The sequence below is a fragment of the Chiloscyllium plagiosum genome, unplaced genomic scaffold, assembly GCF_037043375.1.
Source record: "Chiloscyllium plagiosum isolate Xiang-an unplaced genomic scaffold, Cpla_swu_hap1 HiC_scaffold_32, whole genome shotgun sequence".
In the NCBI taxonomy this organism is placed as follows: Eukaryota; Metazoa; Chordata; class Chondrichthyes; order Orectolobiformes; family Hemiscylliidae; genus Chiloscyllium; species Chiloscyllium plagiosum.
This window is the reverse complement of record NW_028270170.1, coordinates 20,283,020-20,427,198: the sequence shown is the minus strand read 5'-3', so window position 1 is coordinate 20,427,198 and position 144,179 is coordinate 20,283,020. Positions and strand designations below refer to the sequence as shown.

General features: G+C 40.5%; 1 protein-coding gene across 1 annotated transcript; it reads right to left on the bottom strand.

Annotated features, from left to right (window-relative positions):
* Window positions 1-71,516: 71,516 nt before the first annotated feature.
* LOC122539896 (G protein-activated inward rectifier potassium channel 1-like) lies at window positions 71,517-136,589 on the bottom strand. The gene is made up of 3 exons (XM_043675050.2): window positions 135,470-136,589; window positions 113,788-114,004; window positions 71,517-74,728 (listed from the first exon to the last, which is right to left on the bottom strand). The coding sequence occupies exons 1-3, from the start codon at window positions 136,133-136,135 to the stop codon at window positions 74,124-74,126; spliced, it is 1,488 nt and encodes a 495-aa protein (XP_043530985.1). The 5' UTR covers window positions 136,136-136,589; the 3' UTR covers window positions 71,517-74,123.
* Between the last annotated feature and the right edge of the window lie 7,590 nt (window positions 136,590-144,179).

Genomic DNA, 144,179 nt, shown 5'->3' with positions numbered 1-144,179 from the left:
TAAAGATACATTTATGACCAGCATCAGCCAAACGGTGGAGTTTTAGGTAATACCAAGCAGATGAAGCACGTCAGATTGCATTTTCTTAAACTAGCTGAACGAGATTTATTTATAATCATTGAGATGCTCATTTGTGAGTGAACAAACACAGGAGAGGAAAGCAGGAGAGCAAAGATCAATATATTCCTCCCCCCATCATCAGGCTGAGTCAGTGGAACTATTTTGCTCAGCCAGCAGGGAGCCAAAGGAAATGATTATGGCACAGCATGTCTTTAGATTCCAATATCACTCTGCATGCAAGATGTTTTGCAAGGGTCTTTCTAAGCTACTCTAATGCCAAGTCCATGTAACTTAGAGTAATGCATATTTACTATTAAGAAGAACCTGATTTCTCACAGGGGGCTATCGTGTCTCTCAGATGTAATGTAATTATGGGTAGTTCTTCTATAATATGATAGCTGCATTCTTGTGCAACCCCGCATTATATTAAAAAAATCACACTTTAGAAACAGCGTTGACAGTGTTGGTGATCTAATCATGTTCAGCCAATGCATGTTTTGAAAGTTTGCGCTTTAGAAACAGTGTCCCGATTTGTTAATCACATTACTGCGAATTTGCATGAACGAAACACACCTTTATAGCAGAATAACCTGCAGTTAGTTATTCAGTACCATGTAATAAACCTTATCAAGGCTAGGTCAATTCACTCAGGACCCTCCAGGTGTGGCCAGAGCCTCCAGCTCCACACAGACTGAACTCCCTCCAACTCTTGGAAGTTCAAATTGATGAAGGTCCATTTGCCTCTGGCGGAAAGATTTCAGCATGTCTGTGCTATCAAGACATAAACACCAAGGTTTCCTCACCAAAGCTCCAGGGTCAAAAAACTCCACTTTAAAGCAGACTCCCTCCACTCCAATTGCAGAATCAGGGATTACACTAAGACACAGTGGGAAGGAGAGAAACTGAAAAGTATTCAGGATGCTTTGATGGCATGTGTATGAATAGGTTTGAATAATTTTATTGCTTTGGCACTACATCTGTTTGAATAACTGTATAGCACCAAATGTAACCGTAACAGTGTGATGCCTAACTTGATGTCCACACAAGATGGATTCATGTCTGTGCTGGGAACCTTCTGCAGCATGTGAAAGCAAAATGGAAAAAAGCAAATACAGGCCAATGGGTTCTGCTGACTGGAATGCCCCTTGTTCTAAACCATTCCTGGCCTTCTTTCCCTGGCTAATGTGTCCAAAGATGCTGATGTGATTGAAACAGTCGGCAATGCCCTGGCTAGGGAGATCTGCAAAAGACGGGGAAATCAGCGCATTTGAATCACCATTGGGTTGGGTTTCCATAAGTCTCTGTCCTGTATGCTTCATGGTTCTCTGTGTAACATTGTTTTCCTTTAAAGGACCTCGTATATGACTGTCATACAGTCCCCTCTCTTTCAGATCAAGACCCTTATCCTACCCACTCTGGGTGTGATCGTGGCCATTGGCTTCCAGACTTCACCAAGCACACTTGGGAAGTCCACACAATTGATCACTTTTGACCATGCTGGAAATCCTCGGACATGTTTCACCAACAAATTTTTTTTTATCTCCGTGTGCTCTGGTTTGCTCCCACTTTCCAAAACTGTGCAGGTTAGGTGAATTGGCCATGCTTAATTGCCCATCGTGTTAACGGATATGTAGATTAGGTGCATTAGTCAGAGGTAAATGTAGGAAAATAGGGGAGGGGAATGGATCTGGGTGGGTTACTCTACGTAAGATCAATGTGGACTTGTTGGGCTGAAGGGCCTCTTTCCACACTATATGATTCTGTAAGCTCGCGTCACATCAAAACAGCCAGACTATGGAGCTGAATTTTGCAACTCAGATGACCAGCCTTACTCTCACAAAGACATGAGGCAAGGGAAAGGAATAACAGAAGAACCAGGCAGATCTAAGTACATCTTGTACTTTGCTGATTCTGTGCATCCAGCTGTTGATTTTATTGATTGACAACAGTTTTTCAGTCAATAAACTGCTTTGATTTAATTTAGCAGTCTAGCTGATCGTGGTACCAAAAGGAAATAATATTCTGTTATGGAACATTTGGTTAAAGATGTTGTTAAGATGCTTGCTACAGATGATAGAACTGGAGGTAACGGATGGGTAAACAATTTCATCTCTTAAAATTCATATATTAAAAGTCATCCGTCTCAGGAACAAGATGATCAGGCAGATTCAATTACATGGGAGAATATTCTCACAGGGATTATAAAGGCATAATGGAAGTAACCTCAGAGCCGTAATTTTAAGCTTTCATGGTATAATAGGTGAGAGAGTTCATCTATGCTGCCTTCAACAGGAATTAAATGCATTTAAAAGATTAGCAGTATGAATGCTAATGCTAAACAGGGAGCTTCAGCCTCAAGTTATCAGCCTTCACTAGACATCACATAGCAATGACATTTTTTTAAAAGGGACCATGTTGTTGCACAAAAAGATGTTGCCAGATAAGAAATTTTGAGAGGTATTGACAGACCACATGCAAAAAGAATGTTTGCTTTTGTGGGGTACAGCATATATGGAAGCCATCAATATAAGGTAATTGTTGAGAAACCCAACTGGGGAATTCAGAAGAAATGTTTTTCCACAGTGGGAAGAATGTGGAAATCTCTGCTACGGGGCATGGTAGAGATGCATTTAAAGGGAAGGATGACAAAGGTTTAATGAAGAAGGGAATACATAGTTAAGATGATAGATGCAGATGAGAAATGAGGGTGAAGTGGGATCACCTACAGTTTTTGCTGCAGTTATAATTTAGAATTGTTTGATATTTTAGACAAAAGTAATGCATGCAGAGTTGAGTGGATTGTACACATATGGTGACAGCCAAGTGCTTTTTGCTAAATGCAGCAATCATGTTGCATGTATTTCTCAGTCCTTCATTGAAGTCAAACTGCTTCAAACATAGACCTTTGATTGCACGTAATTCTTAGAAAATACTAATAGATACATTAATGGATCCACAACATAAAATCACTTGCTATTTTAGCAGTATTAGCAATATTACTCTAAAGCTGCAGGTTAGATTAATGATTGAAATAAAGAGCTTTTACATTTCTGACATCACTGTAGCCATGTTATTTACTTAAGCACATCAAGGAGTCCATTAGGGTTGATGTAGGGGATCCAAGTCTTGGACACAGAAATGTAAAATTTTCATTAACGAATCCAATAAGGATTTCTGAAGAAATATTTCCAATCAGACAAGTGAGAATGTGACACTTGATATTGTTTCATCTTGTGTTTTAAACCATTAGTGCGACCTGCACATTGAGAAACCAGTCTTAAGTATCTTGCAATATAGGTGTCTGTACTTAGTCTGTCCCTGATGCTCCTTGGTCCTTAACTCTAAGTAAGGCTTCTCAATTCCTTATGAGCCATAAAAGTTTACACTTGTAGAGAGTAGGTTCTCAAATATAGCTCTCAACTATAGTTGATAGGACCTCTCTCCTCACACATGACTTCTATCTCCTATTGACATCAAAGTTATTTGTTCAGCTACATCATGATTTACCTGAATATCATTACACCACATCTCCTTACCCCCAAGTTTTTCTAACCTTAAACTGATCTAGGTCTACATATTCCTGTTGGTTTGCTTTTCTTTAATATTTGCAATCATTAGCATCATTATGCGTGTAATTATTACCATGAACAGTGCTATCTTCACTGCCATCATCTCCTCTCCCACTCCATAATTTTGAATGTCACAGGTTAAGATGATCTGAAATTCTGACTGGATGTCCCAATCTAGTTCACTTCAGTTCAGCGCTATGGTGAAGGTGTGACCCATATATAGCTTCTGATACAGTAGAGGTACAACTGTCCAATATTCTATCATAATCCATATGCAGTCTCTTCCTTGGCTTGAGTAAAATCAGTGCCTTCATGTTCCTCTTGAATGTGTCTTCAGGTAATCTGGCATTAGACTTCCTATCCCTTAACCAGACTTCGTGACACAGCTTTACATCTGACTGAGTTTTCACCCTGTGTCTAAAGCTGTGCCTCTCTGCTGCTGTTAGATTTGGCTTGAGATTGTGTTTAATTATGTTATTCTCGACCAGAGTTAATATCTAATCTGGATTCTTCATGTCATTGATTTCATATTCTTACCTGCTGTTTCCATCTTTCCATTCAACTGAGGATGGAGTGGACAGCCTGTCAGCCATTGTTGCCTACCTTCAAAGTGACCTTCCTCAAATTCTCCCTCACAAATTGAACTCTGTGATCCAATTCTAATTCTTTCTGAAAACCATGCACCCTTTTCAGTGTTTTGTTCACTGACTCTGCTGTGGTTGAATGAAGTCTTCCACTTCAATCCATCTCAAATAGTAGTAGAGCAGGACAGGATTTAAAATTTGAACATCATTAGACTGAAAGAAAAATGGGGAGAAGCATGTATTCCAAACCTGGGCTGGGTCTTTCCCTTACCCTGCTGCTGTAGGGCTCATTAGGAAACAATCAACACATAACATGTGGGGCGGTACGGTGGCTCTGTGGTTAGCACTGCTGCCCCACAGTGCCTGGGACCTGGGTTCAATTCCTGCCTTGTGTGTCTGTGTGGAACTTGCACATTCTCCTTGTGTTTGTGTGGTTTCCTCCAGGTACTCTGGTTTCCCCCACAATCCAAAGATATGCAGGTTAGGTGAATTGGCCTAGCTAAATTGCCCATAGTGTTGAGTGACATTAGTCAATGATAAGTATAGGGTACGATCTAGGTGGGTTACTCTCCCGAGGGTTGGTGTGGAATTGTGGGCTGAAGGACCTATTTCCATACTGTAGGGAATCTAATCCAAAACAAAACATGGGGGAGAAACAAACATTGAATAGAGGATCAGAGTAAATAAGAGCTACTAGTGTGTGAACCAGGAATGGGAGGCTGGGAGCCAAGAGTGAGAGGCTAAGGAAGGGGAAAAAGATCCAGAAGCGGGCATTTAAGGCCAGGAGTTGACTGTCAGTTTACTGAGAACGGAGGAGCAATCTCTTTGCTGGTGCTGTGGCAGGGACAAGTGATGAGCCACGTTTTTGCCAGAAAGTTTCTGGCCTTATCCAGATAGGAAAACAATAAGAAAAATGAGGGAAGAATGGGGGAGGATGGGATGTTGAAGTAGGCTAGGGGAGAGAAGGAGATTGCAAAGGGCTTGGGAGAAAGAGTGAGGCAGCAAGTACAGAGACAGAGACAGAGAGTAAAAGGCTGCAAAGAAGAGAAAACAATTTCAATCCTGTCAAGACAATATCCAAGCTTGGGCTGACAAGTGGCAAGTAACATTCAGGCCATACAAATGCCAGACTATGACCAACACCAATAAGAGACAATCTAACCACCGCCCCTAGACATTCAATGTTGTAACCATCACTCAATCGCCCATTATCAACATTGTAGGTGTTATCATTGACCAGAAACTCAAGTGGACTCAACACATAAATACAGTGCCTGCAAGAGTAGGTCAGAGGCTAGGAATACTGAAGCAAGTAATTTCACCTTCTGACTTCTCAAATGACAAGTCAGGAACGTGATGGAATGCTCCCAACTTGTCTAAATGAGTGAAGCTCCAATAACACTTGAAAAGTGTGACACCCTCCAGGACAAAGCAGCCCTCTTTGTTAGCATTACATCCACCCCCTCCTCCACCAATGCTCAGTGTTTTACAATCTACAAGATGCACTGCAAAAATTCAACAAAGATCCTCAGATAGTACCTTCCCATGATCACTTCCATCTAGAAGGACAAGGGCAGCAGATACTTGGAAACACCACCACCTTCAAGTTCCTCTCCAAGCTACTCACCATCCTGACTTGGAAATATTCTACCGTTCCTTTATTGTCATTGAGTCAAACTCCTGGAATCCCAACCCTGATGGTACTATGTGTCAATCCACAGCAGGTGGACTGCAGCTCACCATCATCTTCTCGGGGGCAACTAGGGACAGGCAATAAATACTAACCAGCCAGTGATGATCACATCCTACAAATGAATTTAAAGCAAGCAAATCCACCTAGGTTAGAGCCAAGAAAAATCAAAACCATAGAGATAATGAATTACTTGCTGAAGGCAAGAGTACTGTAGAGTACTGTTCCATCAAAGGGCAGCGAATGTTATTGTAATGAACACTGTCTGAATTGTTAATGTGAGCATGTGACTAAAAGCTGTGAACTCACCAGTTGGTAGAATGTTTGTAGTTTGAGTGATTTTTTTATATATGTAGAAATATGTTTCAGTTATTTTGACAATTAAAATTGGTAGCTTCTGTCTGTTGTTTTGTGCCAATTTAAACACTATGACATCTGGGAAATTAAAGCTTTCCTTTTGGTGTTGTGGCTGTGAGTTAATAGAGTTGATAATTTATTGAGGCTACTGATGAATTAATCTAATTCCACTGATTCCCTTGAGTTATGAGTCAGTCGTGGACTGAAGTCAGTCTTTCTATTATTAAAGTTAAATAAGTACGCATCAAATACTTATTGCATCGTAGGCATTCATGCTCTGTTCCATTCTTTGTCTTATCAAAGACACATCAGCTATTGGGCTTTCAGCACATAAAAATAAGTGGCCATGTTGGTATGTGTAAGCCTGTAGCTATTTTATAGCATTGCATCTTCTGCCTCTAAAGGTTCTACTTCTGGCCTCATTGTGGATCTTCCATATTATCATTGAGGTAATGGCAAGGTCTCTCCCAAAGCTTCCATCCCTACAGGCATTGTGCCTAACTGGGGTTTAGATCAGATTAGTGCTGGAAAAGCACAGCAGGTCAGGCAGCATCCAAGGAGCAGGAAAATCGACGTTTCGAGTAAAAGTTCTTCATCAGGAAGAGAGGCAAGAAGCCTCCAGGGTGGAGAGATAAATGGAGGTGGGGCTGGGGAGAAGGTAGAAAATAGTACAATAGGTGAATGGGGGAGGGGATGGAGGTGATAGGTCAGAGGGGAAGGTGGAGCGGATGGGTGGGAAGGGAGATTGGCAGGTAGGACAGGTCATGAGGACAGTGCTGAGCTGGAAGCCTGACTGACTGAGTTAAGTACTTGGAATTTTCCTTCTCGCTATTCTTTGTATTCCATCTTCAGGGTACTGTCAGCTCATGGGCAATCTTCAAAGGTTCTTTTTCCTGCTCTTTGGATGAATCCCTCTCTGAAGCTCATTTCAAACAATCAAATTGACCAACATCTAGATGGAGAACAGTAAAATGAAGATTTACTCATCATAATATCAAATGAGGAATAGAATGGGATCATTATGGCATAGGATGGCCATCCTGTTTTATTTCAAATCATCACATTTTACCTTGAGGCTTACATGCAAATCCAAATCTTGTATGAATAATATTAGTCCTGCAAGTTTGATTATTTCATGTGTCAATCTAATTTCCTTTGTGAAGTCATCAATCATTTCAGCTTGCACCAACCTCATAGGGAGTATAGGTAATTAACACCGATTCTTCTTCATAGTATCTGAGTGAATCTTGCTCAAAACCTTAAATCTATATTCCCTTATATTTGTACTATCAGCTAATGGGAACAGCATTGCTTGTTTTTCCTTACCTTAACTTGTCTCTATCAATTTTCATCTCAAATAATCTTTCTTCTAAATATTAGAATATTGATGATGAAAATATCTTGCATTTGATATGCTTTCAACAAACTAAACCACTTGACAGCAGAGACATGAAAGATGGAACATTGATATGAAAAAGATGCAAGCAAAGATTCGATCAAAGAGGAAGGTTCTGAGCAAGTTTGACATAGTTGAAAGCTATATCCCAGAAGGTGGAACAGACATAGGTGAAGCATGCAAAGAACAGGTAATGGAGCAACTGCCTGAGACAGATCACAGAACAGCTGGGGAAAACTGACAGGGAAGTTTGTGAATAACAATGAAAATTTGAAACCTTGGAATTCAAAGAAAAATTACAGGAAAGGGTTTGGGCAAGTTGCAACTTGTGAAGGCAGTAGCTCTGTCTGTCAGCATGAATTGTGCCGGCCTGAAATTGAATGGAGGTGACAAGTGCATGGGTAAGGATTTCAACAGCACTCAGATTTGAGCTAGAGATGGATACAAACAAAATGGCATATTAAGTAGCTTCAACCCATTCTCCAAATCCTCAGCAAAATTCTATCAATGCAAAATGGCTACCTTTACTCCAACTAAACATAAAGCCTGGAACACGGCTGTGTGAAGCTTCAGTTGAAGTGGACTTTTAAGATCTCTGGGAGGGTATCATCCCTATATCCAAAATGGTGTTGTACATGGATTGGGAGTGATTAATCAAAATACTACTTCATCATGCACTGTCACTCAATTAAATTGTTTGTAATTTGTAGCTCAACTCTATTTGCTCCCCTTTGCTCCATATCTGTTGGTACCCTTAATTAGGGTGATACCGTGGATCAGTGGTTAGCACTGCTTCCTCACAGCACCAGAGTCCCAAGTTCAATTCCAGCTGTGTGAAATGTTGCACTTTCTTCCTGTATCTGCATGGGTTTTCTCCAGGTGCTTTGGTTTCCTCCCAAAATCCAAAGTTGTGCAGGTTAAGTGAAATGGCCATTCTAAATTGCCCAGAGTGTCAGCCGCATCATTTAAGGATAACTATAGGGGACTGGGCCTGGGTGGGTTACTCTTCAGCGGGTCGGTGTGGACTTGTTGGGCCAAATGGTCTGTTTCCACACTGTAGGGAATCTAATCTAACGAGGGTATAATATCTGTGGGAAAATACTTGAAGAAATGTGTTTTAAACTTGCATTTTGTTGTGAAAATACTAACACAATTAGGTGAATTATAAAGATAATGAAAATACCTTCATTCCTGTATTGCATTTCTCTTTCCTGTTAGACTGCTTTTCCAGCAAGCTATTAATTAGATTGAGTTATGCAGGTCATCATGAATCAACTGCTAGCCATTATAAGGTAACTTATTTTCGTTGCTTCAAACGTCATGACCTGCTGGAGCCATATGCCATAAATCAAGCCCTGCTTTCCTGGAGTTGTACCAAATATTAAATTTATTTGATTAATATATGTACAGAACATCAACTTTCCTGGCTTTCAGACCAAGTTTGATGAAATGCATAGACCAGATTTCAATACAAAACAAAAATTATTATTTATTATAGGTAATTAGGTTATAGTTACAAGTAAACTGTTATAAACTATTGGCACATAATATAACTAAATCTCTAACCCTTTATAAATGCCACTTATATATACACACACACAAACAAAGAGAATAAATAGATTATCACCAACTTTAGAAAAAAATCTGGAAGGTTAGGTCATTGGGCTTTGCTTCCTGATTCCAATGTTAGAATAACCCTTCTTTGGTTAAAAAGGTTCTAAGAATTCAGATGTCGTTCTCTTGAAGCTTCCACTGGTTTGTAAAAAGTACAGAGCAACTGATTCACTTAGAAAATGTCTGATTTATCAAATCAAAAGTCACAGCTCAAAGCAATTATTGAACAAAATGCAATTGTTTTCCTTTATTGTACAGAACAGGCAGCTTCTGCTGGTGAGAACACCAGCATATATTTCTGTGTCTTCTTCACTCTCTGTGCTTGTGTCTGTGTCCCTGGATCCTGTTTCCAACTCTAATCTGCTCAATTAGCTGAAGGCCAAACATCGTGACTTCACAAACAATTTTCAGCTCCTGATCATTCATACTTTGTAGGAATGCATAGCTATATATATAAAAAAGTTTGTAATTGTATTGAATTCCCTCCTATGAAATTATGGATCCATCCGAGTAAAGGTCATCTCAAAAACACAGCTTTTTCTACTTGCAGTCCACTGTTTTTAAAGATACAAAAATAAAAATACAGAGTTCTTACTCAAACTGTAGATAATATTTCATATACCAGCAACAACTGTATTACAAAACCCATGATTGTTGGCCTGCTGAAGATAAAATTGCCATTTCTAGCTGTAATTCAAAGTGTTTGAAGTCAGACAGCAATTATGTAGTCAAACAAGAACAATTTCAAATTCCCAAATTTAATATGAGAGCTGATTACAATAGCAGTCACATTCATGTATATAATTTCATAGTTTATCTAAAAGTCAGAATCCTAAAGCAAAAAAAATCTTTTTATCAATTTCTCTGCAATAGTCTTATTATGAATTAACATAACCTGAGTAATTATTTGGGCTTTTAATTTTTAATGTTTTTCATGTTACATAAGCACAAATTCACGATTATGTTCACAGCTATAACCTTTATATCTGTTAACAGTTACAAAGTTGCTTTAGGATTAAATACATATTGCTTCCACTGACTTTAATGGAAATGGCAATCAGGAGAAGTGACATGACAACCATTTTATGCAATTGTGCAATGTCAAAATTGCCTCTCATGAAGATCCAGAGAATATCAAACAGTAATGAGGAAGAGGGAACTCCCGGTCTTACAGCCATAATGAAAGAGTCATAGAGATGTGCAGCACAGAAACAGACCTTTTGGTCCAACCTGTCCATACTCACCAAATATCCTAAATTAATCTAGTCCCATTTTCCAGCACTTGGCCCAAATCCCTCTAAACTCTTTCTATTCATATACACATTCAGACGTCCTTTAAATGCTGCAATTGTACCAGCCTCCACCACTTCCTCTGGCAGCTCATTCTGTACATCCACCACCCTCTGCTTGAAAAGGTTTCCTCTGAGGTCCCTTTTAAATCTTTCTCCTCTTATCCTAAACCTATGTTCTTTAGTTCTCGACTCCCCAACCCCAGGGAAATGATATTGTTTATTTACCCTATCCATGCCCCTCATGATTTTATAAACCTCTATAAAGTTACCCCTTGGCCTCTGACATTTCAGGGAAAATAGCTCCAACCTTTTCAGCCTCTTCCTATAGCTCAAACTCTCCAATCCTGGCAAAATCCTTGTAAATCTTTTCTGAACCCTTTCAAGTTGTACAACATCAACAAAAAAATGAAATTGAGAAGAGTCACATTATATTCAAAAGTCATATTTGCTGTAATTCTCAAGTTTGGAAGCTGACTGTGAGGACAGCTATATCGAAACTGATTCACTGCTCCAACTTTGAAGAAAGATCACTGGTTAATAAGAAAATCAGCTTGTTAACAACTATCTAGAGAGCTCTTGGTCTATCATAGGCCTCAACAGTGAGTTTGAGTTCATCAGAAGCTATTGACCAATCAGAAGCTAGCAGATTCTGGCTCCAAAGGAGACCTATTCTTTACAGGATCCAAAGGTGAGAGGTAAGTGTTCTCTTCTCTTGCTTCTCACACGGTGAGGATTACTGAAAGCGAAGAATAGAGGATTCAGAGGTAAGGGCAACGAAGTGGCTTTCAGAAGCAACATCCTTGCTCCCCCATCCATATCTCTAATTGGCCCCATATTGAGATAAATGGAATTATCTCAATGAACCTGGTATGCAGGACATCTAGATTTCCCAGTCAAGAAAGCAGTCACCTTTCTGACCTTATTGGAAGAACAGATAATCAGGAAGTAGTGAGTGAGACCCTTAAGTGACCATTAAATGAATACTTCAGGGCCACAATTCCTGATAAGTCGAAGAAGTCTCCCAATGGATCTTCTCAGTCAGCATGTAATTGGTGATAGGGGGTGAGGAGGAGACAAGTACCTCTTCAGGGCTAACTCGCCCAATTATTTCCTCTTTTCACCACATCTCTCAACACCTCCAGGGAGGCGAAATTTCAGCCACTTGTAGGAGGTTTAATTTATAATATTTATTTTTGAGATTGTTGCTCTTAACTTGAACAACCTGACTGTTACAATATTGGGTTGTGTGTTTTGGTTACTAAAACACATGAAACTTGAAAGCTAATTAGAGAATTTGAAATTTGTTGAAATTAATAAGAAAACATTCACATCCTCCAAAGTCAGTGAAAAATAAATCTCAAATTACAGGGTTAATGAATCAAGCAAGATGAACTTATATAGAAGTCAACAGAGGTATGCTGCAGAGATTTCTTATAAATTATTACAGTACAGCATTTTTCAGCTGCCTAAATCCTATTAAAATACTTTTGTGACTGAATGGCAATTCCTATTGAACATACAATTGATAGAAGATGAAGAGCTTTCACATCTCATCAGCATGTGAATGGATATTTTCCAAGTTTTAAATAATGTTAAGAATACATTGCTGTATAAATAATACCATTTGGTCATTTCCATTAATTTTTAAATCCTTTCCTTTGAATGCATCTCAGTTTCGAGAGAGCTCACCGCACTTAATCACCTTCCATTTATTTCAGTTACAGGAAAGCACAGTGGTGTAGAATGACCAAGGAATCCTGCCACACTGCAGCAACACACAACAGAGCGTGGTTTTGATCCATCAACCACCGGGTTACAGGCCCAGCAAGCCCCCGCTGTACCAGTCTACTCACTCTTTGAATCATCTTCCATTTAGCCTATTTCCTTTTGCCACTTAATTTGTTTTTAAAATTAATTATGTTAATTAAGGTGATAGGTAGCTTTTATGGTTAACAGGAGATTGTAAATTAGAGATTTGAATTCTGTGTATTAAAGAGACTGGAAGAATTTTTCTTGTCATGAATTAGCATTCAATAAAGGGAGATGTAAGCACTGTCTCATGTGAATATATGATGGTGACAAGTTAAGGTATGCTCATAGAATGGAATCTCATTCTTCCCAGTAAAGAATGACTTATAAATTGTATTTCTTCCACCTTCAGATGTTTTATTTTGTCAGATTGGAAATGTATTTAGTTTCCTGATGGAAAAAATAGTCACATATTTGATTGTGAAGTGAAGTGATCTGTCATATCTCCACAGCCAAAAAAGTCATCTTGGAGAAATAGTAGACTTCATTTATCATGATTAACGCTACTCCATTAAAAATGTGGGGCATGCCATTAAATAGTGCCTCATTACATCCTCGAAACATCCCAAATACTTCAACCAATTAATAATTGCTGAATTGCAGTCTCTGTTCGGGAATTCATAAAAATACAACAACTTCAGCGAAACAACACCAAATTTTACCACAGCTTTCAATTATTAATAGCTTGTCTCTGGAGTTTTGGGATTTCTCCTAAACTTCATTGTTTTTATAACTGCTAAAGGTTTAGCTGCATTGGTTTTATTGGCTTTATTTCTGTTAAATCCTCAAGCAGGACAACTTTCCAAGATATCTGCACTCAACAATCCTGGCCTCTTGAACACAAATTGTTTCACTTTAACCATGATTGATATGAAGTCCATGGATAAACAATATAAAACAGAGGGTAGAATTCATGACTGGGTGCAAAGGAAGGTGGCAGGGCAGATGAAAAGGGTTGTTGATGATGCATACATATTCTGGGCTTTATTAATTGGGGCATAGAGTACACGTCCAAGGAGTTTATGTTGAACTTATACAAGCCACTTACTGGACCTCATCTGGAGTACTGTGCACAGTTTTGAATAGGGCATTGTAGGAAGGGTGTGAATAAAAACAATGTATAATACTATTGGGAAAATATCACTAAGTCATAACGCTAATTGGATAGTTGATTCAGACCCAATGAATCATCTACATTGAATACTTCTCCGATTTGATGAACAGATAGCTTTGGGAAACAAGTAGAGAGGTTATTTTAATGTTTGTGTCAAGATCTTTCCAATTGTAATGTATTGATAACTTAGTTTTTATTGTCTTTTGCTTGTGCTGTATACTTACATTCTGTTGTTAAAGAACATTTTGAGTGGCACAGTGGCTCAGTGGTTAGCACTGCTGCCTCACAGTAGCAGGAACCTGGGTTTGATTTCAGTCTTGGGCGACTGTCCGTGTGGAGTTTGCACATTCTCCCCATGTCTGCGTGGGTTTCCTCCCACAGTCCAAAGATGTGCAGGTCAGGTGAATTAGTCATGCTAAATTGCCCATAGTGTTAGGTGCATTAGTCAGGGGTAAATATAGGCTAGGGGAATGGGTTTGGGTGGGTTACTCTTCGGAGGGTCATTGTTGGGCTGATTCCATTCTGTAGGGAATCCATTCTGTAGGCTTGTGTGAATATGTTTCAGTAACTCACCACCACATTAAAAAGCAAACCAGAAGAAAGATAAAACATATGATTTATCAAGCCACATTTAATTCTGGTAGCATCATTAGTTAGGATCACAACAGTTAGCAGCTCGCTATGCCTTCAAATGTGTCATGCCCTATACAGGCATGAAAATTCCATAAATTTTAAAATTAGGTTTTTAAAATGGGCACAAATATTTTTTGAGATGCAAAGTATCGTGCGATTTTTGCAAATTCAGTTCCAGACAATTCTGAAATTCAAACCTAGACACCTAGCTAAATGTAGACAATCACTACCACTTTTGAAAATCGCAAATCTCTTATTAAGGATGGATGATCAACAAATAGGACTCTGATATACCAGCTGATGCATCTGTGTCAGCCTCCTGGCTGCTAAAACACAGATTACTAATTTGCCCAAATAGCAAGGGAGGCTGGGCGCATTGGCCAAATAAAACTCTGAAATCATAAAAACCCACATACCAGACAGAGTGCAAATACAGCAGCCAGGTGCTAATGACGTTAACATAATGTAAGATGCAGCAGTTATCCTGGACAGATGTGCCCCCAACAACTAATCCACCAAACAAAGGAGGATCCATACAGAAAAACAACAGGTCCTGCTGCACAAAGAAACAAACAGTAACATGCCATCTAAATGACAATATGTTTCAAACTATCAAGTGTGTCTCCCTTATTGGCCAGAACTATAGAAAGTTCCAGAAAACCATCTAAAAGGTAGAGCGAATCTACAAGAGACGCATGAAGTACTGTAACCTTAAGGGGCCAAATAGGATTAGAGATTGTATGTTTAATATTAAAGATTATGGTAATTTTGTTCTTAATAAAGTGGGACTGTTTTGCATTTGTATTGTCTTGTGTTCATATTGATTTGATCACTTTGGTATTGTGGGACACTTGGGCAAATTCATTCATAACATTCTGGTTGGAAGTGGGTCTGGGTGGGTTGCTCTTCAGAGGGTCAGTGTAGACTTGTTGCGTCAATGGGCCTGTTTCCACACTGTAGGGGATCTAGTGGATCTAATGGAGTTGTTGAAATTGTTTTAAGGAGAGACAAGTCAACACATCTTTCTACTTCACCATGACAATAGAGACATTGGAACTTAGAAGTGCTGGATGAATAGGTAATTTATCTTCTTGATGTTTTATTGGATTAAAATGGCTCCTTATTCCAAACCTAATGACCTTGACTGTCTCAACCACTCAGGGTGTGAAAAGCCACAGCACGTAATGTTTAATGGCTGAACACACCACCTTAGTTGGAAAAGGCCTTTGGATTTGCAGCAGGTAATATGTAGCATTGTCAAAGGTAAAGGAATCTATCTTTGTTACCTTATTGTTCTGAAGAAAAAAGTTCATGACAAACACTGTCTGGAACACATCTAAAAGGCATTACCTCCTTAGCAAAGCAACTATACATCAAAATGAAACAGCTATAACTCAACAGTGAGTGTAAGACTTTCATCCCCAACATGTTCAGCTTCACATTCACCTGATTCCCAAAATCCTGGCATTTCAAATACAATTTGCCTCTCAGCTGACTGAGAACACTCCGTTTTTACAAGACCTTCCTCCAGTAATCTATTAATTCCTCTAGGAAATGCCAAGCATGTTATAAAACAGAACAACATAATCCTATATTTTAACCATTATTGCTTTCTTTTTTACCTGAGCCTAATTTTTGTGTGTGCTAGTTTGCATGAGGCATCACAATTTAAATCTCTAGAGCAAGTTCAAGATAATAAATAGTCTTTTTTCTTATTTTGAGATTGCAAAAACCTTTCTTCTAGAATCATTTAATTCAGGCCAACTACTCTGTGTTAATACGTACATGCATCTCAAATATAAAACTGATCTGATCAAAGACAATAATAAAAATGCAAGTGCCATACATAGCAAATGCCATGGTCATATGCCCTGGAGTTTCTTCCCTGAACTCCTTCACCTCTTTCCCTCTCTTTCGTCCTTCAAGACATTCATTAAAACGACATTTTGGACAATTCTTTTTTCAAAACCTCTTATGTAACTCAAATTTGGCTTGATAATACTTCTATGACTTATGCTGTATATTTTACACTGTCAAATTTATTATATTATGTTCATAGATGCAATTTGCTGCAATTATAGATAGATGGATAGATAGGATGACATCTTTTTTATACTTAGCTGAACATGTTCTGCAGTTTCTATTTAAAATGTTCCAATATTTGGACAAAAAAGATATGTTTTAACAAACAGTTCCTAGATACAAGAAAATGCTATTAAGTTTTACCTCTGTTTATCTTCAATCAACGTCAAAGTTTTCCACATAAGTCATGTCCTCCACTCTATCAATATCAATTTTTTGATCTAGTTTCAGTAAAACTAAATGTTTACTTTTAAATCAGATTATAAAATAACATGGATATTATACCACTTCTGGTCATTAAGCTAAATTTATGTTTTGTAACATTCGCTCGCACATTTAAAGATAACATCACGCTGATAACATTGTTGTGGCGTCAGCCAAAATAATTGAAAGAATAATCACAGCTTCACAGACAATCACCCATACTGTTTTAATCTATCTTGTAGTCTCTTTGATGCTGGCTCACCACTTGGGCCCATCTGTCAACTGGCACAAATATTGACATTGGCCTTTTACAACACGTGTAAACAACAGCTGGACAATGTTACTTGCTGTGTAAAGGAGATTATGTGCTCTCAAAGTTGAAGTCTGATGGAAAATACTGATGATATCCTGTTACGATCATTGTGAGCAGAGTAGGAAGAATACAGGAGTGCAGAGTGGATTAGATATGTGTGTATCACAGATCTCCATACTGGATAGGATAGACAGGACTAATTACAAGCCTATTAAATATAATTTTAGTTTAACTTGCTCAGCAGAATGTCCATGAGATCAGAGGAATGCCAGTTGAAAGCAAAGGCCTAATTACATAAAGTACTATTTTCAATAGAATGCATAATGGGCAGAATGTGAAGCTAACATTGCACTTGATGGTTGAGTAAGGTTAAACTGGACAAAAGTTACATTAAAACACAGAGATTTAATGCTCAGTTAAAACTCCAACAGAATATTTCTCAGGGTCTTCCAATTGACATTTGGTGCGAGCAATTGAATCAGATGAAAGTCTCATTACTGTATCCAAATTAGATATAAGGTAATCACATTTTGACTCCCCACTGACCAAACACCCACCTTGAACACTACACTCAGTAAAACCTGGTTAGTCAACAGAATTGATCTCTCAGTGTAAGATACAATTGCTGAAAAATGAGACATGCTGTTGCTGCTGTTCGTTTGGTTGTCTTCAGATGCAAAAATGCCAAATTTAAAAGTGGAGTGACAATTTACACAGCATCAGAAAAGGGTACTAATTGGTTGCCAAGTCAGCTTTGATTGGCCAAGGCACTGCCATACAGAATTCAGCAAGGAACTATTGTCCCCTCACTCACTTTTGTTTAATTATGAAAAGCACATTGCAAGCCTGACTGATAATATCCATCAGTATGTCTGGGCTGTATCTAGTACTTTCAAGTACTCAGCAAAACTCAATTTCTGCATTATCAAGAGACTTTAAGTTAAAGTAATTAGCATTACTACAGTTATCCTCATGGCAACAGGAGGAACTGGAGTGTTTTTCTGAACCCGAGAAAAATAATGTCAGTGCAAGGCTTCCATTTCCTCTTGAAAGAGACCAAAATAATCAAACACTGTAATCATCTAACTTTCTTCCTTACATGTACCTCGTCTTTGTGTCTAATATTGTGCATGAGACACCACGTTTTAAATCTCTAAAGCAAGTTCATGGTGCTTTTGCCACAGGATAACAGGTCTCAGTGTCATAATATATGCAATTTCTGATAAGTGTAAGTGAACTATGTTGTGAACTAGTCTAGAGTTAGAGGGTTGCCATGGGGAACCCTCCGGGATGTGGTAGGAATGTTATAATCGGTCTGGCCTTGCATTTTCAAGGTGCAAACTTTAAATTGGATGGTTTTTCAAACTACCACGATCATGGAACATTCACTCATTTCCCATTTCAGTTTTTATCAGAATATAGCCAGTCCATTGCTTTTCAATGTATTTTCCTTCTTTATCATTTTAAAATGCCACAGCATAGATCTTATATGTTGTTATTGAATCATATTATAAGGAATTTTTATATTCTACAATGATATCAAATAAATAGTAATTTATTGTAGATTTAATAAATTATATACAGCTACCTATCTTTAGCAGCTTTACTATACATAATTTCAGGAGAAAGTGAGGTCTGCAAATGCTGGAGATCAGAGCTGAAAATGTGTTGCTGGAAAAGCGCAGCAGGTCAGGCAGCATCCAGGGAACAGGAGAATCGACGTTTCGGGCATAAGCCCTTCTTCAGGATTCCTGAAGAAGGGCTTATGCCCGAAACATCGATTCTCCTGTTCCCTGGTTGCTGCCTGACCTGCTGCGCTTTTCCAGCAACACATTTTCAGCTATACATAATTTCAGTGCAGACTGACTTAAGTGGTTTAGTATGGATCCCAACTGTGTGCTTAATTGCAAAGTTAATACAGCATACATAATACTGTTAAGGAAACATAGCCCAACTGATATGTTATCACAGTGTGATTTATAGGTAAGGTTTGATTTATAATTCAACTCTGAAATTTATACATATAATCGTATTGGTGATAATGCAGTGCCAATGTGAATTGAATTTCTCAAAGGTACAAAGTTAACACTTGTGCAAAAGCTCATGGTGAGGATCCTTTCCACTGCATAATGGCAACTGTAACACCAGTGAAATGCAAAACTGCATCCACACTGAACAATAGTATATCAACATCTAATAGAAACTTACAAGATAATACATGGCTTGGAAAGGGTGGACGCTAGGAAATTGTTTCCGTTAGACGAGAGGACTAGGACCCGTGGACACAGCCTTAGAATTAGAGGGGGTAAATTCAGAACAGAAATGCGGAGACATTTCTTCAGCCAGAGAGTGGTGGGCCTGTGGAATTCATTGCCACAGAGTGCAGTGGAGGCTGGGATGCTAAATGTCTTCAAGGCAGAGATTGATAAATTCTTGATGTCACAAGGAATTAAGGGCTACGGGGAGAATGCGGGTAAGTGGAGTTGAAATGCCCATCAGCCATGATTGAATGGCGGAGTTGACTCGATGGGCGAATGGCCTTACTTCCACTCCTATGTCTTATGGTCTTAACATAACAGCTCATTCCAGACCATTTAGTTTTCTGTATCCTCTTCCAATAATCTAGAGCTCTGGGAAGCTCAATTGGATAGCTCCTGAAAACTGGCACAAGTATCATATTGTATGATTAGTCTGCTCCTGTCTTTCTGCAATGCAGGCTGCTCATTTGGATGATGCCAGCAGCCAGCACAATTCAATGGTAGGCATCATCAAGGGTCCAATTGTATGAGTAACCAGCACTACATACAGCTGATCTGCATTGCTGAAGGTCAGCCTGCACCCTCCGAAATGAAGAGTGTATTGTGACTGGACCAGGTGCTGGCAATCATGCAGGCAGTCAATCTGACTTGGGAAACATTGAAGAATGGCCCCACTGTGAGTGGACTTTGAGGTATTTGGATGCACAAATGTGAGCTTTGATAGAGACTAGAAGGAACTCCAGAAACATGTTTAGCAATTAGTACTTGTTTGCAGATAAGGAATGGATCCTTAATGAAATTTTTAAACATTCTTCAAGAAGAGTGAGAGCTTTTATCTGTGGAAGTCCATGCCAGGATTCAAGCCCTGAGGATCTGGATAAAGTGATGTAAGAACTTCAATGATGTTATATACGTGAAAAAGGTCAGTGTGTATATTATCAAGTAGTATACAGAAACACAGAAAATAGGAGCATTACTAGGACATTCAGCCTTGCTTCACCATTGTCATGGCTGATGATTCAGTATTCTATTCCTGCTTTCTCCCCACACTCTGATTCCTTTGGCCCTAAGACCTATATCTAACTTCTTCTTGAAAATATTCATTGTTTTTTACTTTATTACTTTGTGGCAGCAAATTCCACAGGCTCAATACTCTGGTTGAAGAAATTTCTCCTCATCTCAGTCCATGCTCAGTCTGTGACCCTGGTTCTGGACACTCTAGTCAAAGGGAACATTCTTCTTGTACTCACCCTGTCTGGTCCTAGAACATAGAACATAGAACAATACAGCACAGAACAGGCCCTTCGGCCCACGATGTTGTGCCGAACATTTGTCCTAGCTTAAGCACCCATCCATGTACCTATCCAATTGCCGCTTAAAGGTCACCAATGATTCTGACTCTGCCACTCCCACAGGCAGCGCATTCCATGCCCCCACCACTCTCTGGGTAAAGAACTTACCCTTGACATCCCCCCCTACATCTTCTACCCTTCACCTTAAATTTATGTCCCCTTGTAACACTCTGTTGTACCCGGGGAAAAAGTCTCTGACTGTCTACTCTATCATTCCCCTGATCATCTTATAAACCTCTATCAAGTCACCCCTCATCCTTCGCCGTTCCAATGAGAAAAGGCCTAGCACTCTCAACCTATCCTCATACGACCTATTCTCCATTCCAGGCAACATCCTGGTAAATCTTCTCTGCACCCTCTCCAAAGCTTGCACATCTTTCCTAAAGTGAGGCGACCAGAACTGCACACAGTACTCCAAATGTGGCCTTACCAAGGTCCTGTACAGCTGCAACATCACCTCACGACTCTTGAATTCAATCCCTCTGCTAATGAACGCTAATACACCATAGGCCTTCTTACAAGCTCTATCCACCTGAGTGGCAACTTTCAAAGAGCTATGAACGTAGACCCCAAGATCTCTCTGCTCCTCCACCTTACTAAGAACCCTACCGTTAACCCTGTATTCTGCATTCTTATTTGTCCTTCCAAAATAGACAACCTCACACTTGACAGGGTTGAACTCCATCTGCCACTCCTCAGCCCAGCTCTGCAACATATCTAAGTCCCTTTGCAGCCAACAACAGCCCTCCTCACTATCCACAACTCCATCAATCTTCGTATCGTCTGCAAATTTACTGACCCACCCTTCGACTCCCTCTTCCAAGTCATTAATAAAAATTACAAACAGCAGAGGACCCAGAACTGATCCCTGCGGAACTCCACTTGTAACTGGGCTCCAGGCTGAATATTTACCATCTACCACCACTCTCTGACTTCGACCGGTTAGCCAGTTCTCTATCCAACTGGCCAAATTTCCCTCTATCCCATGCCTCCTGACTTTCCGCATAAGCCTACCATGGGGAACCTTATCAAATGCCTTACTAAAATCCATGTACACTACATCCACTACTCTACCCTCATCCACATGCTTGGTCACCTCCTCAAATAATTCAATAAGACTTGTAAGGCAAGACCTACCACTCACAAATCTGTGCTGGCTGTCCCTAATCAAGCAGTGTCTTTCCAGATACTCATAAATCCTAGCCCTCAGTACTCTTTCCATTACTTTGCCTACCACCGAAGTAAGACCAACTGGCCTGTAATTCCCGGGGTTATCCCTATTCCCTTTTTTGAACAGGGGCACAACATTCACCACTCTCCAGTCCCCTGGTACCACCCCCGTTGACAGTGAAGACGAAAAGATCATTGTCAACGGCTCTGCAATTTCCTCTCTTGCTTCCCACATAATCCTAGGATATATCCCGTCAGGCCCGGGGGACTTGTCTATCCTCAAGTTTTTCAAAATGCCCAACACATCTTCCTTCCGAACAAGTATCTCCTCTAGCTTACCAGTCCTGTTTGAATTTTATTAGTTTCTATGGGATATCCCCATTTTTCTAAACTTTGGTTACTATAGTCTTAAATGCATGTGCAATCTAGTCTCTCTTCATACATCAATTCTGCCATTCCAGGAATCAGTCTGGTAAACCTTTGTTGCACTCCCTCCATAGCTAGAACATCCATTCTTAGATAAGGAGATGAAAACTGTACACTGTACTCGAGGTGTGGTTTCACTAAATCTCAGTTCAATCCAGGAAAGCATCCCCAGTCCTGTACTCAAATCTTCTCGCTATGAAGGGCACCATACCCATGCTTAATTGCAATGACTGGTGCATAAGACATGAAACAAAAAAAGCAAAGAACTGCTGATGCTGGAAATCAGAAACAAAAATAGAAAGTGCTGGAGAAACTCAGCAGGTCTGGCAGTATCAGTGGAGAGGAAGCAGAGTTAACATTTCAGTTCTAGTCACTCTTCTTTCGAACAGTGGCATATAACATACCCAGGTTTTGATGCACTTCCCTTTTCTCAATCTATTGCCATTCAGATATTAATCTGCCTTCTAAATTTTGCTGCTGAAGTGGATTACCTCTCAATTTAATCCACATTATATTTCATCTGCCATACATTTGCCCACTCACTCAAATTGTCCAAATCACACCGAAGCATCTCTGTACCCTCCTCACCATTCACCCTCCACACAGCTTTGTGTCATTTGAGCACTTGGAGGAATTAGATTTAGCTCCCTCATCTAAATCATTAATATGTACTGTATTGTGAATAGCTAGAGTCCAAGCATGGATTGAAAATGTGTTGCTGGAAAAGCGCAGCAGGCCAGGCAGCATCCAAGGAACAGGAGAATCGACGTTTCGGGCATAAGCCCTTCTTCAGGAAGGGCTTATGCCCGAAACGTCGATACTCCTGTTCCTTGGATGCTGCCTGACCTGCTGCGCTTTTCCAGCAACACATTTTCAGCTCTTATCTCCAGCATCTGCAGTCCTCACTTTCTCCTCCAAGCATGGATTCCTGTTAAATCCACTCTCTGGCTGCTATTCAGAAAAAAGACCCATTTATTCCTATTTTTTCTTTCTTGTCTGCCAACCAGTTCACTATCCATGTCAGTATGCTACTCTCAATCCCCTACCAAAGGTGTCCTGTCACTGCAATGAGTAGTCTCAAAACTGCTCCATTTGTTGCATCCTCATCACTTGCTTATCTATAATCTCCATTAATTCCAACTCATAACTTTGTCTGATGCACCAAACCCTCATATATTAACACTCAAGCAAGTCTCACACCTACATTTTGTATCTTGCCCACATATTTAATCATTCAGCCACATCACCCAAAGAGGTACCACCACATACATCAATAGATGACACTCCTGTAGATAAAATGGTACATCACTGGCAGTCACGGAATCTACTGGAGAGGGATAAGTGCATCAGCAAGCCTTAATAAACTCAGTTGCTCGTCATAGGTAGAAAACAGACCCAGGCACTAAGAACCATCACCAGGCAAAATGGTCAATATCACATACAAGGGCAGGAAATCTGCATTCTATGGCCAGCCTTGTAAATTTCAGGCCCATTCAAACATAGAACAGAGAACATGACAGCACAGTACAGGCCCTTTGACCCTCGATGTTGCGCTGCTCTGTGAAATCAATCTGAAGCCCATCTACCCTACACTATTCCATTCTCGTCCATCTGTCTATCCAATGACCATTTAAATGCCTGTAAAGTTGGCAAATCTACTACTGTTGCAGGAAGGACGTTCCATGCCCCTACTACTTTCTGAGTAAAGAAACTACCTCTGACATCTGTCCTATATCCATCACCCCTCAATTTGAAGCTATGCCCACTCATGCTATCCATCATCATCCTTGGAAAAAGGCTCCCATTGTCCACCTTATCTAACCCTCCGATTATCTTATATGTCTCAATTAAGTCACCTCTCAACTTCCTTCTCTCCAACAAATACAGCCTCAAGTCCCTCAACCTTTCCTCATAAGGCCTTCTCTCCATGCCAGGCAACATCTTAGTAAATCTCCTCTGAACCCTTTCCAAAGTTTCCACATCCTTCCTATAATGCGGTGACCAGAACTGCACGCAAAACTTTATGTGCGGCTGCACCAGAGTTTTTGAACCAGTTACAGCAGCAACATGACACCATGGTTCCAAAACTCAATCCCTCTACTAATAAAAGCTAACACACCATATGTCTTCTTAACAGTCCTATCAACCTGGGTGACAACTTTGAGGGATCTGTGTACATGGACACCGAAATCTCTCTGCTCATCTACACTACCAAGAATCTTAACATTCTCCCAGTACTCTGCATTCCTGTTACTCCTTTCAAAGTGAATCACCTCACATTTTTCTGCATTAAACTCCATTTGCCACCTCTCGGCCCAGGTCTGCAGCTTACCTATATCCCTCTGTAACCTAGAATATCTTTCGGCATTATTCACAACTGCATCAACCTTAGTCCGCAAATTTACTAACCCATCCTTCTACATCCTCAACCTGTTCGTTTAAAAAAATGATAAACAGCAGTGGCCCCAAAATATATCCTTGCAGTACACCACTAGTAACCGGACTCCAGGCTGAACATTTCCCATCAACCACTACCCTCTGTCTTCTTTCAGATTGCCAATTTCTGATCCAAACGGCTAAATCACCCTCAATCCCATGCCTCCGTATTTTGTGCAGTAGCTTACTGTGGGAAAGCACTCCGCTTCTTCCTTTCCCGCCGTACCACCCAGTACCCTTCCACCGACACCCTCCTTCGACTGACCGAACTGGTCCTCACCCTGAACAACTTTTCTTTCCAATCCTCCCACTTTCTCCAAACAAAAGGAGTAGCCATGGGCACCCGCATGGGCCCCAGCTATGCCTGCCTCTTCGTAGGGTATGTGGAACAATCCATCTTCCGCAACTACACTGGCCCCACCCCCCATCTTTTTCTTCGCTACATTGATGACTGTATCGGCGCTACCTCGTGCTCCCACGAGGAGGTTGAACAGTTCATCCACTACACCAACACCTTCCACCCCGACCTCAAATTCACCTGGACAGTCTCGGACTCCTCCCTCCCCTTCCTAGACCTTTCTGTTTCTATCTCAGGCGACCGAATCAACACGGACATCTACTACAAACCTACCGACTCCCACAGCTACCTGGACTACACCTCCTCCCATCCTGCCCCCTGTAAAAACGCCATCCCATTCTCCCAATTCCTTCGTCTCCGCCGCATCTGCTCCCAGGAGGACCAGTTCAAAATACGTACAACACAGATGGCCTCCTTCTTCAAGGACCGCAATTTCCCCCCCGACGTGGTCGACGGTGCCCTCCACCGCATCTCCTCCACTTCCCGCTCCTCCGCCCTTGAGCCCCGCCCCTCCAACCGCCACCAGGACAGAACCCCACTGGTCCTCACCTACCACCCCACCAATCTCCATGTACAGCGCATCATCCGCCGTCACTTCCGCCACCTCCAAACAGACCCCAGCACCAAGGATATATTTCCCTCCCCTCCCCTATCAGCTTTCCGTAGAGACCACTCCCTCCGCGACTCCCTTGTCAGATCCACACCCCCCACCGACCCAACCACCACTCCCGGCACCTTCCCTTGCAACCGCAGGAGGTGCAACACTTGCGCCCACACCTCCCCCCTCACTTCTCTCCAAGGCCCCAAGGGAAACTTCCATATCCGCCACAGATTCACCTGCACCTCCACCCACATCATCTACTGCATCCGCTGCAGCCGGTGTGGCCTCCTCTATATTGGGGAGACAGGCCGCCTACTTGCGGAGCGATTCAGGGAGCACCTCTGGGCCACCCGGACGAACCAACCCAACCAACCTGTGGCACAGCATTTCAACTCCCCCTCCCACTCCACCGAGGATATGCAGGTCATTGGACTCATCCACCGCCAAACCACAACAACCCGACGGTCGGAGGAGGAGCGTCTTATCTTCCGACTGGGAACCCTCCAACCGCAGGGGATGAACTTGGACTTCACCAGTTTCTTCATCCCCCCTCCCCCCACCTTGTCTCAGCCGGATCCTTCCAGCCCGGCACCGCCTTCCTGACCTGCAGTCTTCTTCTTGACCTCTCCGCCTCCACCCTACTCCGACCTATCACCCTCACCTTGACCTCTTTCCACCTATCACATTTCCAACTCCCCTCCTCCAAGTCCCTCCTCCCTACCTTTTATCTTCTCCTGCTGAACACTCTCTGCTCATTCCTGAAGAAGGGCCTGTGCCCGAAACGTCGAATCTCCTGTTCCCTGGATGCTGCCTGACCTGCTGTGCTGTTCCAGCAATAAAGTTTCAACTTTGATCTCCAGCATCTGCAGACCTCACTTTCTCCCCTACTGTGGGAAACCCTATCAGACGCCTACTGAAATCCATATACATCACATCAACTGTTTTATCATCATCCACCTGTTTGGTCACTATCTCAAAGAACTCAATAAGGTTTGTGAGGCACAACCAACCCTTCACAAAACTGTGTTGACTATCCCTAATCAATTTATTCCTATCGAGATGATTATAAATCCTTTCTCTTATAACCTTTCCTAACACTTTACCCACAACTGAAGTAAGGCTCACTGGTCTATAATTACCAGGGTTGTCTCTATCCCTTTCTTGAACAAGGGGACAATATTTGCTTTCTTCCAGCCTTCTGGCAGTATTCCTGTAGGCAATGACAACATAAAGATCAAAGCCAAAGGCTCGGCAATCTCCTCCCTGGCTTCCCAGAGAATCCTAGGACAAATCCCCTCTGGCCCAGGAGATTTATCTATTTTCACACTTTCCAGAATTTCTAACACCTCCTCCTTGTGAACCTCAATCCAGTCTAGTCTAGTAGCCTGTTTCTCAGTATTCTCCTCGACACATTGTCTTTTTCCAGTGTGAATACTGACAAAAAAATATTCATTTGGCGCTTCCCCTATCTCCTGTGACTCCACGCACAACTTCCCACTACTGTCTTTGATTGGCCTTAATCTTACTCTAGTTGTTCTTTTATTTCTGAAGGCTTTAGGGCTTTCCCTGATCCTATCCGCCAACAACTTCTCATGTCCCCTTCTCACTTGTCTTAGCTTTTTCGTTAGGTCTTTCCTGGCGACCTTGTAACTCACATTCACTCTAACTAAGCCTGCACATCTCATCCTAATATAAGCCTTCTTCTTCCTCTTGTCAAGAGATTCAACTTCCTTAGTAAACCACACTGTGCTTGACAACTTCCTCTCTGTCTGACAGGTACATACTTATCAAGGTCACACAGTAGCTGTTCCTTGAATAAGCTTCACATTTGCCAAATGAAAATGGAGTGTAATGTGAGGAAAAGAGAAATGTCCACTTTGGTTAAATAATAAAAGATAAATAATAAACAAGATATTTTATCTAACTGGTGAGATATTGCTGAGCTCATCTGGGTTTCCTATACATGAATTGTAAAAGGCTAGTGTGCAGGCACAGCTAGTGATTAGAAAAGTTAAAATTGTTTTATCATTTATTGGAAGGGGAATTAAATATTAATACAGAGATGTTATTCTTCAGTTGCACAGAGCGCTGGTGAGATAATCTTGAGCATTGTGCACAGCACTGGTTACCTTATTAAGAAAGGATGTGATTACATTCAAAGTAAATCAGAGAAGGTTTCCCACATTGGAATTTGCGTTGCTGGGTTGTTGTATGAGGAAAGGTTGGACAGGCTCAGCTTGTGTCTGCTGGAATTTAGCAGAGTAAGAAGTGACTTGATTAATACATATCTATTCCTGAGGGATCTTGACAGCATAAGGGTAAAAAGGATGTTGCTTCTTGTGTGAGAGTCTTGTACAAGGGGGTCACTGTTTAAAAATAAGGGGTCACACTTTAAAATCAAGATGAGAGACTTTTTTCACACAGAGTGTCATGAGTCTTTGGAATGACCTGATAATGTAATGGAAGTACAGTCTTCGAGTAGTTTGAAGGTGGAGGTGAATAGATTCTAAGTACGTGAAGGGTGGAAATATCTGTAGGGATAAATGGGATTAGGAAATTGGGATTACTATCAGATTAGCCATGGTCCTGCTGAATGGTGAAGCTGATTTAAGAGACTGAATGACCTACCCCTGCTCCTTTCTCTTATCATTGTATTTATTTTGTGGAAGTGTTTATTATTCATGCAAGATCCTTTAACATGTTGCATTTCTGAATTTGATTTGAACAATATTAGGTTTGTCCATTTCTTTCTGTATTGGTATGCATTTCTGAAAATTGCAAGGAACTCTAATTAGCTTTTTAAAATTCTTCAAGAACAGATGGCTACCCAACTTAGAAATACTTTTTCTGTCAATCTGTTTAAACATGTTACTGCACATATCTGGAGCAGGTGGTACCTAAACCCAGGTCTCCTGGTTCAAAGGTAGGGACACTACCACTGCACCGCAAGAGCCACCAACACACGTCAACACATTTAATACTTAACACCTATCTCTTCCAAACTGTCACAGTGATGGTGTGGCCAATATCATTAACTCACACCTTGGTCCCTGCCTCAGACACTTGGTCTTCATTTGAAGGCTTCACTCATTCCAACACCTCTCACCTCCTATAAAATCCTAGATAAGCCTGACTTCAAATTTCTAACTGAGATATTCACTTTCCTTTCTTCCCTTGACCTTTGATTTTAATCTCTATCTCAATTGCTCCTCACTCTCTCTCTGAAATCAATGTCTTTTCTGCAAAAGAACACTGATTACTGAATTAGCTGTCTGCTCATAATGATTCGACAATTTTTCAAATTCATAGTTTATTTATACTGAGCTATAACTGTCTAAACATGATTGAAAATTGCCCATATTCATTTTAGGTAGGACCGTAGATAAAGGACATATTCATTCAGTCAATCTAGCTAAGTGCAACTGAAGAATAACATCTCTGTATTAATATTTTCAACCAGCTAAGAAAGGAGAAAGATATTGTCTTAACCTATTGACTAGGAATCACAGGGCGTAAGTCCAAGACATTCTTGTTATCACAAGCAACAGCCTAATGATCATAAAATAAGAACAAGCATTTGTAAATGTACAGCAATGTCAGATTCTTCCAAAAGAGTGATATGATACAAAGGATAATGAGCAATAATACATCTGGAGAGAAGGAGGGAAAGAAATGTTCTAACACAAATGAGCCTAGGGACTCTAAATGGCAGAAGAAGTGGCAGTGATGGTGATTATCCTAAACCCAGAGAAACCTGATCAGTTGCATTTCAATGCTTTATACCAAGATATTTCCTCTGGACTGTGAAGAGAGGATGAGCTGGGTTGTACCTGAAAGAACTGCTAAACTCAATCTTCATTCTGGATGACCACCAATAACAACATCTTAGCTTATTGTGCAGAAATTATAGAACAGTTTGGTAGCAAATACAGGAATATCTACTCCTGCTCCTTTTTCTTATCATTGTATTCATTTGTGGAAGTGTTTATTATTCATGCAAGATCCTTTAACACAATGCACAAGGTGTGAGTTAATAATATTGGCCACACCACACTGTGACAGTTTGGAGGAGACAGGTTACTAAATAGTTTGACATGTTTTGCTGGCTCTTATGGTGCAGTGGTAATGTTCCTACATTTCAGCCAGGATTACTAGGTGAATGGCGATAGATTGGGAAAAGGAGAGTTGCAAGGAGACCTAGATGTCCTTGCAGAACAGTCACTTTAAGTAAGCATGCAGGTGTAGCAGGTAATGAAGAAGGCAAATGGCATGTTGGCCTTCAGAGCAAGAGAATTCAACTACAGAATTGGGGATGGTTTTCTGCAATTGTCCTGAGCCTTGGTAAATTCAGACCTTGAGTGAAAACAAATTTTCTGGCTATGGAGGGAGCGCAATGATAGTTCACCAGATTGAATCTTGGAATGGCAGGAGTGGTGTACAAAGAGAGACTGTATTGGTTAAGATTATATCCACTGGAGTTTAAAAGAACAAGGGGGGGATTTCATAGATAAAAACAATGACTGCAGATGCTGGAAACCAGATTCTGGATTAGAGGTGCTGGAAAAGCACAGCAGTTCAGGCAGCATCGAGGACCAGTGCTCGGATGTTGCCTGAACTGTTGTGCTTTTCCAGCACCTCTAATCCAGAATGGGATTTCACAGATGCCTATGAAATTGTAACAGGACTAGATTGGGAAATTTCTTCAGACAAAGAACAAAGAATAAAGAACAGTACAGCACAGAAACAGGCCCTTCACCTCAGCAAGACTCTGCTGACACATGGCACCTTTCTAAACTAAAAACGTTTTGTCTCGATGGGGTCCGTATTGCTTTATTTCCTGCCTATTCATGCATTTGTCAAGGTGACTCTTAAATGTTGCTATTGTATCCACCTCCACTACCTCCTTTGACAGCACAATCCAAGCAGTTACCATGTTCTGTATAAAAACAATTGCCTCCCACGTCGCCTTCAAACATTCTCCCTTTTCCTTTAAACCTATGTCCCCTAGGAAACAGACATTTCTACCCTGGAAAAAGAATCCAACTCTCCATGACTCTCATACTTTTGTAAACTTCTATCAGGTCACCTCACATCCTCTGATATTCTAGTGAAAACAAAACAAGTTTGTCTAATCTTTCTGCGTAGCTCGTAAGGCTCCAAACCAGACAACATTCTGGTAAACCTTTTCTGTATCTTATTCCAAGTCTCCATATCCTTCTGGTAGTGTAGTGACCAGAACTGTACACAATATTCCGAACATGGTCTCGCTGAAGTTCTAAACAGCTGCAACATGACTTGCCAATTACTATACACTATGCTCTGACTGAGCATGCCAGATGCTTTTTTGACTACGTTATCCAATTGTGTTATGACTTTCAGGGAATTGTGGTCGAGATCCCTCTGAATGTTGATGCTCCTGAGGGATCTGCCATGTACAGTATACTTCTCTCCTGCATTAGACTTTGCAAAATGCATGACCTCGCATTTGTCCGAATTAAACTCCATCTGTCACTTCTCTGCCCAAGTTCTATAGGCTGCTTTGTCCGATGGCAATCCTCAGTATCCACAGCTCCCCAAACTTTCTGTCGTCTGCAAACCTACTAATCTAACTGCCTACAGTTTCTTTCAAATCATTTATATATATTACAAACAACAGGAATCCCAGCGCTGATCCCTGTGGAACACCAGTGGTCACAGATCTCTAGTCAGAAAAATTACTGTCTATCTTCTATGACCAAGCCAGTTCATATCCACCTTAGCAGCTCATTGTGGATCTCATGTGACTTCATCTTCTGTACCAACCTGCCATGAGGGACCCTGTCAAAGGGCTTGCTAAAATCGATGTTGACAATATCTACGGCCCTGTCCTCATCAATCATTTTTGTCACTTCCTCACAAAACTCAATCAAGTTCGTGATACATGACTACCTCCCACAAATCCATGTTGCCTATCAGTAATAAGTCCATATTTTTCCAAATGTGAGTAAATCATGTCCCTGTGAATCTTCTCCAATAATTTTCCTACAACTGATGTAAGGCTCACTGGCCTGTAATTTCCCAGACTATCCTTTTTGCCCTTCTTAAATAAAGAAACATTACTGCCACTTCTCCATTTATTTGGGACCTGACTAACGAGAATACAAAGATTTTGTACAAGGACCCTGCAATTTTCTCCCTCATTTCCCTTAGTATTCTGGGACAGTTCCCATCAGGCATGGGGACTTGTCTATCTGCATGTTTTCAAAACACCCAACACCTCCTCTTTATTAATATCAATATGCCCTAGAATACCAAAGTATCTCCCTCTCAACTCACCATTCACCACGTCCTTCTCTTTTGTGATGCAAAGTATTTGTTAAGGACCTCACCCACGTCCTATGGCTCCACACATAAATTCCCTCCTTTGTCTTCATGGACCTACCTTTACCTAGCTACCCTCTTGCTCCTAATTGATGTGTAAAACGCCTTGCGATTTTCCTTAATCTTGTTTGTCTAGATCAGTTCATTGCTGCTGTTAGCCCTCCTGGCTCCTTGTTTAAGTTCTTTCCTACTTTCTTAAACTTTCCCAGGGCTGTGTCTGTCTTCAGTTCTCTAAACCCTACCCATACCACCTTTTTCTTTTTGACAAAGAGAGTGGTGAGCCTGTGGAATTCTCGACCGCAACAAGTGGTTGAGGCCAAATCATTAAATGTTTTCAAGAAGGAGTAGGTGGAGCTTTTCGTGCTAAGGGTGCTAAGAATGGGTGAACAGGGGTTTGAGTTGGATGATTAGCCATAATCACATTGAATGGGTAATTGTCCTACTCTGATTCCTATTTTCTGAGTTTCTAGGTATCGAATAAGGACTGAGCTGAGCTGAAATGTTACTTGTTCTGTTGCTTTCATGATGGTACAATTGTAATATACAAGTGGACTATCAATATTCAACTTCCATCATTTGACGTTAATACCTGAGAATTTCAAAGAATATAAGTTATTTTAAAAAGGACATCACTGATCTAAAATTGGTAGTTGTGATCACTTGACAAGCCCAGTCAACCCACATGGAATGCATGAAACCAGCTGCACTGGAATTAACATTCTAATCAAGAGGCACTCAGTCAGGAATCAAGAAATTTGCATCTCTTGTTTGACTCACACTGTCAAAATACATTCAGATATTGAAAAAGGAAAGGTTACCCACAACTTTCCAGCTTGGAATGAATCAAGCACACGGGGGTTGCATGGTGGCTCAGTGATTAACACTGCGACCTTACAGCGCTCGGGACTCGGGTTCGATTCCAGCCTTGGGTGACTGTCTATTTGCACGTTCACCTGTGTCTGTGCGGGTTCGCTCTGGGTGTTCTGGTTTCCAGGTTAGGTGAACTGGCCGTGCTAAATTGCCCATAGTGTTCAGGAATGTATAGGTCAGGTGTAAATGTAGGGGAATGGGTTACTCTTTGGAGGGTCAGTGTGGACTTGTTGGGCTTAAGGGCCTGTTTCCACACTGTAGGAGTTCTAATTATAATTTTCAAAAGAACTATATGACAAGCAATAACTTTTGAGCAAAAAGAAAGAAAGAATGGGATGGACTGATCAAAACAAGGATACTGAAAGCTCTTCAATTTCTCTTTCAACTTCAGAAACTACCTCATAATAAGAAACTTCGAACAATTACAACCATTCAGAACATCTACCACATTAACTGCAAGCTTTGTCATTCTGAGGAAACAAGAAGGAAAAAGTGAGGACTGCAGATTCTGGAGATCAGAGTCGAGAGTGTGGTGCTGGAAAAGCACAACAGGTCAGGCTGCATCCGAGGAGCAGGAGAATCGACGTTTCTAGCATAAGCCCTTCATCAGGAATGTAGGGCTGATGAAGGGCTGGTGCCTGAAACATCGATTCTCCTGCTCTTCAGATGCTGCCTGACCTGCTGTGCGTTTCCAGCACCACACTCTCGACTCTGAGAAAACAAGAAAACAGCTGAACAATTGGGATCAGGTTTCACACTTGCACCTCATGGAATCTAAAACTTCAACCTCCTAATCTGAAAATTCTCAGTTCAATCCTAACAGAAAGCAGCAAGCAAAAATAATACCAGCAACAGAAGGATCAAGTAATTTCTGCTGAAAACCCATTAACACCTTTGTAATTAGAGATGAGAATCAAACAAAACAATGTCATCAAGGTATTAAAGCCAGCTTATAGCATCACTTTTCAAGTCAGTAAGAATTGCATTTCAAAAAAGCAAATGAGTTGTTTAATCGATACACGAAGCATTTCAAACTTTAGCAAGTGAATAATAATTGTGTTCTGTTAAATGAAACATCAGGAAGGTGCATGAGATTTCCTGTCTACTTTGAATCATTGGGAAAGATAAACAGACAGAAATTCTTCAAGCTAGACTCTTTCTGAAGGCTCTTTCAGTAAACTAGAATTACCTCTCGGTTGCTCTCAATGCTATATCCTCTACATTAGGGAGTGAGGACGCCAACCTGTGGACCATTTCAGGACACATGCACTAAACAACCCCACCACCCTGTGGCCGACCACTTCAACTCCTCCTCCCATTTCGCCAAGGATGTGCAAGACTTGGGCCACCTCCACCACCAAATCCCAGCCACCCAACGACTGAAGGAAGAATGCCTGATCTTCCACCTTGGGATCCCCCCTCCCCCACCTTATCGCAGATCCAACCCTCCAACTTGGCTCTGCCTTCTTGAACTGTCCTACCTGTCCATCCTCCTTCCCACTTATCCACTCCACCGTTAGCTCTGACCTATCACCATCACAACCTACCTTCATCTACTTATCGCCTTCCCAGCTACCTTCCCTTCCCCTCAACCACACCCCGACTCCATATACGTCTCAACCCCCTTGCGCCCCTCCCCACCATCCACCTCCACCTTCCTGATGAAGAACTTGTTCGAATCATCACATCTCCTGCTCCTTAGATGCTGCCTGACCAGCTGTGCCTTTCCAGCACCACACTTTTTCACTGCAATTACCTTTTACCTTCCTGTCTGTACTGGACATGCCTGCTGCCCTTCTTCAGAAGCATACAAAACTCTTAAAGCATATTAAAGCAAAGATCCTCAGACAGCACCTTCCAAGATCTTGACCACTTCCATCTGGAAGGGCAAGAGCAGCACAACCTGCAACTTCCCTGCCAAGTACTTATCATCCTAACTTGGAAATGTATCACCATTCCTTCACTGTTGTTGGGTCAAAATCTTGGAATTCCCTCCTAAGGGCATTGTGGGTCTTCCTGCATGGACTATAGTGGTTCAAGAAAACAGCTCATCAAGGGCACTAGCGACAGGCAATAAATGTCATAAAGTCATTGAGTCATAGACCCTTCAGTACAACTTGTCCATGCTGAGCAGATATCCCAACACAATCTAGTCCCACTGCCAGCACCTGGCCCATATCCGTCCAAACCCTTCCTATTCATATACCCATCCAGATATATTTTAAATGTTGCAATTGTATGAGCCTCCACCTCCATAGATGTACCACCCTCTGAGTGAAAAAGTTGCCTCAGATCCCTTTTATAATCTATCCCCTCTCACCCTAAACCTATCCCTCAAGTTCTGGACTCCCCCACCCCAGAGAAAAGACTTTGTCTATTTATCCTATCCATGCCCCTCATGATTTTATAAACCTCAATAAGGTCACCCCTCAGCCTCCGACACTCCAAGGAAAACAGCCCCAGCCTGTTCAAGCTCTCCCTATAGCTCAGTGTCCCAAGAGTGAATAGAAAATTATCTATGTGTTTGATGCTACGTTTTCTATTTTCTCTTGGGTTTAATAGGTAATAAAACCGAACTCTGTTTCACACAAGAAAATCTTGAAGTTGGCCCTCCCTCATTGTGACCCGGTGAAATAAGATTTAACTCAACTGTGAAAGCTGCATGCTGAGAAAAGAAATACAATAAATTTGTTGTGACCAGCCATTGAGTCACACAGCACGGAAAACAGACCTTTTGGTCCAATTCATCCCTGCTGACCAAGTTTCCCAAACTAAGCTAGTTCCATCTGCTTGTGTTTGGCTCATATCCCTCAAAATCTTTCCTATTCCTGTATCTGCCCAAATGCCTTTTAAATGTTGTAACTGTTCCTATGCATCTGCCACTTCCTCTAGAAGTTCTTTCCACATGTGAACCACTCAATGTGAAAAAAGTTGCCCCTCAGATCCCTTTTAAATTTTTCTCCCCTCAACTTAAAAGTATGCCCCTAATTTTGAACTCCCCCACCCTAGAGAAACACCCTTTGCCATTCACCTTATCTATGCCCCTCCTGATTTTTAAAATCTCTATAAGGCACTCCTCACATTCTCATGCTCCAGTGAAAAGACCTTTTGACATAGGAACAGAAATTAGGCCATTCACCCATCGAGCCTGCTCCAACATTCAATCATGGCTGATAAGTTTCTCAACCCTATTCTTTTGCTTTCTCCCCATAACCCTTGATCCCCTTGACAATCAAGAACCTATCTATCTCAGTCTTAAACATACTCAATGATCTGGACTCCACAGCCTTCTGTGTAATGAATTCCATAGATTCACCACTCTCTGGCTGAAGACGTTTCTCCTTATCTCTGCTCTGAAAGGTCTTCCCTTTAATCTAAGGCTATGCCCTTGGGTCCTAGTCTCTCTGACCAATGGAAACATCTTCCCAACATCTCCTATGTCCAGACCATTCAGTATTCTGTATGTTTCAAGTAGATCTCCCTCATCCTTCTAAACTCCATCAAGTATAAACCTCAAACGTTCCTCATATGTTAAGCTTTTCATTCCTGAGACCATTCTTGTGAACCTCCTCTGAACATGCTCCAGGGCCAGTACATCCTTCCTGAGACATGGGGCCCAAAATTGCACACAATACTCCAAATGTGGCCTGACCAGGGCCTTATAAAGCCCCAGAAATACATCCCTGTTTTTACACTCAAGTCCTCTCAAATTAAATGCCATCATCGTATTTGCCTTCCTAACTATTGACTCAATCTGCAAGTTTACTCTGAGAGAATCCTGGACTAAATATCCCAAGACTCTTTGCACTTCAGACTTCTGAATTTTTTCCCCATTTAGGAAATAGCCCATGCCTCGATTCTTTCTACCAAAGTGCATGACCTCACATTTTCCCACGTTGTACTCCATCTGCCACTTCTTTACCTACTCTCCAAAAGTGTCCCAGCCTATACAGCTTCTCCTCATAACTCTAACCCTCCAGTACAACTAACAGCCTTCTAAATCTTTTCTGCACCCTCTCCAATTTAATAATATCCTTCCTATAGCAGGGTGACCAGAACTGTACACAGTGGCCTCACCAACCTCCTGTACATCCGCAACATGACATCCCAACTCCTAACTTCAATGGTATGAGAAAGAAGGCAAGCATGGCAAACGCCTCTTTACCACCTTGTCTTTCTGTGATACAACTTTCAAAGAATTATGGACCTTACGCCTCCATCTCTCTGTTCAACAACACTCCTCAGGGCCCTACAATTAACTGCATAAGCCCTGCTCTTATTCATTTTACCAAAATGCAGTACCACACATTTATCCAAATTAAATTCCATCTGCCATTCCTCGGTCCATTGGTTCAATTGATCAAGATCCCATTGTGATTTTAAATCATCATCCTCACTATCCACTACACCACCAACTTTGGTGTAATGCACAAATTTACTAATCATGGGCGGCACGGTGGCACAGTGGTTAGCACTGCTGCCTCACAGCGCCAGAGACCCGAGTTCAATTCCCTCCTCAGGCGACTGACTGTGTGGAGTTTGCACGTTCTCCCCGTGTCTGCGTGGGTTTCCTCCGGGTGCTCCGGTTTCCTCCCACAATCCAAAGATGTGCAGGGTCAGGTGAATTGGCCGTACTAAATTGCCCGTAGTGGAAGGTAAGGGGTAAATGTAGGGGTATGGGTGGGTTTCGCTTCGGCGGGTCGGTGTGGACTTGTTGGGCCGAAGGGCCTGTTTCCACACTGTAATCTAATCTAATCTAATCTAATCCTACTTCCTAAATTCTTATCCAACTCATTTACAGAAATGACAAACAACAAGAGGGGGTTACAAAGAAAGGGAAACGAATCATTCCTCCTCCTGTGGTCATGATAACAGCACCTTTAATAAAAATGGTTGGGTTTTATGCTCTGACTCAATTTAAGATTATTGGAACTGAGCATGTGGACAAAGTGACCAGAATTCCCCAGCAGGTCCTGAATGCTACTTCTGTCATTGATGAGGTTCACAGCCATATTTTGATAATCCCGCTGTCTGGCAATTAATTAATTTCAGGCAGTACATATGCTGTTGTGTGGAACTGGCAGTTTAGCCAGCTCAGTGGTGCCACTGAGAGTGGTGGGCTCTGCTGGAACTGCACCTCGAAGAAAGGCAGCTAAGGTCATTCTACTAATCAGCTAAGTAGAGTCCTGAGGCTCAAAGTCAAGATGTAACCCAAAACGTGTGGTGGTGAGGTAGGAGGGGGTAATGTGTTGAGGGCAGGAGTTGATGGTCAGCCATGGAGCAGAACTGGTTGGGGTTGCTCTCTCCTTAGGCCATACCTGCTGAGTTTCATTGATAGTCCTCATGTCCACTTTACTGCCCTTTCCCTGTAACAATTAATTCCCCTACTAACCAAGGATCTATCCAGCTCAGCCCTAAATCTAGGGAGCACTCTGCCCCCGCAGCAAGGAGTTCCAAAGAGGGCTGTTAAAATCCAGCCCAGTGATTTTCCCACGAGATAAATATGTAATATCAAAATTATTGAAGACGAATAATGCACCTGAGCACCACACGGAAAGAGGTTGTACAACAAGAAGAGCCACTTATAAAAACGCCAATAAAAATGTTGGATTAGATCCACGCTGACTATTATTTCTACTGGTGTCAATGGAAACAGAAATGGGTTGAGGTGCAAAACAGGTTGCTGCTCTGTTGTCTATTTGATATGACCACACAAAGTCAGGTCTCCATTTAGTTTGTTCAACTAACACAGAACATTCGAATATACATGGCTTACTATGATGTTCTCACACATTTTGCCTGAATTTTGTCATCAAGAAGTTAGAGCGTAAAATATGGTGCTAAGTGGAATTAAGGTAGCTGGAAGTAAATCAGCTTAATGTGGCCCACTGTTTATTTATGGAGCTGTTATTTTAAATGTACTTTTATGCATAAGTTGTGCATCAAAATTGAAATGGCTGTAAATAAAATCTGACACTTCGTGTTTGATCAGGTTTCTTTAGACTCTGTAAATGTAACCTTCAGGCAACAGAAAGTAATGAGTTTACCACCAAACTTTAATCACAGAAGTGTCAGGGTTGTTAACATCAGTCGCACGTTGGAAAAAAGAGCCCATCAGAGAACCCTATTTATTTTGTTCACAGCCCCTGGGGTTTGAAATCAAACTGTGAAGCACTCAATCTAGTTCAGCTGCATGAAAATCTTGCTATTTTGCCAAATTACTCTTCAGTGTTTCAGTGGAAATGGTTTTAAAATGTTGTGCCATGGATTTCAATATGATATAAAATGTGTCAAATTAGTAATGATAATTCATCAAAGTGATCCTTGTGATTTACTGCTAGAATGGTTGTGATAGACAACTATAAAAAGGATGCGGTTCTTTCAGGAATTACAATTATGAGAAAAATTGAGCATGGGATACATTTAATGGAAAACCTGTGATTAAAATAGACAAAAAGCTATAAAGCCCAACATTGGTTACTCTCTGACAATGACAGCAAAATTTGTTTATTAGTCAGCAAAAATGGCAATCTTCTACAATCTCCTCTCCTATCGATGTAAAAGAAGCAATCAGATTTTTAAAATTTTCCCATAGTGAGATGTTGGAACACCCTAAGAAAACAGGAACCGTTTATATAAGTTACACAAGTCATACAAGTTCAATCATAGAGGGAAATACGTGAAGACTTGAATAAATTTACAGCTGCTAATGTGTTCTCAGCATCATTGATGCCTTGGATTGTGGAAATAAGAAATCTTTATTCATAAAAAGGAATAGCCTGCTCACTGTTTCTCACTTTGGGTTTTGCTAGGGCAATTTAGCCCGACCTCATTACTGCCTTGGTCCAAACATGTTTTAAATGCCTGAACTCCAGAGGTGGGTGGGAGTGACTGTCCTTCACACGAAAGCAGCATTCAACTATGTTTGACTTCATGGAGCCTGAGCAAAACACAAAACTATACAAATCTGGGAAACTCGGTTGGTGTCAACATCAGCACAAATGAAAATGTTTGTGGTTACTGAAGGTCAATCATCTCAGTCTCAGGACAGCGCTGGAGAGATTCCTCAGAGTAGTGTCCTAGGTCCAACCATCTTTAGCTGCTTCGTAAGTGACTTTCTGTCCACCATAATGAGGAGTGGGGATGTGATCGCATAATGTTCAGCATCATTCACGATACATCAGATACTAAAGCAACCCTTGTCCCTATGCACCAAGACCAAGACACCATCCAGGCTTGGTCTAATAAGTGACAAATAACATTTGGGCCATACATTGCCAGGCACTGATTATCTCCAACCATCCAAAATGGAACCATCGCCTCTTGATGTTCAATGACATTATTGTCACCGAATCACCCACAATCAATATCCTGGGGATAATCATTGATCAAAAACAGAACTGGATAAGCCATGTAAATACAACAGCAGGTCAGAAGTTAGGGATTCTGTGGTGAGTAACTCACGATCTGTCACCTCAATTTCTATCTTCCATTTACAAGATACAACTTTGCTAAGATTAACTACGATTGCCTTAGAATGAAAGGATCAGATGGGGTGGAATTTTTAACATGCATCCAGGAGAGCTTTTTGTGCCAGGTTGTAGTTAGCCCTATTAGACATGGGCAAATGCAAGACATAATCCTAGGGAATGAAGCTGGTCGAGTGGTTGAAGTTTCAGTAGATGAGCATATTTGGGGATAATGACTATAATTCTGGAAGTTTCAAAGTCACCATGGAAGGGATAAGGATAATGCAGAAGTTAAGTGTCTACATTAGGGGGATGCTGATTTCAATATCATTCGACAGGATCTGGCAAACATAGACTGAGCAATTACTTGCAGGTAAGTCTACATTTGGAAAGCGGCAGTGAGAATTCAGGGCCAGCATGATCCTCTTAAGGGTAAAGGCAATAAGCCAAGGGAACCCTGAATGTCAAAAAATATCGAGGAACTGATAAAGGAAAAGAAGGAAGCATGTGTCAGGTATAGCACATTAAAAAGAGGGGAGGCCTTTCAAGTGAGTGTAGGAGGTTGTTTAAAAAGGAAATTAGAAGGCCAAAGAAACCTTCTAATAAAGGGACAAATAAATAAGGGGAATCACAAGCTTTTTACAAGTACAGTAAGAGTAAGAGGATTACCAAGAAAAGAATGGGTCAATTAGAGACAAAAGGCATACCGATACATACATCCCAGGAAGCTATTGGAGGCAAGGGAGAAGATTTTTGGGTCCCTGCAGATGGACTTAATACTTCCCTTCTTTGTTCAAGAAGTGCAACAGGGATTGGCCAGTTAATTACAGACCAATCAGGCTGACGCTCTCTGACTGATTAAATTATGCTTTCTGGAAAGGTGACTAAATGTATTGATGAGGATAGTGTAACTGATGTAGTTTACAAGGACTTCAGTGAGACCTTTGACAAGGTCCCTTATGGAAGGCTGGTCCAAAAGAGCCCATGGGATCCAACCTGGATCCAAAATTGGTTGCAAATAGGAGGTAAAGGTTGATGGCAGAAGATCAGTTTAGCAATTGGAAGCCTATGACTGGCGGCATAGTATGGGGATTGGTGCTAGGACCCTTGCTGTTTGTTAGTACGTTAATGACTTGAATGTGAATGTAAAAGGTATAATTATTAAGTTTTCAGATGACTACTGTCTGATATTGGTCAGCTGGTAAATTAAGGGGAATGAATTTAATTCTGATAAATGCAAGGTGATGCATTTTGGGAGGTCTAAACAGGGAAGGGTATACTTAATGAATGGTAGGCTATAGGTAATACTGAGGAAAAACGAGACCTTGGTGTACTGACCCCTGAGCACAGGTAGCCGGACGGTGAAGAAAGCAGCTTAGAATATAAGAGCAAGGAAATCTTGTTACAACTTTGGGTAACATTGGTTAGGTCACAGATGGAATGCTGGGCAACCTCCTGATTGCTACACTATTGGAAAGATTTGATTTCTTTGGAGACAGTGCAGAGGAGATTCATCAAGTTGAAAAGTCTCAGTTACGAGGAGAGACTGAATAGGCTACATTTGTTTCCCTTGGAGCAGAGGAGGCTGAGAGGGCAATCTGACAGAGGTGTAGAAAATTATGAGGGGCATCGACAGAGTACATTGTGATAATCCTTTTGCCATGGCAGATCTGTCCAAGACCACAGGGCACAAGTTTAAGGTGAAGAGTAAGTGGTTTAGATCCAAGGAAAAATATTTTCACCCAGAGGGTGGTAGAATGTTATGTTTTGCCTGAAAGGGTGGTGGAGGTAGGTACTCTTATAACATTTAAGAAGCATCTGGTGAACACTTAAAATGCCAGGGCATAGTAGGCTATGGACCAAGTGCGGATAAATAAGATTAACTTAGTTTGGTATTTGTGGTTGGCATAGGCATGATGGGCAGAAGGGCCTGTTTCCAAGCTGTATGACTCTATGACTATGACTCTAGGTCAAGGCTATGATGTAATATTCTCCATTTTCCTGGATGGATGGCCCAAAACATCGATTCTCCTGCTCCTCGGATGCTGCCTGGCCTGCTGCACGTTTCTAGCACCACACTTTTCACCACAGATCCAACAATACTCAAGAAGCTTGACACCATCCAAGACAAAGTGTCTTGCTTGACTGACCCACCCTCTCAACCCCCACCTTCAACATTCACTCCCTTCACCATTGGCACATAGTGGCAGCTGTGTGTATCACCTAAGAGATGCAGTGCAATAACTCACCAATATTCTTCCAGCAGGACCACCCAAACCTGTGGCCTTTACCACTGAGAAGAACACATGCAGAGGATGCATGTGAATATCACTAACTGCACATTTCCTTCTAGGTCATACACAATCCTGACTTAGAACTATATTTGCCATTCTTCAGTGTCATTGAATCAAAATCTTGGAATCCCTTTTTAACAGCAGAATGGTTTTCCCTACACTAAGAATTGACCAATTTAAGAAGGTAGGTAAAAACAATGACTGCAGATGCTGGAACCCAAGTCTAGATTAGAGTGGTGCTGGAAAAACACAGCAGTTCAGGCAGCATCCGAGGAGCAGGAAAATTGATGTTTCAGACAAAGCCCTTCATCAGGAATAGAGGCAGAGTGGAGGGTGGAGAGATAAAAGATTTAAGAAAGTAACTCACCCACCAGTGCAATTAAGCATGGACAATATATGCTGACCAAGCCAGCAATACCATGCCTCATGAATATATTTTAAATATTTTCTGAATTCCAGCTTAAGTTCATGAATATTGAAGGTTGAGACAGAGTGGAAGATGCTCCACCCAAAACACAGAAACCAATCCTATGCAATCCATCTTTACAATGCATTGAGAGGATCAGCACAAATTTGACATACTTAGAACAAAGTCTTCAAGCATTTGAAATTATTTAGAGAGGAAATTCAACAAATGCAAGCAGTTAGCAAAAAGATTGATAAAGAAAATGATACAATGAATCTGAATTGGATCAGCCCCGTACTCAGAAAGTGTGAGCTGCATAAAATCTAGCAGCTGGAATGCCTCATCAATAGTCCATGCATGCATTGACAGTTTTTTTTCAACAAATAATGGATAAAACTACACAGCTCCAGGAGAGGCAGAATGCTTTGGCAGAGCTCAGCTTAAGCTTGTGAAGGAGTTCGAACAGATCAAAGTTTTGATGAGACTTTCAACAATCCAAAGACTTAAAGAGACTGCTGATCTAAAAGCCCTGCTTGGATCATTCACTCAATGTAGTCAAGTCCTGGAGACTAGAGAAGAACAGCTTACATCAGAGGTCCACAAATTCCCTGCAGAGTCTCACACAATAGACAAATAAAAGGGATGCCTTGATGTTAGAGGACAAATCTTTCTCAAAGAAATGTTCCATGCTCCAAGCTCAGTGCAAACTCTTAGCAGAGGAAAATATTCATATCCAACATCTAAAAATAACTAAGCGGAGGAACTGAACAAAAATCTTGTTTTTGATTCACAGAACATTATTAAAGAGATGTGAATCTTTACTGAGGATCGAGATGACCTGAATGAAGAGAATGATCTTGTCAAAAAACTTTGAAACATGTGAAAAATCAGCCCCCTGGCCATCCAGACTGCAGAACACAGTATGATACAGGGCCTGTGTGTCAAAGCTGTATTCCCTCAGACATGGGGATACACTTGTACCTCACAGTTAAGTTCCAGCATTATCCTTTACGAGTGAAAAAAAGCTATCTCACAGCATGCATTCTCTGTTCTAAATTAGGACAAAGGAGTCCAGATCTTCTCTACATCCCAGTAAACTGAGAATACAGCTGGAGATTAATGCCTCAAAGACTTATTGGAGGGTGGGGGCCAGGGGTGGGGATTGTGAATGAGAGTAACAAATTTAACATTCACAGTTAAATGTTAATGGCAAAATGGGGTACCATAAAATAACTTGGAAAACAATGATGATGACAAGTTAATCAGGTCTACTCCAAGAATACCTGTTAAGTGTGCACAAAAGGAGCTGTGTCACAGTGATGTCAGATCATAGGGAACTGGAACTGTGTCTCTGAAGCTGTAGAAGCATGTTCTCTCTCATCATGTCTTATAAATGATTGCATTAATAAGGATTGTTAAAATTCACTCATGAGAGTATGGATGACATCTTTCTACACTTGTCAATTTCTATTTTCTTTAAAAATCTCTTCAAAATTCAACTTTTTCCACAAGGTTTTTGGTCACCTTCTAATTTAGAACATAGAACATAGAACAAAGAACAGTACAGGACAATACAGGCCCTTCAGCCCTTAATATTGTGCCAACTTTTTATCTACTCTAAGATCAAAGTGATCTATTAACTTTCAATTTACTATCATCCATGTGCCTATCCAAGAGTCACTTAAATGTCCCTAATGTATATGACTCTATCACCACCACTGCCAGTGTGTTCCACGTACACACCACTCTCTATGTGAAAAACTTACCTCTAACATCTCCCCTAAACCTTCATCCAATCACCTTAAAATTATACCCCCTTGTGACAGCCATTTCTGCCCTGGGGAAATGTCTCTGATTATTCACTCTATCTATACCTCTCATCATCTTGTACACTTCTATCAAGTCACCTCTCATCCTTCTTCGCTCCAAAGAGAAAAGCCCTAGCTCTCTCAACCTTTCTTCAAAAGCCATGCCCTCCAGTCCAGACAGCACCCTAGTAAATCTCCTCTGCACCCTCTCTAAAGCTTCTTATAAAGAGGAAACCAGAATTGAATACAATATTCCAATTATGGTCTAACCAGAGCTCTTTAGAGCTGCAGCATAATCTCACAGCTCTTAAACTCAATCCCCCTGCTAATGAAAGCCAACACACCAAGCGCCAAGAATGAAGAGCTTACGTTTGAAACGTCAACTGTCCGGCTCCTCGGATGCCACCTGACCTGCTGTGTATTTTCAGGGCCACATTTTTTGATTCTGATCTCCAGCATCTGCAGTCCTCACTTTCTCCTATCAATTTGGTGGCAACCTTGAGGATCTATGGACACGGACCCCAAGATCCCTCTGTTCCTCCACACTGCCAAGAATCCTGCCTTTAACTCTGTATTCAGCATTCAAATTTGACTTTGTAAACTGAATCACTTCACACTTTTCTAGATTGAACTCCATTACCACTTATCAGCCCAGCTATGCATCCTGTCAATGTCCTGTTGCAACCTACAACAGCTCTCCACACTATCCACCACTCTACCATACTTCATTTCATCAGCAAACTCCAATAGAGAGAAGTGGTTATACAGCTCGAGGGACTCCAATCTATAATAAGCATGGGGAAAGCCATTAAGCCCACCCTTCCACTTCCTCATCCAAATCATTTATAAATATCACAAAGCTCAGATTTCCCAGAACAGATCCCTGTGGAACACCACTGGTCACTAAGCTCCAGGCTGAAGAGTGTTCATCTACTACCACCTTCTGTTTTCGCTGGGCCAATCAAACTGTATCCAGACAGCCAAATCTCCCTATATTCCATTCCTCCTTACTTTCTGAATGAGCCTATAATGGGGAACCTTATTCAACGCCTTGCTGAAATCCATATAGACCACGTGCACTGCTCTACTCTCACCAATGTGTTTTGTCCCATCCTCAAAGAATTCAATAAGGCTTGTGAGACATGACCTGCCCCTCACAAAGGCATGCTGACTATCTCTAATCAACTTTGATTTTCCAAGTAATCATAAATCCTGTCTCTCAGAATGCTCTTCAATAATTTGCCCACCACAGACATAAGACTGACTAGTCTGTAATTCCCAGGATTATTCCTAATTCAGATTTATTCACTCGGCACTTCTTGTGTTTTTAAGTCAAACTATTAATTTGTAACTGAAACTTTATATATACTTCATATCTATGTCAATGAAATTAAGTTTATTGATAAATTAATCTTCAACAATTAACAATTGAGTAGTATTTTGAATTCATTGCCTGCCAACATGCGGCCTTCAAAAGTGAATGGGATAAATATTTGAATGAGAAAAATAAATGCAGTTGTAAGGTGAAAGGCTTGAAAATGTGATTTATAATGAATTGATAGGGGCTGGTTAGTTCAGGTAGCTCACTGGTTACAGTATGGTGTAGAATGATGTCAACAAGAAGGGTTTCATCATTGTACCAGCCTGCCTTAATGGCTTTCCCCATGCTTATTATAGATTGGAGTCCCTCGAGCTGTATAACCACTTCTCTCTATTGGAGTGAATTGTCTATAGCAATGACTATAGCCAATTATACACTTGGTGAATTGTTTTTCTAAACTACTGATGTTGAATCAATGGGCAGAGTGGCTTCTTTCTGTGCTATACTATTCTATGGTACTTCTGAGGCATGTTTCAATGAAAACATGGAACTACCATTGTAATGATTGTAATGAGGTCAGCCAAGTGGACCAAGTCTCCCTGATTGGGGCCCTGGCTGACAGATAAGAACAGGAATGTCAGACACTAAGAGCAGGCTCTGAGGGAGCTGAATCAGTGTCAAAGACACTCCATGTGCAAATAAAAGGGTGATTTGGTGATGGGAAACCATCCTCTCTGAAGGTATTTCAACCATTATTGAGGAAAAGTTTTCTATAAAGAGTCATAGAATCATAGAGTGATGCAGCATGGAAACAGACCCTTTGGTTCAACTCAGCTATGATGTTCAGACATCGCAATTTGACCTGGTCCCATTGCCAGCACTTGGCCCATAAACCTGTAATCCCTTCCTTTCATATACCCATCCAGATGTCTTTTAAATGTTGTAATTGTACCCATCTCCACCATTTCCTCGGGCAGCTCATTCCATATCTGCATCACCCTCTGCATGAAATCATTACCCCTCAGGTACGTTTTAATTCTTTCTCCTCTCACCTGTAGCCTCTACTTTTAGATTCCCCACTCTAGGAAAAAGACCTTGGCTATTCACCTTATCAATGGCCTTTATGATTTTATAAACCTCTACAAAGTCACCCTGCAATCTCTTAAGCTCCAGGGAAAAAAAAAATCCAGCTTGTTCATGCCTGTCCCTATAACTCAAGCCCTCCAGTGCTGTAAACATCCTTGAAATTTTTTTTCTGCACTTTTTCACATTTAACAATGTCAGAAATCATGCAACACCAAGTTCTGATCCAAAGGGATTTATTTGAAATCACAAGCTTTTGGAGCACTGCTCTTTCATCAGGTGAAGTTGTGTGGTGTCATGTGACTTCTGACCTTGTCCACCCCAGTCCAACACCAGCACCTCCACATCACATTTAACAACATCATTCCTATAGAAGAGAGACCAGAATTGTATACTGTATTCTAAAGGTGGCGTCAACAATGCCCTGTACAGCTGCAACAGGAGATGTAATAAAGGAATTGTAATAGTTTATTTACTGAATGCAGTCATTTTGCATACATTTGTTTGTCAATGTCTTGAAAAGAATTGGGATTACTACACTTCACAAGTTGGAACAGAGGTGGTAATTCATTATAGTTCACTTAATCACTGATAGGTCTTTGTAACTTTCAAAAATAAAAATGAGAGTTTTAACTAAAACAACGGATGAGTTACAAAATGCAGTTATTTCAGAAGTGATCTCAAAAACATGTGTGTGACTAAATGACATTATATACCAGATCATAAAAAGTAAACATGCACTTTTTCCATTAAGGTCCTGCCACAAATCAATAATGATGATTTTGCCTTTCTTTGCGATAAGTGGCAACAATGCAGTTTAGTAGGTCTGTTGGGCATAATTCAAAACAACAAAGCTCAATTTTCCAGTATGTACGTGCTTTTTCATTATTGTTTGTTTTCCCCATTAAAACAAATTGCTATCTAGCTTTGAGATGCTAGAGAGCAACAGTTCCAATAAATGTGATTAATATGAGCTTATAATTAATTCAAGTAACATTACATTGATACAAATTTGGGCATGGCATAAGTCCTTATTGATATCACAACCATACAATGCTTTATAAATAAGAAACTGCTCTTTTAAACTTTCTAGTTTATTCATTCTTATTAGTTCTGATGAAACATAGTTATGAGGGAAAATCAAGTCATTGAGATAGTGGTCATTACTTGTTGGAGGGATAGAGATACCTTTTTCTCAGTGTTTGAATGACTGGCTTTCTACAAAGTCCTGTCATCAGTTCTTGTAAAATTGCAGATCATTGTTTACTTGTCCAGTCTATTTGTTGCATTACAACATGAAAGATTCTTACTGTGAGCATCAATACCATTGAAGATCATGCTTTTCTGAGGAGCAAAGCTAATTCTGCCATTTCTTCTCCTCCATTGAGATAGAAACAATCTTGGGTGATTTGTTTGAAACACAAGATGGAAGTCAATTGAATGCCACAAAAAGAGATGAAACACCAATGTAATATTGTTGGTAAGGATAGTAGATTGTTTAAAAAATAAAGTATGGCACACCTAAATCCATTGGCTACATGATTCACACAATTAAACTGTTTAGAGATGTTTAAGCTTTCACATTTTTTATATTAATTATTTTTGTGTGGATATTTAATTTCCGGCAGAGTCCAACAAAGCACTCTAATGTAGGCTATCTCTGTTTCCAGAGGCCCCAGACCATATGGTGTTGTTTCGTCTGTAAAATCAATTTAATTGAGATAGAATCTCTTTTCTTTATGTGGTTCTAAATTTCATAAATCCTCAGGCGTGTCATATGGTCCTTTCTGAAAATTTCTTTTGAGAAGTATTTCTAAATGAATTTACAAATAACAAGTTTTCAAGTGCACTATAAAGCACTGGTCTGTTCATCAGATATGCTATCTTTGTTGTATTTCTGTTGAAATGTGTCAAATGAGAATGCTTTGTCTCTCGACTTAGTTTCCAGTATTCCCTCTATGCATCATTTTCACAAACATTGAAATATATTTTGTATATGAGTTACATTTTCCCAATAAATTCCAAAGTATAAAGTCAATTATATTTTGTTGTTTGACTCAAACATTAACTGTGTTTCTTCCTCCAAAGATGCTGCTAGACCTGCTAAATTTCTCTAGCACTTTCGATTTTTATTCCATAAATCTAACTCAATGTATCAGGGTAGTGATTAAACCTTTCACCCTCAAGATTGAAATATTGGAAAATGAACATTCAGCTTGAACACACCAAGTACTAGAGTTACAGCAAACCTCATTGAGTAAATATTTTATAATTCTACTTCAATACTGCACTTAACATATACATAAATGAAGTAAAACTGTAATAAGTTACAAGCAAATTCATTGGAGTATATTCACTTATCTTCCTTAAAACATATCTTGCACTGAGTCTATTAGGTTTCTTGTGAATTATTTGCCATCTGTACATGTATTCAATGCAAACTCAGGCATCTCTTAATATACGTCATCAGCCTCCAATAATTTTCCAGTCCTAATTTCTCATTAAAATCCAGTCAAGCACATGTTTTTGGTAAAATTATTCAAATATCTATTCACTTTGATAAAAAGACCATCTGTTTTACATTCCAAGCATTATAAAAACATGGCATAGCTTGGTATTTGATATACTGCCAAATTCCCCTTTAACTTGTAACCAGGGCTTCAAAAGTGAGCTCTACAACTAGAATTACCTTGTACTATTTTCCTATTCTTCAAATTGTACTAGTAAAGAAACCTGGCTAACCATCAATATGTCCATCATATCCCTCCTATTTCCAGACAAGTAGAGATGCAGAATCCACTATAGCTCATATCTCTTCTCCTTGGCATTGCTGAAAATACTCCAGGCATTAAATAAAGCAAAAGTGAAATTAATCTGGATTTCAAAGAAAAAAATACAAATATGATGGGTCAAAAAACATCCTTCTGAGCATTCAGCAACTTGTTGATTGTCATTTACTCATTATTAAGGTGCTAGGAATTAAAATAGCCCTATTACATCTGATTACGCACGTTATGTCCTTTGTTAAATTAGATTAGATTAGATTCCCTACAGTATGAAAACAGGGCATTTGGCCCAACAAATCCACATTAACCCTCCGAAGAATAACCCACCCAGACCTACCCCACATGTACCCCTGACTAATGCACCTAATATTATGGCAATTTAGCATGGCCAATTCACCTAACCCACACATCTTTGGACTGTGGGAGGAAACTGGAGCACGCAAACACGGGTAGAATGTGCAAACTCTACACAGACAGTTGCCTGAGGTGGGAATTGAACCCGAGGGTGCCTGGCGCTGTGAGGCAGTTATGCAGTTTGCAGCACAAAATCCATTAAAATTAAGAGATAGAAAGAGGTGCCCATTTGTGGATGGGTGAAGGAAAACTTTGACCCAACTAAGTAAAACATACTTGGAACTGTTGCTTCTCCAAAGAATCAACGGATCGGACAAGAAAGAGTCACTGAGGTAAAGAGACAAACTAAACTGAGAAGATCTTAAAACCTCCATCAATTCTAAAACAGGGCATCAGCAAAATAGTTCAGATTACAATAAAAAGGTTAACTTCCTGGGAGTAGTCATAGAGTCATAGAGATGTACAGTCTCCTATTAGGAAAAATAAGCAAAGTGGAGAAAATTATTCTGCAGCTGTCCTAGAAATATGTATCGGAGGCTGCAGTATACTGGTATTTTTAAGGGTCAAGCCATTTGGGATTGAAATCTGTCCCTTTCATTGGTTAACAACCTGCAATCAGGATGGAGGCAGTTGGTGGGACTTGAATAAGTAATTCCTCAGCAATTTGAAGGCAAATAATCAGGAACACTGATAAAATAATTGACCCTAGACACACCAACATTTCTTCTTTTTGTTGTTCTAGATGTGTGGAACACCTTAGCCCCTACCCCAGCCATACAAGTCGAGTTGTCACATTCATTGTGTTGCTTTCCTTAACACAGAAATATCAGGGTTCACACGGGATCAGCAAATCATGCCGGTCCAATTTGCTTAGAAACCTCAAACAGTTTTTTTTTGAACAGACAAACTGATAATTTGCAGTTACAGAGTACAGTACACATTCTGAGCCTAAGGCATTACTGATTAGACTCCTCTTGCCTGCTGTTAGTTTGGTATCATCCTGCTGCTTGGCTCATTATCATACTCAGCTCTTACAGCAGTAACTAATGTTTTCAAGATAAAATTTGATGCATCAGAAATGAAAATAAAAAGGTAAAATCACCACTGTCCTATCAGGCTACTTTCTTATTACAGAGAGACAACTGGGGGCAGTTTAAACTGAAAGTCACCATGGCTCAGGTGAGAGGAAAGGTTAAGTCCTTCATCATGATCTCAGTTGGTAACCAGAACTGAATCCATGCTGTTGGTACCATTCTATTTCACAAACCAGCCAACTAAGCTAATTGATATCTTTGTCACATCAATGCAATAACACACATGGACTAGAGTTGATGTCGGTTTTTAACCACATTTTTGTATATTCCTGAAAGTGTAAGACAGAAATATACCTTTTAACTCAGGTCCACAGTCTGGAATAGAACTGACAAAATGATTTTCTGTTGAGAGGGTGAGAATCGGTTACCTTTGGCTTATGTAGTTTCTCTCTCTCTTTGAAGCTTCCCTTGTACCCAACAAGTTGCAATATTCTAGGGGTTCTGTTGTGAAATGGGTAAACCCTCCCGCTTAATTTAAACCAGCAACACAGGAAAGATTTATCCGGTGCAGTAATCTGTGAAAATCCGAGAGGCCAAGAATTATTTAAAGTAAAAATTAACAATTGGTCAGAGTATTGAGTACAGGAGTTGGGAGGTCATATTGCTGCTGTACAGGACATTCGTTCGGCCACTTCTGCAATTCTGGTCTCCTTCTTATCAGGAGGATGTTGTGAAACTTGAAAGGGTTCAGAAAAGGTTTACAAGGACGTTGCCAGGGTTGGGGGATTGGAGCTATAGGGAGAGGCTGAATAGGCTGGGCCTGTTTTCCCTGAAGCATCAAAGGCTGAGGGGTGACCTCATAGAGGTTTATAAAATCATGAGGGGTGTGGATAGATTGAATAGACAGTCTTTTCTCTGTGAGGGGGAAGTCCAGAACGAGAGGGCATAGGCTTAGGGTGAGAGGGGAAAGATTTAAAAGGGACCTAAGCGGCAACACTTCCATGCAGAGGGTGGTGGCTGTATGGAATGACCTGTCAGAGGAAGTGGTGGAGGCTGGTACAGTTACAACATTTAAAAGTCATCTGAATGTGTATATGAATATGAAGGGTTTAGAGAGATATGGGCTGGGTGCTGGCAGGTGGCACAGTGGTTAGCACTGCTGCCTCACAGCACCAGGGACCCAGGCTTGATTCCAGCCTTGGGCGACTGTCTGTGTGGAGTTTGCACATTCTCCCCGTGTCTGTGTAGGTTTCCTCCCACAGTCCAAAGATGTGCAGGTCAGGTGAATTGGCCATGTTAAATTGCCCGTAGTGTTAGGTGCATTAGCCAGAGGGAAATTAGTCTGGGTGGGTTACTCTTCAGAGGGTCAGTGTGGACTTGTTGGGCAGAAGGGCCTGTTTCCACACTGTGGGGAATCTAAGCTAATCTAAATGGGGCTACATTAGGTTGGGATATCTGGTCGGCATGGACTAGTTAAACCGTAGGGTCTGTTTCCATGCTGTACATTTCTATAACTTTATTTCTTAAAGTGTAATAGAGAATAATTAACTATTTCCTTTGGTGATGTTGATATTCGAAAAATAACCAACTGGTACTTCAATCCCATCCTCATCTTCTGTAGGAGTACAGCTTCTACTCCTATGTCACTAACATCAATGGAAACTTTAAAAGATTTTGAAAAGTTTGGTGTAGCTCAAACTATTAATTCGAAGGGAGTGAACTGAGTAGCTTCATTTGGGGCATCTCTAATGGCAAACAATACGAATGGGATACCTTTATCCCAGTCATTCGGGTAATCCTGACAGTATGCTCTCAACATGGTCTTCAAGGTCTGATGCCACCTTTCTAAAGCTTCCTGGGATTCAGGATGGAACACACCAGATTTAAAGTGCAGTAAAATTTGACCCTTGGTCAGACTGAATCTCTCTGGGTAGCCCATATCATGTGAAGAAAGTACTAACTCCTCTACCACCTTTTTTGCCTTGATACTCCGTAATGGAATTGCCTCTGGAAATCTGGTAGACACATACATTATGACTAACAAGTACTATTTCCCACATTTAGTTCTCGGGAGGGGACCTACACAATTAATTATAACCCATGTGAAAGGTTCTTCAAATGCAGGAATTGGTAACAAAGGGGCTGGTTTTATTACCACCTGTGGCCTACCTACCATTTGGCATGTATGACATGTACCGCAAAAGTTAACTACATCCTTGTGTATTCCAGGCCAATAAAAATGTTTTTGTACCTTAGCCTGAGTCTTTCATAATCCTAGGTGACCTCCTACAGGTAGTTCATGTGTTACCCATAAAACCTCCTATCAGCATGCTATCAGCAACATAATGTAGCACACTTTGGCCCACTTCTCCTCTGCACTAACCTGCTGTGGTCTCCATTTCAGTCTTAGGATTCTGTCTTTCAGATAATAACCACCCAGAATATTTTCTGCCTCCTTTTCGGAGTACGCCTCCACATATATATCTTTGAACATGTCTTGCTGTTGCAAGTCTCTTAATCTGTCTGACCATCTGCCTGTTCAGGTTTTTCCTGTACCATTATGTCAAACAGGGTATCTCCTAACAGAACCTCAACTCCTTCATCTTGTTCTTTACTTTTTGCATGGTGCTGTGACTTATTATAGTGGGATCTAGTTACCACACAGTCTGGGAAAATACCAGGATAATTCTGTTTTAACTCCTCAGTTTCTTGGTCTTCCTTAAGCTTCTCCACAACAAGGGGTGTCACTCCCACCTTGGATCTTGCCAAATCAGTCCCAAGAACAAACTGAATTTCTAGAACTGACACTCTGTCAATCACTCCCACTGTAACTTCCCCAGGCTTGAGTCGGCACTCTAATCTGATCTTACATAGGGAAATTTTAAATTTTTGTCCATCTATCCCACAAATTACTACACTTTCAGTTAACAGATCAGAAAGAGTACATATTCGCTCAATCCTTACTATCAGTGACTGTTTAGATCCTGTATCTCTCAAAATTATAACTTCTTGTCCTTCTCCCTCTGTTCTTTCTGAGTAAACTTTACCCACAGAGGCAAATTCTTTGTAGAGATCATGGACTAACTCCATATCCAAACCCTGCCTAGGCTGTGCACTCTCCTGCAGCTCCTTGGGTTCTTTTTGGGGTTTCCTTTACTACCTTCACTAATGTCACTGGCTTAGCTTCTTTTACCACATCTTTTCCCACAATGCCTTTCTTTAACGATCAGCACTGAGACGTTACGTGTCCCACCTTCTGGCCGTGAAAACACCTTTTCGCAGTGCCCTTCTGAAACCACCGGCACCACAATTTTCTGTGTCCCACTCCATTACAGTGAAAATACCTGAGGCTTTTCACCTCCTGTCCACCCTCTTGGGCTTCTTTTTTATCCCATGGTAAATTCTTACCAGTTCTCTCTACTCTTGGTTTAATAGTGTAGGATCTCCATTTCTCCCAACTTCTATCTCTCACAGGACAAAATTCAAACTGGAAGCTTGCCTTATTCACCAACATGTACTCATCTGCTAATTCTGCTGCCCTTCTCACTTCTTGATCTTTCTGTTCCTCCACGTGAATTCTTGCCATCTCTGGAAGTGAGTTTTTAAACACCTCCAGCAGAATGCTCTCTTGTAGAGCCTCAAAGCTCCTATCCATTTTCAAAGCACACACCCATCGATCAAAATGACTATATTTAATTATTTTGAACTCAACGTAAGTCTGACCTGGTTCCTTCTTTGTGTTTCTGAACCACAGTCTATAGCTTCCATTACCAATTCAGAAGCACTTAAAAATAGCCTATTTAACCTTTCATAATCTCTTGACACCTCATCTGACAGTGCGGCAAAAACCTCACTAGCTCTGCCTCAAAATCCTCGGACAACTCCATCTGCCTAGCCAATTTTTCAAATGAAATAAAGAAGGCTTTAACCTCTTTTTCATCAAAATGTGGCAGGGTTTTGACATATTTGTATATATCACTATCTTCTCTTTTAATCTCCATCATGTTAACTTGACTTTGCTGACTAAGTCACAACTTCTCATGTTCAAATCTCTCTCTTTTTGTCTCTCCCTTTTATTCTCTCTCTTTACTCAGTTAAGAACCCCCCTCTCTCTTTTTTCCTCTCTCTCTTTCTCTTTCTCTCTCCATCTCTCTTTCCTCTCTCTTTTTGTTTATCTTCTAACTCCATTTTCCTCAATTGTAATTTAATTTTAAAAACGTCACAGTAGAAAGAAAGGACAATGGAGAACTACAAACCTGCGTATACAGAAAACCGACAAACACTGACCAAATACTTAACTACACCAGCAACTATCCCAACACACACAAACGAAGCTGTATCAGAACACTATTCCAACAAACCACCACACACTGCAGCACAGACGAACTTCGAAAAACAGAGGAGAACCACCTATACGACGTATTCAAGAAGAACGGATACTCAAAAAATACAGTGTGCAGATTCCTCAAGAACAAACCACGACAAGCAGACAAAACACAGCCAGAAACCCTAACCACCTTACCATACATCAAAGAAGTTTCAGAAATGGCAGCCAGACTACTGAGACACCTCGGAATCCTAGTAGCACACAAACCCACCTACACTCTCAAACAAAAACTAACAAACTTAAAAGACCCAGTACAACCCATAGACAAAATCAACGTCATCTACAAAATTCCATGCAAGGACTGCCACAAACACTACGTAGGACAAACAGGAAGAAAGTTAGCCACCAGGATACATGAACACCAGCTAGCCACAAAAAGACACGACCCTCTCTCCCTTGTAATCCTACACACGGATGAAAAAACCACCATTTCGAATGGGACAACACATCTATCCTGGGACAGGCTAAGCAAAGACATGCCAGAGAATTCCTAGAGGCCTGGCACTCCAACCACAATGCCATAAACAAACACATAGATCTAGATGCCATCTATCAACCCCTCAGAAAACGAACAGGAAATGACATCACCACAAACCCCAGGAACCCCATCCAGGAGAAAGATATAAATAGAAAGCAGGAGAGAACAGCTTCGCTTCACTTGGAGGTCGCCACTGATGATGTTACCTAGCCAGGTAATGAAACGTCTGGATATCAAACCTACAGCTCAGTGAGCAAACCTACACCCCTACAACCCCCCCTTAATTTAATTGTAATATTTCTACCTCTATTGCACTTGCCTGTTTGTCTGACTCACCTAAATGTTTCAGTAATTCCCTTACAATTTCAAGTCTACTTTCGTCCTTGATTAAAACCAAACTTAACTTTTTTGCTAATTCTAAAAGTATGGCCTTTTTTTTCCTTCTAAACTTTCTTGGTAAATTTGAGAATGATCATCAAATCCCAGAACCTCTTTAGCAATTTTAAGAGCCATTTCTCTCACTTATAATTTAATAAACTACAAGTAATCAAAATTAAACAAATCGTCTCACCTACATTTTATTTAAAGATCTAAGACACTAACCCGCGAGTGCTTAAATCTGCTGAGATTTTTCATACCCTCAAATCTATTAAAATCTTTCTAAGCTAGTTCAAATCCCAAATTCAAGACCCAAACTGTTCAAATCGCAGACAAAAGCCCACCCAAACCGTTCGAATCCCAAATGAGGCCCAAAACTGTTACGACATGGGTAAAATCTCCTGCTTAATTTAAAACTAGCAACACAGAAAAGATTTATCTTGTGCAGTAATCTGTGAAAATCTGAGAGGCCAAGAACTATTTAAAGTAAAAAATTAACAACTTTATTCCTTAAAATATAACAGCGAATAATGAACTAACAACTATTTACAACTCCTTCCTCTAACCTATCTTTTACTCACCCTTCTATAATACTAGTCCAATAAAACCCCATGATTATGATTTACTGAAAAATACCAGGCAGCTGTTGAATCTTCTCTTTGAAGATTTTCGCTCCAGGTTGGTGTCAATGTTTTTCCCTGTGCAAAGTCCTTCCCTAGACAGGTATCTCTCAGACATTTCTGACCAGCACTGATGAAAATGAGTTGCTGGACAAGCGCAGCAGGTCAGGCAGCATCCAAGGAGCAGGAGAATCGACGTTTCGGGCATGAACCCTTCTTCAGGAATCATTCCTGAAGAAGGGCTCATGCCCGAAACGTCGATTCTCCTGCTCCTTGGATGCTGCCTGACCTGCTGCGCTTTTCCAGCAACACATTTTCAGCTCTGATCTCCAGCATCTGCAGTCCTCACTTTCTCCCATTTCTGACAAGCAGTCTACGTCTGTTGGTCTTGAGGCAATTCTCCACCCAACTGTTCAATTTCTCCTGGTCTTACACCCCCCCAAAGCATTGGATTGTGTCATTGGCTTTTAAGATTGTCAATATACTAAATTCAAACTTGATTGGAGTTTGGTATTTTTGAGAGTATAATTTAAACTGATTAGCCTGATTCAAATCTGTTTTTGTCTCCAGAAACCAGCTACACCAACTGCTGGACCACAAGTTACAAAGCAGGTTGCTGAGAACACTTGGTGCTGTCAGGTATTTCTGCTAGCTTTTAAGTTTCTTTAAGGTGCAGTACACCCCCATCTTCACAACAGTTCACTCCAGGGAATCTTTAAATAGTCAATGAATTCCATTCTTAGTTACAATGTCAGTTAGGCTTGGCTTGTAGTCTTTACTTTAATAAAATACATGTCTTGCCCAAAAGATCAATATGTCTATAATTAATTCAAGTTTCTGCTGTGTTGTCATGAGGCCGCGTTTCATCATCAATGCCCCTAAAGGCTGTCCCATTGTAAGCAATCTATTTTGCTGTTGTAAGTTCCATTGACCTTCAACAATCCAGGTAGATATATTTCAGAATTCTGATTCACTTGCTTGCGTGTCAGTTGTGGATTTAAGCATGTGATAGCTAATTGTCTTTGGGTGCATAACATTTAGTGGCAAAAGCCTCCATCTGTCTGATTTGGGCCACACATTGGACATGATTCTCCCCGGCCTGGAGGTGACCGGTAGGATAATAAGACATGCAAATAATTTGCATGATGAGTCTTTGGATACTCATCCCCTTCTTGCCACCTCAGCAATTAAGTATTGAGCAAGAAACTTCACTGGTGACTTTCTTGACTTATTCATCAACAGCCATTTACAGAGTTCAATTCACCACTCGCCTAATTAGTTGCTTTTTCAGCAGGTGAGAGAAGTGATTGGCTTTCTGACCCGGAGACCCAAGGTACTTTGCCTGCTACCCCGAGGGTTGCCTCCATCTGCACCAGTTTGGAGGTAAGAAGGCAACACTGGTTGTATTGTTAGAACCAGATTCTTTGCATAGGTAAGTTTGTTTTCTTTTGCATCATGACTTGCAAAAGCCTTGGAATGCAGGATAGCTTCACAATGTGCTCAACAAACTGTACTCTTCATACAGCTTGCTTGCTTTCTGTATTCTGTCGTCTGTGTCATTACTGGTAAATGCCTTGCAGATGTTGCCTGGTTACAACAGTTTCATATTTAGAGCCAGCTGTTAGCAATGTGTCAGTGTCATAACCTTGTTTTTTTCTCTGACGGCTCTACTTAGAAAGTTTTAAAGCTATAACCAGCTCCAATATCTGCTCTGACAACTCACAGCTCCTATTGATCAACTGATCATTTGATTCTATAGCTGTTGCCTCAAAGGCATTACCTGAGGATGGTGAATTTGTAAGTTAATTTTCATATGAAGCTGATCCTTCAGCATTTCGTATAGCATTGTAGGATCTCTCTGGTTTTCTTAAGATAGAGCTGCAAATCTGTGTAGCCTCTTATTTTCAAGGTGTAGCGTTATTTTTACCACTTGCATTTTCAATCTGCAATGACTAAATCTAAAAAGTCCATAGCTCCCACCTTTTGTTTAAAAAGCCTGATTCCAACCGGAGATTTGTGGATTTCCCATTCATGCTCAGGAATTTGATAGTCACTTTCTTGATGCTTTCTCTCCTTTGTGAATGCTATCAATGTGTAGAGGATGTATAATAGCAAACCTATTAGGTTACTCCATGTGAAGGTTTAACAGTTCAGCTGCTGTGATTTTTGCTTGTTTAAATTATTCCACATGCTGTTATTGGCTATAGGTCAAGTTTTATCGTTTCACATGTTTTTTATTGTGCAAGATTGGCACAGCAGGTTACCTGTGACCCTGCAGCCACAGTCCACTTCTGAACTGAATGAATTACTGAGCTGGTCTCCTTACAAACCAAGTATTCACAATCCAGCCAGCACCATTTATATGGTGTCTTGGTGTAAAAATGTAACTTCTGCACTGCTTCAAATCTTGCCTGAGGCTTTTTCCTGTGATTTTCAAAGTTGTATTGATGCATAGTTTTTTTAAGAAAAATCATCACCATCATTGTTTTATATTCTTGCATTGTTTTTCTTAACATTGAATTGCTATTCAAATATAGGATTGGCAGCTAGAATTTGTTCAATTTTCTTAAAAATCGCAAATAGGTTTGCTTAGCCAGCAGCTTGCAAACACAAGTAACCATTCATTGTTAGTCTATCATGCTATTGCTTAAACTTTTCATGGCTGCTGGTCATGTGGTGATTGTCTCATTAGCTTTGTAGGCTTTTCAAACAAGAACACAGCAGAATAGTCAGAGGATTTTTTTTAAGTATCATAAGAGATTTTACATTGTTTTGGATGATAAATACTCCAAAATGCAAAATCTGATTTGGTCAGTTCGACAGATGATGAGTTCAGCAAACATAATTTCAAAATTTACACATCTATGCACAAACATGGATAATCTCAGCAATATTTTGCATCCAGAGCCAACATTATATCCGTACCTCAAAATCCTGGATTAGGTATGAATATTCCTTATACATGGGTCAGAGTAGAATTCAATCTTGATGCATCACATTTAATACTGGCAGTTGGTCTCTGGCAGTCAGAATGTGTTTGGATGAAAAGCTGGTTGGTCTCTTGTACTTCCTATTACTGGAGGCCATTAAGATGTTGAAAACCTTTTATCTTTAGCAGACTAAAAACTACATTGCTTTCTGCACCTGGATCTGAATGACAAAACATTGAACTTACTATAAGAGCGTGTTATATGTTCAATTGTCTCAGGCATGCTAGTTACAGGGAGGAGAAAACAATATAATCTAAACTGTGGTACTTCTACCACTACGCCTACCCTTCCTCCAGCAACAGCAATAGAGGAGCTCGTGCTCAAAGCCGCAGCTCTAAATGCTTATTTATGGTGGAGTTCAGCTACTGAGGTATTTTGGGAAAACTGTAAAACTCTGGCAAGTCAGTTTGCGCAAACAGGTGACAAGCAACAGGCAGAGAAAAAGAGAAAAAAGACATGATGGGATAACTAAACTAAAAGAAGTAGAAATAGTCCATTTAAAGAAGAAGTATTTGACTCAAAGTATCAAGCCTGTTTCTCTTTCAATAGGTATGGCCAGACCTATTATGTAATAGGTTATGTAATTTGATTAAAATTAGTGTGGGAGACTTGAGGTAGGCTTAATGACAGTGTAAGAGCAGGAAAGGTACTAGGACTGAACCCAGTGATATTCAGCCGTCCACATCAAGGTTTGGTCAGTTGCTACAGTGTGGCTAGGATACCTGAAGAGTGAAGCCTTTTAAATTCTTCAAAAAAGCTCACGGAGGATTCATTTGTTCTTATTCATGACCACAGGCACATCCCAATACTTTCAGTCCAAGCAATGTTATAACTTCTGGAGTCAGTGATTTTAGCTTGAAGTTTTTGAAGTGACAAACAAAATAAAGTTACAACTTTAAAGTAAACAAATTAAAGCGACTAAAGAAAATGGTGGCTTGGTGGCTCAGTGGTTAACACTTTTTCCTCACAGCGCTAGGAACCGGGTTTGATTCCAGACTCTGGTGACTGTCTGTGTGAGTTGCTCCTGTTTCCTCCCATAGTCCAAGGATGTGCAGGTTAGGTGAATTGGCCATGCTAAATTGTCCATGCTAAGTGTTCAGGGTTGTGTAGATAGGGTGCATTAGTCAGGAGTAAATAGAGGGGAATGGGTCTGGGTGGGTTATTCTTTGAATGGTTGGTGTGGATTTGTTGGGCCAAAGGACCGGTTTCCACACTGAAGAGATTCTATGAAATTAAACTTACAGTCGCGACTTTGTGTATGTCATATTAGAATCTCATTGAAAGAGTAGTTTCACCATGGTGGAACCCAAAAGTTAGACTGTAAATTTACTTTGGGTATATTAGACATTTATCTGTTCTTCCAGACCATGTGGGTGTTACTGGCGAGGCCAGCAGTTTGTATTCATTTCTAATTGCTTTTGCGAAGGTGGTGTTGAGTCACCACTAACTGCTGCAGTATAAGCAAGCCCAAAGCGCTGTTAAGAAAGGAGTTGCAGGATTTTTGTCCCACGATAGTGAAGGTACTGTAACAAAACAGGATGGTGTGCGTGTTGGAGGGATACTTGGAGGTGTTCCCATGAATCATAGAGTCATAGAGTCATAGAGATGTACAGTACAGAAACAGACCCTTCAGTCCAATTCATCCATGCCAACCAGATATTCCAACCCATTCTAGTCCTACCTGCCTACACCTGGTCCACATCCCTCCAAACCCTTCCTATACATATGCCTATCCACATGTCTTTTAAATGTTGCAATTGTACTAGCCTCCACCACTTCCTGTGGCAGCCCATTCCACATACGCATCATGCTCTGCATGAAAAAGTTGCCCCTTAGGTCTCCTCTATATCGCTCCCCTCTCACCCTAAACCTATGCCCTCTAGTTCTGGACACCCCCACCCCCAGGAAAGGACCTTGAGTATTTACCCTATCCATGCCCCTCATGATTTTATAAACCTCTATCAGGTCACCCCTCAGCCTCCAACCATCCAGGGAAAACAGCCCTCGCCTATTCAACCTCTCCCTATATCTCAAATCCTCCAATCCTAGCAACATCCCTGTAAATCTTTTCTGAACCCTTTCAATTTTCACAACACCCTTCCGATAGGAAGGAGACTAGAATTGCACACAATATTCCAAGAGTGGCCTAACCAATGTCCTGTACAGCCGCAACATGATCTCCCAACTCCTGTACTCAATACTCTGACCAATAAAGGAAAGCATACCAAACATTTTCTTCACTATCCTATCTACCTGCGACTCTACTTTCAAGGAGTTATGAACCTGCACTCCAAGGTCTCTTTGTTCAGCAACATTCCCTAGGACCTTACCATTAAGTGTATAAGTCCTGCTAAGATTTGTTCTCCCAAAATGCAGCACTTCATATTTATCTAAATTAAACTCCATCTGTCACTCCTCAGCCCATTGGCCCATCTGAACAAAATCCCGTTGTAATCCAAGGAAACTTTCTTTGCTGTCCTCTACACCTCTAATTTTGGTGTCATCTGCAAACTTACTAACTATACCCCTTATGCTCACATCCAAATCATTTAAATAAATGACAAAAAGTAGTGGACCCAGCACCTATCCTTGTGGCACTCCACTGGTCACAGGCCTTCAGTCTGAAAAACAACCGTCTATCATCACTCTCTGTCTTCTACCTTCAAGCCAGTTCGCCCTGTATTCCATGAGATCTAACCTTGCTGACCAGTCTTCCATGGGGAACTTTGTCAAATGCCTTACTGAAGTCCATATAGATCACATCTACCACTCTGCCCTCATCAATCCTCTTTGTTACTTCTTCAAAGAATTCATCAAGTTTGTGAGACATGAGTTCTTATGCGCAAGCCATGTTGACTATCCCTAATCAGTCCTTGCCTTTCCAAATTCATGTACATCCTGTCCCTCAGGATTCCCTCCAACAACTTGCCCACCACTGAAGTCAGGCTCACTGGTTTATAATTCCCTGGTTTGTCCTTACCACCTTCCTTAAATGGTGACACCACGTTAACCAACCTCCAGTCTTCTGGCACCTCACCTGTGACTATCGATGATACAAATATTTCAGCAAGGGGTCCAGGAATCACTTCTCTAGCTTCCCACAGAGTTCTAGGGTACACCTGATCAGGTCCTGGGGATTTATCCACTTTTACATGTTTCAAGACATCCTCCTCTGTAATATGGACATTTTTCTAGATGTCACCATCTATTTCCCGACATTCTATATCTTCCATGTCCTTTTCTGCAGTAAACACAGATACAAAATACTTGTTTAGTATCTCCCTCATCTCCTGCAGCTCCACACAAAGACCGCCTTGCTGATCTTTGAGGGGCCTTAATCTCTCTCGAGTTACCCTTTTATCCTTAACGTATTTGTAAAATCGCTTTGAATTCTCCTTAACTCTATTTGCCAAAGCTATCATATGTCCCCTTTTTGCCCTCCTGATTTCCCTCAGTGTATTGCTACTGCTTTTATACTCTTCTAAGGTTTCACTCGATCTGTCCGATCTATACCTGCCATATGATTCCTTATTTTTCTTAACCAAATCCTCAATTTCTCTAGTCATCCAGCATTCCCTTTACCTATCAGCCTTTCCTTTCACCCTAACAGGAAAATACTGTTTCTGGACTCTCGTTATCTCATTTCTGAAGGCTTCCCATTTTCCAGCCATCCCTTTACCTATGAACATCTGCTTCCAATCAGCTTTCGAAAGTTCTTGCCTAATGCCGTCAAAATTGGCCTTTCTCCAAATTAGAACTTCAACTTTTAGATCTGATCTGTCCTTTTCCATCACTATTTTAAAGCTAATAGAATTATGGTCGCTAGCCCCAAAATGCTCTTCCACTGAGACATCAGTCACTTACCCTACCCTATTTCTCAAGAGTAAGGACATCCACATAGTGAATCAAAAAATGTTCTTGTACATGCTTAACAAAATCTTCTCCATCTAAACTCTTAACACCAAGGCAGTCCCAGTTTATGCTTGGAAAGTTAAAATCCCTGACCATAGCCACCTTATTATTCTTACAAATAACTGAGATCTTCTTACAAATTTGTTTCTCAACTTCCCGCTGACTATTTGGGGGTCTATAATACAATCCCAATCCCTTTCTTATTTCTCAATTCCACCCAAATAATTTCCCTGGATGTATTTCTGGGAAAATCGTCCCTCAGTACAGCTGTAATGCTATCCCTTATGAAAAATGCCACTCCCCCTCCTCTCTTGCCTCCTTTTCTGACCTTCCTGTAGCATTTGTATTCTGGAACATTAAGCTGCCAGTCCTGTCCATCCCTGAGTCACGTTTCTGTAATTGAGACTGAGATTCTGTAATTGGGACATGAGACTGATATCCCAGTCTCATGTCCCTAACCATGCCCTGAGTTCATCTGCCTTCCCTGTTTGGCCTCTTGCATTGAAATAATTGCAGTTTAATTTATCAGTCCTATCTTGTTCTCTGCTTTGTCCCTGCCTGCTCTGACTGTTTGACTCACTTCTGTTCTCAGCTGTACCCATCTCAGATTGATCTCTTTCTTCACTATCTCCCTGGGTCCCACTCCCCCACCTTACTAGTTTAAATCCTCCCGCTCAGCTCCAGCAAATCTCCCTGCCAGTATATTAGTCCCCTTCTAATTCATGTGCAATTCACCCTTCTTATACAGGTCACTTCTACCCCAGAAGAGATTCCAGTGATCCAAAAATGTGAATCCTTCTCCCATACACCAGCTCCTCAGCCATGCATTCATCTGCTCTATCCTCCTATTCCTAAACTCACTAGCTCATAGAACCAGGAGTAATCCAGGTATTACTGCCCTCGAGGACCTCCTTTTTAAATTCCTGCCTAACTTTCTATATTCTCTTTTCAGAATCTCATCCTTTTCCCTTCCTATGTCATTGGTTTCAATGTGTACAATGACCTCCTGCTGGGCCCTCTCCCACTTGAGAACATTCTGCACCCTCTCTGAGACAGTCTTGATCCTGGCACCAGGGAGGCAATACAACATTCTGAATTTTTGCTGCTGGCCACTGAAACGTGTGTCTATGGCTTGGACTAGAGCGCCCCCTAACACAATCGATCTCTTGGAACCCGACGTCCCCTTTATTGCATTATAGCCAGTTATGATACCAGAAACTTGGCTGTTCATGCTACGTTCCCTTACATTTTCCAAAACAGCATACTCGTTGGAAATGGGGATAGCCACAGAAGACTCCTGCACTACCTACCTACCTCTATTACCTTTCCTGAAGTTAACCCATCTATGTGACTGTATCTGCAACTTTTTTCTCTTCCTATAGCTGCCATCTATCACATTCCCTTGCTCTTGTAAATTATTCATTGTTTTTAACTGTCACTTCAATCGATCCATTTGATCTGATAGGATTCGCAACCAATGACATTTATTGCATATATAATCCTCAGTAACACGTAAACTCTCCCTACACTCTAACACCAAATATGAAGAGCATATCACTCTACTAAGGGCCATTTTTGCTTCTTCCAATCTGCAGACCCAGAAAATAGCACCATCCTATTCCTCTACAAAACACTGCTCCAGGCTAATGTAATACTTGTGGTTTATATTTTTAGGTTTAATCAAGAGACGTATCTCAATGAAACATATAATCACTACTCACTACTGCAGACTTACAGTAAGGCCACACTTAAAATATTCACTTACCTATTTCTGTGCTTTGACCTCTCCCAAACAGGTTCCTCCAAGGTCGGTTGTGACGTTTACAGTTAATTTCCCTAGATGCACTCCAATGTCCAGCAATACATTCTTTTCTCTCTCACTCTCTCTCTCTCTCACTCTCACTCTCTCTCTCTCTCTCACAGACCATGTGCTGCCTTTGTCTTTTCCTCTCCCTTTTAAAAGTGCCGTTGTTTTGACTCTTCTTTACTCCAGAGTTCCAAAACAATGTAATAGCATGTAAAACAGTAATTACTGTTTCTGGAATTCGAGGAAATCACTTCCAGCACCTAAAATACCTCAAAAAAGGAGCAGCCTGTTACAGCCAGCAATTATTCCCAACCTCCATCTTGGATTACCCAGAATCCTCAGCCTTCTACTATTATTCTTCTAACACATATACAAACACACATGCTAGGAGCAGAAATAGGCCTTTCAACCCTTTAAGCTTACTCTACCATTTAGTAAGATCATGACTGATCTAGTTTTAACCTCAATAACATGTTCTACCTGACCCTCAGTGATACTTCATCCCTTTGCTTACCAAGAATCCATCCAGCAGTGCCTTAGAAATATCAGAAGAATCGACTTGCCCATTTTCTCAGAAAGACGGTTCCAAAGGCTCGCGGTCCTTTGAAAAAAGGGAATCCTTCTCACCTTTGTCTTCAATAGGTGAATCCTTATTTCCATCCACCTAGTCAAGACTTCACAAGATCTTTTTTGTTCTAATTGAGTCCACCAGATACAAATAAAGCCTGTCCACCTTTCGTCATAAGACAACCCACCCATTCCAGGTATTAGTCTCATAAACCTTCTCTGAACTGCATTTACATCCTTCTTTAAGTAAAGAAACCAGGTGTACCAGGTACTGCAAATACTCTGTATACTGAAATATAACCTACCTACTTTTGTAAGAAAAACAAAAAAGTGCTGGGGAGATTCACGAGGTGTAGAGAAACAGATTTAACATTTTGATCCCAATATAATTCCTCCTTAGGTCTAACAGGGTTGGAAAATGATGTTTACTCATGCTGTTGTCCAAAGGGGAAGGAGGAGTAAGTGAAACAGATGATGAAAGTGGCCAGAGCAAAAGACAAAGGGACATTGTAAAGTAAAAGAGATACTGAGACGTAAAATAGGTCTAAATATTAGTTATAAAAAGGAGAATATGAATCTACTCTGGGTCTCCCTAATTCTGTATTCAACTTATTCATAATAAACAGTAACATTCCATTCACTCTCCTAATTATTTGCTGTATCTTGCATTTTGTGATCCATGTGCAAAGATACACAGTTCTCTCTGCAACCTCTCACTGTTTGGGTAATATGCTTCTGTTTTATTCTTCTCGCCAATTAGACAATTTCACATTTCTCACATTATACTCTATTTAGAACATCCTTGCCCACTCACTCAACCTATCTATATATTTTTGTAGCCTTCTTGTATCGTCTTCACAACTTACCTCCCCACTTACCTTTGTGTCATCAGAAAATTTGTCAAACATACCTTTGGTCTTTTCATCCAACCAATTTACATAAATTAAAAAAGCTAACTCCCCAGTACTGATTCCTGGAACACAAGATCTGATATGTCCCGCTAACCAGAACAAACTATATATTTATATATATATATATATATATATATATATATATTCTGGGTTTGCTGTTAGCCAGCCAGTGTTGTATCCATTAGACCACCAGACCATAAGATATGGGAGCAGAATTAAGTAATTTGGCCTCCTGAATCTGCTCCACCATTCAAACATGGCTGACATGTTTCTTAGGAGAAAGTGAGGACAGCAGATGCTGGAGATCAGAGCTGTAAAATATATTGCTGGAAAAGCGCAGCAGGTCAGGCAGCATCCAAAGAGCAGGAGAATCGACGTTTCGGGCATTAGTCCTTCTTCAGGAATGAGGAGGGTGTGCCAAGCAGGCTAAGATAAAAGGTAGGGAGGAGGGACTTGGGGGAGGGGCGTTGGGAATGCGATAGGTGGAAAGAGGTTAAGGTGAGGGTGTTAGGCCGGAGAGCGGGTGGGGGCGGAGAGGTCGGGAAGAAGATTGCAGGTCAAGAAGGCGGTGCTGACTCTTGATCCCCTTACCAATGAAGAACCTGTCTATCTTTGTCTATCCATCCCAATATGCTACCACTTATAGTGTAAGCCTATATTTTTTGCAATAATCTTTGGTGTGACATCTTATCAACTACCTTCAGAAAATCAAAGTACAGTATATTCACCAGTTCCCTGTCATGCACATCACATACTATAACTTCAAAGAACACCAATAAATTCATTAAACATGATTCCCCTTTCACAGAATCATGTTGACTCTGCCTGATTGCTTTAAACTTTTTGAAATGGCCTGTATTAACAATCTCTTCCAACATTTTAACTCTAAAGATGGGGGATTAAGCTACTTGAACTTAAGTTTCCTGCTTTCTTTCCCTTTTCATTTTGAATAAAGAAGTTACATTTGCTACTTGATGATCTAATGGAATCTTTCCCAAATATAGGCAACTTGGAAAATTAGATCCAAGACATCAAGTATGCCACGAGACACTTCTTAAAGACCATAGCATGAAGTCTATCAGGGTGTGGGCGCTTATCAGTACACAGCTCCATCAGTTGGCTTAGTACCACTTTCCTGGTGATTGTAAATTACAAATTTATTTGGATTCTTTCTTGCTTCCATTTGCTGAAAATTACAGCTATTTCTGGGATGTTCTTTGTATCCTCTATAGTGTTGACTAAAATGGCTGGTCAGTTTATTTGCCACCTCCTTATTTTTCATTCCGCAGACTCACTTTCCATAGTATCAATGCTCCCCAATGTTAACTCTTTACTTTTAAAATGCCCATAGAAACCTTTCATATTTCAAGCTAGCTTTCTCTCATACTCTAAATATTTTCCCTCTTCAGTAATCCTTTATGCTTTAATTTTTTTTTCAATTTTCTTGCCTCCCTTTTATTTTTTCTCAGCTTTCTCTTCAAGTTTGATATTTTTAACCTTTTTAATTAACTGCAGATAGTGGGTTCTCCCTTTGAATTCTTCTTTCTCATTGGAATGTTTCTGTTATGTTATTCTCAAATAACCCCTAAGCGGCCATTTCTATTTAATTTACTCTGCCTTCATACCCTCATAACTGCCCACATTTAAGTGTAAAATACTAGCCTTCGACTGATTCCTTTATCACAAAAACTGAACATTATAATCACTGGATCCAAGAATGCCTTCACTATAAAATCAGTAAATAATTGTTGCACAATTCTGGAGCAGAAGAACCTGGCCTCTGGTTGCTCTCCAGAACGTGCTGTTCTAAGAAACTATTCTGAAAGCATTCTATGAGTGCCTCTTCAAGGCTACCTTTACCTATCTGACTTTTCCAGTCTATATGTGGATTAAACACCCACCAGGAATATTGTTGTATCTTTCTGACAAGCTTTCTCATTATTTGTTACCTTATACACTGTCCTATCAAGTGGTTACTTTTAGAGGGTTTACACATAACTCCAAGCAAATTTTACTTTCATAATTTCTCTTCTCAACAAAAACACATCTACTTTCTTGTTTCCTGAACTTAGCTCAACTCTGTCTGTTGTGCTAATACCATGATCAATTAACAGAGTCATGGCCTTGCCTTCGCCTAGCTTCCTAGTGTTTTTTTTTTGTATATTCCCCTATTGATGTCCTCATTGTTATCCCTTGCAGCAGAAACCATGTTGCATTACGACTCAGGGTCAATATGTCAGTATGATTTTAAGAGTCAAGCTTGTGATACTATCATTGCATCATACCATGTGACCTGGAAGCTCAAAGATCTTATACTCTATCTTACCTTAGATCACTAGAAGCATCACACTCTACTGGTAGCATACTTTTCAGTTGTAAACGAAAAGCATAGTATTAGCTCAGATACTTTCGTGCCAAAGGAACAGAACGCTTGTAAATAATAGTTTGTTGTAATAAAATTTTGTTTAGTTCTTGAATGATACACTATTCAAGGCCAGTTTCTAATATTATGGAAATTATGTAAGCATTGCTACATCAGGTCAAGCACACTGTTGGAGGCAAACTCACTTCTCCCTCGCCCTTAACAAAGCTAGCACCCACAATACTTTTCTTGGCTACCCTAGCTACAAATCACTTTTCGATCCCATCTCAGCACTGGTATTTTAGATTGGAGTTATCAGAAGGTATGGTGAGAGGAAGGGCCGGGTAGAATATGAGGAAGAGGTCTAGTCGTAACATTCCATCACTTCTGTGGCTTCAGCCCTGCCAGTGACCATGGCCTCAGTTGTGGCATCATTAATGATAACTAGCATCATCTCCATCATGGGAGCGTCAGCATAGTACCATGCGCATTCCCTGGTTGGTTTGTTGCTGTTGACTATGATTGTGTTACACATTGTTCTGGAAGGGATAAAAGAATGTACATGTAGAAGTGTGCAATGAGTTTGGGTAATGTTCTGGCCTCATTGAATGTTTGGCATTGTGCATTACCAAAGTGCCAGGCAGTTATGGTGAGGAAGTGGCTCTGAATATTAAACTTTAGTCAGGCGTAATAGAGAATGTGAAGGGAAGATTTGTAAGTATAATATATTAACTGATTTTGATCAATCATGCGACACCATTAAGTATCTGTTTGCATCTCGTCTATATATTTCATTCATTGATAATTATGTTTATGTATTTTCATAGTGTTTGATTGGAGTAGTTCCTGAACCCCTTTCAAAGGTGAGCATTTGTTTTCTGAACCTCCTAACACTCACCACAAATGAGTGCAGGTTAATTAGGAATCATACTCCCTGCACCTCTCAGCTGCCTTATCCAAACTCTTACCTATGGAACTGAATATACAGAGCAGTGAAACTGAGAGGAGAGAGAGAGAGAGAGAGAGGCAGTCATAAGAGACACATCAGTAAGTGTAGAGAAAGAGACAAAAGAAAGAGACAGTGGAGAAATCATAAATTATACAATGCAAGCAGTTTCAGAGTAGAACTTTGTGTTTATCTTGTTTCTACTTGCCTTGGAAACAATTTGTTATTTACTAGTTATGATTTGGAGATGCTGGTGTTAGACAGGGATGTACAAAGTTAAAAATCACACAACACCAGGTTATCGTCCAACAGGTTTAATTGGAAGCACTAGCTTTCGGAGCACTGCTCCTTCATCAGGTGGTTGTGGAGTACACAATTGTAAGACACAGAATTTATTGCAAATGTTTACAGTGTGATGTAACCGAAATTATACATTGAAAAATACCATGATTATTTGTTGAGTCTTTCATCTGTTCGAATACCATGATAGTTTCACTTCTTTCATGTGTAAATCACAAAACTTTTTAAAAAATTGCACAAAGACCCACATGCACACATATACATATATGTTTGTGGGGTGAATTTGGACTTGTAGAGTTACATTGTACTTTGCACAAAAACTGCATCAATTCATGTAAGAATCTGTTAACTCACTTTTTGATTAGAATCAGTCTAAACATTCTGGCACAGTCAGAGAACACAGGGGGCTAACACCTTCAACATATTGTCTAGCTAACACCAATTGTTACAGTTAACCTGAGAATGTAACTTTTAAAAAAATGTTTTGTGATTTACACATGAAAGAAGTGAAACTATCATGGTATTCGAACAGATGAAAGACTCAACAAACAATCAAGGTATTTTTCAATGTATAATTTTGGTTACATCACACTGTAAACATTTAGTATAAATGCTGTGTCTTACAATTGTGTCCTCCACAAACACCTGATGAAGGAGCGGTGATCTGAAAGCAAGTGCTTCCAATTAAACCTGTTGGACTATAACCTGGTGTTGTGTGATTTTTAACTTTATTATTTACTAGTTGTGTCAAAAAAATCCAGTGGTCTACCCTGAAGGACTGTCCTCTCCCCACAGTCTAAAGTACTCCTCAAATTGAAGTTGACTCAGGAATGGGCAGAATCTTCCAGTTGGAATCTAAACAGGGTTTTGCAAAGTTCAGAGTAATCTTGATGTCAATATTTATCGATGCTCGTTTACATCAAGAAGTCTCCATGTAACGTGTCAATAGGACAGTTAGATGGTTGGAGTTGCTGGAGACGAGATGAGACTTAAGTGTTGTGCTTTTCAGAGATCAAAATGCCAGAGTTACAATCAACTACACTGAAAAAATAGAAGCAATATACATTCAATCTCAAATTAATAGATTCCTTATCTTGTAGCCTAAATAAACAGCTGGATTCCTAGTATAGAATGTACTGTTTCACTAAAATTAAATTTTTAATGTCAGGAAAAAAATACAAAATTATTTTCTTCCAATTTTCTTTCCCTCCTTTGCTGCAGCATTGGTTTACAGTTTTAGGTGCTGACTTGCATGACAACGTGTAGGCAGCCATCCTGTATGACAAGCTAAGTACTGGTCAGCTCTTTGTTTACTCGGTGCAACCTGACACCGTCATCGACCATTCACATCTGTAGAATGGGACAACACAGAAGGGGGGCAATTCTTGCCATTGCACTAGTATCAGCTTTTTGAAAAACCTACCCAATAATGCCTGCTCTTTCCACATGGACCTACAAATTCCCTTCCATTTCCCTTTCAACAGGCATTCCTGAATCTCCATCTGGGTACTGCTAACCTGATGAGAAGAACTTATTCCTTAAAAAAATATTTTCCTGCGTTGCCTGTCATTGGTTTCACTTCAAATTTGAATCCTCAAGTTACTCTTCATTTAGCCACTGGGAACTATTCATCCTCATTCACACAAAACCCTTTCTGATTTTAAAATTGTTCCTCAACTTTGTCTGCTCTGCTATTTTTAGTGTTCTTATGAAATTTCAAGACCTTCACACTTGGTTCCCTCTGAATAATTCCCCTGATCTTGACATCCATCCAGAAGCTTGGAACATAGAAATGGCCATGTTCGTCATGGCTCACACTTATAGTTAGGGCCTAACCAGCACTTTGTAGAAGTTCGGAATAACATTCAAGGATGTTCGTTTACTTCAGCATTTGCCAAGGTTTTATTAGACTATAGAATAGAACTGAGTTACTTCTTTACTAATTCACTTCTGATAATAAATAGTTAGGACGAGAAGATGGAGTTTGTTATTGGAGGCTGAATACCGCTGTGACGTTCATTTTAAACCCATAACATTGGGCACTTGTTTTCATTCTATTTTGGACCAGAATAGGCACATTACTGTAAAAATGTGGCCCACATATTACAAGGGATGAAGTTCAGGTGGAAAATCCATAAGGCCAGGCTCCACAACTTATGCCTTTTCGGTTTCTGACCAAGAAGACAGCCTGGCTTTCAAGTTGAACTGGGATGACGCTGAAACATGCCACAGGAACAGATATGTCAAGTTGGAAGAGTGGAGTGTAAATCTCATCCATGACCTGAGGGTTAGAGTGTTCAATCCCAAAGAAGAGAGTCAGACCTCTTAACCTACACATCTTTGTATGGGAGACATCTGATGGGATGGGGCATTTGGCAGAGCAGGGAATAAGGGTGAGATACTGTGCTTCTCCTGCCTCATGATCAGTCCTGTAAAGAAACGTCATATCAGACTGGAAGAGTTCATCCGTTTCTTTCCGCAGACTGCCAGACCTGCTGAGTTTCTCTAGCAGTTTACATTTGCATTTCTGTAAAGGCAAATTAGATTCTTGCCAAAATTGTTCCCATGTCCCTATGGCTATCCAACTTCCTGAGACCTCATCAACTTGGCCAATCATTTTTAATCCCCCAAAGCAGTTTACATCAGAAGCTGCAAACCTCATTAAAGTATTTAACTAATCAACCTGTCTCCCAGGAGTGGATAGGCTGCAAACACAAACAGACTTTGCCTTGCCTATGTTAAACCCACAACAGTGCATGTTATAGCACATTCAGTAAGGTTTCACTTTTAATTTTTAATGCCTGACCAGACTCCAACCTATCTATTTTGGTGGTTAAAATTTACCAGTTGGAGTCAATGCATAGAATTGGTTGATTTCTCTCTTCTTTATCCCAGGGATGCTAAAGTAAATGTTAAGTTTAGATTAGTACCCTGCTAATGGACTAATTCAAGAAAGATCACAGGTTGACTGTAGCTGGTAGATCTCAAGTCAATTATAACTGACAGATAGTGGAAAGTTAATTTATCAATTGAACTACACCAGGGGATCCAGGAAATGATCTTTACTCAGGCCTTTTAAAAGTTGATTTGCTGTTAAATTATTTCAATTGAGTTTGTCTGGGCTTTTCTAGAAATACAAGAGATGCCTTTTTGGTGTTGACTTTGACTCAATTGGGCCATCTTATCCCTCAAATTAGTAACTAAGCAACTAAAACATTGTAGTCACCCAGTCATGCAAACCATAGCCAACATCAACAGAAATGTATACCTAAATAGCCCAATACACTCAAAGTGAAGGCCTTAAGTCTCAGATTTTTACAGATATTTCAAAAGTAACATGCTGTATTTGATATTGTCTCTTTCTAAGTGAAGCGACCAGAATTCATTTTCCTCAGTTTGGCAGGTAAATTGTCCTCCATTCGTATTCCTGTGAGTTGCAGGCCATGTTCCCTCTGCGGAAGATCTCCCGTTGATTGAGTGATGGATTCTGAATTGACTTTGATACTCTTCAGCGGGAGTCTTTCTTCGGCAGTGAAATTGCTGGGGTTAGAGCTTAACCTCTGCAGTTTTAGAGGCAGATCGCCAGTACTGCAAGTTTTCTCTCCTATGTCAGCAGTCATCCTCATAACTTTCCTCTGCACTTCCTCTTTGCCGGTGCTCATTTTCTGAAGTTTGGCTGGTAATTTGTTGCCCTTCTCCTCTAGGGTATCGATGCAGTCCAAGGAGAAAATTCTCTCCCTTCTGTTCTTGCTGTTGCTGATACAAGGTGTGGGACAAAGTGATGTCAGCGACAGCTTCTCATCTTGTTCCTTTACACTATATGGAGATGTGGGAACCTCAAATGTGGAGTGGAATTGGGAATAATCCACACGGAAAAATCCTTCTTCTAGTGACATGACTGGAAGAAATCTATGACCCCAAAGAACTTCATCTTCTGTGTATGAGGTCCTCGCTTGACATGTCATTCCTGCAAAGCAGAATAAAAAAAAGCTTTCTAAATAGGTAGAGTTTATGAAATTATCTCATTATTTCAATTAGAATGATTAGACAAAAGTGCTAGTATAAAACATGTTTGCATATCATTAACGTCAGGATAATTGATATAGTTAGAACATAGAACATAGAACATTACAGCACAGTACAGGCCCTTCGGCCCTCAATGTTGCGCTGCCCTGTCATACTATTCTAAAGCCCATCCCATCTACACTATTCCATGTGCGTCCATTTGACTGTCCAATGACGACCTAAATGCACTTAAACTTGGCGAATCTACTACCGTTGCAGGCAAAGCATTCCATACCCTTACTACTCTCTGAGTTGAACATAAATGAGTGGAAGTGCCTTATTATTGCTTCCTTTAAGTTTTCTGATAAACATAAAAGATTTAATATATGGTGAGGTACAGTCAAATGATCAGGTGAGGAGCGGCCAAATAACTCTCCTCTTTCCACACTTCTTGCAATAGGTTTTCCTATTTGAAAAGTATATACTTGTCAATTCAAAGGGTGTTTAACTGCAGAACTGAACCAAGAAAGAAGTTTGTTTTATTAATTCTTAAACCAATCTAAGAAAAATAGTAAAATATGTACCAACTTTGCAGAGTCATAGAATCATTCCAATTCAGGAGGTGGCCATTCAGTCCATCACATCTGCACTGGCTCTCTGAATGAGCAATTCATTTCAATGAATCATGGCAATGTTACAGTGCAGGAGGTAGTCATTCAGTCCATCATGTCTGCACGTGCTCATTAACTGAGCATCATTGCCTCATGCCAACCTCCTGCTTTCTCTCCCTGTATCCTTGTACATTATCTTTATCCAAATAATCATCCAGTGGCCTCTTAAATGCCTCAGTCATTTTCTCACCTTCTTCCCATAATCCTGTATATCTAATTGTATATTTCAATTGAACCTGCCTCCACCACATATCCAAGCAGTGCAGACCTTAACTACTCGCTTTGTGAAAATGTTTTTCTCATATGTATTCATTTGCAAATTACTTTAAGTCTGTTACATCTCATTTTCAATGCTATTATAAGTGAGAACAGTTGCTTCCTATCTACCCTGCCCAAATTTCTTATGATTTTGAAATCTCCTCATAGCTTTCTCTCTAAGGAAAAGAGTCCCATCTTTTCCAATCTATGCAAGTAGCTGATTTTCAAATCACTGGAATCATTCTTATAAACCTCTTCTGTACCTTCTCCATATGTTTTCATATCTTTCCTGAAAGGGTGACACCTAAAAATGTACAGAGTACTCCAGCTAAGGTCTAACGATTGTTTTACATGAGTTCAGCATAAACTCTTTGGTGTTGGAATCTATGTTGCCATGAATAAAACTTAGAATATTGTATTCGATAGTAACTGATATTTCCACCTGTCCTACCACCTTCAATGACATATACATATGCATCAAGTTCTCTCTGCTCCTACGTAACCTTTATTATGTACTTTCTCTCCATGCTGTTTCTATATTCATGTATCTCTTCACACTTCTTTGCACTTAACTTCATTTACCACTTATCTTCCCACTCCACAAACTTGCCAATGTCCTATTTACATTCTACAAAGTCCTTCTCACAGTCTAGAACATTTCCAAGCTTTATATACAAGCTTTGAAATAGCCCCCAGTAAGCTAATGTCTAGGTCATTTACAGATATCTGGAAAAGTAAGGTTCCCAATTGTGACGATGCTGCTCCTTTAACAAGGTTATGCTGTCATAATGATTCGGAGATGCCGGTGTTGGACTGGGGTGTACAAAGTTAAAAATCACACAACACCAGGTTATAGTCCAACAGGTTTAATTGGACACACTAGCTTTCGGAGCGACGCTCCTTCATCAGGTGATTGTGGAGGGCTCGATCTTAACACAGAATTTATAGCAAAAATTTGCAGTGTGATGTAACTGAAATTATACATTGAAGAATTGATTGTCTGTTAAGCCTTTCATCTGTTAGAATACAGTGATAGTTTCACTTCTTTCATTTGTAAATTACAAAACCCTTTTTTTAAAAGTTGCATTCTCGGGTTAGCTGTTAACAATGGTGATAGCTAGACAATATGTTGAAGGTGTTGGCCCCCTGTGTCCTCTGTCTATGACCTGATGCTTAGATTGATTCCAATCTAAAAAGTGAGATAACAGAGTTTTACATAAATTCATGCAGTTTATGAGCTCAGAGTTCGACATGAATGTATGTGGTTTTTAAGCAAAGTGCAATGTAATTCTGAAAGTACCAAAAAAATTCACCACAAAAAATATATGTGTGCATGTGGGTCTTTGTCTGTGTGTGTGTCTGTCTGGGGTCGGGGTTGTGAGTGTGAGAAAGTGTGTGTGTGTGTGTGGGTGTAGTGAGTGCAGAGTGTCTTAAGTCTGTGAGGGGGTGCATGTGTGGGAGTCTGTGTGTCTATAAGGGTGTGTGTGGGTGTCTGTGTGCGCGTCTGTGTGTATCTGTGTCTGTGTATATGTGAGAGTGTGTGTGTGTGTGTAGGAATATCTGTGTGTGTGTGTGTGTCGTGCAATAGTGATCACCTGTAATGTGACATGAACCCAAGGTCCAGGGTACCCTTCGTTGTTCAGTACTTCCCAGGAGCTGAAAAATTACGCCATGTTCTTCGTGACCTGTAACACATTATCAGTGAGGATGAGCACCTCACTAAGACCTTCTCCACACCTCCACTACTTGCCTTTAAACAAGCGCCAAACCTCAAACAGATCATTGTTCGTACCAAACTGCCCGGCTCTCAGGACAACTCCATACAACCCTGTCACGGTGGACGCTGCAAAACGTGTAAGATTGTGGACATAGATACCACTATTACGCGTGGGAACAACTCCCACCATGTACATGGCAGGTACTCATGTGACTCAGCCAACATTGTCTATCTTATACATTGCAGGCAGGGATGCCCAGAGGCATGGTACATTGGGGAAACCGAGCAAAGGCTACGACAACGGATGAATGGTCACCGCACAACAATCAATAGACAGGAGGGTTCCCTCCCAGTTGGGGAACACTTCAGTGGTCCAGGACATTCAGCCTCGGACCTTCGGGTGACCATCCTCCAAGGTGGACTTCAGGACAGGCAGCAGAGAAAAGTGGCCGAGCAGAGGCTGATAGCTAAGTTCGGTACCCATAGGGAGGGCCTCAACCGGGACCTTGGGTTTATGTCACACTACAGGTGATCACCATTGCACTGCACACACACACACACACTCACACACACACAGATATTCCTACACACACACACTCTCACATATACACGGACACAGATACACACAGACGTGCACACAGACACCCACACACACCCTTATAGACACACAGACTCCCACACATGCACCCCCTCACAGACTTAAGACACTCTGCACTCACTACCCACACACACACACACACACACTTTCTCACACTTTCTCACACTCACAACCCCCACCCCAGACAGACACACACACAGACAGACAAAGACCCACATGCACACATATATTTTGTGTGGTGAATTTTTTTGGTACTTTCAGAGTTACATTGCACTTTGCTCAAAAACCACATACATTCATGTAGAACTCTGAGCTCAAAAACTGCATGAATTTATGTAAAACTCAGTTATCTCACTTTTTAGATTGGAATCAATCTAAACATCAGGTCATAGACAGAGAACACAGGGGCTAACACCTTCAACATATTGTCTAGCTATCACCATTGTTAACAGCTAACCCGAGAATGCAACTTTTAAAAAAAGGGTTTTGTGATTTACACATGAAAGAAGTGAAACTATCACTGTATTCTAACAGATGAAAGGCTTAACAGACAATCAATTCTTCAATGTATAATTTCAGTTACATCACACTGCAAATTTTTGCTATAAATTCTGTGTTAAGATCGAGCCCTCCACAATCACCTGATGAAGGAGCGTCGCTCCGAAAGCTAGTGTGCTTCCAATTAAACCTGTTGGACTATAACCTGGTGTTGTGTGATTTTTAACTTTGTATGCTGTCATAAAGTCATAGAGTCAAAGAGACGTACAGCACAGAAACAGACCTTTCGGTCCTACTCATCCATGCCGACCAGATATCCCAACCTAATCTAGTTGCACTTGCCAGCACCCAGTCCATATACCTTCATCCCTCTGCATGAAAAAGCTGCCCCTTATGTCTCTTTTATATCCTTCCCCTCTCACCCTAAACCTATGCCCTGTTGTTCTGGAGTACCTCACCCCAGGGAAACGACTTTGTCTATTTATCCTATTCATGTCCCTCATTATTTTATAAACCTCTATAAAGTCACCCCTCAGACTCCGATGCTCCAGGGAAAACAGGCCCAGTCTATTCAACCTCTCCCTATAGCTCAAATCCTCCAACCATTTCAAGTTTCATTACATCTTTCAAATAGGAAGGAGACCAGAATTGCATGCAATATTTCAAACGTGACCTAAACAATGTCCTGTACAGCCGCAACATGACCTCCCAACTCCTGTACTCAATACTCTGACCAATAAAGGAAAGCATAGCCAACGCCTTCTTCACTGTCCTATCTACCCGTGACTCTACTTTCAAGGAGCTATGAACCAACACTCCAAGGTCTCTTTGTTCAGCATCAGTCCCTAGGACCTGACCATTAAGTGTATAAGTCCTGCTAAGATTTGCTTTCCCAAAATGCAGCACCTCGCATTTATCTAAATTAAACTCCAACTGCCACTCCTCAGCCCATTGGCATCTTGGTTTATTTTCCAGAGAGGTTGTAAAAAACACAGACTCCGAAAAGTCTAACTTGAAGGGTTTTAAGGCCAGTTTGATTATAGCTAACAGATACTGCCTTTGGCAACAGAGGCTTTCACGTTTTTGAAAATAAACACTTGTACAATGAGAGGGAAGTGGCCAGTTCTCTCAGCTCAGCTCTTCTTTGGTTTGGTTTAGACTTTAGCAGTAGTGTTGAAAAAGCTGCTGGTCCAAAGTCTGGTACTCTCTCTCTCTGACTTCTCTCCTGTAAGACCCTGTGTTTGATTTTTCCTTTTGTGCCAAGTGGGTTATGGGGATTGTTGCAGATATTTGGAACAGCATCATTAAGCTGGGATGATCTGTTGAGTTTCTGTTTCATTCGTTAACTTATAAATACATTTTGCCTTGTTTAAAACTAGTGGTTTGACCAGTTGCATCTCTCCTGGAATAACCATGTTACACCTGCTTAAAGTAACTAGCAAAGTTAGGGTTTAAGCTACTTTCTTCAAATGTTTTTTGGGGTCTGGCCTAATCCATAACACAATATTGACCCCAAGAGAACTCCACTACAAACCTTTCTTCAGTCTCAAAAATACATTTTAACCATTACCCTCTTTTCTATCACTCAACCTTTTTTTATATCCATGTTACCACTGTCCCTTTGATTCCAGGAGTTCTAACTTTGCTTACAAATCTGCTGTGTGGAACTGTGTCAAAAATGTTTTGGAAGCATGTGCACAGTGCAGCACTAACCTCATCAAAACTCTTTGTTTCCTTCTCATAAACTCCAGAAAGTTAGTTAAACACAAATTAAGTTAGTCTTCTTGAAACACGGCTATTGAGTTGAGCTGTTTATAAATCTTAGTCTACTGCACATGGAGAGAGAGAGTCATACAATAGAAGACCAGGTCCCAAAGGTTTGAAAGTTGAGTGGAGATAGCCAGGGAGTAAGACTCTCTCTTTCTCTCAGGTTTTAAGCTGCTTGTTCAGTGCTGCTTGGGGAAATGTGTTTTCAACATAAAGAAGGATCTACTTGTTATGTGACCATTGTCTCTCTGGCTGACTAGTAATTCAGATGTGATCGGGTATTCTAATTGCACTGTGATTAGCTAATGACCCTCTTTTTTGCCAGGGTCCACTGTTCAAGTGATTAGGTTTGAAGTTTGGTCTCCAAGCAACTGAACACCTGGACATTGTGTGCACATGGTTCATCTATTTGCCTCTGGGTTTGTCATTTTTGATGCTTTTCTGCAGACATCTCCACCTCAATAGGGATATAATGTTAACATTTCAGTAATGCAAATGAGGTAATCATTTTAGCTGTGAGGTCATGTCATATTAGTCTGTATTTAAAAATTCTGTTTTCAAAAGTTCAATTTTTGTTCCCAGATAATGGATCAAAAATCATTATTAGGGTGTAAAGTGCATCTTTAGTACAACAAATGTCTTCAGACATATAAAATGCTTGGATTTAGCTGTTGCCCTCTAAGTATGTGTCCTAATTTGATGCAAAAGACCAAAATCGATTCAAATATTTAATAAATTATGGTTAAACTGACTGACGAGAGATTTGAAAAAGTATTGATTATATTCACTGGAGCACAAAGGTTTAAAATAAACAAGAGAAACAGTCAAAACTATGGAGACATTTGATAAATGGTAAACAGATCATTTCTGCCTCAAGATGAATCTGAAATAGTGGATCATAAACCCAGTTATTAGAATATGAAATATTTAACAAAATTCCCTCATTAAAGAATTCAATCACAATATTTTAAGTGGAAATAGATAAATGCTTGAAGGGGAAAAATATTACGAGATTTGAGGGAAGAGGGAAAAATACAAAACTGCCTACCATAGGCTTCCTTGTTCATAATTAACTCTGAGGAAAGTGTGCTTAACAATATCACTTCTTAATTTATGACCCAAACATGAGATAGAACTATTTCCCGTGTGGCCAGATCCCCATCTGGGTGAAATTATTAAAGGGAAGGCTGAGGAAAATTATAAGAAATTCATTTAACCCAACCACAGCTTATTTAATGACACAATTGAACACAGTAATAACTCATCATAGATTTAGAGATATACCTGCCAAACTGAAATTCTACTATTTATGAAGCAATTTCTGGATTGGCTAACATGTGTGGGAGTTTAATCAGAAAATTACTCACGTGGAAGGTATCAGCCAGCGCACAATATTTGCACTCTTGAATCTGTCAGAATATTATGAAATCAACATGTATCATGGCATATCACTCAACATTGACAAGCTACTGTTGTAATGAAGCTGTGTAGCACTGATGGAGGACTATCTTTTGGATGAGACAACAACAATTTGCATTTCTATAATGATTTTAACTTAGTAAAATACCACAAAGCATTGCATATTAGAATTATTTACTATAATTGGGTGTGTGCGCACGTGTACGTGTGTGTATGTATGCATGTGTCTGTGTGTGTTTTTGTGTCCTGCCTTTCTGGAGCTTTTTGATGTGGCGTATGATATATCAAAAGGATCATCATGGCCTCCTAGGCTTACTAAAATTCAGCTGCTATCCCCCTCCAAGAAAAGGGACAGCAAAAACTGTTTTAGTACAGGAATACGGGGCTTTCGAAAGGGTAATGTGGTACACCAACCTGACTACCATGAGATTCTGAAATTTATTGGATCAATGAAAAATTACGTACCATAATCCCCCAATTGAAAATGTTTGTTGCATCAGTTTTTTAGCAGTGCATTAGTTGTTACTGTACTGCACTTGAACAGTGCAGGTGCAGGATTGGTTTGGGGAGGAAAAAAAACAATTTTGAAATTATTGAAGTGCCGAAACCTGGAAAAGGGAATGTCTCATTTTCTTCTCCCAATTCAAACCTCTTTTCAATTAAAATTTGAAGAAAGTATAGCATACATGGAGCCTTCTTCCAGAAGGCCATGGAGAAATATGAAGTAGTTAGAGGAAAATCTATAACAACAACATAGAATTATGGAATACTACAGTATAAGAGAATCCCTTGTACCATCAAGTCCATACAACCAACAGTATACGACTATCAACACTACTCCCACTTTTCCGCACTAGCCCCATAACTTTAAGTGCCCATCCAAGTACTTTTTAAAGGTTGTGAGGTATCCAACTATTCTTCCAGGCAGTGCACTCCAGAACCCCCATTGTCTGGGTGGAAAAGATATTCCCTCTAAGGTTCCTGCCTTTCACTTTTAAATAATGTCCCCTTGTTATTGACCCTTCAATTAAGTGGATCAGCTGCTTACAATTCACTCTGTCTCTGCCTCACATAATCTTAAACAGTTCAGGTGCCTACCTGAACCTTCTCTGCTCCAAAGAAAACAACCCGAGCTTATCCAGCCTCCATTCATCGCTGAAATGCTCCATTCCAGGCAACATCCTGGGGAATATCCTTTGCCCTCCCTCCCAGTGCAAACCCTTCTGCTTCTGCTGTAACAGCCTGATCTTCATGTTACAGATGTGGATCATTAGCTGAGCAAGTAATGTTTAGCAGCTCAGTTAAAAACAGTACATGGAAAGTTACAATTTGGCCATATGTATGCAATAAGTACAGTCACAGGTAGATAGAATAGCGAAGAAGGTGTTTGGTATGCTTTCCTTTATTGGTCAGAATATTGAGTACAGGAGTTAGGAGGACATGTTGCAGCTGGACAGCTCATTGGTTAGGCCACTGTTGGAATATTGCATGCAATTCTGGTCTCCTTCCTATCGGAAGGATGTTGTGAAACTTGAAAGGGTTCAGAAAAGATTTACAAGGAAGTTGTCAGGGTTGGAGGATTTGAGCTATAGGGAGAGGCTGAATGAGCTAAGGATGTTTTCCCTGGAACGTCGGAGACTAAGGGGTGATCTTCTAGAGGTTTATAAAATCATGAGGGACGTGGCTAGGATAAATAGACAAGGTCTTTCCCTGGGATGGGGGTGTCCAGAACTAGAGGGCTTAGGTTTAGGGTGAGAAGGGAAAGATATAAAAAAGACCTACAGGGCAACTTTTTCACACAGAGGGTGGTGTGTGTATGGAATGAACTGCCAGAGGAAGTAATGGAGGCTGGTACAATTACAACATTTAAAAGGTATCTGGATGGGTATATGAATACAAAGGGTTTAGACGGATGTGGGCGAAATGCTGGCAAGTGGGATGAGATTAAGTTGGGACACCTAGTCTGCATGGACGAGTTGGACCAAAGGGTCTATTTCTGTCCTGTACATCTTTATGACTCTAAGTGCAGTCCAACTCAAGTGTGAATATCTTTTGCATTGCTTTAGTGCAATGTAAAAATCAACAGACAAGTTTGGTCCAATGAATCAACAGGCCAGACTAGTCAAACAAAAGATTAGATTAGATTACTTACAGTGTGGAAACAGGCCCTTCAGCCCAACAAATCCACACCGACCCGCCGAAGCGCAACCCGAAGCATTCCCCTACATTTACCCCTTTTACCTAACACTACGGGCAATTTAGCATGGCCAATTCACCTGACCTGTACATTTTTGGACTGTGGGAGGAAACCGGAGCACCCGGAGGAAACCCACGCAGACACGGGGAGAATGTGCAAACTCCACACAGTCAGTCGCCTGAGTCGGGAATTGAACCCGGGTCTCTGCCGCTGTGAGGCAGCAGTGCTAACCATGGAGCCACCGTGCCACCCACTCAGTGTTCATTGTACCACCCAGCAGAAGCAGAAAACTGGACAAGGTGACATCTGTCCCCTTGGGTGGATGACACAGCATCAAACAGGAACAGAAATGTTCTCCTTCCCACTGGCTTATAGTTACCGATTGACCAACATCATCAAAAAACAAACCCAGTCGATCTGGTTATTATCACATTGCTATTTGTGGAACTTTGCCTCTTGAGTTGGCTGTTGAATTTTCAACACACAACAGTGATTACAATTCAAAGGTATTTAATCAGTTGTGTGGCACTTTCAAGTGTCTTCAGGATGTGAAAGATATTAATTGCAGTTCCTTCTTTCTTACCTTCTTTCTCATGGGGATTTGGAAGAAGGAAAAAGAAATAAACTGAGGAAGGAGGAATGTCTATAGTGCTGAGAACAAATTAAAATTTCATCCTGTGTACAACTGCACAGAGTATAGTTAAGTCTTATTTCAAGAAAGTAATAAGATTACTATATTCCGTTCTGTTGATGTGTTAACTTTTCATTCGCCTTTTCAGATGTATTTATTTTCTGTTTTTATTGCAGGTTATCATGCCAGTGTGATTACAGTGTGATTCAAGCCTCTTTTAAAATGCACAATGAAGCAGATATTTGCAGAGTCTTTTCATAAAGTGTTTGACATCAATCAGTACCAGGAGCTACTTATAAGTGTTCCAACTGTGCATGAAGAAGCCATAACCAACAGCAGAAGAATGAACAATGCCAAAAAGAAAGCCTATGAAATTTACAATGAACACAGAAAAAGTGGAAATAATGCATAGATTTGTAAAGGGAGAAAAAAGGGCAAAACAATTCAGGCATAGCATTTTGAGATATGTCTTTTTTTCAGAATACCCTCCAGTTTTAGATTAGATTAAATTCCCTACAGTGTGGAAATAGGCCAGTTGGCCCAACAAGTCCACACCGACCCTCCGAAGAGCAACCCACCCAGACCCAATACCCTACCCAACATTTACTCCTGACTAATGCATCTAACCTACACATCCCTAAACACTATGGGACACTTAAGCATGGCCAAATCACCTGACATGCACATCTTTGGATTGTGGCAGGAAACCAGAGCACCCAGAGGAAACCCACACAGACACGGGGAGAATGTGCAAACTCCACACAAACAGTTGCCCAAGGCAGGAATCAAACCCAGTCTCTGGTGCTGTGAGGCAGCAGCGGTAACCACTGAGCCACCGTTAACGATTCCTTCAACTGTGCTTGTTCAAACATGAAATACATTGGACTTTTATTTAAAATGCACCTGTTCAGCTGTGTTGTGATACAGCTCTGGACGAGATGGAATTTGAATCCAGGCCTTCTGGCTTAAGGGCAGGGACATTGCCAGTATACCACAAGAACACTTACAAGTGGACTTTGTTTTTAATTGAATTCAAATTTCACTATCTACTGTGTGATATTTGAATGCAGGTCTGCAGAACATTACCTGAGTTTTTAGATTAATAGTCTAACGATAATATTACTACTCTATCACCTCCCACAAAATACATTGAAAACACTTTAAATGAAACATGAGCAGCTGGGAAAATCACTGCACTGACTAAAATTGACACCTACAATCAAATCGGACAGCTAAATTGATCTCAATCCTTGTCTAATTTTAACTAGCTCTGTTCTACATTCAAAATATTTAATCAATGTCTTACAGAAATTGCTTGAGAAAAGATATCCTTTGTAAATAGCATTACAATGCAGCATTTTCTCTGCGGGCTTCTGAATCCCGCTGTTAGGTTCAAGTGTGGGTCAGAAGGCTGCACTGGAATGGGAACAGTCATTCATTACGGTTCCCCTGGAGTACCTAATTAATGGCCAGAGGTGGGATCACAGTCCAATTAAGGATGGTGGGTGGCTTGTCCAAGCTGCAGGGCCAATCAGAGACCCTGCAGTTTGAAAGGGACAACACGTTGCGATGATTGGTGAGGGAGAGGGATGATTTGAAATGAAGGTCCCCTCTCATCAGCTTTGCTAACTGTTACATTAAAAACAAAATGGCTTCCATAGCCACACCATCACTGTGTGTCTGTGTGATTGCAGAGGGGAGCAAGAGGAAGGCTTTGAGAGTGAGGCAGAGCTACCTCCTCACAGGGTGTCATGAAGCTGCTGCTGCTCCCAGCCAGGCAGGCAGACTGGCAAGACCTGTTTGTATCCCTACAGTGTGGAAACAGGCCCTTCGGCCCAACAATTCCATACTGACCTCCCAAAGAGTAACCCCCCCAGATGCATTTCCCTACCCTATTGCTCTACATTTACTCTAGACAAATATACCTAACCTACACATCCCTGAACACTATGGGCAATTTGCCATTGCCAATTCACCTAACCTGCGCATCTTTGTGATTGTGGGAAGAAACCGGAGCACCTGGAGGAAACCCACGCAGACACAAGGAGAGCACAGGCAGTCGCCTGAGGCTGGAATTGAACCCGGATCCTTGGCACTGTGAGGTAACAGTGCTACCCACAGGGCCACCATGCCACCCACAAGCCACCATGCTGTCCTTAAATCATTTGGTGAGCCAAATGCTGAGTCTGCCACTGAAAAGCCACTCCCAGGCCATTGAACTAGTGACTGCCCCCAGTGGGAACTAGGAGAACAACACAGTAATCCTAGCTGGCAGCTTTTATTTGGTCTCACATGACTTTTAATAATGGATGGATGTCCCTGCTGTATGAGGTGCAAAAATGACCTAGAGCAGGATGGAACTGGAGATTTGGCATACCAAAAAGTAGGAGAAAGTGAGGACTGCAGATGCTGAAGATCAGTCAAAGAGTGCTGTGCTGGAAAAGTACAGCTGGTCAGGCAGCATCTGAGGAGCCGGAGAGTTGATGTTTCGAGCATAAGCTCTTCATCAGGCATGAGGGTGTGGCCCAAGGGGACTGAGAGATAAAGGGGTCGGGGAGGGTGGTGGGGCTGGGGGGAAGGTAGCTGGGAAGCAATAGGTAGATGAAGGTGGGGGGGGGGGGCGCGGTGTGCTGGTGATAGGTTGGAGAGGAGGATGGAGCAGATAGGTGGGAAGGAAGATGGACAGGTAGGACAGTTCAAGAGGGCGGTGCTGAGTTGGAGTGTTGGACCTGGGATAAGGTGGGGGGAGGGGAAATGAGGAAACTAGTGAAATTGACATTGATCCTATATGGTTACAGTGTCTCGAGGCGGAATGTGAGGCGTTCTTCCTCCAGGTGTTGGGTGGCTAGAATTTGGCGGTGGAGGACTCTTTGTCAGACTGATATTAAGTAGCAATATTAAGATGCAAAGTCCAGTGATAATGTCAATGGATGAGTAATCTAGAACTCAGAACTAATATTCAATGAGTTTTAAATATTGGAATTTTAATTCCATAAAAATCTATAATTAAAAGCTAGCCTAATGGCAACCATGCAATCATTGTCAATTGTCATAAAATCCCATCTGGTTCACTAACGGCCTTTAGGAAAAAACTTTGTCATCATTACGTGGTCTGGCTGACATGTGATGCCATATCCACAGCAATAAGATTGACTCTAGCGCCGAGCTAGCTATTCAACTGTACCAATGCCAAACTGCTGTGATATCTAAACAAAGAATGAAACTTGACGGACAACATGGCATCAATCAAGCTCGAGAAATAACGAAGGCAAACACAGACTTGACACTGCTAAGTCCGACTGGTCAACCAGATGTGGCGGACCAGTAGAATACAAGCAAGGAGGAATTGCCCTGGGTATCCTCAGTATTGGTTCTGGATCCCATGAAATCTTATGGCATCAGGTTAAACCTGGACAAGAAAACATCCTGCCAATTATCACCAACCATCCTCCCATAGCTGATGAATTAGTTCTTCCCTATGTTGAACACCACTTGGAGGCAGCACTGTGGGTGGCAAGGGGACAAAATGTTCTCTGGATGGGCAGCAAAAGGGTAAAATTTGCTTGATCTTATCCTCAGCAATCTATCTGTCTTAGGTGCATCTGTCCATGTCAATATCAGCAGGAATGACCACTGTGCTGATAGTGTGGATATCAATTCCTATCTTCACATTGAGGATAGCTACCATTGTATTGTGTGGCACTACTACTGTACTGAGTGGAGTAAATTTCAAACAGATCTGGCTCTGCTACATTTAATATTTATGAGTCACAGTGGGCCATCAGCAACAGCAGAATTTTGTATTCAACTACACTGTTTAACCTCATGGCCCACCTTATCCTTCACTCTCCCAGTATGAAGCTGGGGATCAACTATAGTTCAATAAAGAAGTTCAGGTTGGTAAGCTAGGAGAAGCAGCAGGAATGATTAGATTAGATTCCCTACAGTGTGGAAACAGGTCCTTTGGCCCAACCAGTCCACACCGACCCTCTGAAGAGTAACCCACCCAGATGCCTTTCCCTCTAACTAATACACCTAACACTATGGGCAATTTAGCATGGCCAATTCACCTGACCTGCACATCTTTGGACTGTGGGAGTAAATCTGAGCACCCGGAGGAAACCCACGCAGACACGGGGAGAATGTGCAAACTCCACACAGACAGTTGCCTCAGGCTGGAATTGAACCTGAGACCCTGGTGCTGTGAGGCAGCAGTGCTAACCATGGAGCCACTGTTCCACCCCAGAATGGGAACAGGCCCTTTGGCCCAACAAGTCCATACCGGCCATTCAAAGAGTATCTCACCCAATACCATTCTCCACTACTGTAGATTATCCCTCCCTAACCTACACATCCCTGGGCACTATTGCATGGCCAATCCACCCTAAACTGCCCACCTTTGGACTGTGGGAGGAAACCGGAGCATCCGGAGGAAATCCATGCAGACACAGGGAAAACATGCAAACTCCACACAGACAGTCACCTGAGGCTGGGAATCAAACCGAGGTCCCTGGTGCTGTGAGGCAGGAGAGCTAACCACTGTGCCACCCTGCTGCCCTTTGCAGCTAACACTGTGGGCAATTTAACATGGCCAATTCATCTGACCTGCACATCTTTGACTGTGGGAGGAAACCGGAGCACCCGGAGGAAACCCACGCAGGCACAGGGAGAATGTGCAAACTCCACACAGACAGTCACCCGAGGCTGGAATTGAACCTGGGAACCTGGTGCTGTGAGGCAGCAGTGCTAACCACTGAGCCACAATGCCACCCCCTAATTTTTAAAGTTGAAGTATCAATGTGATGATGCTACAGCACAGGACTATTTGCATGGCAAGCAGTGGTAAGCTCCATACTATAAGTAGTGCTAAGCAATCTCACAACCAATGGATAAAATCTAAGCTCTGCAGTTCTGTCACATCTAGTATTGAATGGCGGTGAAAAATTAAACAACAAACAGGAACCAGAGACTCCACAAATACCCCCATCTGGAAGCCTAGCATAAACAGAAAATACTAGACTCAATTGTTTTCTTCCACCTTCAACCTTGCAAAATGATCAATCTTAGTCTCCTCCAGCAGTCCCAGCCTCATGGGTGCTAGTCTTCAAACAATTCAATTCACTCCATGTGACATCGAGAAATGGTTGAATGCACTGGATATTGCTATCGGCTACAGTACTAAAGATAACTACATCAGTCTATTTGTGATCATCAGAAAAGTGAGGGAGGAAGTTATTGACAGTGCCTTCAAGCTGCATTTGCAAAGGGAAAAGCTGCTCATTGATTTTCAGTTTGGGTTTCCCCAGAGCAACTGACTTCTGACCTCCTTACAATCTTGGTCCAAACATGGACGAAACAGCTACATTCCAGAGATGAGTTGGTAGTAACTGACCTTATCATCAAGGCAACATTCAATTGAATCAATGCAAACAAGATGTACACTCTCCACTGATTGGAGCCATACATGGCACAAAGAACATGGTTATGATTGTGGGAGCTCAATTTTTTCAGTCCTAGGACATCACTGAGGGCTTCCTTAGGGTAATGTCCTAGTCCGAAACATTTTCAGCTGCTTCATCAATGACCTTGTGTCTATCATAATGTCTAAAATGTGCATGTTCACTAATGCTTGCGTAAAGCTTAACATTTGTGACTCCTCTGTACCAGAACATCCAGGTCCATACACAGCCAGATCTGGACAACAGCCAGATTTAGGTTGATAAGTGTGAGAAACAAAAGCTCACTCACTTTAATAATTTCAGTCCGAGACAAATATCTGAATCAGCCGTTTATTTGTACACCTATAGGTGGGTGCTTTGTCTAATTACCAGGTAAGGCAATGACAAAATGCACACCAAATCCAACAAACTCTCGAAATTTATACAGTTTGAATCCCCATATTTTTCCTTATTCCATTGTTTGTTCCCTGCTTCGCTTACGTCACAGATTTCCTTAAGACTGATCCCACAACTTCTGTTTATCCTGTCTTGTCCGTGACAAACTCTTATCTCTGACTCCCATAAGGGTGTTTGATGTCAGTCTATTGTAGGTTATTGATTAGGCATATCTTTTCTTCTATCAGCATCTATTTCCATCCAGAGGCCACTTTGACCTCTTTAATTAGGGTTTGTTCCTGTGTCTCTGTGCAAGCGAGGAGAACAGATGTTTTCCTGTTTGCCCATATATCCACCATTGTTCTGTATTCACGTCTCATGCTAACATATCCTTTCTTTTTGCTGAATATCTATTTTCTCATTCCTGTTCTGTATCAGAATTCATACTTGCAGAAATAACATTAATTCATTTATATCCCACAATAAGTAACATTTGCATACACAAACATCAGGCAGTGATGATCTCCAACAAGAGAAGTCTATAATTACCCTTAACATTCAATGTTATTACCATCATTGAATCCCCACTATCAACATCCTCAGAGTTACCACTGACCAGAAATTGGCTGAACAATAACTACTGCGGCAGGTCAAAGGCTAGAAATTCTGTAGTGAATAACTCAACTTTGACTCCAATGCCTGTCAATTATGTACAGGATACAAGCAAGAGATAAAATACTCCCACTTGCTTCAACAACATTCATGAAGCTTGTCATTATCCAGAACAGAGAAGATCACATGATTCCCACCCCCTCCAGCATCTTCAGCATTCTCTCCCTTTATTTCAGTGTGCTAGTGGCACTAGTGTATGCCATCTACAATTTGAGCTGCAGTCACTCACCAAAGGCGTCTTCCTAACCCACTACCTCTGTCATCTCGAAGGGCTAGAACAGCAGATATATTGAAACACCATGCAAGTTCCTATCCAAGTCATATACCACCCTGACCTGGGTCTACGGAACAGGGTCCAATCCTTGAATGTCCTTACAGCATTGTGGGAGAGCCATAGACACCAAGGACCATAGCAGTTCAAGATAGCAGCTCATTATCATCTTCTCCAGGGTAATTAGAGATGGATATAAATGTTCATGTAGCCATTAATGCCCATATCCCATGGAAGAATAAAGAAGAAAACAATTTAGTTCCTGATTACTTACATTCTTTGCTCCTGCAGGGGCTAGAAAATCAAGCACATAGAGAAATAAACACAAAGTTTTTTGATTTGTGCTGTGTCTTTGAAGGAAGCTATTTAGTTAGTCCCACTGCCTCAGTCCTGTTTACAGCTATTTCCAAAGGACATAACAAACACTTCTTTGAAAATTACAATTAAATCTGCTTCTGCATCTTTTCAACCAGAACACGATAGCTCGTTCTGCAAAGAATAACTTCTCATTTCCTTCTCATTCTTTTGCTAGTTCTCTTAAATCTGTCTCTTCCAGTTACGACCCCTTCTGCAAGGATCAGTTTCTCACCACCCATACTCTCAAAACCACTCAGGATTTTGAACGCCTCTAAAATCTCCCTTAAACCTTCCCCGCTTCAAGGTAAACAATGCTGGCTTTTTTAGATTCACCACAAAACTGAAGTCTCACAGCTCTCTTATTCCAGAAAATCTTCTCTGTAGTCTCTCTCTAAGGCCTTGATAACTGCTGAACGTGTAAAGCTTGGAATTGGATATGTTACTCAAACTGAGGCTTAATCTGTGGTTTATAAAGTTTTAATATAACTCCCTTCCCTTCTCCAAGAGTCGCCAAAGAGAATATCCTTTGGGTGGACTTATAGAAACGGATGCAAAAACATAAAGCACTTGGAGGTTATATTGGAAATTTGCTGTTGGCAACATTAAAACAAACAAATATGCACCTGCATATTTTAACATGTTAATGTATTTCCTGTTGTATAAACATTTTATTCATTTTTTTTGGTACAGAACTTGAGCATTGTTGTAAAAAGACACTTTCTCAAAGCTTTTCATCTTACACTCATCAGAACATTTTGCAAGAATACCAATTCAAGGGAAAAATCATTAGACAAGAATGCTGATTGGTTGCTAAGTGGATAATGACTGATACTCTCTTCTCATGTTGCAGATTGATATTTGCCTTGAACTGGTACTCTTATACAATGTCCTGATGAGTGCAAGATGAAAATCTTCAAATTCCTTTACTTACTTCAACAATGTCAATGATCTATGGTTAAAGATCCAAAACTAGAACTAGCTTTGAACTGTAATAAAATTATGCAAGCATGGGAACCAGACAGATTTTGCAGATCTGTAATAAAAATTGGTGCAGTGCTGACACTGCAATCAAAACTAATGTTAACAAGGACATCCAAAATCAAATTAAAATTCTAGTGATTAGAACAACTTCAGCCTGCCTGATTTCATTGTACAGTTTCCTTTCTATAATATTGTAGCATAAATTTTCAGATTGAAACTCCTGACTGAGAAGCAATTTCCCCCCTTTTCTTTCAATTCCGAACACATTTAATTCCTCTATTGTCCATGTCCTCCTTAAGGATTTCACTTTCTGGATAAAAGTGCCTTCTTCGATGCCACCCTCACTGCTTCCTACCTTCTGCTGAACCAGGGAATGCTCCATTTATGCATTTTCCTCCATAAATTATATCAATGCCAATTTACTATCTGAAACTGCCTCACTGACTGTTTGAGATTTTTAGCATCTACTGGGAAATGAAATATTTCATAGCAACCAGTGAAATGTCAAATAACTCATGAAACAAGTCCAGTGTGATTAGGGAAGTGCAAATGATAAAACAGTCGACCATAACTATCTCCTACAATGACCACTAAAAGAAGTATATTTGTTATTCAACTGCCTTAACATCGACACTGTGAAAGTTGAAGGATTTGATTCCACATATTACAACTGAAATACAAGGCAAGTTTTTTTTAAAATCTTAATTCATTCAGGATATGTGGGCTTTGCCACGGAGCCAGGATTAATTGCCCATCCCGAACTGCCTGGAAAAGATGCTGGTGAGCCATCTGCTCCAACACCGCAATTTGTCGGTGCACCCATAACCCTGTTAGAGACAATTCCAGATAAAAGATACTGTAGGCACAGTGACATGTTTCCAAGTCAGGATGATGAGTGATTTGGAGAGAAATCTGCTGGTGGTTGTGTTGTAGTTTTATTTATATATTCACTGTAGGACAGAAACATCACTGGCTGGCCAGCAGTTTTATTGCACGTCCCTGGTTGCCCTGAGAAAGTGGTGGTAACCTGTCTTCTTGAACTGCTGCAGTCCACATGCTACCCTTCTGAATGGGCTTCAAAGATATCCTATAAAGAGTCTTGGCGTGTCACTGCAGTGCAGGTAATAGATGGTACACACTGTTGCTACTGTGCATCAGTGGTGGAAGGGTTGGATGTTTATGAATGTGGTTCCAATCAGTGGGCGGCTTTGGCTGAGATGGGGAGCATTCCATCATGCTCCTGATTTATGCCCAGAAATGGTGGATAGGATTTGGAGAGTCAGGAGGTGAATTACTTGGTGCAGGATACCCCACGTTTGACATGTGCTTTTAGCCACAGTGTTTATATGGCTAGTCCGTGGCTGGTTTGTGATGTATATTAATACCAACAGCGTAGGTTCAGGTCAGACGCTGGCTGAGGTAACCATGAAGGTTTCTCCTTCTCAACTTCTCCCCTCACTGCAACCTATTGTCTCTCTCGTGAGAGAGCAGCCCTGTGGTCCTGTGAGGACCGTACCAACTTTACCTTTACCTTTTAGTCCAGCTCGGTTTATGGTCAATGGTAACCTCCAGGATGTTGATGTGGGATGTTTCAGCGATGGTAATGTCATTGAAAGTCAAAGGGCAATGGTTAAATGTTCTTTTGCTGGAGATGGTCATGGCCTAGTACTTGTATGGCCCAAGCTTAGATATTGTTGAGATGTTGTTGCATTTGCACATGATGTAGAGTTGCCAATGTAGGACTGGAGTAGACAAGGTCAGAAGTCACACAACACCAGGCTATAGGTCAACAGGTTTGTTTGAAATCCCCAGGCTGCAGAGAAGGATGCCCCAAGACATGGTATGTTGGCAAGAAGATTCGGATGTCATGACAACAGATGAATGGACACCATGCAACATTTACCAGACAGGGATGTTCCCTCCAATTCGGGGAACACTGCAGTGGTCAAGGACATTCAGCCCCTGATCTTCAGGTAAGAGTCCTCCAAGGCGGCCTTGAAGATGCACAACAAGAGTCCTCCAAGGCGGCCTTGAAGATGCAGAATGAATGAACAGAAACTGATAGCCAAGTTCCATATCGATGAAGATGACCTCAACCATGATCTTGGGTTCATGTCACACTACATGTGACCCCAACACACTGCTGTGTATCTGTAAAGTCTTTCTTACTGCAAACCAGTTGAATTAGAGAGCAGTACAAATCTCAGGATTAAATCTATTGACAATCCAGAACTACCAGGCACAAAAATGCCTCTGACTTAATGAAGATGTAAAGATATTTGGTTTAGGAAATGAAAGTGAATGCTTCATGCTGAGACAGTATGTGTTCAATTCTGATGCGAACATTCAGCTAATTTGTCGAGACCCTTTGTTTCTCTCAGCCTGACATGTTCAAACTGGACTCGAAATACGGTTGAAAGATGTTCTGTTTTCTAGTGACACAAATATTTCCATGAGCATTGTTCATGCAAAATAAATTATTTGCCAACATTCCATTTGTATCTTATACGTGATTTGATCAATGTTATTGCTTATGCTGTATGCAGATAATAATGTATTACAAGTTCAAAAGAACATTTGTCAGGGATAAGAGACCACCCAAGCTAATTCCTCGAGGACATTACATTTGCAATCACAGTATCTAATGGTATCATGAATTACTCAATCATTTAGTCTTTATTAAATTACTTGGTAGATTATTCCAACATTTATTAGTCTTGGAGTAGAAGAGTTATTCCGGATATCTGTTCTAAATATACACATCATTAATTTCTGGTTGTCCACTGGCCCTGATTTCTTGGCGTACTTTTAAATACTGGGTTTATTGTATGTATGCCATTTTATATTTTGTATTTTCTTTTGAGTACTATAAAGCTTAAACATCTTTATATTATCTTAGGTTTTGTTATTGCTCCTCCATTACATTATAGTATAATATAGACTAGACATCAACGTTGTGTGACATTAGTAAATGACAGCTTAATGCATTCCTTTGAGCCAGTTATTTCTGCTTTTTAAACAGAATCATAATTGCAAGGGTGGCTTCTGGTGAAATGTAAGATTTTAGCATAGTATTCTATAAATCATTGAAAATTCAAATTGTTATTGATGTCTAAAAATAATGCAATGGTTATGTGTCATATGAATTTACTCAAAACCCCATTTGACTTGAGAACTTAATGTTCAATTCCATTAGAATCCTACAGCTAAAGTTTGTTAAGTGCTGGAGTACAGGCAGCACTATTTACCTGAAGTATATCTCAGAATAAAAGGTTCCCATCAGAACTTTATGGAGCTTTCCTGGTTCAGACTGACACCAATCTGGTGGAATTGAGAAAGGAGCAAAGTCTTAGAGATGTACAGCATGGGAACAACCCTTTGGTCCAATTCACCCGTACCTACCAGCGATCTTAAATTAGTCTAGTCCCATTTGCCAGCATTTGGCCCATATCCCTCTAACCCCTTCTTATTCATATACCCATTCTTTAGCGAAGAAATCTGATCTGGGAAGCCTTCAGGATATAACTTTTAGGAAACTGTATGCAGATTAAATCCTTCTGATTCTTACCAGGAATGAGCAAAAGTAATGGGGTGAATTTCAATGCTTGATTCTATTCGAAGCAGGATGAAGCTGACATTGTTTCCATCACCTGAATGTTTGAGTCCCCAGTCTTTCAGCAGCTTTTTAATGAAGCAAACATAATAGCATTCTGCTGCTGGTTTTGCTGACTGAATAAAATGTACAGACATTGTGTCTTCTGTCTCCAATCTTTCCCTAATGCAACAATGCTAATGATATCTCTTAGAATGTAAGAATCTAGACATGGGTAATGTGGTATTGAAGAATCAAACAGACCTTTTGTTACTGCTCAGCGTTATATACAAATATCAGATTTCACAGACTTTTCAGTGCCCACATTAGTATTAGGTTATTTGGTTACAAACAGCTGAATGCTTTTGTCAGTTTTCAGGCTTCAAGAGGTCTCAGTTAAACTGGAGACCTTTATATCCTCAGGGCTCATGCTATAATACATTGGTGATATCATGAGCATATTCCATAAAGATATATTGATCATGAGACATAAGAGTAGAGGAGTGAGTGACATTGAATATTCAATAATTTACTGAAACTCTGTGAAGGTCAAAAATTGGCCATTGCAAATAGAGAGACAGCTAGTTAAGTGACAGAGTCTCAACAAAGGAAGTACTGTTCCAAGCCTCTCAGGTACAGCACTGGACATTGTACAACGGGGCTCACTGGGTAATTCTGTTCCCAATGAATGGGACACAGACATCTCAATCAGTGGGTAAGAAGCGGCAGAGGAGGCATGCAGCAAGAGCATGCAGATCGAATCTTCCAGATACTTTCCATGACTGTTCAAAAGAAATGGGGTGAGTGTTAATGTTTTGACCTTTATAAAGCAGGTTCTTGTGTGTTGTCACAAGTGGTTGAGTTACCACAACAGGGAAAGAGAATGCCAATGCATGTCACATTCAAGTGCCAATTCCCTCACTTTGATTTTGAGAGGTTTTCCTTGCACAGCTTTCTTCAGACCAACTTAGCAGGTCACCCAGCCTCTTTCAAAACATCTCATATCTCATCAGAGCAGTCACTGGACCCAGCCCACACAGACACTCCTCACGTCTGTGTTTTTCCACCCCGTTAACAAATTCCATTTATCACACTCATAAATCTTTCCTTACAGGAGAAGAGAACATGGAAGACCAGGGTAAAACAGGGAAATATGGATAGTTCTTCAGTCATTGTGATCATGGCTGCTGCAGGGTGGAGGTGAGACAGTTTTTGGCAGGGACCTTATTGGATTCCAAGACCCAAAGGACATCAGCCACAAACAGACCAGCTGTTCTAGTTCTGACTCTAATTCTGCTGATATAGCATGGATGCAACACATAGGAGTGTAAAGAAAAGGAATTGAAGTTCCACACGGTAAAATCAATGTGTTAAATTGTTAATCTTATGTTCAATGTTTATGCTCTTAAGTTTTATATTAAAGCTATATTTTCCAGATATGCCCATTGTTGTAGTTTTCCCAGTGGCCTCCAGCCTTGAAGAAAGTAATATAACAAAAGCAAAAGATGTCAGTGAGAAGGATAGATTGTTGACTGTGGGAATACTTTGTGTTTTCAGCAATGGCATGTCTGACAGCTGTACTGTCTAAGTCTAGCTGAAGCATATCTAAATGTGTCTGTAAGCTGACAGCTAAGTGAATAGGACTCTGGTCAAATCAGTCTCCTCTTCCTCCTCCTTTTCCAAATAGACAGGGGAAACCATGACCTTCTTCACCCTGGGGCTCAAATCCTCTCTGTTGTGCCATGATGTGTAAGGCACAGCAGCCATTGTTGTGGATGCTGTTGCTAGTGCACACTGAAAGATTTCCCCAGATCTGTTCAGATGCATGAATTACAATTTTAGTATCCCGAAGGTTTGTTAATTGACGGCTCTGTGGTTTTGAATGGATCTTTCCTGAGCGACAATGTTAAGGATCCTCATAGATTCCATCACTTACATCCTTAGAAGGCATTATTTGTCTTTACAGGGCCAGCCACTGACTTTGCTTCAAAGTATAAATGTGAGAACCTTGACTGGTCCAGAATCAAGGCATCACAGCATCTCCTTTGGGATCTTGCACAGATATGCACGGTGAATTTTTAGTGGTTGCATTCCAGATGAACAATTGTGGAGTAATAACTTTTTGATCAATGAATATTGCCGATCTAACGGTGCCTTGACTGTGAAATAACTGTCTCTCTGGACCTTCAGGAATCTAAGGGTATGCAATTCTGAAGGCCCTCTCATTCTGAATGACCTTATCAGTAGATGCAAACTGTGAACCCATCACATAGGAGATGGTGCATAGCAGATTCTGAAATTTTACAAATGTCACCAGCAGATTCCTAGGAGCTGGAAGTTAACAAGTTCAGACTCTGTGGTAACCTTGGCTATCATTGACAATGGATGTCTGCTGGATAAACTGGCAAAATAACTTCTTCTGCAGATACTGCACATCTGAAGAGAACTGATGTGAAAGGCTGAGCTTCTAAGACACTGATGGTCAGTCATGTCCAGAAAGCTAGTCCACTACCTGGATATCCTGGCCTGGAGATATTGCCTGTTATGAACTGAAGAACTCTATTAATCCCATGACATATTGCTTGACTAGGAAAAGGCTGCTACTGTGTTGAATCTAAGTACAATGTAGTCATTGAAACATTACATCCAAATTTCCCATACATCATATTTTTACTGGTTACCACAAACTTTTCATAATATCAGTGTATCCAAAAAATCTTGAAATATGGAAAAAAGAAGAAAAGAAGAAAAGAAAGAAAAAGCTTTTTCAAAATGTTGTCCCTGTGGAATATAGGAAATATAGCAGCCAATTTGTACAAAGCAGACTCTTCTAAACAGCAATCTGTTAGTGACCAGATTATCTGCTTTTCTCACGTTGATTGAAGGATAAATACAGACCAGGACACTGGGAATAACCTCTTCCTCGAGATAGTACCATGGAATTTTTCACATCCTATTGACAAAAGAAGCCTATGGTTTGGTATCCCATTTCAAAGATAGCACTGAAGAGTTAGCCTTGAGTTGGGAACCTTGTCCCTCAGAGGCAACATTGCTACCTTCGGAGCCACAGCTCATTATGTCATACCCATGTAATTGAGTTGATGTATGCATGCCTCAATGATCACTATCAATTATACACAACAGATGAAATCATATTTAGGGTCACTGTTCGAACGAGTTATAACTGTAGGTAATCAGGGGTTTAGAAGTCAAGTATACAATTATCCAGACTGTTGTAGTTTGTGCTTCAATTGCGAGTAATTCAATCGCTGAGAGCAAGCTTGGAGAAAACACATTCCAGGGGCAGGATGTCTGTTCAGTATTAATTATCAGACTTTTAACAGATCTGCAGCCAACATGAACTCTTATACCTACATGTAAACTTTCAAAGGCAACATTTGGCATCATAGAGCTATACAGCATGGAAACAGACCCTTTGCCCCAACTCGTCCATGCCGTTAGATATGCCGTTAGCACTTGGCCAGTATCCCTCTAATCCCTTCCTACTCATACGCCCATCCAGATGTCTTTTAAATGCTGTAATTATACCAGCCTCCACCACTTCATCTACCAGCTCATTCCATGCACGCACCTCCCTCTTTCTGAAAAGGTTGGTCCTTAGGTCCCTTTTAAATCTTTTCTCTCTCACCTTAAACCTATGCCCTCTAGTTTTGGATTCCCCCACCCTGGGGAAAAGATCTTGTCTACTCACCCCATCCATGATCCTCATGAGGTTATAAGGGGTGACTCTATAAGTCCCCCCTCAGCTTCCAATGTTCCAGGGAAATAGCCCCAGCCTATTCAACCTGCCATTTGCCAGCACTCTTTATGAACGGTTGAAAAAAATCTTTCTTTATTCCATTCATGGAGAAGACAAATTTGTTTCTCTAACCTTTAAACCATCTCTGGTAATACATTGAAGGATCACATACTTCCTTTATTTCAAATATCTTTCTCAGTCACATCAATTCTACAACAAACTAAAAGCTGTTTTGTTAACAACAAATGCTTATACCCTACTTCTACCAGAGAAAGTATATCACACCAGAATGAAATATTCATGCTTCACAATAAAGATTATTCAGCCCAGTACAATGGGTCTAATCTAGTGTAACAGCTTGCTGTAAATTTCAATAAATACTGATCACAATGCAGAATAGATAAAGGATCTTCTGGGTGTTACTTATAGGAAGTCAGAGTTTGGAAGTGCATAAGTTATTCAAGGCTGACAATATGGAGTTTCAAATGTAATTTATGTTTGGCAATGTAATTTATTTTTATGAGAAATGGATGTTATACAGAAGGTAAAGTAGATCAATAGAAAAAATAGTCAAAATCGTTATTGACAAGACATACATTAGGTGTGTTAGAATATTCTCTTGCTGACTGGTTGAGGGCCACTTCATCAATACTCGAGAAGCTCGACAAAGAAGCTTCCTTCCTTGATTGACACCCTTCCACCATCTTAAATATTCTGTTGCTCTACCATGAGAGCAGACACGGTTCAGTGTGTGTTAACTACAAGATGCATCATAGACACCTTGTCCATAAGACATAGGAGTGGCAGTAAGGCCATTTGGCCCATGGAGTCCGCTTCGCCATTCAATCATGGCTGATGGGCATTTCAACTCCACTTACCTGCACTCTCCCTGTAGTCCTGAATTCCTTGCGAATTCCTCATGCAAACCTTTGGCATGACAGCTGTTCTTTGAGTTCAAACATGGATCAGACTGTTTCAACAGCACTTTTGTAACCAATGACCTTAACGCTTCGATGGCTGGGGCAAAAACTGGATAGAAAACACCAGCACGTGCAAATCCTCTCCAGGACACTCAACCTGATTTTGAAAATATAGTACATCATTGTTCCTTTATCATCATTTGACCAAACATCCTGGGATTCTCTAATATCAACAGGCAAACACCTCCACCACAGATTGTAGAAGTTCAAGAAAAAAACATCTTCTCAAAGACAATTCAAAAAGGCAATAAATGCTGGTCTTGCCTGTGACAACCACATTCCTTGAACAACTAAAAATAAATTTCTGTCAATAGATGAATGAAGGAAAGAGGTTTTGAAAGGATAGGGGAATAGGGTGGGTAAATTTGATTAAAATCAGTTGCTCACAGACTGTTGCAGTCAGCGAGCCATTTCTTGTGTTGTAATTGATACAAATTGTTTTATCCTGCCCAGAGCATTATGCCATGAAAATAAAATGTATTCCTTTACAATACAGTGGCGCTATGTTTAACTTGGCTACTCACTTTAGTACCACAAAGTCAAATTGCTATGCACGGGCATATACTTAAGTTAATTATTAACTAACTGTTGTTGCTGAGAAAGTTTTAGTGATTGGCAATTGTTTGTAAATCCTGGTTCCAGATCAGAAGAAAATATTATTTCCCTTTCCTCTTTTTTAGAATTAAGATTCTACTTTCTAATTAGTAGGCTGAGTTGCTGTTTAGTATGTTCCCATCCCTGACAAGACTGGCAAATTATGTTGCAATCTGAATAGGAACACTTTAAAGTAGATGACATTTGAATCGCAATTAGTCACGAAGAGAATAAAGCCATAATATTCTGTGCTTTATTTGGACAACCACACAAAACTTTGCTAGGGTAAGAAAAGTGAAAGAATCTACTAAACACACAACTTATACTCTAATATTCAGAAATAACATGTGGTAAATATGTGTTAGCAGACAAACTGATGCCACGGATTTCTCTGTAATCCCCACCAAAACACCTTCACAGATTTTGGGCCCTCAAGTATCTCTAAAACTTTGCCTGCTTTATGAAAGATTCCAATAGGTTATTTTTGATGATCCAGCCTTAGAACCCCCTCAGATGCAACTGTATCACAGACTTCCTCAAAGACTGTTCAACCCCTTCCTCTGTTACTGTAATTCTACTGAATTCACAAGATTCTGAATACTGGATTCCAGCACCTGGATCATGGGCCCAATTTCCAGCTCTTTCACAGACAGCTAGCTTCGCTAAGCTTGCACTGCCCTGACTTTCTCTTCATCGCAATATTTCTCAACTACATCAAGCGAACAACCACTGTCGGCCGCACTAAATTAGCAATCATTCCTGGAGTTTCTTATGTGCCCATAATATCTCATCACAGAGCCAACAATCTTCAATCACCTTCTCAGTTCTTTCCTCGCCCTGACTGCATGGACTCTGTTAACATGAATACCTCTGCTATTTGGAGACTCTTTTAAATACAAGAGTAACCAGCATCCTGAAGACAGCAACCTTCCACTTTGACCATTTCTGTCCAATGGTGAGTTACTATCTGATACTCTCTCACTGACTAAAACTGACTCTTACCCTTGAGTCGCTGTGCATTGACCATTTGGATGACCTATCAAAATTCTTTGAGCTTTGCCCTTGTTACAAAGCAGGAATGAATGTTTCTGTTTCTGAAACACATTGTGTTTAAACGTTACAATCTTGATAAGAGTGCTAACCCACAAAAACCAAAGGGATACAAAAATAATGGATTTTTTAACAGCTTTATTTTTTTCAAATATCTGGTGAAAATCTAACAGTTACAAAATAACTTTCACATATGGCAGAAGTGGTAGCCATGACTATTATATGTACCAGCTGAAGTTCTGTCACGCCATGGATATAAAGCATGGTTGCAATGTTCAACTGCTAACCTGACTTTTTAAGGCCTCCACCCAAGCATTGCCAGTGAAAAATTCTTTAAATTGGTCTTGATCTCAGTCAGAGGTTAATTAATGTTGTTACTGGAACTTTCTCTAGATGAGCAACTGTTTGATTTGTATTTAACTTTCTTAATGACCGTTCAATGTTACCTCAGAAGTGAATACTAGAAGGTAACTTTATTCTTTTCTCCTTGCCTTTTTTCCACACATTTATGGATTGATTGGTTATGATTTGTTGCAATTTATTGCTGGAGATTAACTCCTGTGCAAACTTTTACTTACATGTAATATGGCTGCATGCAGTTCTTTGTCCACCACAATGTCCACCACAGGGTACATCAAGGAGGTGTGTCAGAATACATCCTAATCGGACAGGGATTGAAACCTTTGCACTTGCTGCCAATTTAGTCCATGCTGGATGTGCAGCCAACTGAGTCAATCAGCCTATCAATGAATTTGAATTGCTATGGCAACATACATTTTTGCGCGCATGTTGTAGCCTGGAGGCTGGAATTGTAGTGAGTGATAGTAGATCTCCAAATTCTGATCCAAGGCTGATCAAGAATTTCCCCACTGACCATTACCAAAAATTTGTGATCCAATATATGTGACCATGTTATGAATACACATTGCTTGGTCAAGTCCTTGAGAAGAATTTGAAGCTGGACCTTCTGGCTCAGAAGCAGAGACTGTACTACGAGTCCTCCTCTACGTTACAACTTACAATGTAATAATTCAATCATACTGTCTGGTCTTGTAGATGGTCAGAGCTAGTCTCAAGTCATTCACCAACATCACTGGATCCTTGGCACTAATCAACCTTGTTCACTTTAACAGTTGTCTGTTATTCTTTATGGCATGAAGGGATTGAATTTTCTCTGTATTATATTCTTTAGTTTGCAGTTGATAAAGTTTCATCGAGGCCCCAGGTTAGCAAATATACAAAATGTAGTTCAGCAGCAATTTAGTACAAATAAAAGGTCAAATCATGATAGAGAATAGCATTTTGCACTGGGCACTGTTAGACCTCTTTCTGCATTATTCAGACAACAATAGAACTTTCAGCAGATAACAAACTGATTATAATTTATTACACTGATCAGTAGGTTATATTGTAGGCATGCTGTAACCAGCAGTATAATGATGCAGCATTTTGTTGAAAAAGCAGATTGTGAATGGCAAGAGCACTGGACTCTCAGGGTTAACTATTATTTGACAGTGAATATTTCCTCTGAGTATAGTTTCAATTCAACAAGGGTAGAATGGGCATTGAATGGTACATGTCATTAGTTAGAATTGCATCTGCATCTTACAGCTTGAAGATTTTTCTTGCAATGTAATTTGTTGGAGGTGTGAAATGATTACGATGCAGCAAAGGCAATTTGGCATCTGGGATCATCTCGGGGAACACGTGGATCAACAGTTTATGTCTTCACCAATAAGGTACAAAGATTGAGGAAGATACATAGGAACAAAGGATAAGCAGGGTGGAGGAGAGCCAAATCAAACCCAGAAAGAGAAATAGGAAGGGAAGGAATGATTAGGTGAAGAGAGAATAAAAGCCCAAAAGGAAAAAAAATGCAAAGTATTTTAAATTTGATAATTTTAACACTTCTAACAATTTATTGCAATCAAGAATACAATTTATCATTTTAATTTGGTTATTTTTTGAGCCTGATTGGCAAGAAATGAATAACCTGTTTTCCTAATTAGCCTGTCCAGAGTTGTTATAACACATCTTTGGAGCAAGTGGGACTTGAACCCAAGGCTCTTGGCTCAGGGATAGCAACATACCACTGTGCCACAAGAGGGTCAAAGGAATTAACAATTATCATGTTGTTAATAGGGAGCTTACGCTCTTAATCAACAGACAGCAATGACCATGCAAATGTAGTTAATTCTTAAAATTATAAGGTTGGTGAGGGTAAGAGATTATTAATGAAAAGCAATGATGTAGTGTAATAAATTTACCATCAAATCCTAATAATTAATAAAGGCCTATCTTTTAATTCCTTGAACTGTTGGCTAATTTTCACATGCAGTAAATTATTAACATGCCCTTTTTCTCAATCAGGATTAGATCCATTAGCAAACATGAAAAGGAAATGCACGAGAGGAATTCGACCCTAGATTGTAGAAATGATCTTCAACGCTTAGTCATAGAGTCATAGAAATGTACAGCATGGTAACAGACCCTTCAGTCCAACTCTTCCATGCCAACCAGATATCCTAACCTAATTTAGTCCCACTTACTTTCACTTTTTATGTTTCATTCTATATCATGCAATCCTGTAGATTAAGTTAGGCTGATTTATTTCTGTTTAAGTTAAAGCATAAAACATTTTGACATACCTCTCTTTTCTGTTGTTTCTCTGAGTTTTCTGCAGAACCTCCATTGATTTTTTTAGTGGATAGTGAGGATTCATCGGCCCAATGTGTAACTTACTGTTATTATTTCTGATTCTGGGGTTACACGCCAGTTTGAGCAGTCTCAGTCACAGCTTTACCTCAGAAGATAGTGGATTAATTCATAAACCCATGGATGTTCTTCCTTTGTTTCCATTGCGTCTGCCTGCACAGGCCTTAATATTATGGCTTGAGTCTTCTGATCTGAGTCAGAATTCCTATTTCCCATCCTGATCAGACTAAACATTGCCCACTCACCACAGGAGGAATTTTTCAGGCAAACATCCAAATGCATGAGTCTTCCCAGTAGAAGTAGCATGTCAAAAACAGAAGACCCCAAAGAGGATTGACGCGGAAATCATGCCCTTCTTTTTCAGCAATAGCTGAAGCATAATTTCATAGGTCCTGAAGTCACTTTGACATCAGCTGCTGAATGAAGGTAGAAATGAAAGACAAGTGAAGGTTGGGAGCCATGGTATAGGATTTTGGGTGGGTGAGGAGGTAGGTGAAGGAGGGGGAGGTGGATGGGGTGGATGGGGAAGCAAGTTTCCCAGGTGGATAGAGGGTACAGTTATTAGGTGGGTGGGTGGTAAGATGCACGGGGTGTGAATGGTACTAATGCCACGGGGCTGAGGGGATATGTTAGCTGTTGGGTGGAAGAGGTAAGGTGAAATATAACTAGGTGAGATCTTAGGATGGGCAAGGGATAAGGTCAGGAGGATTATTGGAGATGTCGGTGCGGGTCCAGTTGAAGAAAGAGGGAATTGGATCTGGTCAGGGGCCTGTATCAAGGGTGTGGAAGTTGGGTCAATTTAGATCTGGTGGGAGGGATTATGGGGGGGGCTAAGTATGATCTCCTGGTAGGAACATGTGATGGCCCAGATGTTGGGAGGGTGGGTGGCTGTGATGGGTGCCTGTAAGGAATCCAGAGAAGGTAGAGTCCGAGATTGCATGGAGGGGAGAACAGGAGATATTGAAATTGTGGACATCAGGGGTCAGGTTGAGGTAGGAATTGGAGGGTAGTCAGGAGTCGGATCAGGAATGCAACAGGATTCAGTTTGAGGTTTAGTGCTGTTTGTATATGGGAATCAGAAGAGTTGTTGTGGGGTAATCAGTGATAAGCCAGGCTGGGAGGTTTAGTCTAATAGATAGCCAGGAGTTACAACAGGTATTTATTTATCTAACATTTCCTGGCTGACTATTCAAGTCAGAATCATCCAAAGTTTCTGACTCAATGGAGTTGAGGATTTTTTGGAGGTTCCCAGACCAGATCTTTGCCCAGTAGGATTTCCAACTTCCCTGAAAAGCACCCAGCATTGCAATGGGAGTTTCAGTGTACATATTGTGTGCATTTCCAGGAATCAAGTTGGAACCTAAGACCTTCTTAGAGGAGAAAATACATCCAAATGAAAGTATATGCCTTTATTTTGAGAAGATTTTTCTGTCAAATCAACATCAGCAGGTCTGTAGTGCTAGCAATTAAAGTTGAGAAACAAACTAGCCCCAACCTGTATTGTCAGCACCTGTCGGGTCTGGTAAAGATAAGTCTTCCCAGTAGAAGTAGCATGTCAAAAACAGAAGACCCCAAAGAGGATTGACGCGGAAATCATGCCCTTCTTTTTCAGCAATTGCTGAAGCATAATTTCATAGGTCTTGAAGTCACTTTGACTTCAGCTGCTGAATGAAGGTAGAAATGAAAGACAAGTGAAGGTTGGGAGCCATGGTATAGGATTTTGGGTGGGTGAGGAGGTAGGTGAAGGAGGGAGAGGTGGATGGGGTAGATGGGGAAGCAAGTTTCCCGGTTGGATAGAGGGTACAGTTATTAGGTGGGTTGGTTGGTAACATGCACGGGGTGTGAATGGTACTAATGCCACGGGGCTGAGGGGATATGTTAGCTGTTGGGTGGAAGAAGTAAGGTGAAATATAACTAGGTGAGATCTTAGGATGGACAAGGGATAAGGTCAGGAGGATTATTGGGGATGTCGGTGCGGGTCCAGTTGAAGAAAGAGGGAATTGAATCCATACAGAATTTGCAAGGGCATTTACATCAGACGAGCAAAATCCAGTGGACTAATCCACTTTGTTCCCCTCACAGATCTGGAGTAACATCAGAGGCCAATGTCAAGAAGCAAGAGATGAACAATTTTAGGGATGGCACTGATTGGGACCAGCTCAGAGGTCAAAGCCAAAGTACCAGCTAAACTCCCACAGACAATGAACACTATCTCTTACTTTCAATTTAAATACCTGCTCCAGGATACCCGCATCCTCAACCTTCAGTAGAGGATGTGGGAGCTCCACTTTTCTTTTGGCCAGAGAGGGACCCAAGATATCTTTTGGTCTGGCATTCTATCAGATTAAATCTTGTGGCATTCTGCATTGGTAATTGTTAATCAATTGTTCATTCCTATATCCGCAAACCCGAGTGAAGTCAGTGGCAAAGGCAAACTTAACACTAGTGTACGTGCTTGGACATAACCCTGTATAGCTTTGGGACAATCATTTCTTCAACAGGTAATGGCTTTGCAGATAATGGGCCTTTAACTACTTGCTGGTGGAACTACAAACATCAATGAGGTGAAACGCTTATTTTGATACTCTTTCCATAGGACAGTGTATTATCTGGGACTGCTCTTCTCGTAGTGACATTGGATCTTTTAACATTGAGTTGACAGACTTCCAAAAGCAGTTTGTCTCCAACAATACAGCACAACATTGGAGGGTCACATCACATTACGTGACCAAGTCTTAAAATCAATACCTTTCTAACTTAGAACTAAGAGTCTTACCTATGGATTCTGTTACCCAACGGTTAGTAGTGGGACCTTTGCTTTTTCTGTCAATAAAACAATGATCTATATTTTGCTGTGTAGGGGACAATTTCAAATTTTGAAGGTAAGACAAAACTTGGAAGTATTGTAAACCATGAAGACGATGTAAACTATCAAAAGATATTGACATGTTGGTGGAGTGGGAAGATAGGTGGCAAATTAATTTCAGTGTAGAGAACTGTGAGTGCTTACACTTTGCTACATAGAATAGGGAAAGATGGAGCAAAATAAAGGATACTGTTCTAAAGAACACATAGAGACACTCAGAGAGACCTGAACATTTAAGCACATAAATCATTAAAGGTTGTAGAACATATAGAGAGCTATTAGAAAATTATGTAGCATTCTAGATTTTATGAATGGGGCATAGAGTCAAAGAGCAGGCACCATTAGTGTTTCACATTGTGAAATTCACCAAAGATCCTTAGATGGCACCTTCCAAATCCATGACCACTTCCGTCTAGAAGGACAAGGGCAGCAGGTATTTGGTAACACCACCACGTGGAAGTTTCCCTCCAAGCCACTAACCACCCTGACTTAGAAATATACTGCCATTCCTTCACAGTCGTTGGGTCAAAATCCTGGAATTCTCTCCCTACCAACATTGTGGGTCAACCCACAGCAAGTCGACTGCAGTGATTCAAGAAGGCAGCTCACCACTACCTTCTCAAGGGCAAATAGGGATGGGCCTTCAATGCTGGCCAGCAATCCCAAGTCCCACAAATGAATAAAAAAATTGTGGTGACACTCTCTCGCTGTCCAGTTTCCTAAGTTTTGTGAGAACTTGACTTCTACAATTAAATTCAAAATGGTCAATGCAAGTGAAGCATGGTATTTAAAGTTCCAAAGTTAATTAGTAGTGTGTCCTCTATCCTCCATCAATTAAGGTCAAATGTGGGTGAGCTAAAGGCAAGTCGGGATCAGAGTTTTGAAGATTCTACACCCAAATATTAGGTTTCTGGAGGAGCTGGCAGGGATAAATGCAGAAAGGTTGTTTCCCTTGGGGGAAAGTCTAGCATCAGAGGGCACAATCTCAAAGTAAGGGATCGTCCATTTAAGAAAGAAATGACGAGGAATCTCTTTTCTCAGGGGATCATGAATTTGTAGAATTCTTTATCGTAGAGGTCAGATGGTTAAATACATTCAAGGCAGAGATTTTTAATCAGTATGGGAAGCAAGGGTCATGGAGCAAAGGCAGAAAAGTGGAGGTGAGGGTTATCAGTTTAGCCATGAGGAGGATTATTAGATCAGCCATGAGGAGGATTAACACTCACAGAGAGAATATAAAACAGATCATAAAAATGTTTTCTTTATGGCCTGATCATAAGAATTAGAAAACACAGTTGACACAATAAAGCAGGCAATAGCTCTTTAAAACTACAAGCTAAATAAAATGTAAAAAATGGATTTTATGCCTTTTATTGGGAGAAAGACAGAAGGAGAATTTATAGATAATGGTGGTAGATAATGGGCAGAGCAGACTAATCAGCTTCTTCCAGCTGAAGGTAAGTTGTTTGACTTTGAGATCCTTAAAGACTCGAACCCTAAATTTAACCACTCAGTATACATCTCAATTATGAATAAAAATTAATTCTTAAAAGAAAATCCCTTTGGAATCACTACGGAAATTAGAACAATATCACTGCTGGGATTTACAATGGCAGTATTTTCAGAGACCAGTGGAGTCGGTGAAAATAACATTACTTCTGATTATTTGTCACCAAGCTCCTGTTCTGGAACCATTTTCAGAAAGGCCAGGTCAGGGATAAATCTGATATTTTCTAATCAACCTGCTCAGAGGTGATACAACTTCTTCACCAGATGAGATCTGAAGACAGACCTCCTGGTCCAGAAGTAGGGACAATATCACTGCATCAGAGGAGCCCCTATCAGGGATAAAGCAAGCTGTGGATAGTTTACTAAGTTTCTTACAAACCAATGATCATAGGCGAATTGGGATCAATCGCAGATTTCGTGTGATGTTACAAGCAAAGTAGCTGTCTGAATGGGTCCCCTTGACAACATTATAGGAGAGCATGCTTGAAGGTGACTTTGAGGCCCCTCTCTCTACCCCCATCCTATGTGATCATAGCTCAGCCACAGACTGTCCTGTGAAAGAGGTATCCCTCTACAACAATGATCCATCATGTGTGCCTAGTATTTTTCAAATATTTAAGAAGTGCCGAGTTGGTTTGTTAGTGCAGCATGTTGGGGTCAGGCAACTCCTTCTCCCTTAGCTGCAACAGCTGGCTCCAGTTCCTGCAGTTCCGGGAAACCTTAAATTGACCCTCCAGCAAGATTCCCACCTGCCTCTGATTGGTTGGCAGCTTACCCTACGATGCCCTTTGTCAAAAGTCAGCAGGGATCAATGTGAGGTTGTTTACTCCCAACACAGGCAAGATTGGGTCCTGTTGGTAAATGTTGGTACCCTAATTCAAATTGAAAAGCAATGCCTCAAATTAGAAGCACAAGATGTCACTGGACTGAAACAAAACGTTCTGGGAGCCTAAAGGAGATTGCTGCATTATAATAATTCCCAGATAGATCAGACCTTGCACCCATTCTTTGCCTGCGTACCTGACCTGCTCCATTCGCCAGGCTCTACTACATAGTGAACTCATAGTAGTTGCTGCTTTGTGCCTATCTCAGGTTAGAAAAAGTAATTGCAACAGAGCTTTGATGAATGTAACTTTTCCCAATTCGTTCTCCGCAAGTTTGCATGACCATTGGTATTATATTATAATTAGCAAATAAAGAAGCTTGAACATGAACTCATGTCATTGCTTTGAATTGCACTGTTTTCCAAAACTTTTGAGTAAGGTAAGTGCAATTGGTGAGTTCTATTTTTCAGAACTCCACTTGTACAGTATTTTACACTGCTCTCATTTTACATTTTCACATTAATTCTCAATAAGAAGTAACACAGTCCCTAATATATTCCAAACATGTAGGTGGGTTTAGCTCCTTAAATGACCTGAGATGCAACTGGCCAGAGCCTGATTTTACAACCCATTCAAAAACCACCCACTTTGAGAATTAAAATTAGACCTGGGCTAAGATGTCAAACAATCGATTGCAAACTGAGGGTTGCCCGTTCTCATACAAATCTAGGCAGCAATTATTTCTTCGAAAATAAAATAGTTACAGTGAATGTGAACAGTAATAACAACCAACACTGTACTGGTAAAATGGAGGAGAGCAATCTCATCCTTCAATTGACATTGGTTATGGTGAATTACTGTATTTGAAATTTTTTTTATCTACGCCCATTCATGTGACTAGATAGGCAGGTGCAAAATGGAAAAGCTGCTGTTGTCCAGCAGAAAAACCTAATTTCTTCATAAGTCAAGGCTTGGCTCTCAGCAACACCTCACTGGAATACTTCCTGTGAGATGCACACAGTCATTTTGTGGATAGAGGATTTGGTAACACTTATATCAGCAGCAAAGTTCAAATTGGCTGCTGGACAAATCACTTTGATAGAAAACAGCAGAAAACAGCTTGTAAAATTAAACTGCTTGTAAAATACAAAATACAACATGATACAATTCTACACATACCAGTACAACATTACACTGGTTATAATCAAATGAGATTCAGCTCCCCTCTTTTAACACTTCTTTTTCAGTCGCAGCAAATATTTTTGTTTCTTTTTAATGATCAGCTACCACACTTCAATTAAAACATGTAGTTAACTAGTTCAAATTGAATGAATCAATTACGAGTGAAAGAAAGAGGAATTTTATTCCCCATTAGCCAGGAGAAAACAAATGATAAGATACAAAATCAAATGCACACAAAAGTCAGTTAATATGTTAAAAAAAAGTGTGTTGTTCAGCTGGAAAGAATACTGGCTATGCAGTTTAAATGTCCTTTAAAGGTTTAAGAAACCATAGATACTTAATTATTGATTTATATCCCTAGCAGTTGCAGAATCTATGGTTACCTTTGAGTTCTCAGTGAATCATTGTTTCCCCAAATTGCTTTTTAATGAGGTGTTGTATTCTAAGAGCTTGAAAGAAACACAGAGACAGACATGTAGCTCATCTTGTCACGAATTTATTTGCCTTCTCTCTGCTGTATTGCTCAAAAAACAACTCCTGAAATATGTAAAATTTGTTTATTTACTTCCAAGTCTGGCTCCATTGTCTTCCCAAGCTAGCCAACTGGCAAGGGAGCTATTTATCTCCTATTTCTTAAAATACCATAGAAGTGTAAACTAAAATAGATATAAATTTCTTGATGCTGACTCAGTGGCTTGGTTTTGATGGTTTTAGATTAGATTCCCTACAGTGCAGAAACAGGCCCTTCGGCTCCACAAATCCACACTAACCTTCCAAAGAGTAACCCATCCGGACCCATTTCCCTCTGACTAATGCACCTAACACTATGGGCAATTTAGCATGGCCAATTCACCTGGCCCACACATCTTTGGATTGTGGGAGGAAACCAACACAGACACAAGGAGAATGTGCAAACTCCACACAGACAGTCACCCAAGGCTGGACTCGAAGCTGGGACCCTGGTGCTTTGAGGCAGCAGTGCTAACCACTGAGCCACCGTGCCACCCTTATGTTGTTACATAAACCTGTAATTTCAGTGCAGACAGGTTAATTTATTCCACTTTAGTCCCCTGTACTTGCTTCATCTGTAATCAGGTGACCACAGCACTATTTTTGGGCAGATTTTGTGCTTTTCCTGAGATTATTTAAGTCCATTAAAAGGTCTTAGTTATAACAATCAAGTGATGGAAGTTAACATTTCATTGTCCATATTGCCCACTATCAAAACATACTTTAAATCTTTGACTGTAAATTTATTTGAGACATTCTGAGATAGGCATTATATAAATGTAAGTATTTCTTTCTTCTCCCTGTCTGAAGCAATAATTCTGCAGATATTTTTGATGAAACTTGTGAAAATATCTTGGGGCTTTCAGTTTGCAATTTTAACATTATTGTAAACGCATTTACACAGAGGAATTTCAGAGGTCAATACATTTTTTCATAAAATTGTCATGATATAAACAATAGTGGGATGTGTCCTTGAGTCATTAGATTCCCTCGTGGTGATGCTTTGCCATCACACAACAGCTTGAGGTCTGGAATTCCTGGACATTGATAATTACTCTATGAGCACTTACTAAAATGCTATCAAAAGTTTCCAGTCCAAAATGCAGAGTAAAAATATTTGATACAAACATACTAGGCATTCAATTACTTATCATCTTCTCCAAACTTTAGTTATCCCAGACTGATGGAGTCTTTGCTGATACAATGTTATGCTACATTGCTGTATTGCACCAGAGCAGTAGAAAGTTCCTATTTGTCTTAACAGTATCGTAAACTTAATTAAGTACTTTCAAAGGGTAGGAGTGGCAAAGAACAAGAACACTAGTGTGCTCCTTTCAAAATATGCAGTAGCAAAGGCACTAGAAAATCTTCTCCATCCATCAGCACAAAAAAGCAGAATTAAATAGCTTCCAAAATGAAAGGGAACAAGGGAGAAACAGCCTGTAATGGGATAGACATTGTCATGTAAAAGTTCAGGGAGTTTGTTAAAACGTAACTTTCTGGATTATTTGAAAGGTAAGGAAGGAATGAAACAGCTCAATGCTGGATAGAAATACACGTAGACTTACCGGTGGTCTCAACAATTCCCTCCAGAATCACCACAATTTCAAACTGGTCACTTCTCAATGATCGCTGAGACAGGTCAAAGAAGGGACTTTTCGGATTGATTTCATGACAGATAGTCAGAGGGGAAACCAGAAACAGTTGGTCCGCACCAGTCCCAAATCCCACATCCAACTCACACTGATCCAAGGGCAGGAACTCTCCTTCTGGGGTCTGCCTGGACTGAAGAAGAAAGAGAGAAGGTAAAATTAAATCTGGAGCTCGTTCTTTGTATTGTTCCTGTTTGCTCATTCAGCATTTTCCTAAGTTTTCACATTAAGAATACATAATTTTCACATATACTCAGATCTGTGGACTATTTACACCCTCTAAAAAACAAATATTCATTTATATATCTTAGAATCCAAATTTGCTCATGTTCCAACAATCAATAACTACAACAAATCAATTTATCATAACACAAGAACAGCTTGCCAGCTTCAAGAATTCTATAATTTTCATCTATTTTTCATGCAATGTATTTAATAGCTGCCTCAAACAGAAGTCGAAGCAACAGTGCAGAGATGAAGGTCACATCACTATGGAGAGCCATTCAGCACATTATGGACAAATGAATTTTTCCAAAGTCATTTGCAGTTATAGGTTACACCATGTTGCTACATGTCTCATAGAAAACAAAGCAATTGGCATTCAATCAACCCCACTTTCATCAGTATCTACACATGTAATCATTCATTTTTTCCAAAGTGTTCAGTTATTTCTCTAATGCACATATGAGTTCTTATTATCAATTTGTACAGGAGTTACTCATTCCAAAGGTAATGTTCATTCCCTTGGGAGCATTGTTCCCAAGGTGTGTGTAAACAGAGCAAATTACTTGGTTCTGGATATAAGTTTGCTCGCTGAACTGAAAGGTTCGTTTTCAGGTGCTTCATCACCACACTAGGCAATATCATCAGTGAACCTCCTGCGAAGCACTGTTGTTATGACCCACTTTCTAATTATGTGTTTAGGTTTCCTTGATTGGTGGTTTTCAGAAAATTGATTTTCAGGAAATGACATCACCACAGGAAATGACACCACCAACCCAATGAAACCTAAACATATAAATAAAAAGTGTGTCATAACACCAGTGCTTCACTGGAGGTTCACTGATGATGTTAGTTCATATGGTGACGAAACATCTGAAAATGAACCTTCCAGTTCAGCGAGCAAATTTATATCCAGAACCTCAATCTGAGCTACAAATCTTCTCAAAACTCGCTAAATGACTTGGGTGTAATTTACTTCAATATTTTTTTTAGATTAGATTACAGTGTGGAAACAGGCCCTTCGGCCCAACAAGTCCACACCGACCCGCAGAAGCGCAAACCACCCATACATTTACCCCTTACCTAACACTACGGGCAATTTAGCATGGCCGATTCACCTGACCTGCACATCTTTGGACTGTGGGAGGAAACCGGAGCACCCGGAGGAAACCCACGCAGACACGGGGAGAATGTGCAAACTCCACACAGTCAGTCGCCTGAGTCAGGAATTGAACCTGGGTCTCAGGCGCTGTGAGGCAGCTGTTTGGCATTTCCACATCATGTTGAGCTGTTGTTGCTAGTTATTTTTTATTTGAATGTGTAGTGTTGTGCTTAAAAATATCATCAAACCAGATCATTAAGCTTTAATCAGTAAGGGTTCATTGTTTATGGCAATAAGCAATTGAAGCAAAGTGGAAGAATACATGAAAACAGGCCTAGTGTAAAAAAAGAGCTGAAAATGTGTTGCTGGAAAAGCGCTTTTCCAGCAACACATTTTCAGCTCTGATCTCCAGCATCTGCAGTTCTCACTTTCTCCCTGGTGTAAAAAAAACCATGCCTATTTTGACTCAGAGGTAAATACATAACCTTGATTGTCTATAAGAACCATTCTTTAAGGGAGTCACCTGGAAATCTTTCAACTTGTTTCTGCACAAAGGAATATCTGGAAAGGTACTGAAAGTAGTCTCAAATGGTGATTCAGCATGTAACCTTAGATTCAGGGACTTTGCCTCATTCATTGGACTTTTCACTATCAGATTGGGGTTCGTGAGATCTTTGCTATGGAATCGGAGATAGGGCTCCAAGTGCCACTCACTAAAATCTCTGATTGATAGAAGGCAGTGTGAGACTCACTTGTTTATATTATGTAGTTTAAACTATAGATTCACTCATTGGTTTGCATAGAGTCATGCAGCATGGAAACAGACCTATCAGTCCAACTAGTCCATGCAGAATATAATCCCAAACTAAATTACCTTAGAATCCTGGCCTATATCCCTCCAAACCTTTCCTATTTATATATCTATCCAAATGTCTTTTAAACGTTGTAATTGTACCCCCATCCACCACTTCCTCAGGAAGTTCATTCCACATGCGAACCACCCTCTGTATAAACAACATGCCACTTTTGTCTTTTATAAATTTCTCTCCTCCCAGCTTAAAATGTATATCCTAGTCTTGAAATCTCCCATTTTAGGGAAAGGACAATTACCATTAACACTAGCTATATCTCTCATTAATTTATAAATTTCTTTCAGGTTGCCTCAGAACACAGGGAGAAAATGAGGACTGCAGATGCTGGAGAACAGAGTCAAAAAGTGTGGTGCTGGAAAAGCACAGCAGGTCAGCCAGAATCCGAGGAGCAGGGAAGTCAACGTTTCAAGCAGAAGCTCTTCATCAGCAATGACATTCCTGATAAAGAGCTTATGCTTGAAATGTCGACTCTTCTGCTCCTCAAATGCTGCCTGACCAGCTCTGCTTTTCCAGCACCACACCTTTTGTCTCCGCCTCTCAACACAGGACATTGGTTAAGCCACTTTTGGAATATTGCATGCAATTCTGGTTTCCTTCCTATCAGAAGGGTGTTGTGAAACTTGAAACGGTTCAGAAAAGATTTACCAGAATGTTGCCAGGGTTAAGGATTTGAGCTATAGGGAGAGTTATAGGGAGAGGCTGAACAGGCTGGGGCTGTTTTCCCTGGAACGTCAGAGAATGAGGGGTGACCTTATAGAGGTTTACAAAATCATGAGGGGCATGGATAGGATAAATATACAAGGTCTTTTCCCAGGGGTGGGAGAGTCTAGAACTAGAGTGCATAGGTTTCGGGTGAGAGGGGAAAGATTTACAAGGGACTTAAGGGGTAACTTTTTCACACAGAGGGTGGTGCATGTATGGAGTGAGCTGCTAGATGCAGTGGTGGAGACTGGTACAATTACAACATTTAAAAGGCTTCTGGATATTCACTTATGTGAATTGTAAGTGATTAGAGGGATATGGGCCAAGAACTGGCAAATGGGACTAGATATAGGTTGGGATATCTGGTCAGCATGGAGAGTTGGACCAAAGATCCTGCTGTGCATCTCTATGACACAATGACTCCTAGGTTCCAGCGAAGAATATCCCAGCCTATGTAGCCTTTCCTTATAACTCAAACCTTCCGTACCCTGCAACATCCTCCTAAATATTGTCTGAACCCTCTCTCACTTGATATTATCTTTCCTATAACTGGGTGACCAGAACTGGATACAGTATTCCAGAAAAGAACTCCATGTCCTGTACAACCTCAACATATCTTCCCAATTCCCATATTAAGTAGTTTAGGTTAATAAATTTGCTTTGAACGAATATACCTTCTTGTCTTCATTTTGATTATACCATAAAGAACCTGCAAGGTACTTTCAGTCTAACCATACACTTGGCACAGTCTGAGCAAAATGTTCAAGAAGGAGGATATTGTGGCTGGGGAAACATTCCATGACCCAGAGTTGTCCTTTAAATGATGGGTTCGGTGAGCTAGCGAGGTGGTTGGCTGGATTGGGGTTCCCATAGTTTTAAGGGATTTGGAGCAAACTCCCAGAGGTCTACTCCATACCCGGAAGGGGAAGTAGGTTTTCCAAAACAAAGTAAGGGTGCTGCCCAAAGGGTGGATTCTGCTGACCAGCCTCTGTACATTGCCTCACGAGGTGTGAGAATCAAAGGAAGCGGACAATACATTGACTGACAGCCATGGCCGCAGTAGAACAGCAGAAGATTGTGCTGGCAGAGGGTGCTCAAGTTGGCCACTGCCCAATATAACAATAAGGTGAAACTTGGAAAGTGAATCCAATCACTGTAGACTCTTTATTATCTTCAGCTGATTGAGAAAGAGAGAAGTATTTACAATGAACCACCTTGATGCTGCAAGCGCACTCCAGGTGGTGAGTGAATGAATTTATTCATTCCACTGGCTCACACCATAACAAAGGGTAGACAGCGATTTAGCTGAGCGAAGTTACATGGCATAGTTACGACCTTTTGGACCATTGAAAGTTAGCTTGGCAAGGCAGCTACAGATCCTGAGTGATGGACTCCTGAGAGTGGTCACCACAGGCAGAACTTGACAAGATAAAACTGAGCTAACATGACCGAGAGTTGAATAATAGGTAAACATGTAGGAAACCAGACAACCAACATAATGCTATGATGGTGGACTCAATCTGCTGGTTCTGGAATGTAAATCATTGAATGTAAAGTTATTTAGACATCTCACTCTCATTATGAGTAAAGGAAGGTTGTAGGAGAGAGAAAGAGAGACCAGCTTTTGTGTTTGATTGAGGTAATAAATTGTTTCTGTCTGGATGTGAATTCCTCTGGTGTCCATAGTCTCTGAACTGTTAATTCTTTGTGGTGTGGTTTATGTATGTTTTTGTTCCTTGACTGCCAAAATGCTGTCTTGTGTCATTTCTTTATTCTCCTCTCTGGAGTTCGAGATCTGGGCAGGCATTAAGCTGATTTCCCTTTAAGGAACTATCAGTGATTGTGTAAAAGAATGATTTGGAGATGCCGGTGTTGGACTGGGGTGTACAAAGTTAAAAATCACACAACACCAGATTATGGTCCAACAGGTTTAATTGGAAGCACACTAGCTTTCGGAGCGACGCTCCTTCATCAGGTGATTGACAATCACCTGATGAAGGAGCGTCGCTCCGAAAGCTAGTGTGCTTCCAATTAAACCTGTTGGACGATAACCTGGTGTTGTGTGATTTTTAATTGTGTAAAAGAAAACCATGTTATGGGGGTGTTTATGTGGAATTATAGTTTTTTAAGGACTTGGTAAAAAACAGGTACCCCCTGGAATTGATTGCAGTCATATGATACCAATTAAAGAAAGGAAATTAACTTAGATGGCATAACTTATTTCCTCTTTCCTTAAATGCTATACTTTGTGTGTTGCATTTTGCTTAAGGGGAGAGTTTTGGATAACTAGTAAACTTCAAAGACTTTATGATTGAATTATTATGCTTGGAATTTCATTTTCTCTCCAGAATGAACTTCCAAATATTGTTGTAATATATGAATGAATCTTTAGTTCCGAGTAAGATTTGCTTATCTTGAATGTTTGATGGCGTGAATTGGTGCTCTGAAAAATTAGGGGAAATTGGAACTTTGGATAGTTAATTTTTTTTAAATTAATTTGTGGGATGCCGGCATCATTGGCTGGCCAGCATTTATTCCCCTTCCCAGCTGTCTTTGAGAAGGTGGTGGTGAGCAGCCATTGTCAACTGCTGCAGTCCATCTGCTGTGGGTTGACCCACAATGCCATTAAGGACGAATTCCAGGATTTTGACATTGCGACAGTGGAGGAACAGCAATATACAGGATGGTAAGTGGTTTAAAGGGGAACTTGAAGGTGGTTCTACTCCCATATATCTGCTGCCCTTTTCCTGCTAGATGGAAGTAGTTGTGGATTTAAAACATGCTGTCTGAGGATCTTTAGTGCATTTCTGCAGTCCTTCTCGTAGATACTACACTCTGCTGTTACTGAGCTACGGTGTTGTAGGGAGTTGCTGCTTGTGCCAGGGTCTTCCAGAAGGAACAACTTCTGTGGTAGGTGGACCAGGGAGGACAGGGGAACATGTGTCTGGTGGTAGGATCTCGCTGGAGGTGGCAGAAATGGTGGCTGATGATCTTCTGGATGTGGATGCTGTTGGGATGATCAGGAAGGACAAGGGGCACCCTATCACTGTTGCAGGAGGGAAAAGACGGGGGTGAGGGTGGAAATGCAGGAGATAGATTGGAGTCAGTTGAGGGCCCTGTTAATGACGATGCTGGGGGAATCCTTGGTTAAGGAAGAAGGTAGACATTTCAGAAGCTCCCTTGTCGAAATTAGCCTCATCAGAACATTTGCGACGGAGACAGAGAAACTGGAAGAATGGATTGGAGTCCATACAGAAAGCAAGGTGTGAGGACATACAGTCCAGTTAGCTGTGGGAGTCCGTGGGTTTATAGTGGACATTAGTGATCATTCCATCCCCAGAAATGGAAACAGAGATGTCGTGGAAAGCAAGGGAAGAATTAGAGATCGACCAGGTGAAAGTGAGGATGGGGTAGAAATTGGAAGCAAAATCAATGAATTTTCCAGTTCTGGATGAGAGAGGAAAGCAGCACTGATGATATCATTGATATATCAGAGAAAGAATTGTGGGAGAGTTCCAGAATAGAACTGGAACATGGAATGTTCCACATACCCCACAAAGAGTCGAGCATAGCTGGGGCCCATGCGGGTCCCATGGCCAGCCCTCTGACCTGAAAAAAATCAAGAAGAGTTAAAAGGGAAGTTGTTGAGGGTGAGAACGAGCTGGGCCAGGTGGAGGAGGACGGTGGGCGGAGATGGTTCAGGCCTTTGCTCCAGGAAGAAGTGGAGAGCCCTGAGACCATCCTGGTGCGCAGTTTTGGACTTAAAGATATCTTCAAACAAAATCTTTAAATGTTAATTATTAAGGATTATTAAGGTCATAGCAATGAGCAAGTGAAGCAAATTGGAAAAATAAATGAAAATAGGCCTGGCGTTAAAAAAATAACCTACCTGTTTTGGCTAGGAGGTAACTGCATAACCTTGGCTGTCTGTGGGAACCATATTTTTATATAACTAACACAGAGTTGAAATCTTTCAACTTGATTCTGCATAATGGAATGTCTAGAAAAGTACTGAAAGCTTTTTGAAATGGGGATTCAGCACATAATCTTGGATTCAGAACTGCATTATTGAGATGGACTTTGCCCTATTCATTGGACTTTTCACTATTGAGTTGGGGTTTATGAGATCATTGCTATGGAATCTGAGCTGGGGCTCCAAGTGCCACTGTCTTTAAAATCTATGATGGATAGAAGACATTGTGAGATCCATTTGTTTTTATATATTTGTATATTATGTAGTTTAAGCTCATAGATTCACTCATTAATTTGCATATGTCTCAAATATAATGTATTGTATTGTATATTAAGTAGATTAAGCAATTGAATTTGCTAAATATTAAAGTGCAATGTGACTTTTTTATTCATTTTGATCAGACTTTAAAGAACCCGTTAGGTACATTCAGCCTAATAATATCGAGGGGTAATTACTTTTAGTTCTTCCTTCGCAAGAAGGAAATCTTCATAGTCTAAAGAAAATCTAACAAAGAAATTTGTTAGATGGTTCATGAAGCCAGAAAATTGTTGCATTCTTTTCAGACGTGTTGGTTGCTGAATCTCTGCTGCCGTTCTTACCTTGTCAGAATCTGGAGAAATTCCTATTGCTGACAGTGTGTGACCCTATATACTTAACTTCAAGCATATTCAATTGCATTTTTTTCTCCTTCTTTTATGTTTTTTTTCGATCATGACTATATCTTTCATCGTTCTGTAATGATTTCCTCTTTTAATCTTACTTCTGTGTCACCAGTTGCCAGCTGCTTAAGTGGTGGTTTCTTTGCTTTCTGATCTTTCTTCTCCTCAGTTGGTGGCTCCATCAGTTCCTTAATTATTTCTTTCAGGCTGTCCCCAAAGGCAACTGAAACTCTTCCCATGGGATACTGAACTGCTCCCACAGTCTCATCTACTTTGAGATGATGCACACCAGGAAAACATTCAAGACCCATAAGAACAAACTAATGATCTTCCCTAATCTGTTCAGCAGTCAATAGTTTCACCTCTTGTGAAATACTGCAAATATCTTCATGGTAAATATAGGGTTACCTATCTGCACATTAGACTTGGTTCAGCTGAATTAAGTGGATTTTGAATAAGGTCTTCCATCTGGATCTACAGATCTTTATTTTTCCTATCACACTAGGCTGTCAGCTTTATTTTCCCTGAGCTGTGAAGTTGAACATATACAATGTATTAGCAATGTTAAGGTGAAAATATGTCTTCAAAATTTCTTCTCTCTGGATTCTCAGTGAAATTTAGGCTGCAATCAAACTTGCTATAATCTTCCCACAGTACCGATAATACAGTAACTATTCTAAGTTGCTGAGCTTCTTGTTCAAATATTATCGCTATTTCACAGTTTTTCCATTGAGAGCGGAGAAAATTCCAATTCTGTCTCATATCTGCTTTCATAGCACCTGAAGAAGGAATAAGGCTCCGAAGGCTTGTGTTTTCAAATAAACTTATTGGACTATAACCTGGTGTCGTGTGATTTTTGACCATTTCCAAAACAACAGGGAGTGGAAAATTCAATACTATTTCATCTCACCCATGCTACAAAATTACAGACTGCAGTTTTAATCTTTCCTTACTGTATCTTTATAGCAGCTGGTGCTCTTAAAGTTCTGAATATTGACCTTATGTTAGCCTCATACATCTGATAGAGTATTTCATGCAATGGCTGCCACAAACAAAAGTAAAATCATTAAAGCCGAGGTAACGGTCACATGGGTCTGGCAGGCCAGCCAATCGACCATGTACAAATCCATTTTCCCAGACATTTCCTATCTATTGCTGGTAATCTGTGGATGGGAAGAGAGAGGAATTTAACCATTAGACAATGAAAGGAAGCAAGACAGGAAAAGACATCGCACATGTAGCAGGCAGTAAGACAGAGGAAAAAGACTTCTAATCCCTTATGGTCCAGTAGAAAGTTATGCAACATCCATTATTGATTTCACAGAATTTGCTCATGAATCCCACCCTAGGTTTTGAAAATAAATAACTGCTGGTCAGTACATATATATTTGAGATAGCAGCTACAAGTGAGAACATTGTATCAATACCTATTTCTGTGTATTTTCTGGTCACTTCATTCACTACTGTCATTTTTTTTCACTTTCTTAATGCATTTTGTTACTGTTCTTTTTATTTTTTCCCCTTTTTAAAGTTTATTTCTTATTTTACTTTTCATTTTGCCCCTTTATTTACTTGTGCTATCTTTCTGCCTTGCACTCTCTCATTTTTCCCTGTATTTATTTCTGCCTAAGATCTTACACAATGTTCTAGCACTGCAGTATCGATCACATCTAATATTAATATATTAGTAGGATTCAAGTCAACAATACACCCACATTAAAATGAAAAGGTAACAATGCTAAACTTCCAGTCAGTATTTCATCCCTTGCTGCATATAATTAAAACCCACAACAGCCATTTAATTCTGGATGCACTGTCTGCTCTAAATAAAAACATCAAATTAGTGCCATGTTTGAAGACTGTTTTATGCTCTATCAAATTATCTGTCAACAATTAAGGATTTATTTCCCTCTAGATGTTAATTTCATTTTTTTTAAAAAATGCATGGCAAGTAAACAGATTAGCAAATCTGATGGAAAACAGTAGCGAACATTTTGTCCATTGTTATCAGTATTCTGAAACTCACTCATACATTAAAATTGGATTTAAAATGAAACAAAACAAATTCAATTTTAAGAGGTTTTTAAAAGTCATTCATGACAGAATTATATACCTTTGCATAGAGGTTAGATTGGGGTGTTAGACTGAGAAAAGCTGTTAAAAGATACAGAAATGGAGAATACTCAGGGATGAGATAGCTCAATCCCAAACTAGAGATTGAATCATAGTTCTTTTTGGTTATGTGTCAGTTGTGTAAGGTTTTTTGGATGGATTTTCTCCACAAAGCTTAGCAGTTTTCTCACCATATCTTACCAAAAACTTGCCTCATTAACTACCTCGCCATATGCCATTTCTCACATCTAATTCTGGCCCCATCCCACTATGCGCCATTCCAAGAACAAGTTACTCATGGTGGGATATACCGAAATTGACTGGTATGCCTGATACTGATAACATCTTTAAGAGCCCATTGTGCAGCTGGAAAAATGCAATCACTTGGAAATAGGCAGCTCCTTTAAGGACAAGAGCCTGGAGGTTGTGCTCAATGGAGCAATGAAATTGCAGACCTTCCTCTTCTCCTGGGATCACTGTGACAGACATGACACCAGGCCACTCTAGTCTGCGATTGCCATCTGGGCTGAAGCAGTCTCAGTTTTCTCAAGGAATGCCCAACACTGTAAAATTGTTAATGACCATCTCCACTTCACCAGGGTAAGTGCCAACGTCGTCTCGCCAATATCTCACATGCACGCTATCTCTGCTTATGTACTACCTCCCACTAAGGATCATGCTCTGCCATTCTCAGGGTTGCTGCAATATTCCCCATTCACCCTCACCAATTCCTGCCCAAGCACCAACACTACGAACTCTGCGTGCCCTCTGTGCTGCCTACTCACCCATTAGGAACACCTCCCCATTTGCACCAACAGTAACAGCTGTGCTATATACTTTAATCTTCTGTTAATACCTGCCTCTCTCTTGCTCCAGGAAGACAACAAGCCACAATAGGGCAGAAAGACTCAAGATAGGTGGTGGGTAGCCTGACATTGGTGTCTTACCCCTTATGTGGAAGCCATCTTGAGTCTGGCTGTCCATGTGGCTGGTTGACTATATCTAAGGTCCTGCACTGGTATCGGAGGCTGCTCTTGATTTAATTTCAGAACATCACATGGAAAATGCTGCTTCCAGAGATTACCTTTCAATCTGTCGGTCAGTTTTGGGTACACTACTCATTGCAATTTTTCTGAATGACTGAGATCTGGGTGCAGGGAGCAGCATCACAGAAGTTGAAGATGATACAAAACTTAGCAACTAGTAGATCAAAATGAAGATATTTATAGTCTTCAGGATAACACTGATAGAATCATAAAACTGTGACAGCATGGAGGAAGGCCTTTAGATCCATCATTTCCATGCTGGTCCTCCTAAGGAACAATTCATGTACTGCCTCTCCCCATCCTATCGTCACATCCAAGCAAGTTTCTCCTTTGCAGATACTTTGAATATTTAGAAAACGTAGAGAAATTTACCACACAGTAGGAGGCCACTTTGATCATCCTGAAAAACGAACCACCCAGCATATTCCCATTTACCAGCACTTCATCTGTCTATCTGGAGATTACTGTACTTGAGCTGCGTATCCAGAAAACCCTTTAAATGAGCTGAGAGTTTCTACTTCTGCTACCCTTTCAATTGCTGAATTCCAGACCCCATCACCTACTGGGTGAAAATAAGTGTCTTCGTCTCCCACTAATCCTTCTACTGTGCCAGTTTTGAAACAGAGCTTAGAAAACTTACAATATTTCAATTCTGTTGAGCTGGCCCAATTAAAATTCTTGAATAAACCCATAAACTTGCGTAGTTCAAATCCAACAGGCTGAACAGGAATATATCATCAGGCAAGATGAGAGCATGGATTATTGTGTAATATCAGAGTTTGTTAGATATAGTCAAGCCACTCTTCTAACAACTAAGAACTATTTAAGTAATAACCAAAAAACACAAAAGTTAGACTTATCAGGAATAAAAGACAGACTTCAAACTGGATCTAAAATCTGGCTCTCGGACAAAAACCCCATGTGTTACGCTGACAGACGCCCCTGACTAACCATCTCTAATAACAGTCAAAATCCAGGTAGACGTCCCTGGTTAACCATCCCTGATAACAGTCAAAACCTGGACAGCAGTCCTGACTAACCATTCGGACTTCGTGATTAACTCTAATGAAACATAACATCTTCAGATTGATATAATACCAACTTGGGGTGAGACAGCACTTCATCTGCCCTCAGGATTGGAGTACTCAAAAATACATGATGCTCAGAACTCTTACTTTACAGTTCATTTGGGATTGATCAATAGTCATTTAATTTAAAAATCCTACATCTAATTTGCCAATAATGTGGCAATGGTTATATTTCTATGCATATAAGATCTTATTCACTTGAAGATAATAGAGTGTCTTTTTTTATTTTAAAAAGAACAAGCTGTCATTCAAAAACTTTTAATTGGCTAAACTTTAGCTGAGGAAAACGTTGCTGGTAAGACTCTTGTGGATGTTTTACTCAATACATTACCATAGTCCTTTCTTACAAAAGTTTCTAAAATACTGACAGAAATTAATAAAAAATAAAAAATTCATGACTTACTTTTCAATTGCAGTATAGATTAGATTACTTACAGTGTGGAAACAGGCCATTTGGCCCAACAAGTCCACACTGATCCTCCAAAGAGCAACCCACCCAGACCTATTCCCCTACACCTAACACTACGGGCAATTTAGCGCAGCCAATTCACCTAACCTGCACATCTTTGGACTGTGGGAGGAAACCTACGCAGACAATGTGCAAACTCCACACAGACAGTTGCCCGAGGCAGGAATTGAACCCGGATCTCTGGCGCTGTGAGGCAGCAGTGCTGACCACTGAGCCACCCTACTGCCCTGACTGAAGAGCTTCTAATTAATCATACATTGCACACTGCTACTCAAAGTTCAGTTTGTCAGTGTTCTAGGATTATAAGTGTGCCTGCAAAATACGTCTTCTTTCAAAGATACTGCATTAATACAAAAATGACCCATTTCCCTTGTCAGACAAAAACTATCAGATTAACTACATCTCAAACTAAAATATGAAATCCAGGAATACTCACAACCAAATGACTTTAAATCCATGCCCCCTAATCACTGACCCCTCAAGTAATGATTGAGGTCTTTCCCATCTATTATGTTCAAGTGCCTCACAACCTTGTACAACTCAATAAAATATCCCCTCAGCCTCCTCAGTTTTAAGGAAAACAAAGATGGCCTATCCAGTCTTTCTTCATAGCTGCCATTTTTCAATACTGGCAATATCCTTATGAATCCACTGCAACTTTTCCAGTGCAATTACATGCTTTCTGTTCTGAAGGAGGTCACCAGAGTTGAACTGTTAATTGTGTTTTCTCTCCCCACAAATGGATTCCAGGGCAGTGACTTCAAACAAAGATAAGGTATCTTGGTCATGCTTGTTTCAGGTTCCTCAGTTAAGCCAGACCTGCCCGCGTGATTGGTCTGTTCCAGTCAGGCTTTTGTAGAGCAGCAGCCATCTAAACTACAAGGCTAAATTCTTCTTCATGCTCCACACAAAACCAAAAGCAGCAGGTGAGTATGTTCCACAGAGCTCCTGGCGGCTGTGATGATCCACCTCCCTGTATCCCTGCCTGCCTGCTCGCTCCCCAGACACTGAAGCACTTGCCTGACGGTTGCTGCCTGCATGACAAGTGGATGGAAATTGCTGAGCTATCTGCATGCGGAGGCATGGCAAGAGCTACAGATACGTGAGCAGCATTTTATTGTACAATTTATGACATAACAAATTAACAGCTTCAAGAGGATAAGCTCTCAGTGACAAAATGAATGGGTCTTCCAGGTTCATTAGTTGCTCTTTTAGTGTTGGGTTTGTGGGCTACCATGATGCCAAGTGGTCTGAGTAGTCTGGCAGTCATTTCTGAGATGTTTTTGATGTAGGTGAGAGAGGCGAGGGTTTCTGGACGTGTGTTGTCTACTTTGTTGGATTTGTTGCTGAGAAATTGGCAGACTGCATTCATTGGATACCCCTTCTTTTTGATAACACTGTATAGGTGATTTTCCTCTGCCCTGCACAGTTTCTACAGAGCTTCGGAACCAGGATACATGAACAGCAACTAACCACAAATATACATGATCCACTCTCACTAGTATGCTTACATACAGATGAGGAAGGACGCCACTTTGACTGGGACAACACATCCATCCTAGGAAAAGCCAAACAGACACATGCACGAGAATTCCTAGAAGCATGGCATTCCAACAGAACTCTATCAACAAACACATTGGATCCCATTTACCATCTCTGAGAAAAAGGATCGGAAATGACACCACCACTGGAAATGACGTCACCACAGGAAATAACATCACCAACCCAAGGATGTCTAAACACATAAATAGAAAGCGAACCATACCACCAGTGCTTCATCCAGAGGCTCACTGATGATGTTACCTAGTATGGTGACAAAATGTCTGAAAATGAACCTTCCAGCTCAGCAAGCAAACCTACATTCAGAATCTTAACTTGAGCTACAAATCTTCTCAAAACTTGCTAACCTCATAATGTAAACCAATGCACCATCCCCTCAAAATGGCAACTGGTTGCTGCTCTCTCTGTTGACAAAGTGTAGATCCAAAGATTTGGCATGGCTTATAGTATCATCCTGAAGTCAAGTTTGAAGAACAACCTCAGCCATGATCAAACCTGCTCTACAGTCTTTATTCCACATCACACTCTGGCCCTCTTTCCAACTGAGCTAATGAGTCCTACCCCACATATACATCTAGTTGCTGTGTTTATTCAGAAACTCAGAATTGGCCATAATGCACACCTTGATAGTGACAGAATTTTATCGTGACAAACATATCAAAAATACACCATGCAATTTACACCAGCTATATTAGATTAGATTACTTACAGTGTGGAAACAGGCCCTTCGGCCCAACAAGTCCACACCGACCCGCCGAAGCGCAACCCACCCATACCCCTACATTTACCCCTTACCTAACACTACGGGCAATTTAGCATGGCCAATTCAGCTGACCTGCACATCTTTGGACTGTGGGAGGAAACCGGAGCACCCGGAGGAAACCCACGCAGACACGGGGAGAATGTGCAAACTCCACACAGTCAGTCAGTATTATAAGGCTATTGACAACAGTGTCAATAATTGAACTCTTTCCTTTCAAGGTTCCTCTATTCTCACTCCACATTCAGCATACACAAATGTAGATGTAAAAATTTTATTGATTGTAATAGTTTTAAAACATACTGATCACATAATATATTACTAGGGCAACTAAAATCAGACTTGGCAGAAAGACAAGTAGTTCTGTCACGAGGTCATAGTTAAGAACAGAACTGTTTGACTTGAAGTCATTACATATGGATGACATTTTTCACATAGGTATCATGATTCTTATCACTGTTTCTTACCTAACTCAGCTCATTAACTACCTGACCAGCCCCTGTAGTAATCCTCATATCTGATTTCAGACCCATCTTCCCAACAACTTGCCACTCTGCAGATAACCTGAATCCACCAACATTCTTTGTGTCCATGCCATCTTTAAAAGGCCTTTGTGCATTCAGCTAATCACTGGCTGCCTGAAGCTGCCCTGTACAGTTGCTGACATTTGGTGCAGATGGGTCAAAGAGGGGTACCATGCTGTGCGGGCATGGACCTGGGGATGCTGCTGGAAAAAGTGATTCAGGGCAGCATTTCCTCTTCCCTCAGAACCAGCAGGGGAACAAGACACCAGACCATGTCGGCTTGGTCTGAAGTTGCCCCTACACTCAATACGTTCTCAATTGCCTGGAGGAAAGCTCAGCAGAAGTGCCAGTATCGTCTCTACAACACAAAACATCACTCTATCTCTGTCACTATACCCATCTCCCATCAAGGCTTATGTTCTGCCACTCTCAATATTGACAGGAAACATCATCTCTCATTTGCTGCTACAGAGCCAACCTCTCAACAGCATTATCCTTGCAATCCTTCTGTACTGCCTAACCACTCAGGTGTCAGACTCAGCACTCTCCACACCTGCACCAAAAGTAACAACTGTGACATCCACACTCACCTTCCATAAGGGTGGCCTTTACCATGAATCTGTGTTAGTTCATGTCTAGAACAAGCGTTTTGATTAGTTGTTATCTACACAGTCACTGAATCTTATTACAAAAAGCTTTTACAAACAAGCTCTTTTACAATGCTTGATATGAAAGAGAATAACAAAATATCCTCATTACATTTCTGAATATGCAGGAAAGATGACAATCAGTTCTATTAAATCCTTGAACTAGTGATGGTCACCAATTAAAAAAGGAACACATTCCTATATTTTACTCAATGTTTTTGTTTGAAAAGCAGGAATTGTATTTGTTTGAAACCTTTATCTTCTTGAAGCTCCTTTATATCTTTAGAGACTAAAGACCTTAAAGTCTAAGAAGTATCATGCTTCTTTTCAATACAATGTACGTCAGTATGGAGACATGATAATCCAAAGATTTGGCATAGTTTATAGTATCATCCTGAAGCAAGGAAAGGAGTCAAGGCCTAAGAACAACCTCGGTCAGGATCAAACTTGCTTTATTGTCATTATTCTGCATCACATTCCAGCCCTCTTTCATGTCACAGTCAATAATAATAGGAAATGCCGTATTTGACTGATAGACAGAAACGTTGTTGTAGACTTGAAAAGGATTAAAGATGCTAAATTGACTAATAGAAATGACAGTATGTGATACTTCAAATATAGGGTCACCTCTGAGGAAACTGTTTAGATTAGATTACATTACAGTATGGAAACAGGCCCTTCGGCCCAACAAGTCCACACCAACCCGCCGAAGCGAAACCCACCCATACCCCCACATTTACCCCTTACCTAACACTACGGGCAATTTAGTATGGCCAATTCACCTGGCCCTGCACATCTTTGGACTGTGGGAGGAAACCGGAGCACCCGGAGGAAACCCACGCAGACACAGGGAGAACGTGCAAACTCCACACAGTCAGTCGCCTGAGGCGGGAATTGAACCCGGGTCTCTGGCGCTGTGAGGCAGCAGTGCTAACCACTGTGCCACCGTGCTGCCCCGTGCTGTTATGATGGTGGACCATGAATTGTACTGATTTTTGTAACCAACTAAGTTTTGAACTTGACCTGAACTCTCATTAATTGTATCAAAATGGCTATTATAAAAGTGGCTGTGATTTAATGTCAACATTAAGTTCATGTCTTTTGTCACTGTGCAATCAATTCATTTCATGGCAGCAATTTAAATTTAAATCCATCTTGACGACAGAATTCAACTCAATTCAAGATATTTTATATTAACCCAGACTCTACAATTCATGTTGTGCAAATTCAAAAACAAAGACCTGCAACTGAAATTACAATATGTTACAAAACAGACATGCAGCTAACATATCTGCACAACATGGAGATCTATAATTTTGTGTTCAATAAAATAACAGATTATACATATGAGAAAGTATAGATCTAAAAGACATTTTACTTGCATTTTGCAAAGATTTAAAAGATAGTATATTGGTTACATACTGCAAGAATGTAATGAGATTGTATTATTAACATACAGTTTTAGGCAAATTCATTTAAATTATTTACTTATTTTAAATGCGACCATCAGTTCTCTAGTTTTTCATTAATGCATTTACAAAATCCATTAGAAATTTGGAACTGTTACACCCCCAGAACATTTTGATACGTGACTAGTGTAACAAAAAAGTAAAACGTCATAAGAATTATTTTATTTTTGGAATGGTTCCAGAAAAATTCTGATGAATGTTTTTAACATACCCTTCTTTGAAATGATCTCTCACTAATTTGTTTGTTTTTATTAGTTCTATTTTCCATGATAACCGTTTACCATGTTGATAATCCTAAACGTATGATATTGAAGTTTAGTGCAAACATTAACACTATAATATGAGCTATTTGCTTTGCCATATGAGTAGTAGGTTATTCTGTATTTCTGCTATCAATAATATTTCTGGACTTATCTCACTTGTCAAGTTGTACTCTGGATAGTTCTCCTTTTAACATTTTTATGAAAGTTATCATTTGAAACTCGATTAACTTGTTGATCCTGTTACTTGCCTCCATGCATGCATGCCTCCAAATTGGCTTCAGGAGTCCAACAACCGCCTGTACAATTCCAGTAAATAACCTTTCATCCTAAAACAGTGACTCACATAACCGGAAATTTCATGAAAGGTTCCAGGGGAGATAAATCAGCCAAAAATGCAGAAGAATTTAGTGACCCAGAATCTCCCCAAGATTGCACTAGCTTCCTACTGAAATTTACCAGGAGAATGTCAGCTCCAAGCTGATTATGAGAGCTTTTTCACTGCCTTTTAAAACACAGAGTCTCCACTTGCTCCTGTCAAGGTGAACAAGAGGCAATTGTTGGATTGGGGGAGCATGAACCTCTCTAGGACAGTGATTCCGCTACTAATCCTCAATTGTGGATCCAGCACTGTAATGGTAGATGACATGCCAAGTAACTGCAGAAATCCTGGTTCAAGTGTTAGCTTTGCCCAATTTTAGTCTGTTGAGTTAAAAGGTTATGCAATGGGTTCAGATGTCATTTCAAACAATTTTGGGTGGCATTTTAACAATGGCATACCATTCCTAATGGTGGAACTAGATGCATGTGTCACTTCTATTTTTTTTGCTGGTTCACGCATGATTCTAGTTTAAAGTTAAAATGCTGCCACTGCACATGGGAGACAAGTGTGACCACGCATCAGGTTGGCTTTCCAGTGGTGAAACCCATCCGTAGTTGACAACAAAGCAGGTACAGGCAAGCTAGAAAAGGGCCTTATTGCCAAACATGAAGACTCTTCAGAACGTTCACAACTGTCCTGTCCCGTTCTATTGCCTTTAATATTAGGCATATTGAGGACAAAAAGGAGGCATGGTATTTTTTAAGTTAAACTTCACTTTTTAAATAACTCACATTATATTGATTTCATTTTATTCATATGTGCATCACTGTTATTTTAAAATTAGCTTAGTCAGAAATCTAAATGCGTTGCGTGGAAACTATTTGGCATGCCAGTGATGGTTACAGGGGAGAGAGGGTCATTTCCATTATGGTTTCCTTCAAATAGAGTGTTCCTTTGTTCACTCTTTACTGAATGTTCATGTTAAAGTGCAATGTTGTCTTTGACACTTTGTGGGAAGTGGTTGAAAGTGCAGTGGCAGCCAGCCTTCTCTTCAATGCATTGTGAAGGACATCATCAGAGATCACCCTCAGCAGAGGTAATTTGAATGTTGCAAGTGAACTCAAAGCCCTAGAAACTTTGCCAATGAACACCCTGCATTGGTTTGTTATCAGCACAGCATTGACACTGCCCTTTACATCCCATTTTTTTTACGTTGATCAAGCTCCCTTGTTTCTACCAACTCCCACCACCTTAAGGATTCTTACTTCATTCCACCATTCCCCTAACATAAGCCACACCTCGTCACCACCGCTGACTCATGTATGTCAAAGCTGAGTCCCTATGCAAGCTGCAATTCTGTTGTTCCTCTCACTTGTGCTGTAGAACTCAACAAGGATATGTATGGGTTATGCATGACCTCATGCACCCAGTCATGGAAAGCATGCATGTAGGTGCAGCAGGCAGTAAACAAGGCAAACGGTATGTTGGCCTTCATTGTGAGAGGACTCAAGTACAGGAACAGGGGTGTCTTGTGGCAATTATACAGGACAGTGGTGAGGCCATACTTGGAATGTTGTGTGCAATTTTCATCTCCTTATTGAAAGAAGCATGTTCTTGCCATAGAGGGAATGCATTGAAGGTTTAACAAATGGATTCCTGTGATGGCAGGACTCACATGCGAGAGGAGATTGGGTCAATTAGGATTGAATCACTGGAGTTTTGAAGAATGAGAAGGGATTTAATAAAAACCTGTACATTTTTAACAGGACCAGACAGGCTAGATGCAGGAAAGATGTTCCCAATGGTGGGGCACTCCAGAACTAGGGGTCATAGTTTAAGGATAAAAAGTAAAATGTTTTAGAACTGTGATAAGGAGAAATGTCTTCACCCAAAGAGTGGTGAGCCTATAGAATTCACTACCCCAGAAAATGTTTTGAGGCCAAAACATTAAATGTTCTCGAGAAGGAGGTAGATATAGCTCTTGTGGCTCATTGGGTGATAGGGCAAGATTAGACTATTGAGCCTAATGATCAGAACTCATATTGAATAGTGTTTCTATGATAACAATTGACCTGAGACACAATTTCATGTCACATTTAAACTGATGTGAAACAGCTGACACAGATTCTCTTGTGAGCTGGCTTTATCTCGAAGATATGACTTTATTTTAAAGTGTTTTATGGTAATAGGGATTCATGGCATGCAAATGTATTACATGTGTTAACCTACCACAGAACAAATGCCGTTGACTGAATGTCGACATCTCGATGTGCCATGAGGATATCAAACTTTCGTATTCAGCCCAAGTCTGTTACCTCATTCTCCATATTTTCCATGCTTGAGGGCCCCATAACTATTCCCTCCACCCCTGCCCTTTGGCACATTATCTCAATCAACACTTCGAAGAGGGGGAGGTGCTCTACTATTTTCATGGGTAGTATCTTTCTCCAAGGTTCAGTTCTGACCGATCAAGTGTATGAATCCTATGGCACTACTGGAAAAAGAGTGAAGTTTTGCCACAGCCAGCATTTATTTTTCAACTATAACACTTGCAAAAATACTTCAACCAGCAATTGATCGAACTGCTGTACACAAATTGTCTATCATTATCTATACAACCTTAGCTGCTCTTCAAAAGCGTTTTATTGGCTGTGAAGTACTGGGGCAAGAACCAATGAAAGCTGCTATATAAATGCAACTACCTCTTTTATGGGGTCCCCTTGCAAAAGAAGGCACAGCAGGAGGGGATGGGAAGAAATTGCTGGATAGTCACTTCCAAACTCCAGCACTCCCATGATAGTGGTCATTTCCCACCATTTTCATCAAAAGTGGCCAAATGGGTGGCCTAAGGTGTATCCTTAAAGGCATTTGCATCCAATTGATACATGTAACGGAGGTGGCTCCCACTCATTCTGTTAAATTCAAGCTGTTGGGTTTGATATATTATGAAATTTTGAGCTATTGACTTTGTTTAACTCATTATTCAAATTAGGAATCAACTTAGGGTGGTATGATGGCTTAGTGGTTAGCACTGCTGTCTCACAACGCCAGGGAATTTGTCTGTGTGGAATTTGCACGTTCTCCCCATGGCTGTATGGGTTTCCGCTGGGTGCTCCAGCTTCCCTCCACAGTCCAAAGTTGTGCAGATTAGATGGATTGGCCATGTTAGAATGTGGGGGAATAGGGTTGGCCTGGGTGAGATGCTGTTCAGAGGGTTGATGCAGACTCAATGGGCCAAATGGCCTCTTTCTGCACTGTAGGGATTCTACATGGGCACAAGCAACATATTGAAATTCTATTATTTAACATACTGAATAGGACCTCCAGCAACATAGAGGGACAACAAATGTCTCACTGGCTAACCAGTGGCTGTTAATATCAGTGATTACAATTCCAGGCCACTGACCACTATCATTTCTGTAACTAGACATCTAGACAGCAGAGATTATTTGGATTATTTGAACATATGCAGATAAACTCTGTTTAATTGTTTACATTTCAAGGCTGCACAAATACCGAATGTATTTGAAATCTCCGTAATGACACTTTAACTCTTTCATAGCTGTATTTGCCTAGAACACTGTTTTCTACTTAAATGTTTCAGTCAGCAAATGCTAAATGCTTTGAAATTCAATTTACAACAATTTCCATCTCCTGATTACAACAAAATCGGGTAATAAAACATTTGTTTAGGAAACATGTCAGTTTAGCTGAACAAATTATCCAAAGAGCAAAATTGAATTAAGAGTGCCTGGTTTGTTTGGACATATTGCGCTGACTTTTACCGGCAAATTAGTTTCTTTGTGCTTACCTTTATCACTTTGCATCTCATCTGAGCAGAAACCATATGGCTGTTTCTAAGGTTCCCTACTCGAAACATCAGGCACATTTTGCCATCACGTTGGGAGATGACTGCATTGTGACTAAACATCAAAGTCTCTGCCCTTTTCTTTGGCTGGGACATTTTGATGAACATACACCCGATCAAAAAGGCATCCACAATGGAACCAAGCAAGGATTGGAACAAGAAGAGGATGATGCCCTCTGGGCATTTCTCAGTAATGTATCTGAAGCCATAACCAATGGTGGCCTCTGTCTCTATGAAGAAGAGAAAAGCAGATGGAAAATTGTAGACATTGGCCACACACGGGGTATAGTTCTCACCATGGGTCTGGTTTATATCTCCTCGGATGTAGGCTATGATCCACCACATTGAAGCCATCACCAGCCAGGCAATTGTATAAGTCAGAATGAAGATTAGGAGGTTCCATCTCCACTTCAGATCCACTAAAGTAGTGAACAAATCAGAAATGTACCTACTTGTCTCTCCACCTAAGTTTCCATGCTGCACATTACAACGACCGTTCTTGTCTACAAACCTTTGCCTTTTCTTTTTTACGGGAGCACTGTAGGTGGAAACCCGGGAAGTGTTCACAACTTGATAGTCTTCACCGAATTTTCTACGGAGTGCAGACATCCTTTCAGCAGCACACTGAAAACATCAATCGCTGTCCGGTGTAGTTTTATTCTTGAGGCAGCTTTAGTCTTTGTGTTATGAGGCAGGTCCCCTTTCGAATCTGGGAGTTGGATAGGCAATAAATGACATTGTTTAGTTGCTAGGTAGCCCAGGATTTTCACTTCGAATGATGTTTCCCCGTTGCTAGGTAGCTTAATGCTTCCAGACAGTGTAGAAAACTGGGAGCTGTCCTCGCTTCAGCTGCTCTTGTGGAGATCTGTGAAGGTAGAACGCTCAGGAACATGTGCAGCATTGTTGCAGGAAGGCTGCTGTGGTCTTGGAGACTCCCTGGGAACTGTATCCAGCATCACGGTGATTCTGGAGATAGGAGCTGTACACGGAGCAGACTGACCAATTGGAGCAGAATACTGCCTTGCAATGGTCCCTCAGGGAAGTGATAAACGGAATGAGTGAACAGCAGAGAGAAAAACAGAGGCAGACTCATAAAAAAACAGATAAAGTAAAATGAAAATGAGATTGGGAAACAGAGCCATGAAGCAGCATAACAAAAAAGGAGTTTAAGAAGAAGGGAATGTAAGTGATGGCCGTAGATCATCTTAGTGATGCAAAGTTCAAGCATCCGCAATACTATCACTACATTTATTGTTCCATATTAAATAATGGATTTGTTGTTCATTAACTACATGTCTTTAAAATCATTACAAGTCAAACATTACTAATAATAGGTCCTTATTCCAAACTGCAACTTGAATAAATTTAATTGAAATACATTGGTTAAAAAAAAAATCTAAGCGACATTGTAAAATCTAAGATCTTTCAGAAAACAATATCAATTTATAAAGGATTTAAATGAAAATGAGAGTATGATTTCAACAAAACCTAATGCTGCCCCCTACAGACAGAAGGTACTTTCAAAATTTAAAGAAGTTGGAACTCTGAAAGGATGTTGAGGGACTTTGATTGAAATCCTGTCTCATGGTTTATCAGAGTTTTAAATGAGTTAATACCAACAAAATAGCAGAGAAAAGAATTTCACAAGGATGTGAAACCATCTGATCTTAAGAGACCTAACTTTTTTTTTCTGTATGTGAAACTTTATGAAATAAACATATATTATACACATATATATAATACATATGTGGTGGTAATGGTGGAAGGTTGTTTTTTGGGCTGGAGGTCCATGTCTAGTGGTGTTCCACAGGGATCCCCACTGGCGCCTCTGCTGTTTATGAGATATATATATATATATATATATATATATTTATATATATACACACACATAAATGACTTGGATGAAAATGTAGGTGGGTGAGTTAGTAAGTTTGCAGACAATACAAAGATCGATGGATTTGTGGATAATGTAGAAGGGTGTCAAAGAATATAGTGAGATTAGTTGCAGATATGGGTGGAGAAATGGCAAATGGATGAGTGTGAGGTGCTGCATTTTGACAAATTAAATGCTAAGGAAAAGTATACAGTTAGTGACAGGACCCTGAACAGCATTGACGAACAGAGGGATCTTGGGTTCAAGTCCATAGCTCCCTGAAAGTGGCCACACATGTAGATAAGATGGTAAAGAAGGTCTATGACATGCTTGCTTTTACTGATCAGGGAAAAGAGTACAAAAGTCAGGATGTCATGTTGCAGCTTTATTATACCTTGGTTAGGCCAACAGTATTGCATTCAGTTCTGGTTGTCACATTACAGGAAGGATGTGGATGTTTGGAGAGGGTGCAGAAGAGGTTTACCAGGATGTTGCCTGGATTAGAGGATATGAGCTATAAGGAGAGACTAGAAAAAATTGGGTTGTTTTCTCAGGACCGGGCGAAGCTGAGGGGAGAAGTCTATAAAATTATGAGTTGCATAGATAGGGTTGACGGTCAGAATCTTTTTCCCAGAGTTGCAATGTCTAATACTAGGGGGCATGCATTTAAAGTTAGAGGGGGAAAGTTCAAAGGAGATGTGAGGTTTTGACACAGAGAGTGGTAGGAGTCTGGAACATACTGCTGGATTGGTGGCAGAGACAGATATGATAGGGATGTTTAAGGGACTTTTAGATATGCACATGAATATGCAAAGTTTGCAGCAATATGGACCAAGGGCAGGCAAAAGGAATTAGTTTAATTTGGAGTCATGTTTGACACATTGGAGGCCGAAGGGCCCATTCATGTGCTGTACAGCTCTAGGTTCGATATTAAATATATTAAGAGTTAAATAAATCAAAGCAATAACAAGCTAAACTTTCATGCTATGAGCATGTAAAGTCCTGAGAAAAGGGAATTAGAAAGGCTTGTGAAAAGTTGAAAATGGATTTCAGGTAATCACATGCAAATATTGCATTCTGCTATGGCACTTCAAACAGTTAATAGTTACAGAAGTTCCAAACTGAAATAAAGGATATTTGATGAGTCAGGAGCAGTTCTAGTAGCTTGTAGTATTCATCATTTACTGAGAGCATGCTGTGATGAAGGGTTTCATAGAGTAATTTGCTCATAATCATAATCATTGTTTGATTGTCATGAAGTCAGCTAGGTGGATCTCATAGAATATGAATTCCCTAGTTGGGGCTGTTAACCTGGTCTAATTAGGGAGCCCTGGCTGACAGATACAATCAGCAATGTCAGAAGTTCACTCTGTGAGCTGACTCTGAGGAAGCCAAACCAATGATAAATACTGCGTCCATGTAAATAAAGTGTGGCTTGGTGACGGGATTCTGACCTCTGTGGAACTATTTGAATAGCTGCTATCCCAATCAACAGGGAAACTACGGTCTGATCAGTAATAGCTGACATAAGAAGGAACAGAGCCCAGGTTCACTAATGACATTAGTATGGTAGGTTACTTAGTTCAGTCTGAAAGAGAGCTAAATACTGCCACATACGTGACTCTGATTACCTTGATTTTCATCAATATTCATATACCAGAAGCATTGCGGTTTCTGCCGTTAGGAACCAACTACAACTCTACCTCACTATACATCCCACAAGAATTAGCTGCACAGCAACTATTGATGATAGGGAAACAGATGAAGCAGGGCTTTGTTGCTTCTTACTTATTGTGAATACTGTGGGAAATAAACAACAACCAAACTAGTTGTGTTTTAACTCCCTCAGTCCATCTGGCTTATACCAGGCAGAGGGAGTTCAAATGTTCCCCTTTTTAGTTCCCCAAGATTCATCATTGTAACTTCGCTGCTTTGCACCGCTGTTAACTATGTGTTACATTTATTACTGCTTGGTCTCTGGACAACTGGAGCTGTGTTTAATACATAATGAAAAGAATGACAGGCTGGAAGACATAATAGCAGAGACTTAATTTTTCTAATTAGTACAATTTCTTTGCCGATGGGTTTAATTAATTTTTGTCATGTTTTCTGTTGGTGTGTCATGAATTTCCCATGATAATTTTCAGGCATGTTCAAAACCAAGTGTTCTTTCATTTGAAGGATTGATACGTAGCTACATTGATAATTGATGTACTTGAAGGATCTGACACCTGACTTCAACCATCTCTGAAATCAAGGCAAGGGGCTTGAGTTGTCATTAGTGTTCACTGTGTGATGAGGCAGCACCCCCAAGTACAAGTTCCCTGACAAAGCAAATCTCTTTAAAGGAAGTCCGAGTAAAATGTACCTGTCAGGTTTCCAGGATCTTACAGCTCATGAGCATGAGAATGTCACATCCATTCTGACTATGATTTGAAGGTTGGAGTTTTGCCTGTATCCAGATGGAAGGATAGAATGGACATTGCAGCCTAAAGAATTCCTAGCAAGGAAAAGCCCTTCACTGTTCATTGACTGCCAATCTGGAGCCAAGGTTTGGCTGAATAAAAAGTACCATCCGACCTTGGTCCTGTCAAAACTGCTCTTCCAGATGGGTCCATTATTTCCTGGTCTCATCCAATTTTACTTCTTTTATGATGCATGATCAAGATCTGGACTTCTTAAAGCACCGATTAAAAAATTCCTTGTAACAAGTTCTCTGATGATGACTTAGTTGAAATGATTCTGCGCATATCTCATAATTGCTAAATATGCATGATAGCGCATGAGCGGGTTTCTGGAGTTTATGGATTCCTTGGTGTAAAAACTCAACTGAGAGGAACGTATGACCTAGTCACTTTAAATGAACTTGCAATCAAAGCTCCAGTCACAGCTCGATTGAAATGATCACAGGTTAGCAATTCAAAACTTGTAACATGTCTTTGGATATGGTATCCGTGGATAAGTGTAATACTAGAAAAGAAGCATTCACAGGTTTTTGAAATTTCCCATTAATTTCCTATGTTATAATAGTGACTATGTACTTCATTCATAGTCAAAGGGCTTTAAGAAGGCCAATGATCATGACAAGTGCTACATCAATAAATGTTTTTGTTCCTTCAATCTGCCTTTCAACATAAGTGCCTTGCCCATTCTCCAAGTGAATTGAAGCTATCACCAAGTTGTTGTGGTTCTATTCGCCAAGCCGGGAATTTGTGTTCGGCTCAGCGAACAGAACCACAACAACGAGCTCCTGAGTTACAAATCTTCTCACAAACTTTGCTATCACTAAGTATTTCAAACATGTTTTACACTACAGCTTACCCTCATAAAATACATCCATTTCACTTGGCCCCTACTTCAGAGTAATTTTATGTTCTTGCCTTTCTTTCGTGCTCTTTTTCTCACATGGTCATCCATGTCTACAAAACTGGGAGAAAACATTGCCTGCAGATGACATGTTGCCATTCAAATACCAGCTTCATGCATTAGGGAGCTGACTTCCCATTTCCATCTTTACTCAGGCCTCCTCATTTTAGCATTTCCGTGTTGTACTCACTCACTGATACAATCAAAATCAATTAGGAATTCAAACGATGATGAAAAGCATACAGTTCCTACAAAAGTCACGAAGAAACAGTCAGAGATGCCAGTGTGGCAAATGTAATCAGCATCTGAGAGCATCATTCCTCCATTGTTGGTCTTTCATCCTCAATCTCCCATAAATATCAATTGGTTCCAACTCCACCTCATGTATTCTGTCTTCCAACATGTACCACACACTCTTACCCTTGTTATCAGCAACTCCACACATAAATAAAGATTGTGTAAAGATAATTTATTGGCATTGTTGAAGATACTGCTAACTACGGAAACAATTTGTACAATATTGCAAATGACTGAAGCTATTAGTGCAGCCTAAGGAATCTCTGATTTAACCTGAAGCTAAAATATCAGGAAGACGTGGTGACCTTGATAGCAGAGGCAGAGGCAGTCATTTTTCTTTCGATTAAGTTAAAAATCACACAACGGCAGGTTATATTCCAACAGTTTTGTTTGGGAGCACAGGCTTTCGGAGCGCTGCTCCTTCATCAGGTAGCTGTTCCACACTTACCTGATGAAGGAGCAGTGCTCTGAAAGCCAGTGCTTTGAAATAAACCTGTTGAACTACAACCTGGTGTTGTGTGATTTTTAACTTTGTCCACCCCAGTCCAACATTGGCAGGTAGCATAGGCACAACATTAAATAATGCAGATGGAGACATTGTCCTTTAGACATTTCCAAGATCTAGTGGTGACACACGAACAAACAACAAGAGCAGGCCACTCAGCTGATCTGATTTTAATCTCAACATTCCTGCATATCCTCAATGATCGTTCATCCCCTTCATAATCAGAATCTATCAACCTCTGCCTTTAAAGATTCTGCATCCACTGCCTTTAGAGAAAGGGAATTCTAAAGACTCACAAATCTCTGAGGGAAAATAAATCCTCATCTCTGTATTAAATGCAAACTCTTTATTTTTAACCTAGAACTCCCCAAGAAGAAACATCCTTTTGACATCCATCTGGTCAAGTCCCCTCAGGTCTTACATGTTTCAATTAAGTTAAAAATTACGCAACACCAGGTTCTAGTCCAACAGGTTTACTTGTAGCTACTAGCTTTCAGAGTGCTGCACATTCTCCCCGTGTGTGCGTGGGTTTCCTCTGGATACTCCAGTTTCCTCCCACAATCAAAGATGTACAGGCCAGGTTAATTTGACATGCTAAATTGCCCATAGTGTTGGGTGCATTAGTCAGGGGTAAATATAGGGTAGGATAGGGGCATGGGTCTGAGTGGGTTACTTTTCAAAGGGTCAGTGTGGACTTGATGGGCTGAAGGGCCTGTTTCCATATTATAGGGAACCTAATCATAGGGCAATCTGCTCAATTATTAGCCTAGTAAAACTTCTCTGACCAGCTTCCAATGCACTAATGTACTTCCATAACTATGGTAACCAGTCCTGTACAAAGTAATCTAGATATGGTTTCACCAATGCCCTTAATAAATGTAGCATAATCTCTCCACTCTTGCCTTTAACTTCCTTCACAATAAAACAAAATATTTTGTTAGCTTTTCTGATGACTTGTTGTACCTGATTAGATTACTTACAGTGTGGAAACAGGCCCTTCGGCCCAACAAGTCCACACCGACCCGCCGAAGCGCAACCCACCCAGACCCATTCCCCTACACCTAACACTATGGGCAATTTAGCGTGGCCAATCCACCTAACCTGCACATTTTTAGATTATGGGAGGAAACCGGAGCACCCGGAGGAAACCCACACAGTCACGGGGAGAATGTGCAAACTCCACACAGAGAGTCACCTGAGGCGGGAATTGAACCCAGGTCTCTGGCGCTGTGAGGCAACAGTGCTAACCACTGCGCCACCGTGCCGCCCACAACTGCAGACTCACCTTCTGATCTTCATGCAATAGGACACCCAAATCTTTCTGCATCTCAGAGTTCTGCAACCTCTCACCATTTAGTGGCACTCTCAGATAATGAGTTGGACATTTAGAACTGAAATGAGGGGAAATTTCTTCATTTAGAGGGTTGTGAATCTTTGGAATTCTCTAAGGCAGGAAGCTGCGGATGCTCAGTTGCCCAATATATTTAAGCTGAAAATGTGTTGCTGGAAAAGCGCAGCAGGTCAGGCAGCATCCAGGGAACAGGAGAATCGACGTTTCGGGCATAAGCCCTTCTTCAGGAATGTATTTATATAGCCCCAATATATTTAAGGGCTATGAATGGAGTTAAAAGACATTGACAAACGTGGGAAAGTAAAGTTGAGTTAGGAAATTAAGCATGATCAGGACAGTCTCAAAGTTCCAAATTATTCTGCCTCTTATTTTCTAATATAGGTCAAAATGTTTGATTATATGGTCACGGGCTGCAGTTATAAAGATAAGTAAAAGTTGTCTCTCCCTATTAGAACACAATCTGTGCTAAATCTCTCCTTTCCTGTCCAAGAAGCATAGATAGAGAATGGCACTTGATCCATGATAAATTCTCAGTGTTTGGAAATATACAGCAGCACCAGTATTAATATTCATCTCCTGAATGCTTTCCCTTCAAAGACCTTTCACGTGGGAAGTTGAGCATCTGATACATCCCGCCATAGGAGCACATGACCACTGTGGCAGCCACTTTTTAAATGCTATTATTGCAGAATATAATATCTAAATGAAAGATCTGTGTTATGATTTATGCAGGATTCCAATCATGTGTCTCTCCAACTATCATATGCCTTATCCAAAAGTCATTCTACTGGTCACTTGAATGCATGGTACTGGGTAGGTTTAAAATTAACTATTGGTCACTGCATATGCTGTATGATGGTTTACGCTTAGGTCAATATTGTGATTATAGTAGACCTATCGTAAATGTGTAACACTAAAGTACAACAAAATCATTATTATCTCAAGAACATTTCTTGCAACATCTTCATGGACTCAGCAGTGAAGCAATAAATCCTCTTACATCATTCATTTGTCCAACTCCCACTGTGTATAATGTTCCCATTATCATTTATAATTTATGTATATGTACAATTTACATACTTATCAGCAGCTTCTTACCAAATAACTGTAATTAGCAGTGTGTATGATAATTCCTACCAAATCTCAGGACCCATATTCAGCTTGATAAGCACATAGTACAACACTGGCCTCAACCAGAAACTCAGCACTACATTGTTAGTAACGAACCTGACCACTGAAACTGAAGAAAAGCATTTGTGCA

Coding starts and splice junctions, on each gene's coding strand:
- LOC122539896 (XM_043675050.2), bottom strand. CDS start 136,135: ATGTCTGCACTCCGTAGAAAATTCGGTGAAGACTATCAAGTTGTGAAC. Junction 114,005..135,469: donor TGAGATGCAAAGTGATAAAG/GTAAGCACAAAG, acceptor TTTCTTCTTCAG/TCCAGGCAGACCCCAGAAGG. Junction 74,729..113,787: donor GGGAATTGTTGAGACCACCG/GTAAGTCTACGT, acceptor TCTGCTTTGCAG/GAATGACATGTCAAGCGAGG.